This window comes from Bufo bufo, chromosome 6 (assembly GCF_905171765.1).
Source record: "Bufo bufo chromosome 6, aBufBuf1.1, whole genome shotgun sequence".
Taxonomy (NCBI): Eukaryota; Metazoa; Chordata; class Amphibia; order Anura; family Bufonidae; genus Bufo; species Bufo bufo.
This window is the reverse complement of record NC_053394.1, coordinates 363872849-364017027: the sequence shown is the minus strand read 5'-3', so window position 1 is coordinate 364017027 and position 144179 is coordinate 363872849. Positions and strand designations below refer to the sequence as shown.

The following is a 144179-nucleotide window of genomic DNA, read 5'->3' as shown; positions in this document are numbered from 1 at the left end:
ATCTGCTGAACATACATTGTGACATCTTAATGCAATCCTGGATACTATGTATGTTCAGCAGATAATAGTATTCAGGATTCCATTATGATGTCACAATGTAAGGTGAGCAGATGATAGTATCCAGGATTCCATTTTGATGTCACAATGTATGGTCAGCAGGTGATAGTATCCAGGATTCCATTATGATGTCACAATGTATGTTCATCAGATAATAGTATCCAGGATTCCATTATGATGTCACAATGCATTGTCAGCATTTAATAGTAGCCAGGGTTCCATTATGATGTCACAATGGATGGTCAGCAGATAATAGTATTCAGGATTCCATTATGATGTCACAATGTATGGTCAGCAGTTGATAGTATCCAGGATTCCATTATGATGTCACAATGTAAGGTGAGCAGATAATAGTATCCAGGATTCCATTATGATATCACAATGTATTGTCAGCATATAATAGTATCCAGGGTTCCATTATGATGTCACAATGTATAGTAATAAGATGATAGTATCAAGGATTCCATTATGATGTCACAATGTATTGTCAGCATTTAATAGTATCCAGGGTTCCATTATGATGTCACAATGGATTGTCAGCAGATAATAGTATTCAGGATTCCATTATGATGTCACAATGTATGGTCAGCAGGTGATAGTATCCAGGATTCCATTATGATGTCACAATGTAAGGTGAGCTGATAATACTATCCAGGGTTCCATTATGATGTCACAATGTATTGCCAGCATATAATAGTATCCAGGGTACCATTATGATGTCACAATGTATGGTCAGCAGATAATAGTATCCAGGATTCCATTATGATGTCACAATGTATGGTCAGCAGATGATGGTATCCAGGATTCCATTGTGATGTCACAATGTATGGTCAGTAGATAATACTATCCAGGATTCCGTTATGATGTCACAATGTATGGTAAGCAGATGATAGTATTCAGGATTCCATTATGATGTCACAATGTAAGTTGAGCAGATGATAGTATCCAGGATTCCATTATGATGTCACAATGTATGGTCAGTAGATAATACTATCCAGGATTCCGTTATGATGTCACAATGTATGGTAAGCAGATGATAGTATTCAGGATTCCATTATGATGTCACAATGTAAGTTGAGCAGATGATAGTATCCAGGATTCCATTATGATATCACAATGTATTGTCAGCATATAATAGTATCCAGGGTTCCATTATGATGTCACAATGTATAGTAATAAGATGATAGTATCAAGGATTCCATTATGATGTCACAATGTATTGTCAGCATTTAATAGTATCCAGGGTTCCATTATGATGTCACAATGGATTTTGTCAGCAGATAATAGTATTCAGGATTCCATTATGATGTCACAATGTATGGTCAGCAGGTGATAGTATCCAGGATTCCATTATGATGTCACAATGTAAGGTGAGCTGATAATAGTATCCAGGGTTCCATTATGATGTCACAATGTATTGCCAGCATATAATAGTATCCAGGGTACCATTATGATGTCACAATGTATGGTCAGCAGATAATAGTATCCAGGATTCCATTATGATGTCACAATGTATGGTCAGCAGATGATAGTATCCAGGATTCCATTATGATGTCACAATGTATGGTCCGCAGATAATAGTATCCAGGATTCCATTATGATGTCACAATATATGGTCAGCAGGTGATAGTATCCAGGATTCCATTATGATGTCACAATGTAAGCTCAGCAGTTGATAGTATCTAGGATTACATTATGATGTCATAATGTTTCCGGGATTCCATTATGATGTCACAATGTATGGTCTGCAGATAATAGTATCCAGAATTCCATTATGATGTCACAATGTATTGTCAGCAGATAATATTATCCAGGGTTCCATTATGATGTCACAATGTATGGTCTTCAGATGATGGTATCTAGCATTCCATTGTGATGTCACAATGTATGGTCAGTACATAATAATATCCAGGATTCCGTTATGATGTCACAATGTATGGTAAGCAGATGATAGTATTCAGGATTCCATTATGATGTCACAATGTAAGTTGAGCAGATGATAGTATCCAGGATTCCATTATGATGTCACAATGTATGGTCCGCAGATAATAGTATCCAGGATTCCATTATGATGTCACAATATATGGTCAGCAGGTGATAGTATCCAGGATTCCATTATGATGTCACAATGTAAGGTGAGCAGATGATAGTATCCAGGATTCCATTATGATGTCACAATGTATGGTCAGCAGATAATAGTATCCAGGATTCCATTATGATGTCACAATGTATAGTAACAAGATGATAGTATCCAGGATTCCATTATGATGTCACAATGTATTGTCAGCATTTAATAGTATCCAGGGTTCCATTATGATGTCACAATGGATGGTCAGCAGGTGATAGTATCCAGGATACCATTATGATGTCACAATGTAAGGTGAGCAGATAATACTATCCAGTATTCCATTATGATGTCACAATGTAAAGTAATAAGATGATAGTATCCTTGATTCCATTATGATGTCACAATGTATGGTCAACAGATGATGGTATCCAGGGTTCTATTATGATGTCACAATGTATGGTCAGCAGAAAATAGTATTGAGGATTCCATTATGATGTCACAATGTAAGGTGAGCAGATAATACTATCCAGGATTCCATTATGATGTCACAATGTATAGTAATAAGATGATAGTATCCTTGATTCCATTATGATGTTACAATGTATGGTCAGCAGATAATAGTATCCAGGGTTCTATTATGATATCACAATGTATTGTCAGCAGGTGATAGTATCCAGGATTCCATTATGATGTCACAATGTATGGTCAGCAGGTGATAGTATCTAGGATTCCATTATGATGTCACAATGTATTGTCAGCATATAATAGTATCCAGGGTTCTATTATGATGTCACAATGGATGGTCAGCAGATAATAGTATTCAGGATTCCATTATGATGTCACAATGTATGATCAGCAGGTGATAGTATCCAGGGTTCCATTATGATGTCACAATGTATGGTCACCAGATAATAGTATCCAGGATTCCATTATGATGTCACAATGTATAGTAATAAGATGATAGTATCCAGGATTCCATTATGATGTCACAATGTATGGTCAGCAGATGATGGTATCCAGGATTCCATTGTGATGTCACAATGTATTTTCAGCATATAATAGTATCCAGGGTTCTATTATGATGTCACAATGGATGGTCAGCAGATAATAGTATTCAGGATTCCATTATGATGTCACAATGTATGATCAGCAGGTGATAGTATCCAGGGTTCCATAATGATGTCACAATGTATGGTCACCAGTTAATAGTATCCAGGATTCCATTATGATGTCACAATGTATGGTAAGCAGATGATAGTATTCAGGATTCCATTATGATGTCACAATGTACGGTCAGCAGATGATGGTATCCAGGATTCCATTGTGATGTCACAATGTATGGTCAGTAGATAATACTATCCAGGATTTCCTTATGATGTCACAATGTATGGTAAGCAGATGATAGTTTTCTGGTTTCCATTATGATGTCACAATGTATGGTCAGCAGTTGATAGTATCTAGGATTACATTATGATATCACAATGTATAGTAATCAGATGATAGTATCCTGGATTACATTATGATGTCATAATGTATCCGGGATTCCATTATGATGTCAAAATGTATGGTCAGCAGATAATAGTATTTAGGATTCCATTATGATGTCACAATGTATTGTCAGCAGGTGATAGTTTCCAGGATTCCATTATGATGTCACAATGTAAGGTGACCAGATGATAGTATCCAGGATTCTATTATGATGTCACAATGTATGGTAAGCAGATAATAGTATTCAGGATTCCATTATGAAGTCACAATGTATGGTCAGCAGGTGATAGTATCTAGGATTATATTATGATATCACTATGTATAGTAATTAGATGATAGTATCTAGGATTCCATTATGATGTCATAATGTATCCGGGATTCCATTATTATGTCACAATGTATGGTCTGCAGATAATAGTATTCAGTATTCCATTATGATGTCACAAGGAATGGTCAGCAGAAAATAGTATCCAGGATTCCATTATGATGTCACAATGTATTGTCAGCAGATAATAGTATCCAGTATTCCATTATGATGTCACAATGTATGGTCAGCAGATAATAGGATCCCGGATTCCATTATGATGTCACAATGTATGGTCAGCAGGTGATGGTATTCAGGAATCCATTATAATGTCACAATGTAAGGTGAGCAGATGATAGTATCTAAGATTCCATTATGATGTTAGAATGTATGGTCAGCAGATGATTGTATCCAGGGTTCTATTATGATGTCAAAATGAATCGTCAGCAGGTGATAGTATCTAGAATTACATTATGATGTCACAATGTATGGTCAGCAGATAATAGTATCCAGGGATCCATTATGATGTCACAATGTATTGTCAGCATATAATAGTATCCAGGGTTCCATTATGATGTCACAATGGATGGTCAGCAGATAATAGTGTTCAGGATTCCATTATGACGTCATAATGTATGGTCAGCAGGTGATAGTATCTAGGATTACATTATGATGTCACAATGTATAGTAATCAGATGATAGTATCCAGGATTCCATTATGATGTCACCATGTATAGCAATAAGATAATAGTATCCAGGATTCCATTCTGATATCACAATGTATGGTCAGCAGATAATAGGATCCCGGATTCCATTATGATGTCACAATGTATTGTCAGCAGGTGATAGTATCCAGGAATCCATTATGATGTCACAATGTAAGGTGATCAGATGATAGTATCTAAGATTCCATTATGATGTCACAATGTATGGTCAGCAGGTGATAGTATCCAGGAATCCATTATGATGTCACAATGTAAGGTGAGCATATGATAGTATCTAAGATTCCATTATGATGTCACAATGTATGGTCAGTAGATAATAGTATCCAGGATTCTATTATGATGTCACAATGTATGGTCTGCAGGTGATAGTATCCAGGATTCCATTATGATGTCACAATGTATGTTCAGCAGATAATAGTATCCAGGATTCCATTATGATGTCACAATGTATTGTCAGCATTTAATACTATCCAGGGTTCCATTATGATGTCACAATGGATAGTCAGCAGATAATAGTATTCAGGATTCCATTATGATGTCACAATGTATGGTCAGCAGATAATGGTATCCAGGATTCTATTATGATGTCACAATGTATAGTAATAAGATGATAGTATCCAGGATTCCATTATGATGTCACAATGTATGGTCAGCAGATGATGGTATCTAGGATTCCATTGTGATGTCACAATGTATGATCAGTAGATAATACTATCCAGGATTCCGTTATGATGTCACGATGTATGGTAAGCAGATGATAGTATTCAGTATTCCATTATGATGTCACAATGTAATTTGAGCATATGATAGTATCCAGGATTCCATTATGATGTCACAATGTATGGTCCGCAGATAATAGTATCCAGGATTCCATTATGATGTCACAATGTATGGTCAGCAGGTGATAGTATCCAGGATTCCATTATGATGTCACAATGTAAGGTGAGCAGATGATAGTATCCAGGATTCCATTATGATGTCACATTGTATGGTCAGCAGATAATAGTATTCAGGATTCCATTATGATGTCACAATGTATGGTCAGCAGTTGATAGTATCTAGGATTACATTATGATGTCACAATGTATAGCAGGGGTACTCAACTAGTTTTATTAAAGGTCTACATACCTGGGTCTGCAGTCAGGTGAAGGTCCGATCTGAACGCCAACATTAAAGATGCCATGCGATCATGTGATCCATGCGCGTGGGGCGCTCTGCCGTTATAGTGGAGTGCCCCGGGTAAGTCCCAGAATTAGTAATGGCCACATTAGTGCCCCAGTAAGAATAATGCCCCCAGTAAGAATAATGTCCCCATTAGTGCCCCCAGTAAGAGTAATGCCCCCATTACCTGGCTGCGGTGAACATTCGCTGCTTACTGCAAGCTTAGGACCGGTGCTCCAACGTGATGACGTCTTGTAGGTCCTGTCCTGAGCTTCTAGTCAGCAGGGAGTGTTCTCCACAGCGTGAGCAAATGGAGGTGGAGGTACCGTAATATATATTTTTTTTTTACTAGCACAAGTAGCGGTGGAGGTAAATGCTGTACTAATGGGCGTTCCATGATGGAAGCGCTCATTAGTAAGGGTACTTTCACACTTGCAGCAGAACGGATCCGACAGGCTTCTCTCCCTGTCAGATCCATCTTGCCACTACTTCGCCGTGCCGCTGCACTGTGCCCATCGACTATAATGGGGATGGGGCAGAGCTACGGCGCAGCACGGTGAGAGGCCGCCAGACTAAAAGTACTACATGTCCGACTTTTTCGTCTGGAGGCCTCACGCCGTGCACTGCCATGCTGCGCCGTAGCTCCACTCCCGCTATAGTCAATGGGGAGTGGCAGTCCGGCGAAATAGCGGCAGGACGGATCTGACAGGGTGAACAGCCTGTCGGATCCGTCCTGCCGCAAGTGTGAAAGTACCTTAACAGTCCTTACAGGAAAATTCTGGCACCGGCAAGGGAACTAAAATACCAGCCTTGCTGGTGAACTACTGGCCGGGTGGCAACCCAAGCCACAGAACAGACATATGATAGTTTTGTTCCGCATCCAATTCCCATTATTGGGTGATTGGATGCGGACCCCTTAATTACAATGGGGCCACAAGAGATGCAGACAGCACACTGTGTGCTGTCTGCATCTTTTTCCGCTCCATTGAAACTAAGGGGTCCGCATCCAATGCCCCAATAATAGGAATTGGATGCGGAACAAAACTATCATGGTTTGATGGGGCTTAATCACTTTATTTATCAGGTTACCTAAAGAAGATGGCCCAGGAGAGATGGGAACACGACACTGACTGGAGTCCTTTCCTGCAGTCAGTGACGTGTTCCCGCCTCTCAGTAGCCCCCCCTCTCCTTCCCAAATGTGACATTTATTTCATTGGTGGCAGTGGTGATGTCCCTCCCCTCTCCAGCAGCACGTAAGTGTCCTTTGGAGCTTGAAGCTCCCTTATGTGCTGCCGCTGCTGCAGGGGAGGAGGGACCTGTGAGCGCACTGAGGGAGAAAGCTCCCTCCACCTGCAGGTACCGGATGAAATCGCTGGTGCCTGCATGTGGAGGGGGCCGTCTCTCACTGCGCCCCTGGGAAGGAGGAAGTGCGCCGGTAAGCTCCTCCTCCTGCACGTACCAGAGTGTGCAAGAGAGGAGGAGCACCTCATGTCTCACTGCGCTCAGCGCTCTGGGAGTGGGACAGGAGGAAGTGCGCCGGTAAACTCCTCCTCCTGCACGGTACAGTGTGCAGGAGAGGAGGAGCGCTCTGAAGGATGGCCGGGGTCCGGACAACTGGCGGCCGCGGTCCGTATTTGGACCGCGGTCCGCCAGTTGAGTACCCCTGATGTATAGTAATCAGATGATAGTATCCAAGATTACATTATGATGTCACAATGTATGGTCAGCATATAATAGTATCCAGGATTCTATTATGATGTCACAATGTATGGTCAGCAGGTGATAGTATCCAGGATTGCATTATGATGTCACAAGGTATTGTCAGCATGTAATAGTATTCAGGATTCCATTATGATGTCACAATGGATGGTCAGCAGAAAATAGTTTTCAGGATTCCATTATGATGTCACAATGTATGGTCTGCAGGTGATAGTATCCAGGATTCCATTATGATGTCACAATGTAAGGTGAGCAGATGATAGTATCCAGGATTCCATTATGATGTCACAATGTATGGTCAGCAGTTGATAGTATCTAGGATTACATTATGATGTCACAATGTATACTATAGGCTTAGGAAGTATACTTTGTAATTGCACTGAAAACTGGCTGAAGGACCGTGTCCAGAGAGTTGTGGTCAACTATTCAGAAAGGTCCCTAGTAGTGACGGATGAACATCGGCCGGGACGTTTCGCAAACGCGCATTCGCAATCAAATGTTTGCGAACCGCCCGTTCACGCCGGGCCCCATTTACTTTAATGGCAGGCATACCTAAAAAAACTTCAGGTCATATTTGCAGCCACCAAATACAAATTTTTAGTGCACAAATAGTCCCACAACACGGACAGTGACAACCAGAGGGGGATCATTGGCAAAAATTCCCCCCAAAAATATGTATTTTAATCAGGGGCCATTTTTATGCGTCTTAAAGGGAAATTCTTTAAAAAGGTGCCCTGCTGGAACCTAGAATTTTTTTTTTCCTATCCATTTGATGTATACAAATGTGCAGCACTCCACGTTTTAGTATCCTGCAGAGTCCATTAAAAAAATGCATACGTTAACGTAATTTTTTTTCTTACCATGAAACTGCATGGTGAACGGAAGCCACTGTACGGCATCAGTTGGAGGCATCTGTTAACGCATACATTTTTGGTATGCATTAAATGGATGGCAAAAAAAGGATGTGATCCCAGCCCTAGTCTCAGAATAAGCACCAGTACACAGCGGAGCAGCGTGGCGGAGAGGGGAGGCCGCCATGTACTGACAGAGCTCTACCTGGTCCTGGTGGTCAGGGATGAGGACTGTGTTTCCCAAGGATAATTTTCTACTGGGAAATACAGGGCACAGTATAATACACTAGAATCTATATAATATAAAGATATTAGCCCTGCCCCCGAATAATAATACAATTAGTGGTCATTTATTATATAGAAATACGTCTATGTTAGGCGTATTTCTGACACAGATTGTGGTGCAAAGGTCCTTAGCACCGCAATCTGCATATTTTTCCCGCTCATGCCAGATCTAAAAAAGAATGGCGTGGGCAGGGGAGGGGATACAGTTATGGCCATCCAGTTATTGGATACCATTGACATACATTCAACGGATAACACCTCTGTACAGTGACCGGATAACACCGCCATACCGTGACCGGATAAAAGAGTATAAGAAAGCACAGTACAGGGAATAACTAGGGGCACTGCACAGGGTGTGGTAAGAGGGCACAATGCAAGGTATAAGGGGGCACAGTACGGAATGAGGGGCACAGTACAGGGTGGGGGCACAATCACATGACCCTGTGACATTAGAAGATCCTTATGGTGAATGCGGTTCATACACCACCATTAGAGATGGCCTTGCGGTTCGCCCGGAGGTCAGCTCGCGGCAAACTATGCGCGTTCGCGATTCGCTGAACATGCGAACATATGGCGACATTCGCGCCCGCCATATTCTTTTACATTGTGAAGAACTTTGACCGATGACACATCCATCAGGTGGTACAGGACAGCCAATTGAGTCGTGTTTATTTATAAGACATACCCCCTACCTTATAAATAAACACGATCTGGCCACCATTTTACATTCAGTCTTTTGCCATTGTAGGGAGAGGTTGTTGTGTGGAGTAGAGACACAAATCGCTAGCTAATAGGGCCACAAAAGTCCTGTTAAGGACTGGTATAGGTGTACTATCGATAGGTGTGACATACTGAGTGGTGTAATATACTTAAAATATACTTTCTAACATAGAAATTATATTATAGTGCAAATGTATTGTGCAGCAGTTGTGTGCGGTTCTGCAGAGATACCGCAGCTATACAGAGTGCCAAACGGTATTGGAACAAATCATTTCTACTGGTGTGATTTACCAGTTGTCCCCCAAAAAAACTGATTGAAGCAGGGGTGTTATATACCAATAATATACTTTCTATATAGTGCATTTAGGTAGTGCAGCATTTGTCTGCGGTTTTGCTGCGTTACCGCATCTACACAGATTGAAAAACACTATTGGAACAAATAATTTCTACTGGAGTGATTTACCAGTTGCCCCCCCAAAAAACTGATTGAGGCAGGGGTGTGATATACCTTCTTCCACAAATACTGCTCTTCTATAGGGACTTTTGTCACAGGGTCATTTTGAAAATGACAGGCAGAGGAAGAGGCAGGCCATTCCGCAGGGGTGTTAGGGGTCGGGCAGGTGCACCAGGCTGGAGCCTAAGTGGGAAGTTGCAGAAGGTGCGTGCAATTACGTCAAAGGATGCACCACACTTGGTTGAGTGGCTCACTCAGCCTTCGGCTTCTGCACCCTCCTCATCCTCTCTATCTACACCCTCTTCACTCTCTGCTGTGTCCACCCTCAAAGACATCACCACCATATCCCCTCCGCTCGAGTCAGAGGAATTATTTTCCCATACATTCCAAGACCTTACCGATGCGCAGCCATTCTTGGCATCAGATCAGAAAGAGGAGGTATCAACGGTCGCCACCCAGCCGTCTGACAACAGTACCCAGATCAGCCCAAGAAGGGTGGTCCCCGCTGTTGCTGCCTACTGCGAGATCTCTAATGTCAGTGGTGGTGAAGGTGATGAATCCGATTATGACGTGTCAATGGACGTCACGTGGGTGCCCACAAGAGAGGAAGAGGAGGGGAGTTCAGAGGGAGAGATGGAGCAGCAGATAGGGAGGAGAAGGAGGAGAAGCAGGCAGAACTCGCAGTGCACAGGAGGCAAAAAACAGACTGCTAATGTATCTGGAACGAAACATCCACCATGCACGGTCACATCTGGAGCTCCCAGGACGCCGGCACATGGCTCCACAGTGTGGGCTTTTTTTAATGTGTCCGCTGCTGACAATAGTGTTGCCATCTGCAGCCTGTGCTGTCAACGCATAAGTCACGGTAAGCCCAACACTCACCTTGGGACGACCGCCTTAAGAAGGCACCTGGCCTACCATCACCGAGCCCAGTGGGAGCAACACCGTCAGAACCCACAAATCCACACTCCCGGCGCTCACTGTCCTGCCTCTTCTCCTTCTCCTCTCTCCTCCCAGTTATCCTCCACTCCACCTTCCACCGTGCGGTCGTCGCGTTCATCTGGCAAAAGGCAGGCTTCCTTGCCCCAAATGTTCGAGCGAAAAAAGATGATGACGCCGGATAACCCTCTTGCCCAACGACTGACCGCTGGCTTGTCAGAACTGCTAGCCCGCCAACTACTGCCATATAAATTGGTGGACTCGGAGGCCTTTAGAAAATTTGTGGCCATTGGAACACCGCAATGGAAGGTCCACGGAAGGAAATATTTCTCCCAGAAGGGATTCCCAGTGCTATATGGCCACATTCAGTGGCAAGTGAATATATCTCTGGCACACAGTGTCGGTGCCAAGATACATCTGACCACAGACACGAGGTCTAGCAAACACGGGCAGGGAAGGTACATAACTTTTACTGCCCACTGGGTGAACCTTCTGATGGCCGTCAAGTATGCAACCCGTGGCACCCGTGTAGATTTGGTGTTACCACCACGGATTGCATGCAGGCCTGCCTCTTTTTCTCCTCCTCATACTCCATCCTCCCTCTCCTCCTTTGCTGACTCCTCCTGTTCCGCTGCTACCGTCTCTCCCGCTGCGCCACCCAAGATCCCCAGAACCTATTCGATGTGCCAGGTGAGACGTTGCCATGCTGTGCTGCGTCTGTTGTGCCGGGAAGCCAAGAGCCACACCGGTCCTGCACTCCTTTCAGCTTTGCGGTCACAGGCAGATCAGTGGCTAACCCCGCTCAATTTGACAGTTGGTAAAGTGGTGTGCGACAACAGTGTCAATCTGCTGAGCGCGCTGAAACAGGGCAAAATGACACACGTGCTGTGCATGACATTCAGTGGCAACACCACCTGCCCGTCAAACGTCTGATTTGTGACTGCCCGACGCGATGGAACTCCACCTTGTATATGCTTGATAGACTGCTCCAGCAGAAATGTGCAGTTAATGACTACCTGTACGAACTCTGTGGCAGGACAGGTTCTGGGGAGCTTGGATTTTTTTCACAGCGCCAGTGACTGCTCATGCGCAACGCATGCAGACTTCTGCGGCCACTTGATGAGATCACAAAACTGGTCAGTCGCAGCCAGGGCGCCATCAGTATTCTCAGAATGAAGTACCGCACACCGTTGTCGCTGGTGCTAGTAAGAAAGAAAGTAATCTGTAGTAGAAAAAATTGCTGCACACAGCTAGTTCAATTTGCCATTGATTAGTGAAATTTATTATTCACAATTATTTCATGTTGCATACATGATCCAGTGGATGCCCATATATCTCAGTCATATTGCATGAGTACCGTATGTTTCGGCCTGTTTCGGCCTTCTTCAGCGGTATACAATCTGGCAGTGACGGCTGGCAGGAGCGCTGACTCACAGGTCTGTGAAATAATTGTGAATAATAAATTTCACTAATCAATGGCAAATTGAACTAGATGTGTGCAGCAATTTTTTCTACTACAGGGCGCCATCAGTGACATCATACCTTACGCCTTTTTTCTGGAGCGTGCATTGCGTCGTGTCATTGATCAAGCCGTCGAGGAGCAGGAAGATGAGGAAGTCGCAATGCTGGATAAATTCCCAGGGGGGGCTACTCCATCTGAGACAAGTCAACAACAGGAGTCTGAAGAGGAATCAGAGGAGAATGGTGACGGGGCGGAGGAGGAGCAAGAAGAGAATGCTTTAAATGTTTCTAAGATCCCTGGTGTTGTCCGTGGATGGGGGGAGGAGAACTAGAGCGACATTATCCTGGATGATGAGCAGGAGCCAGGCCACTCTATCGCTTCCAGTTTAGCGCAAATGGGGGCCCTCATGCTCCAGTGTTTGAAGAGGGACCCCTGTATAAAAAGCATAAAGGGCAAGGACCAGTACTGGGTGGCAACGTACTCAGACCACCGTCACAAACACAAAATGGTTACCACCATCACAGAGGGCTGTCAGAATGCAGCACTTCCAGGCCTTGCTTCGAGAAATGCTGCATTCTGCTTTTGAAGACGCTGGCAGAGGAATTTCCACTCACAGAGAAACAGTTGCGGGTACCAATCCAACAGCGCATGGAAGAAGAGGGCGGTTTGAAGATGTGTTGGTCACTTCGGATATGAGATCATTCTCGCAGCCAACCCATCGACAGCCGTCCTCCGGATCCAGCCTAAGGGAACACCTAGACCGACAGGTGTCCGACTACATCGGGTTAATGGCCAATGTGGACGCTCTGAGAAGCGATGAACCCCTGGACTACTGGGTGTGCAGGCTTGACCTGTGGCCAGAGCTGGCACAATTTGCCATGGAACTGTTGACTTGCCCCTCGTCTAGTGTCCTGTCCAAAGGGACGTTCAGCGTGACCGATAAGCACACTCGCCTAGCTCATGACTGTGAACTACCTCACATTTCTAAAAATGAATGAGGCATGGATCTCGGAGGAATTCAACACATGTGACGATTCGACCATGTTTGATTGAAATTCCTCATGACAGCCCACAAATATCCGCCACCACCCAGAACAAATCATGGTCCCTGTCTTAGGTAAATACAGTGGCATAAAAGGCCTTTTATGTCTGTTGAATGCCTAATTTTTGGGGCCTGTACTGGCAGACAGTTACATATTTATCCTGTGACCGCCTAATGTACCTCCAGGCACAGAATCCAAAGTTCTTTCTGTCAGGTCAACGCGTATTGGCAAATTTTTGGGGCCTGTACTGGCTGACAGTTACATATTTATCCTGTGACCGCCTAATGTACCTCCAGCCACAGAATCCCAAATTCTTTGTTGTCAGGTGAATGCCTATTGGCTAATTTTTGGGGCCTGTACTGGCCTACAGTTACATATTTATCCTGTGAACGCCTAATGTACCTCCAGCCACAGAATCCAAAGTTCTTTGCTGTCAGGTAATGCCTATTGCTAATTTTTGGGGCCTATACTGGCCAACAGTTACATTTTATCCTGTGACCGCCTAATGTACCTCCAGCCACAGAATCCTACAAAGTTGTGTGCTGTCAGGTGAATGCCTATTGGCAAATTTTTGGGGCCTGTACTGGAGTGGCAAGTTCTCACAACAATACTTAGTGCACCAATCACTAATACCTGAGACCTTATAAAATGTGAAGTTGTGTGTACCGCGAACTGTCCCGGCCGATGTTCGTCTATCACTAGCTACCATACTGAGAGGCAGAGGAGTGAGACATGGGTGTGATTATGTGGCTAGAGATAAAAAAAATTACTGTAGGCCAGTACAGGCCCGAAAAATTAGGCAATAGGCATTTACCTGACAGCAAAGAACTTTGGATTCTGTGGCTGGAGGTACATTAGGCAGTCATAGGATAAAAATGTAACTGTTGGCCAGTATAGGCCCTAAAAATTATGCAATAGGCATTCACCTGACAGCAAAGAACTTTGTATTCTGTGGCTAGAGGTACATTAGGCGGTCACAGGATAAAAATGTAACTGTTGGCCAGTATAGGCCCCAAAAATTAGGCACTCGCCCGACATAAAAGGTCTTTTATACCGCTGTATATACATAAAGCAAGGACCATTCTTTGTTCTGGGTGGTGGCGGATATGTGTGGGCTGGCATGAGGAAATTCAATTACACGTGGTCATCACAGGTGTTGAATTCCTCCGAGATCCATGCCTCATTCATTTTTTAAAATGTAGTCCACACTGTCGTGACCTAGGCGAGTGCGCTTATCGGTCACGACCCCCCCTGCTGCGCTGAACGTCCTTTCGGACAGGACACTCGACGAGGGGCAAGCCAAGAGTTCCATGGCAAATTGTGCCAGCTCTGGCCACAGGTCAAAGCTGCACACCCAGTAGTCAAGGGGTTCCTCGCTTCTCAGAGCGTCCACATCGGCCGTTAACCCGATGTAGTCGGACACCTGTCGGTCTAGGCGTTCCGGAGGGCGGCTGTCGATGGTTTGGCTGCAAGAATGATCTCATATCCGAAGTGACCAACACATCTTCAAACCGTCCTCTTTTTGCAGGCGAGGTAGGATTGCTACCCGCACCTGTTTCGCTGTGGGTGGAAATTCCTCTGTCAGTGCCCACAACAGCAGAATGCAGCATCTCTCGCAGCAAGGCCTGAAAATTCTGCATTCTGACAGCCCCCTGTGATGCTGGTAACATGTCCGTCATTTTGTGTTTGTACCGGAGGGTCTAAGTATGTTGCCACCCAGTACTGGTCCTTGACCTTAATGCTTTTTATACAGGGATCCCTCTTCAAACACTGGAGCATGGAGGCCCCCATTTGCACTAAATTGGAAGCGGTGGAGCGCCCTGGCTCCTGCTTATCGCTCAGGAGAATGTCGTCCTCAGTCTCCTCCCCCCAGCCACGGACAACACCATGGATCCCCGAAAAGTTTAAAAGCTGCTCTTCTTGCTCCTCCTCGTCCCCCCCCCCCCAGCCACCATCCTCTTCTGACTCCTCTTCAGACTCCTGCTGACTTGTCTCAGATGGAGTAGCCCCCCCAGTGGGCAGTAAAATTATGTACCTTCCCTGCCCGTGTTTGCTAGACCAAGTGTCTGTGGTCAGATGTATCTTGGCACCAACACTGTGTGCCAGAGATATATTAACTTGCCGCTGAACGTGGCCATATAGTTCAGGGATGCCCTTCTGGGAAAAATATTTCCTTCCGGGGACCTTCCATTGCGGTGTGCCAAAGGCCATGAATTTTCTAAAGGCCTCCCAGTCCACCAATTTTAGTTGGCAGTAGTTGGCGGGCTAGCAGTTCCAAGAAGCCAGCAGTCAGCCGTTGGGCATAAGGATTATCCAGCGTCATCATTTATTTACGCTCGAACGTTTGGGCCACGGAAGCCTGCCTTGTGCCAGATGAATGCGACGACGGCATGGGGGAAGGTGGAGTGGAGGACAAATGGGAGGAGAGAGGAGAAGAAGAAGAGGCAGGACGTGAAGCGCCGGGAGTTTGGCTTTGTGGGTTCTGACGGCGTTGCTCCAACTGGACTCGGTGATGGTAGGCCAGGTGCCTTCTTAAGGCGGTCGTCCCTAGGTTAGTGTTGGGCTTACCATGACTTATGCGTTGACAGCACAGGCTGCAGATGGCAACACTATTATCAGCAGCTGACACGTTAAAAAAAGCCCACACTGCGGAGCCATGTGTCGGCGTCCTGGGAGAGCAAGATGTGACCGTGCATGGTAGATGGCTCACTTCAGATAAATTAGCAGTCTACTTTTTGCCTCCTGTGCACTGCGAGTTCTGCCTGCTTCTCCTCCTTCTCCTCCCTATCTGCTGCTCCGACTCTCCCTCTGAACTCCCCTCCTCTTCCTCTCTTGTGGGCACTCACATGACGTCCATCGTCACCTTCACCACCACTGACATTAGAGATTTCGGAGTAGGCAGCAACAGTGGGGACCACCCTCCTTGGGCTGATCTGGGTATTGTCGTCAGACCGTTGGGTGGCGGCCGTTGCTACCTCCTCTTCCTCATCCAATGCCAAGAATGGCTGCGCATCGGTAAGGTCTGGGAATGGATGGGAAAATAATTCCTCTGACTCGAGTGGAGGGGCTATGGTGGTGGTTAGGATTGAGCGAACCCGAACTGTAAAGTTCGGGTTCGTACCGAACTTTAGGATTTTTGGAACCCGGACGCGAACCCGAACTTTTCAGTAAAAGTTCCGGTTCGAGTTCGGTGTTCGGCGATTTAATGGCGCTTTTTGAAAAGGCTGCAGGGCAGCCAATCAACAAGCGTTTAACTAGTGTGCCCTTAGAAGCCATCACAGCCATGCCTACTAAAGGCATGGCTGTGATTGGACAGTGCAGCATGTGACCCAGCCTCTATATAAGCTGGAGTCACATAGCGCCGCACGTAACTCTGCTCTTACTAGTGTAGGGATAGGATGCTGCTGCTGTGAGGGAGAGAATAGGAAAGAAATAATCTATCTGATATCACATCACAAGTTGTTATTAACTCTGCGATCTACTGCGATTTTGTTTTGTGGGTGCAGTGCAACATTTTTGTACACTGCCCTGAGCCCAGTGACACAGAAAAATAAGTTTTATCCGTCTAGTTAGGTGTTAGTACCTTTGCGGCCTTTGCTGCATTTGTGACAGTCCAATACAAGCTTTAAATACTGCAGTTATATTCTGGTTTAAAAAAAACACCCATTTTGTGCAAGACACTACATTCGGGGCCTTTGGTGCATTTGTGACAGTCCAATACAAGCTTAAAATACTGCTGTTATATTCTGGCATAAAAAAAACACCCATTTTGTGCAAGATACTAGACTTGCGGCCTTTGCTGCATTTGTGACAGTCCAATACAAGCTTTAAATACTGCAGTTATATTCTGGTTTAAAGAAAACATCCATGTTGTCCAAGATACGACATTTGCAGACTTTGCTGCATTTGTGACAGTCCAATACAAGCGTTAAATACTGCTGCTATATTCTGGTTTTAAAAAAACTGCCATTTTGTGCAAGACACTACATTTGGGGCCTTTGCTGCATTTGTGACAGTTCAATACAAGCGTTAAATACCGCTGTTATATTCTGGTATTAAAAAAACACCCATTTTGTGCAAGATACTAGATTTGCGGCCTTTGCTGCATTTGTGACCGTCCAATACAAGCTTTAACGCCTTAAGGACTCGGCCCTATTTCACCTTACGGACTTTTCTTTGCAAATCTGACCAGTGTCACTTTAAGTGCTGATAACTTTAAAACGCTTTGACTTATCCAGGCCATTCTGAGATAGTTTCTTCGTCACATATTGTACTTCATGACACTGGTAAAATGAAGTAAAAAAAAAAATTTTTTGTAAATAATAAAATACCAAATTTACTAAAATATTGTAAAAAATTGCAAATTTCCAAGTTTCAATTTCTCTACTTCTATAATACATAGTAATACCTCCAAAAATAGTTATTACTTTATATTCCCCATATGTCTACTTCATGTTTGGATCATTTTGGGAATGATATTTTATTTTTTGGGGATGTTACAAGGCTTAGAAGTTTAGAAGCAAATCTTGAAATTTTTCAGAAATGTTCAAAAACCCAATTTTTAGGGACCAGTTCAGGTCTGAAGTCACATTGCGAGGCTTACATAATAGAAACCACCCAAAAATAACCCCATTCTATAAACTACCCCCCTCAAGGTATTCAAAACTGATTTTACAAACTTTGTTAACCCTTTAGGTGTTCCACAAGAATTAATGGAAAATAGAGATACAATTTCAAAATGTCACTTTTTTGGCAGATTTTCCATTTTAATAATTATTCTCCAGTTACAAAGCAAGGGTTAACAGCCAAACCAAACTCAATATTTATGGCCATGATTCTGTAGTTTACAGAAACACCCCATATGCGGTCGTAAATTACTGTACGGGCACACGGCAGGGCGCAGAAGGAAAGGAATGCCATACGGTTTTTGGAAGACAGATTTTGCTGGACTGTTTTTTTTGACACCATGTCCCATTTGAAGCCCCCCTGATGCACCCCTAGAGTAGAAACTCCATAAAAGCGACCCCATCTAAGAAATTACACCCCTCAAGGTATTCAAAACTGATTTTACAAACGTCGTTAACCCTTTAGGTGTTCCACAAGAATTAATGGAAAATAGAGATACAATTTCAAAATTTCCCTTTTTTGGCAGATTTTCCATTTTAATAATTTTTTTCCAGTTACAAAGCAAGGGTTAACAGCCAAACCAAACTCAATATTTATGGCCCTGATTCTGTAGTTTACAGAAACACCCCATATGTGGTCGTAAACTACTGTACGGACACACGGCAGGGCGCAGAAGGAAAGGACTGCCATGCGGTTTTTGGAAGGCAGATTTTGCTGGACTGTTTTTTTTGACACCATGTCTCATTTGAAGCCCCCCTGATGCACCCCTAGAGTAGAAACTCCAAAAAAGTGGCCCCATTTTAGAAACTACGGGATAGGGTGGCAGTATTGTTGGTACTAGTTTAGGGTACATATGATTTTTGGTTGCTCTATATTAGACTTTTTGTGAGGCAAGATAACAAGAAATAGCTGTTTTGGCACCGTTTATATTTTTTGGTTTTTACAACATTCATCTGACAGGTTAGATCATGTGATATTTTTATAGACCAGGTTGTCACGGATACGGCGATACCTAATATGTATACTTTTTTTTTATTTATGTAAGTTTTACACAATGATTTCTTTTTTGAAGCAAAAAAAAAATCATGTTTTAGTGTTTCCATAGTCTGAGAGCCATAATTTTTTCAGTTTTTGGGCGATTACCTTGGGTAGGGTATGATTTTTGCGGGATGAGATGACGGTTTTATTGGAACTATTTTGGGGGGCGTGTGACTTTTTGATCGCTTGCTATTACACTTTTTGTGATGTAAGGTGACAAAAAATGGTTTATTTAGCACAGTTTTTATTTTTTACGGTATTCATCTGAGGGGTGAGGTCATGTGATATTTTTATAGAGGCGGTCGATACGAACGTGGCGATACCAAATATGTATACTTTCTTTTTATTTATGCAAGTTTTACACAATAACAGCTTTTTTTAAACAAAAAAAATGATGTTTTATTGTCTCCATATTCTGAGCCATATTCTTTTTTATTTTTTGGGCGATTGTCTCAGGTAGGGGCTCATTTTTTGCGGGATGAGGTGACGGTTAGATTGGTACTATTTTGGTGGGCAAACGCCTTTTTGATCGCTTGCTGTTGTACTTTTTGTGATGTAAGGTGACAAAAAAATTGTTTATTTAGCACAGTTTTTATTTTTTATTTTTTACGGTGTTCATCTGAGGGGTTAGGTCAAGTGATATGTTTATAGAGCCGGTCGATACGGACGCGGCGATACCTAATATGTATACTTTTTTCCTATTTTTTCCCTATTTTTTTAACTTTATTTGGGGAAAATTAAATTTTTGTTTATTTTTACTTGAAACTTAATTTTTTGGGGGGAAAACTTTATTTTTTCAACTTTTTTTTTTTCACTTTATTTTTTGTCCCACTTTGGGACTTGAACTTTTGGGGGTCTAATCCTTTATAATGCATTCCAATACTTCTGTATTGGAATGCATTGGCTGTATGAGTAATACTGTGCGTATTACTCATACAGCTTCCGGCCTGTGAGATCCAGGGGGCTGGATCTCACAGGCTCGTCACCAGAAGGCAGCGCGATGCCTTCCTTAGACATCGCACTGCCTTCCATACCATCGGGTCCCCCCCACAGCCGCATGGGGACCCGATGGCACCGCCCGCCGCAACCGCAGTTAAAAGCCGCAAACCGCAGGTCTGAATTGACCTGCGGTTTGCGGCGATCATCGATACGGGGGGGGTCACATGACCCCCCCCCAGCGTTGTGACAGGATGCCCGCTGAATGATTTCAGCGGGCATCCTGTTCCTATTAACCCCCGCCGCGCCGCAATCTACTTTTAAACTTAGGACTCGGCAAACATGGCGTACCGGTACGTCCTAAGTCCCTAAGGGGTTAAATACTGCTGTTATATTCTGGTTTTAATAAAACACCCATTTTGTGCAAGACACTACATTTGGGGCCTTTGCTGCATTTGTGACAGTCCAATACAAGCTTTAAATACTGCAGTTATATTCTGGTTTTAAAAAAACACCCATTTTGTGCAAGATACGACATTTGCGGCCTTTGCTGCATTTGTGACAATCCAATACAAGCGCTAAATACTGCTGTTATATTCTTGTTTTTTTAAAAACTGCCATTTTGTGCAGGACACTAGATTTGCGGCCTTTGCTGCATTTGTGACAGTTCAATACAAGCTTTAAATACTGCAGTTATATTCTGGTTTTAATAAAACACCCATTTTGTGCAAGATACTAGATTTGCGGCCTTTGCTGCATTTCTGACAGTCCAATACAACCAATCAATACTGCTGTTACATTGTTGGTTGACAAATTTAAAAAAATTGTGACCGTGAAGTAATTGCATAAAATTCGCCTGTCACACTGTTGTGTGACCTCAAGAAATTTTTCCTCTTTATGACACCGGCACTGCCTTACTGTCAGGGAACTTAATTTTTGACTATTGGCGGTTACATTGTCGCCTGACATAAACCATCTGTTAGTTTGGTTGGCGAACGCAAAGAATGAGGAGAGCGTCAAATAAGGGACGTGGCCCCGGTCGTGGTGCTTCTGGTAAAGCTCCTGTTGCAGGAAGAGGACGTGGTCGATCTGTGCCAGCTACACGCACAAGTGAAACACCTTCCTCAGGTGCGAGTAGGCGACAGAACCTTCAGCGTTATTTGGTAGGGCCGAATGCAGCTCTACGAATGGTGAGGCCAGAACAAGTACAGGCGATAGTAGATTGGGTTGCCGACAGTGGATCCAGTTCCTTCACATTGTCTCACACCCAGTCTCCTGCTGAAAGATCAGAGTCGGCACCTGCAGCCCATGGCCATCAGTCTTTCACCTCACCCCCTTGCAAATCAGCCAAGCAGTCTGAGCCCCAAGTAATGCAGCAGTCTCTTCTGCTTTTTGATGACTGCTAGCAGGGTTTCCCAGGGCCATCCACATAGCCCTGCCCCAGTAGTGGACGAAATTAAGTGCACCGATGCCCAACCACTTATGTTTCAGGATGAGTACATGGGAGGACCACCGCAGCACGTCTCGGATGATGACGAAACACAGATGCCAACTGCTGGGGCTTTCTGTAGTGTGCAGACTGACAAGGAGGGCATGGGTGAAGACTGGGTGGAAGATGATGTGGAGGACGATGAGGTCCTCGACCCCACATGGAATCAAGGTCATGCGAGTGACCTGTCTAGTTCGGAGGAAGAGGCGGTGGTCGCACAGAGCCACCAGCACAGCAGAAGAGGGAGCAGGGTGCAAAAGTGGAGCGGCCGTCCCCTAGACAGTACGCTTGCTACTGCCCACCGCACCAAGGGACAGAGCACACCAAAGCCAGCTCCAAGGAGTTCCCTGGCATGGCAGTTCTTCAGACAATGTGCTGACGACAAGACACGAGTGGTTTGCACGCTGTGCAATCAGAGCCTGAAGCGAGACATAAACGTTCTAAACCTGAGCACAACCTGCATGACCAGGCATCTAAGTGCAAAGCATGAGCTGCAGTGGAGTAGAAAACTCAAAAACCAAGAAAGGTCTCTGGCTCCTCTTGCTTCCTCTTCTGCTGCAGTCTCGGCCTCTTCATCCCCCTCTGGAGTGACAGTGGCACCTGCCACCCCACAAACAGAGGATGTACCAGCCACGCCACCACCTGGGTCACCAAGCATCTCTCCAATGTCCCATGGAAGCATTCAGCTGTCTATCTCCCAAACACTGGAGCAAAAGAGGAAGTGCCCCCCTACCCACCCGCGATCCCTAGCCCTGAATACCAGAGTTTTTTTTTAATTACTGGCCTTTGAACTGCTGTCATTCTGGTGGAGACGGAGAGTTTGAAAAGCCTTAAGGTGGTGGCTGTCCCACAGTACGTCGTGCCCAGCCGCCACTACTTTTCCAGGCGAGCCATCCCTTCCCTGCACAACCAAGTGGGGGACAAAATCAGGTGTGCACTGTGCAACGCATCTGTGGCAAGGTCCACATAACTACCGATACGTGGACCAGTAAGCACAGTCAGATACGTTATATCTCCCTAACAGCACACTGGGTAAATGCAGTGGCGGCTGGGCCTGAGGAGGATAGCAGTTTGGTGCATGTCCTTCCACCACCGAGGATTGCAGGGCGCTTCTCTTTGCCTCCTGTTGCTTCCTCCTCCTACTCTGCTTCCTCATCCTCTACCGCCTCCTCATCCGGTCAGTGTAACACCTTCACCACCAACTTCAGCACAGCCAGGGGTAAACAACAGCAGGCAGTTTTAAAACGTATCTGTTTGGGGGACTATCCCCACCGCGCAGGAGCTGTGGACGGGCATGGAACAACAGACCGATGACTGGTTGGTGCCAGTGAGCCTCAAGCCTGGCCTGGTGGTGTGCGATAATGGGCGAAATCTCGTAGCAGCTCTGGGCCTAGCCGGTTTGACGCACATCCCTTGCCTGGCGCATGTGCTCGCCTGTCAGCGCTGCAGCGTAACTTCGGCCTTCCCGCTCACCGCCTCATATGCGACATGCCCACAAGGTGGAACTCCACCTTGCAAATGCTTGCCAGACTGTGCGAGCAGCAGCAGGCGATAGTGGAGTTTCAGCTGCAGCATGCACGGGTGAGTCGTTCTGCGGAACAGCACCACTTCACCACCAATGAGTGGGCCTCCATGCGAGACCTTTGTGCCTTGTTGCGCTGTTTCGAGTACTCCACCAACATGGCCAGTGCCGATGACGTCATTCTCATCGTTACTATCCCACTTCTGTGCCTCCTTAAAAAAAACGCTTTGGGCGATGATGGAAGAGGATGTGGCACAGGAGGAGGAGGAAGAGGTGGTGGCATAGGGATCACCATAGCAGCCATAGCAATGGCTATGGGGCCCTACGCCACTGGGGGCCTGGGATGCCGGCTGAGGATTAAAAAAAAAAATTCAAGTGGCGGTGCGATCGGTGCGATAGGGGCCCCCCCTCTCCTCATTGGTGGCAGCGGCAGTTCCGATTGGAGTCCCAGCAGTGTAATGCTGGGGCTCCGATCGGTTACCATGGCAGCCAGGACGCTACTGAATTCCTGGCTGCCATGGTCAGTTACTCTGCAGCATACTTACATGCGCTGTGGCCGCCGGGCACTCCTCCTTCTTGTAACTCGTCACAGGTCTGTGCGGCGCATTGCTATAAGCATAAGCAATGCGCCGCACAGACCTGTGACGCGTTACAAGAAGAAAGAGCGCCAGGTGGCCACAGCGCATGTAAGTATGCTGCAGAGTAACTGACCAACTGCCGCTGCCACCACTGATGGGGGGGCTGGAGGGCACACTGCCCACCAATGATTTTTATACCGGAGGGGGGGCAAACTGCCCACCAATTAATGATTTTAATACAGGGGAGGGGGGGCACACTGCCCACCAATGAATGATTTTAATACAGGGGAGGGGGGGCACACTGCCCACCAAAGAATGATTTTAATACAGGGGAGGGCAGGGGAAGACTGCCCACCAATGAATGATTTTAATACAGGGGAGGGCAGGGGACACACTGCCCACCAATGATTTTAATACCGGGGGGGGGTGGCAGGGGGGCACACTGCCCAACAATGAACTATTTTAATACTGTCACGGCGGATGGGATCTCAGCTACACCGATAAACCAACAAACCAGTTTCTAGGCGAGAAGCAGGGGAAGGGTCACCTCCTAGCAAATCCCTGACTTCTCTCCCTACACTGCTAAGCCCACATTCAGACCTTGATGGTAGGAATAATGTGTCCTCGTGCCTGGGCTAAAATACCCTAGAATCCCTGAGATGGTGAAAAGGGGAATAGGAACAGCCTGCTCCCTCAGAACCTGGAGGGGACAGATGACACACAAACAACCTAGAGAGAAAACAACAAAAACAGAAACCAAACTTATCTTATCTGAGCTGGAACAGACAATCCTTCCTTCCTTGCTTCCAAGGCCAGACTGATTTCTATAACCCGCACAGAACACTGGGATTGAGTGAGATTTAAACCAATGACCCCACCCAGTGCACCTGAAGGGAGGCGGATCCAGCACGACTCCAAAACAAAACAAAAAACTAAACACGTGCTGCTATTCTGGCCGACCTCCGCACATAGTCAGAGCAGGGCATTACAGTATCCCTCCTTCTACGGGTGACCTCCGGACACCCCGGACCAACCTTATCCGGATGGTATCTATGAAAAGCCCTCACCAGTCGGCTGGCACTGACATCCAGCGCCGGAACCCACATCCTCTCCTCAGGGCCGTATCCCCTCCAGTGTACCAGGTACTGAAGGGAACCCCGAAGAACTCTAGAGTCGAGAACCCTGGAGATCTTGAACTCCAAATTTCCATCGACCAGAACAGGAGGAGGAGGCAATGGCGATGGTTCCACCGGTTTTCACGTATTTTTTCAGTAAAGACCTGTGGAACACATCATGGATCCTCCAAGTCTGCGGAAGATCCAGCCGAAACGCTACTGGATTGATCACCGCAGATATTTTGTACGGACCAATAAATCTTGGACCCAGTTTCCAAGACGGCACTCTCAATTTAATATTTTTAGTGGACAACCACACCAGATCACCCATACACAGGTCCGGACCAGTCACACATCTCTTGTCAGCCATTCGCTTATACCTCTCACCCATCTTCTCCAAATTCCCTTGGATCCTCCGCCAGATAGAAGACAAGGCAGAAGAAAATCTCTCCTCCTCTGGCATCCCAGAGTAACCAGTCCCAGAAAAGGTACCAAACTGAGGATGAAAACCGTATGCGCCAAAAAATGGCGACTTACCCGTGGACTCCTGCCTACGGTTATTCAAAGCAAATTCTGCTAGGGACAAGAATGAGGACCAGTCCTCCTGATTCTCAGCCACAAAGCACCTCAAGTAGGTCTCCATGTTTTGATTAGTACGCTCTGTCTGTCCATTCGACTGCGGATGAAAAGCCGAAGAGAACGAAAGTTGAATGCCAAGCCGAGAACAGAACGCCCTCCAAAACCTGGAGACAAACTGCGTGCCCCTATCAGAGACCACATCCGAAGGAATACCATGCAATTTCACAATATTATCAACAAAAATCTGCGCAAGAGTCTTGGCGTTAGGCAGACTAGTTAATGATATCAAGTGAGCCATTTTACTGAAACGGTCAACTACCACCAAAATTACTGTTCTCCGGGAGGAACTCGGCAGATCCGTAATAAAATCCATAGACAAGTGCGTCCAAGGACGAGACTGAATAGACAATGGAAGAAGTGAACCAGCCGGTCGAGTATGAGCAACCTTTGACCGAGCACAGGTTTCACAAGCTGCCACGTAATCCTCAATGCTCTTACGTAACCCTGGCCACCAGAACCTCCGGGACACCAGATCACAGGTGGACTTACCACCAGGATGTCCAGCAAGGACAGTATCGTGATGTTCCTTGAATACCTTGTATCGCAGACCTTCAGGAACAAACAACCTCCCTGGGGGACAAGAACCAGGAGTCCTCTCCTGGGCTCCCAACACCTACATTCCAATTCGGGGTACAGAGCGGAGACCACCACCCCATCAGCCAAAATCGGAGCAGGATCCTCTGAATCACCTCCCCCAGGAAAGCTGTGAGACAAGGCATCTGCCTTGACGTTCTTAACCCCTGGGCGAAAGGTAACCACAAAATTGAACCTGGTAAAAAACAGTGACCATCTGGCCTGTCTAGGGTTCAGACTTTGGCAGATTGCAGGTAAGCCAAATTCTTATGATCTGTATATACTGTAACGGGGTGAGACGCCCCCTCCAACCAGTGACGCCATTCCTCAAAGGCCAACTTGATAGCCAGCAACTCTCTATCTCCAACATCATAATTCTTCTCGGCGACCGAGAGCTTCTTGGAGAAAAAATCACACGGGACCCATTTGCCAGGAGATGAACCCTGCGACAGCACCGCTCCAACCCCCACTTCTGATGCATCAACCTCCACCACGAATGGCTGAGACACATCGGGCTGCACCAGAATGGGAGCAGACGCAAAACACTCCTTAATAGCCGAAAAGGCCTGCAATGCCTCATCCGACCAGACAGAGACGTCGGCGCCCTTCTTAGTCATATCAGTGAGAGGTCTTACAATGGTAGAATAGTTCGAAATAAATTTTCTATAATAATTAGTAAACCCCAAAAACCGCATCAAAGCTTTCTGATTCTCTGGTCGGTCCCGTTCCAGAACCGCCCGGACCTTTTCGGGGTCCATACGAAAACCATAGTCAGAAAGCAGATATCCCAAAAACGGAAGTTCCTGCACCTAAAACACACATTTCTCCAATTTGGCATATAATTTATTCTCCCGAAGAATCGTCAAAACCTGTCTCACATGATCCTGATGGGTCTTCAGATCAGGAGAGTAAATTAAAATGTCATCCAAGTAAACCACCACGAACCTCCCCACCAAATGATGGAAAATGTCATTGACGAATCGCTGAAATACCGCTGGCGCGTTCGTCAACCCAAAAGGCATAACCAGATTCTCAAAATGACCCTAGTGCATATTGAAGGCCGTTTTCCACTTATCCCCCTCCTTGATTATGATCAGATTGTAGGCCCCTCTCAAATCCAACTTGGAGAACACCTTGGCTCCAACAATCTGATCAAAAAGGTCAGAGATCAAAGGCAGGGGATATGGATCCCGGACCGTAATACGGTTCAATTCCTGGAAATCCAAACAAGGTCTCAGCGATCCATCCTTTTTTTTTTACAAAGAACAAACCTACTGCCACTGGAGACTTAGATGGCCTAATATGACCTTTCGCCAAACTCTCAGCGACATACTTTCGCATGACCTCTCTTTCGGGTTGAGAAAGATTGTAAAGCCGAGACTTTGGCAACTTAGCCCCTGGGATGAGATTAACTGGACAATCATAGTCACGATGAGGGGGCAATTCCTGAGCCCCACCCTCCGAAAAGACATCCGCAAAATCTAAGAGATACTGAGGTAAAGCCGATACTGAGGTAAAGCAGAGATAGATGTGCCAAGACAATTATCCAAACAAAACTCACTCCAACCAATGATTTGTCTCGCTTGCCAATCTATAATTGGGTTATGTTTAGTCAACCATGGTAACCCCAAAACTATAGGAGCCGGCAAATCCTTCATGACAAAACAAGACATAATCTCAACATGTGAATCACCCACCCTTAAGTGAATACCATGAGCAATATGAGTGAGACTCCTTTGAGAAAGAGGGGAAGAATCAATTGCAAAAAACTGAATCTCTCTTTCTAAAGTGCAAGTACTTAGACCCAAATTTTGAAGAAAAAGGAAGTCAATTAGGTTTACCCAGCACCACAGTCAAGGAATACTTCAACAAAAAGACGATGCACAGTCGCATGTGTTCAGATCTTCACGGGCTAGCAAGATGTCCTGAGCAAGTTCCTCAGCAGTTAGAGCTCGTGCCAAGGCAGAAGCTGCCCGCGTCCAGCTACAGTACGCAGAAAAAGAAGCCATGATGATGCAGGAGTTAGCAGCAAAGAAAGCTGCCCTAGCACAAGAGAGAGCAGCTAGGGAAGCTGCCCTAGCACAAGAGAGAGCAGCTAGGGAAGCTGCCCTAGCACAAGAGAGTTAAACCTACAACAACCCACAGTTATGACACACAATTCCTCAAAGCAATCACAAACTAACACCAAAAAAGCGAGGATATTCTTGATAAAAAATATGTTTTTTTATTCAATAAAGTAGCACAATCAATACAGGTAAAGTCAAAAGGGACAGGACATGAAGAACTGAGCCTCATGGGGCTCAACAATGTGGAGAATCACACCCGAGGTAGGTTGCACCATGAACAGTTAAAATAACAACAGTTATGGAGGGACTAATGACAGTGGAGTAGTTGAAAGTACCAATACCTATCCCCACAATATATAACCTAACATCCAATCTGTCCAGGTGTCCCTCGTGTGAACACTGGTGGATAATAGGACAGCGGTTGTATAATGAAGTGACTGATGGCTGCTGTAAAAATGACTAATGCCGCTCGTCCACCCCACACAGAGTCTCACGTTACATACCCATGTTGTTGCTGTTCATTGGTGACAACGAATCCCCAAGTGCCTCAACCTCAACACATGTTTCGCCACCTAGGCTTCGTCAGTACCTCCTGATGCACACACCTGCAATACACCGCACAGCACTGGTCCATGCAGGGCGGTGTTGTCCTCGTGCACCCTTACAGTGTGAGGCTGCTAAAGGGAAAAAATACATAAAGTCACATATATTACTGACTCAGTCTGGAGCAACCGCCCGACGATCGTTTCGCTTCACGCTTCCTCTAGGGGCATACTCCACTCACCAAATGTCCACTCCTATATACTTCCTTAAATTAACCTCAGCCAATGAACGCGCCTCTGACCAGCTGTCCGCTATCATACAATCACCCAGGTACATTTCCGGGTTAGTGTTTAAGAGTCTAATCACGTGTCGCTCACGTAACTAGCGCGTCACCCGCCTCGCGACCCGCCTACCGGAATCCAGAGTCACATGACACAAGGATCCGGAGTCATGCGGCGCAGCCAGCCGCGTCATAGAACGCGGCCTGCCCCATGGCAACAGGATCACGCGGCAGGTCACATGATCGACTCACCACTGGGTGATGTATACACCGCTCTTCCTATATCTACCGCTCCAGTTACATGGGCCAAGAGTGCATGGTATGTAACCCCATACACTATAGAAAACAGCATAATTAGACTTATAAGGATAGCAAATCAGAGTCTTATGATTAAGCAGACCATTATCACCATTATTCTATATATATATCACTTTAACACATCATAATTGAAATACCGTGAAATACATGATTACAATACAGTTATAAAGAATACATAATTACAATACAGTTATAAATATATAATGTATATTAAATACCAATCAATACTCATTATTCCATACTAAACCCTATACTATGTTGTGCACTTCCATTAGGGTACCCCCACAAAGTGTAGGCAGTGGACAAAATCCTCCACTGGCATAATATATGAATGTATCACCAACATGCCATGTGCATTTAATAAACAAAACATAGTGATATGTGTTAATCATAAAACCATCATGATACATAATAAAATCAATCATATGATACCTCTTTTATTTAATCCCTCTTATCATAGAATTTTATAAAAGACATATATCAAAAATAGATATATGTTGTGTACTCTGATCTCATCATTCTCAAAAGTGCAAGTGCAAAAAGAGACAGGAAAAAGGGGAGGAGGGGGAGGGAATTGTGAGGTGCCGTGTACAGAGTGCAGAAAATGATGATATCAGGGTTGAAGTTCAGCATTCTCGATTCCATAATTAAAACATGAAGGTATCATACATAATGATGACACAGCCTACATTCCCTAAAAACACAGGTTATTTCTGTGCCTTACATCAACAACATAGGGAACATGATCATTCATATACATCTGCCATCCCACTTCCCAAGAGAAGAAAGACAACAACAAAACATCATCAGGTTCCCCCCACTACTACCCTGCCGACTCCGGTATTGTGTGTGCGTGGTGATATTTCGTCCAGTCTCATCATCCCATCCCATCGATTTCATGGTCCATATGCTGAGGTAGATAATACTATATCAGTCAGAATAAACTAGAAGCAAGGAGAGAAATATGGCACATAAGTAATTATACAGGGTGGGCAATTTATATGGATACACCTTAATAAAATGGGAATGGTTGGTGATATTAACTTCCTGTTTGTGGCACATTAGTATATGTGAGAGGGGAAACTTTTCAAGATGGGTGGTGACCATGGCGGCCATTTTGAAGTCAGACATTTTGAATCCAACTTTTGTTTTTTCAATAGGAAGAGGGTCATTTGACACATCAAACTTATTAAGAATTTCACAAGAAAAACAATAGTGTGCTTGGTTTTAACGTAACTTTATTCTTTCATGAGTTATTTACAAGTTTCTGACCACTTACAAAATGTGTTCAATGTGCTGCCCATTGTGTTGGATTGTCAATGCAACCCTCTTCTCCCACTCTTCACACACTGATAGCAACACCGCAGGCGAAATGCTAGCACAGGCTTCCAGTATCCGTAGTTTCAGGTGCTGCACATCTCGTATCATCTGAAGGCAATCGTCTATGCTGTGAAGATACGAGATGTGCAGCACCTGAAACTACGGATACTGGAAGCCTGTGCTAGCATTTCTCCTGCGGTGTTTCTATCAGTGTGTGAAGAGTGGGAGAAGAGGGTTGCATTGGCAATCCAACACAATGGGCAGCACATTGAACACATTTTATAAATGGTCAGAAACTTGTAAATAACTCATGAAAGAATAAAGTTACGTTAAAACCAAGCACACCATTGTTTTTCTTGTGAAATTCCCAATAAGTTTGATGTGTCAAATGACCCTCTTCCTATTGAAAAAACAAAAGTTGGATTCAAAATGTCCGACTTCAAAATGGCCGCCATGGTCACCACCCATCTTGAAAAGTTTCCCCCCTCACATATACTAATGTGCCACAAACAGGAAGTTAATATCACCAACCATTCCCATTTTATTAAGGTGTATCCATATAAATGGCACACCCTGTATATTTCAAACCACCATGTAGCTAAAAGAAAAAAGCCACAATGAGGGCAACTGTTAAAAAACATTATTTTATCAACAGACAACAGTTAAAAGAAACCCATCCTACCTGGTGGTTCCACGATGATCCTGGTCATTCGAAGCAATATGGGCAACAATCTATAAGAATGGAACATAGCTGTTATAATCATTTAACCCTACCGGGGCCATAGTTTTCAGGGTATATATCCAGCGTGTCTCTCGTTGGGCCAATAGTTTCTTCCAGTTGCCGCCTCTTTGGGAGATCATTACATGATCAATCCCTCTGAAACGTAAAACTGATCCGTCACAGGCATGCTCTGCCTTAAAATGCCTTGGTATTGTCGTGAGCAGTTGTACATCAGTCACCTCCTTGGCGGCTTCAATCGACAGGACAAGCTCGCGGATCCGCTTTTTAAACTGGGGCGAGAGGTCATCCCTACATATATTTTCTTGCAGGGGCAAATGGCCCAGTAGATCACCCCTATCGTTGCACAGTCAATGGGAAATGTGATTTTATATTCTTTCTGGTGTGTGGCATCCCAGAAGATCTCACTTCTGTCCAAATGCACACAAGCCACGCATCTCCGACATTGTTTATTACCCCACCGCAGGCCTCTTGATCCAAAGGGGTTTGGGGGGCGTACTATATAGTGGCTCTTTACTAGATGATCTTTTAGGTTTTTTCCCCTCCTAAAGGTAATACTCGGATCCTTCTTTTAATTTGTCCTTTAAACATGGATCGAGTTTTAAGATGTCCCAATGTCTTGCTGATATGTTAGTAATCTCCTTACTCTGGCCGTTGAGTGTTGTTATGAATCTGACATCCTCCATGGTCTCCCTTGGTTTCTTATCTTGTAGTAGGTTTGAGCGTCTAGATAGACTAGCCCGTCTATATGCCCTTTTAACTGATCTCTCTGTGTAGTTTCTGGCCTGAAATCTGTTACGCAAATCTTTTGCCTGTGTCTCAAAAAACTGATCCGTGGAGCATATCCGCCTCGCCCTCAGGAATTGCCTCACAGGGATGTTATCAATCTCCTGGGGTGTGCGGATTTAGCTGATAGTATGCTGTTAACAGAGGTCGGTTTTCTGTATAAGTCTGTCACTATTTTCCCCTTCTCACCCACATGGATTTTTACATCGAGGAATTCCACCTCCGTCCGACTCACAGTGGAGGTCAGTCGAATATTCAGATTGTTCTTATTCAATTGGCTCACGAACAGGCTGAACTCCTCACTGGTACCCTGCCATATGATTAGCATATCGTCAATATATCTGCCCCAATACTGCGCCTTCTGTGCCAATGATGTCACTTGTGTTTGGAATATTTCCCTTTCCCACAGCCCCAGGAACAAATTAGCGTATGAGGGCGCACAAGACGCCCCCATCGCTGTCCCCTGGAGCTGTAGGAAATGGAGACCTCCAAACATGAAGAAGTTATGTGTCAACACAAATTCAAGTAGGGCCAGAATAAACTCACGTTTTTTTGGAGGCACATTGGAGGTCTGTAGGTAAAAGTTGGTCGCCCTCAGTCCATCTTCTTGTTTAATGGAGGTATACAGTGACTCCATGTCACAGGTGGCCAGTAGTATGTCTGGTTCCAGATGTAGGTCCTCAATTTTCCAAAGCACATCTGTCGTATCCTTTAAATATGAAGGCAATTCCTCAACCAAAGGGTAGATGGTGTTCAATATATTTACAAATCACATCATTTATGCCGTTCATCCCTGAAACAATTGGCCTCCCAGGGGGATGTTGCATGTTTTTTTGTATTTTCGGTAGAAAATACATTGTTGGAGTCACAGGATGTTCTATCATCAGAAAAGACATCTGTTGTTTCGTAATGACTCCCTCATCTACTCCTTTCTCCAGAATGGCACTCAACTCATCCCTGTATTTTATGGTTGGGTTGAATGTCAGCCTCTTGTAGCAGTTATGGTCTTTTAGTTGACGCCAGGCCTCTTTTTCATATGCTGCACGGGGCCAGATTACAATATTACCCCCTTTGTCTGCTCCTTTTATGACCACATCATGCCATGATTTAAGTTCTCTCAACGCCCTTTTCTCACCGCTAGTGCAATTACTACATTCCCCATTTGAAGGGATTTTCTCCAAGTCCCTGCAAACTAATTGAACAAAAAGTTCAATATTAGGGAAAAGGGAGATGGGTGGAAATCTCCCCGATTGAGATTTTAGTCGTTTAGGGAACTCACCCATTTGGTAGTCCACCTCCTGTTCATCCAATAACTCCACATAAGTAGATAAAGCCTCCTGTTCCATGGGTGTCGGGAAATTGGGATCTTCTCTTTGTTTAAATAGTTTCTTTAACTGCTTCCCGACCGCCTAACGCAGGGATGCGTCCTGGCAGCGGTCGATTCATTCCTCCTAGACGCATATACGCGTCATCTCGCGAGCCGCAAGATTTCTTGTGAACGCGCGCACGCAGGCGCGCGCGTTCACAGGAACTGCAAGTAAGCGAGTGGATCTACAGCCTGCCAGCGGCGATCGTTCGCTGGCAGGCTGTAGATGCAATTTTTTTAACCCCTAACAGGTATATTAGACGCTGTTTTGATAACAGCGTCTAATATACCTGCTACCTGGTCCTCTGGTGGTCCCTTTTGCTTGGATCGACCACCAGAGGACACAGGCAGCTCTGTAATAAGTAGCACCACACTACACTACACCCCCCGTCACTTATTAACCCCTTATCCACCCATCTCCCTTTTCCCTAATATTGAACTTTTTGTTCAATTAGTTTGCAGGGACTTGGAGAAAATCCCTTCAAATGGGGAATGTAGTAATTGCACTAGCGGTGAGAAAAGGGCGTTGAGAGAACTTAAATCATGGCATGATGTGGTCATAAAAGGAGCAGACAAAGGGGGTAATATTGTAATCTGGCCCCTGATCACCCCATATAGACTCCCTGATCATCCCCCTGTCATTGATCACCCCCCTGTCATTGATCACCCCCCTGTAAGGCTCCATTCAGACGTCCGTATGTGTTTTACGGATCCACGGATCCAGGATCGGATCCGCAAAACACATACGGACGTCTGAATGGAGCCTTACAGGGGGGTGATCAGTGACAGGGGGGTGATCACCCCATATAGACTCCCTGATCACCCCCCTGTCATTGATCACCCCCCCTGTAAGGCTCCATTCAGACGTCCGTATGTGTTTTGCGGATCCGATCCATGGATCCGTGGATCCGCAAAACACGATCAATGACAGGGGGGTGATCAGGGAGTCTATGTGGGGTGATCACCCCCCCGTCATTGATCACCCCCCTGTAAGGCTCCATTCAGACGTCCGTATGTGTTTTGCGGATCCGCGGATCCACAAAACACGGACACCGCGGATCCGCAAAACACATACGGACGTCTGAATGGAGCCTTACAGGGGGGTGATCAATGATGGGGGGGGGTGATCACCCCATATAGACTCCCTGATCACCCCCCTGTCATTGATCACCCCCCTGTAAGGCTCCATTCAGACATTTATTTGGCACAAGTTAGCGGAAATCGATTTTTTTTTTTTTTTTTTTTTTTTTGTTTTTTCTTACAAAGTCTCATATTCCACTAACTTGTGACAAAAAATAAAATCTCACATGAACTCACCATACCCCTCACGGAATCCAAATGCGTAAAAATTTTTAGACATTTATATTCCAGACTTCTTCTCACGCTTTAGGGCCCCTAAAATGCCAGGACAGTATAAATACCCCACATGTTACCCCATTTCGGAAAGAAGACACCCCAAGGTATTCGCTGATACCACATGTGTGACACTTTTTTGCAGCCTAGATGCGCAAAGGGGCCCAAATTCCTTTTAGGAGGGCATTTTTAGACATTTGGATTCCAGACTTCCCCGTCTGCGAAGTTCTGAGCAGACGGGGAAGGTTCCCATGGCAACAGGACGCCTGCTCAGGCGTCCTGCTGTCCATGGTGCTGAACAGATCTGTGCTGAAAGCATAGATCTGTTCAGTGTAAGTAAAATACAGTACAGAACAATATATATTGTACTGTACTGTATTATACAGACATCAGACCCACTGGATCTTCAAGAACCAAGTGGGTCTGGGTCAAAAAAAAAGTGAAAAAAGTTAAGATAAAAAAAAAAAACATTTATCACTGAATAAAAAAAAATAAAAAAATACACTACACATATTAGGTATCGCCGCGTCCGTAACGACCTGATCTATAAAACGGTCATGTTACTTTCCCCACACGGTGAACGCCATAAAAATAAAAAAATAAAAACTATGAGAAAATTGAAATTTTGCCCACCTTACTTCCCAAAAAAGGTAATAAAAGTGATCAAAAAAGTTGCATGTATGCCAAAATAGTACCAATCAAACCGTCATCTCATCCCGCAAAAAATCATACCCTACTCAAGATAATCGCCCAAAAACTGAAAAAACTATGGCTCTTAGACTATGGAAACACTAAAACATGATTTTTTTTGTTTCAAAAATGAAATCATTGTGTAAAAGTTACATAAATAAAAAAAAAGTATACATATTAGGTATCGCCGCGTCCGTATCAACCGGCTCTATAAAAATATCACATGACCTAACCCCTCAGGTGACCACCGTAAAAAAATAAAAACAAAAACGGTGTAAAAAAAGCCATTTTTTGCCATCTTACGTCACAAAAAGTGTAATAGCGAGCGATCAAAAAGTCATATGCACCCCAAAATAGTTCCAATCAAACCGTCATCTCATCCCGCAAAAAATGAGACCCTACTCAAGATAATCGCCCAAAAACTGAAAAAACTATGGCTCTTAGACTATGGAGACACTAAAACATTTTTTTGGTTTTAAAAATGAAGTTATTGTATAAAACTTACATAAATAAAAAAAATAGTATACATATTAGGTATCGCCGCGTCCGTGACAACCTGCTCTATAAAATTACCACATGATAAAACCTGTCAGATGAATGTTGTAAATAACAAAAAAAAAAAAACGTGCCAAAAAAGCTATTTCTTGTTACCTTGCCGCACAAAAAGTGTAATATAGAGCAACCAAAAATCATATGTACCCTAAACTAGTACCAACAAAGCTGCCACCTTATTCCGTACTTTCTAAAATGGGGTAACTTTTTTGGAGTTTCTACTCTAGGGGTGCATCAGGGGGGCTTCAAATGGGACATGGTGTCAAAAAAACCAGTCCAGCAAAATCTGCCTTCCAAAAACCGTATGGCATTCCTTTCCTTCTGCGCCCTGCTGTGTGCCCGTACAGCGGTTTACGAACACATATGGGGTGTTTCTGTAAACTACAGAATCAGGGCCATAAATAATGAGTTTTGTTTGGCTGTTAACCCTTGCTTTGTAACTGGAAAAAAAATATTAAAATGGAAAATCTGCCAAAAAAGTGAAATTTTGAAATTGTATCTCTATTTTCCATTAAATCTTGTGCAACACCTAAAGGGTTAACAAAGTTTGTAAAATCAGTTTTGAATACCTTGAGGGGTGTAGTTTCTTAGATGGGGTCACTTTTATGGAGTTTCTACCCTAAGGGTGCATCAGGGGGGCTTCAAATGGGACATGGTGTCAAAAAACCAGTCCAGCAAAATCTGGCTTCCAAAAACCATACGGCGCACCTTTCCCTCTACGCCCCGCTGTGTGGCCGTACAGTAGTTTACGGCCACATATGGGGTGTTTCTGTAAACGGCAGAGTCAGGGCAATAAAGATACAGTCTTGTTTGGCTGTTAACCCTTGCTTTGTTAGTGGAAAAAATGGGTTAAAATGGAAAATTAGGCAAAAAAATGAAATTCTCAAATTTCATCCCCATTTGCCAATAACTCTTGTGCAACACCTAAAGGGTTAACAAAGTTTGTAAAATCAGTTTTGAATACCTTGAGGGGTGTAGTTTCTTAGATGGGGTCACTTTTATGGAGTTTCTACTCTAGAGGTGCATCAGGGGGCTTCAAATGGGACACGGTGTCAAAAAAACAGTCCAGCAAAATCAGCCCTCCAAAAACCCAACGGCGCACCTTTCACTCTACGCCCCGCTGTGTGGCCGTACAGTAGTTTACGGCCACATATGAGGTGTTTCTGTAAACGGCAGAGTCAGGGCAATAAAGATACAGTCTTGTTAAGCTGTTAACCCTTGCTTTGTTAGTGGAAAAAATGGGTTAAAATGGAAAATTAGGCAAAAAAATGAAATTCTCAAATTTCATCCCCATTTGCCAATAACTCTTGTGCAATACCTAAAGGGTTAACGAAGCTTGTAAAATCAGTTTTGAATACCTTGAGGGGTGTAGTTTATAGAATGGGGTCATTTTTGGGCGGTTTCTATTATGTAAGCCTCGCAAAGTGACTTCAGACCTGTAGTGGTCCCTAAAAATTAGGTTTTTGTAAATTTCTGAAAAATTTCAAGATTTGCTTCTAAACTTCTAAGCCTTGTAACATCCCCAAAAAAATAAAATATCAATCCCAAAATGCTACAAACATGAAGTAGACATATGGGGAATGTAAAGTCATCAAAATTTTTGGGGGTATTACTATGTATTACAGAAGTAGAGAAACTGAAACTTTGAAATTTGCAAATTTTTCAAAATTTTTGGTAAATATGGTATTTTTTTATGCAAAAAAATTAACTTTTTTGACCCAATTTTAGCAGTGTCATGAAGTACAATATGTGACGAAAAAACAATCTCAGAACGGCCTGGATAAGTCAAAGCGTTTTAGATTTATCAGCACTTAAAGTGACACTGGTCAGATTTGCAAAAAATGGCCAAGTCCTTAAGGTGAAATAGGGCTGAGTCCTTAAGGGGTTAAGGCAAGTGCTGTTCCATACACGCTAAGGACATGTGTGGGGACAATTGAAACCACAGGGAGAAGAGCTACTGACTTTACCATTGAATCCTTCAATAAGAAAGTTCAGTTCCCACTTCCTACCCTAATAGAGTGTGGCATGATACCTGACGACAAAACTGAGATTCCCTCTCCAGAAGTAGCCCATCACCACCCTCATCTCCGCTCAATTGATCACCTTATCCCAGCTGTTGAGCCAGATGTTCCTATCCTTCTACTTCTTGGGAGAGACATCCTTCAGGTACACAAGGTGTGCCAGCAAATCAATGGACCTTATAATGCCCCCTATGCACAGAGACTAGACCTGGGGTGGGTCATTGTAGGAGAAGTTTGCCTGGGGACAGTGCACCAGCCTGACAACATTAGCCTTTTGAAGACGTCTGTGTTAACAAATGGACGCACATCCCTTCTCAGTCCCTGTCACAACAGCTTCGTTGTCAAGGAAAGCTTTGGCAAGTCAACACAACACTGTGACTCTTCTACACTATATAGTAAAGTCAATTCCAACATTGAGACAGACAATCTAGGGATTACAGTGTTCCAGAAAACTAAAGATGATGATAAACAGGCCCTCTCTATAGAGGATCAGACCTTCTTGCAGATTATGGATAGAGAGGCTTACCAAGATGACCATCACAGTTGGGTGGCTCCTCTCCCCTTTCGCACACCCAGATGTGTTTTGCCTAGTAACAGGGAGCAAGCCATGAAGCGTTTGCATTCACTCAGCAAAACACTGCAGAGAAATCCATTTCACTGAATTCATTAAAGGGATGCTAGACAATGATCACGCTGAAGTTGCAGGACCATTTTGAGACAGACAGGGAACACTGGTATCTACCAATGTTTGGTATTTACCATCCACCCAAACCTAACCAAATCAGAATAGTTTTTGATTCCAGCGCAGAGTATAAATGAGTCTCTTGAAATGACGTACTGTTGAGTGGCCCTGACCTAAATAATACTTTGCTAGGTGTCCTCATGCGCTTCAGAAAAGAGCCTTTTGTTTTCACAGCAGATGTGCAACAAATGTTTTATTGCTTTCTTGTCAGAGAAGACGACAGAGACTTTCCACGTTTTCTCTGGTACAAAGACAATGACATAGACAAGAAAATTGTCGAGTACAGAATGAAAGTGCACGTATTTGGCAACAGCCCCTCTCCTGCTGTCGCTTTATAATGCATGCGAAAGACTGCCCAGAAAAATGCAGAGTACTATGGACAAGAAGCCAAACACTTTGTATTGAGACATTTCTATGTAGATGATGGACTCGCTTCTGCTAGCACACCTGAAGATGCAATTTCCATCCTCAGTAAAGCAAAGTAAATGCTGGCAGAATCCAACCTGGGTCTTCATAAAATCGCTTCCAACAGCCAAAAAGTAATGGAAGCCTTCCCTGTAGCAGACAGAGCTAAGGACCTTAAAGATCTTTGCCTAGGTACAGACACCCTTCCCCTGCAGAAAAGCCTAGGCCTAAGTTGGGATCTAGAAACAGATAGTTTTGTTTTCAGAGTTTCACCTTTTGAGTTGTTGACTCAAAAGGTGAACTCTTTGTCTGCTCCATCTGGAACCATAAGTACAACACAAGTTCATGCGAAACAATGGAAGCAAGTACAATGCTTGGCAGACACCTTTTGGGAAAAAATGGAAGAGAGAGTATCTGTCAAATCTGCAATGCCGTAGGAAATGGACTGAGGATCGCCCAAATGTAAAAGTGGGTGATGTTGTTCTGTTGAAGGACAGCCAAGAGGGCAGGAACGAGTGGACCTTAGGACTTTTTGTCAATGCTCTACTAAACAGGGATGGCAAGGTTAGAAAGGTGGATGTTAAGATTGTAAAAAATGAGACCGCCAGAATTTATCTCAGACCTATAACTGACAATATAGTTTTGATCTCAGACTAGCTAGGATTCCATTTTCCTGTTTATATGTTTTTTCTGCATAGCAGTAGTTATTTAGGTAGTGACATAAATTATGCCAGACAGGGAGTGTTCTGCCCATATTGTGCATAGTAAATGTATGTAATGTGCTGTTACAGATTATACTGCAATGTTAGTTAGTGGTCAAAGTTAGTTACTACCTTGCCAGAACTTTACAGGAAGTGTATTTTTCTCAGAGTCAGAGGCAGTAACCTTTAACCTGGAACTGTATTTCCTCCATTTCATGACTGCTCCTGGATCTAGCAGACTGCATGCAGAGGAGCTCTTGAGCTATTCCTGGACTTATGATGGAATTGTCTGTGAGTACTCTCACTGATGGAGTGAGGCTGCTGTATAATGTTTAATGTATTGACACATACTGTATGTTTTGTTTATGCTTATTTAGAAAAAATAATACATACAGATCTGATGTCTCACGTTTCTTGACTTCTGAATTATTGTTAAGCTGTCTGACTAGTGTTATACAACAGTTCAATAACGCAAAGCAGAGCACCTATGGTCAGAGACATGAAGCACCAAAGGGTCAGGCAATATCCATAGTCTAGAGACATGTCAAAGTCAGGGTAGGCAGCGTACAAGCGTATACGTGAAACAAGTCAGGCAGGCAGCATAGGGAAACAGGCTAGGGTCAGGTCAGGCAGCAAGGGTCAGTCGGTAGTCAGGCTGGAGTACGGTTAGCGGGTAGTCAGAGAATACACCTAGTTACTAGAGACTAGGAAACCTAAAGCTCAGGCACCCTGCAAATGGGGAGGAGAGTGCATTAAATACCCAGGGACAGCCTTTGGATGAAGAAACACTTTTGGCTTCGGCTCTAAAAACTGCATCTAAAACTGTTACACCCTACACTACACTACCCTAACTACGTAAATCCTGGATGCTTGGTATTTTTTAATCAATGGCAGCTATAAAAACCTGTATCTGCATGCCGGCCATCCACATTCCTATGTGTATACGACTAGCCTGATGAAGGGCATTCTCTCTGCCCGAAACGTTGTTATCAAAAGGACCACTATGTCCGGCTAAGCAAAAAAAAATCATTTAAGCAAAATCTGGAGTGCTGTCTAAATTGCTGAATATTATAGTTCCAAGAGGTGGAGCTAGGAACGTCCCACGACGTGCACCCAAACCGGTCAGAATAGATAGAGTGCTGTGATCACTACGAGATTCTAAAAAAAAAGTTATAGCTCTTAGAAAACAGCAATGAAAAAAATTGCTTGGTATTAAAAGGGATTTCCCATCACATACAATGGGGGCATATCGGTAGGATATGCCCCCATTGTCTGATAGGTGCGTGTCTCACCTCTGGGACCCGCACCTACAAGGAGAAAGGAGCGGGGAGAGCTGTGGAGAGGGTTTCCCGGGGTCCGTCCACCACCAAGCGCTGCTCCCCACTGCTCCCATGCAAGTGAATAGGAGCGAACGCGCGGCCCCTGCTCCCATTCATTTCTATGGCGCATTAAGTTTTAATTGTGCTCATAGTAACCAAAAAATATCCATTATGTAATGCGTCTGTAATGCCCTGACAAACATTCATGAGTCAATAAATTCCAGGAAGTGCCTTTAACTCACAAGACAGGCTTTTCTACTCCTCGTACACTCCCGTATCAGTCATAACAACTGCCGTTAAGGTTTCGAAAGAAGGCATCGGAAGGAGGACCCTCCTGCACTGGCAGCAACGGGGTACGTCCATGTACATTACTCTCTGTATAAGGTAGGGGAAATGTATCTCATACAAGGAATTGGGGGAAAGTAATCAGATCTGGATTGTAAAACAACGAAAAGTAAATGATATCAACATCGTATTGTAGTACAAAAGCCTCCAATCTCAAATGTATTCAAGTCTATTGTTGTTTTCTGTCTTGAAAATATAATCTTCCTGTGAAATACTTTGCGCTTATAGAGAATGTGTCATCAGAAAATTGACTATTTTTAAATAGTTTTTAGGCTAAAGATATTTTATCGCAATTTTGGTGGGGTTTTTTCAAAATTTTAAAAAATCCTAAAATCATGCAGTTTTCAAACGGGTCACTAGACCTACAATATGTCATTGTCTTTGAGAGCAGCCACATGGGATATAGAAGGGGACCTCATTGGCTTCTATGACGGAGTATACTAGGTCAGGAGGGAGTAGATAATTTGTGATATCACCTATTGTGAATGGAGGAACCTGTGTTTTTTATATATATATATATATATATATATATATATATATACACACACACACAACCTGCCAGTATAATGAGATGACTGCAGAAAAGTTCTCTATAGAACAGGAAGTCTTTTAGGCTTAGTGGTCAGTGCAAAAACTGCAGGATTTTAAGCATTTAAAAAGAAAAAAATATACATAGTAAAGTTGAAAATTAAAACAAAAATCATAAAATATTTCTAAAAACCATGTGGGGAGTTTATCATTCACCCCCATGCCGCTTTTCAGGTTTGCAATTTTTTAAATGTTAATGTGACAAAATTTTGCTGTAAGTGGTGCGTTTATGCTGTCCTCACTACTTTCTGAAAAGGGGGGCAGGTCCAGCAGTTACTCCACATTTAGGCTCCATTCACACATCCGCAAATGGGTCCGCATCCGTTCCGCAATTTTGCGGAACGGCTGCGGACCCATTCATTCTCTATGGGGATGGAATGGATGCGGACAGCACACAATGTGCTCTCCACATCTGCATTTGCGGAGCGCGGCCCCGATCTTCCGGTCCGCAGCTCCGCAAAAGATAGAACATGTCCTATTCTTGCAGCTGCGGACAAGAATAGGCATTTCTATAGGGGGTGCCGGCCGGGTGTGTTGCGGATTTGCAATTTGCGGGTCCGCAACACACCATGGACGTGTGAATGGACCCTTACAGCTACGAGCTGCTGTAGATTTCTACTGTAGCATCTGAAGCTATGCCCCTTTGTCAGCACGCTTTTCCCCCATGTCAGACAAGGCGAAAAAAGTGTCTAAAACACAACATTGGTAGGGCAGAGCAGGATGGTAGCTCAGTTAGCACTGGTGCCATCTACTGCTGGGGTCCTAGGCTCAAATCTGACCAAGGACAACATCTGCATGGAGTTTTTATGTTCTCGGCATGTTTGCGTGGGTTTCCTCCGCATACTCTGATTTCCTCCCACACTCCAAAGACATACTGATAGGGAACTTAGATGGTGAGCCCCATTGGGGACAACGTGATTAGATGCGGAATATAGTAGTGCTATAGTGTGTAAAATAGATAAATAAAATATGGCATGTATATGTATTCCAGTTTTTTGGTGGCAATTGTTCCAGAATTCTGCCACATTTTGATTAGTAGATCACGCCCAATCATTATTAATGAAAGGTCTGTCCAGCATTATAAAATAAGGGTCCAATGGAATGAATCAAATATACTGAAATATATAGGTTTATCTTTGTGCTTATCCCATGCCTTCAACTAGTATTTCTATAAATGTGTGCAGGGACATAGGAGGTGAGTGGATTATAAAAATAGTATGCACCCAATATATGGACAAAAGTATTGGGACTCAGCTCTTAATCAGTGAATTCAGGTGTTTTGTCCATTGCCACAGGTGTATAAAATCCAGCCCCTGGCCATGCGGTCAGACTTTACAAATATTTGTAAAAGAATGGAGCGTTCTAAAGAGCTCTCTGAATTCCAGCGTGGATGCCTGCATTGTCACTTCATGGAATTTCTTCCCTCCTAGACAGGCTCGGTACAGGGGAATCCCCCGGTGGGCCCTTGAGTAAGGTGGGCCCCTAGTCTCCCACCCCCTGCACAAGTGGCACATAACACAGTAAACTTACTGCACTACATACATATATTCCATATACCAGCCTAAGTTCATATAAAAAACTTGATAGATTATTAAAGGGGTTGTGTCAATTCAACAAGTGGCATGTATCATGTAGGCAAAGTTAATATAGGCACTTACTAATGTATTGTTATTATCCATATTGCCTCCTTTCTGGCTGGATTCATGTTTCCATCACATCATACACTGCTCATTTCCATGGTTACGACCACCCTGTAATCCAGCAGTGGTGGTCGTGCTTGCACACTATAGGAAAATAGTGGCTGGGACAATGGGGGTGCACATAGGCTGGTGCTTTTTTCTATCCTGTGCAAGCACAACCACTGCTGCTGGATTGCAGGGTGGTCATAACCATGGAAACGAGCAGTGTATAATGCAATGGGAAATTAATCAAGCCAGGAAAGGAAGCAATATGGACTATCACAGTACATTAGTAAGTGCCTTATATTAACTTTCTCTACACGATAAATGCTATTTGCTGAATTGACACAACCCCTTTAAAGAAACTCCCCAGTTTATTCTTATAGACATGATCAGAGCTGAGATGACTTCTAGGTATAGAGGAAGGCTCGCCGGCATCCTCTTTTCCCCAGGACCTACCTTCTGAAAGTAGCTGCAGGGACCCCCATATTCAATCTTATGGTAGCATCTTGCTGCTGTGTGTGCAGGTGATATTTGAATGTATCCGTACATTTTACTGGTGGGCCTTAGGCACCCCAGTCCGACACTGCTCCTAGATATTCCACCATCAACTGTGAGTGATATTAATGTAAAGTGGAAGGAGTCACAGCAACTCAGCCACAGAGACCACGTAAAGTTACAGAGCGGAGTCACAAAGTGCTGAGGAACCTAGTGCATAAAAGTCATCAACGCCATAACTGCAGAGTTCAAACTTTCTCCTACATTAGCCTCACCACAAAAACTGTGCTGTGCCAGGAGCTTCAGGGCGTGGGTTTCCATGGCCAAACAGCTGCCTGCAAGCCTCACATCACCAAGCACAATGCCAAGTGTTGTATGGAGTGGTGTAAAGTACCCATCACATTATACACTGCATATATCCAGATGTTCCGACCCCCCTGCAATCCAGCAGCGGTGGTCGTGCTTGCACACTGTAGGAATAAGCACTTGCCTCTCTGATGGCCGGGGTCATGGGAGCTCACTTAGTCACACGTGCAAAGCATCTCCAGTCCCAGTCACCTCTGCAGCAGTGGCCCTAACCCCCACGGAAGATTTTTGGGATACTCTAGTTCAGAGTCTACAAGCCAGGCCCTCTCATCCAACACCAGTGTCTGACCTCACCGATGCTCTTCTGGATGAAAGGGCAAAAATTCCCACAGACACTCTCTAAAATCTTGTAGAATAGAAGCTGTTTTAGCTGCAAGGAGTGGGATGTCAACTCCATATTTATGCCTATGGATTTAGAATGGGATGTCATAAAAGCTCCTGTAGATGTGATGTAGGTGTCGCATTACTTTTTTCCATATAGTGTATATATCTGCTAAATATAACTATATCTGTCATTCCATCACAATCGTCGATGTCAAAAATATGCAATACAACTAGAAATGCGTATTGTATTTACAAGACGCGTCAAAGGCATCGCCAGATTTAGTGTCAGCTATTTTTGGCTTATGTGCTCCAAATACTGTATAGCGCCTTATGTCTGCTGGATAGATTAGTTGAAACCCACTCCCAAGATGGCACACCACAACGTATTATGGTGCACACAGTAATGTTACCTATTTAGACCTATTTTATTATCTATTTTATGCACTTATATAGTGCTATTGTATTCCGCAGCGCCTTACAGACATTAGAAACACAGGGAGAACGTACAAACTCCATGCAGATGTTGTCTGATTTGAACCTAGGACCCCCCGGCTAACCACTGAGCCACCGTGCTGCCAACATATTTTGGAACCAACTGGTCTGTAACATCAGACTCAGCTGCCTAACTATCTGATGTGTATGGGGGTGTACAGACTCTCCCCAGACATATGATGTCGGGGAAAAGGAGGATCAGGCATGTTCATCTTCGACATGTCTGTTGAGTTTGTTCTCAGGGAAGATAAGCCACTTTGAGAGGTGTCTGGCTGCAGCTTTATCCCCTCTCCAAATTGAGTCAGACAATCTAAGCGCGTATCTGTATCAGGGCCGGCCTCAGATCATTTGGTGTCCTGTGCTTTTCTTTTAGCGCCCCCTCCTCCTCATTAAAAAAAGAAATTCGTTTCTGAAAATATATATATATTTATATATATTCATTCCCATACAGTATCCATGATGCCATGCAGTATACAGTATAAAGTAATATTTATCAAATAATATTTAATGACGATGGTAACTGTTTAAAATAACATCCTAAATCAATAAGCAAACATACATAACACATGCATAACATAAAAAGAAAACCATTAGGGACCCAATCTACATAAAACATGTGCTGCGGTCCCTGCAGCTACTACAGAAATATCAAGCCGTATAGTCAATAGGGTATGTGTAATATCAGGATATAAGGTATCTTTTACTAAAATATAATAATATAACACGTTCTATCACAGCGCGGGAGGTGTATGGCACAGACAAGGAGTGAAATTCCGTTCTTCTAGTGATGAATGGGATCACTCTTTATGTCAATATTACCACAATAGGATAAGGAAATATAATGTTTGTGCTGTAGATCTCATTCACCACTTGCAATGTTTCAGAACTGTCGCAGTCGAATGGCAGCGTTCTTGGCGCTGCCTGGAAGGAAAACCCTGCGCCTGCAATGAATCAGTCAGAGTTCCCTGCTGCTTGGAATCTCCCGGCCCTCCCGTTCACTGGGATGACGCAGTCGCTTGACATCTGGCGCCATAGAGTATTTAAAGGGGTTATCCAACTTCTCAAACAGCCCCCCATGTGCTGGGCCCCTCACAGGTAATATACTTTCCCAGCTCCCGGCGCTGCTCCTGGTCCCCGCACCGCCGCTGCTTCTCCCTGTACACAGATGAAAACATCCAGTGTCGGGGGGGAGCAGCCAATGGCAGACAGGGACGAGCCTCCCTAGCGTCACCCGCCATGCTAGGGAGGCTCATCTCCGTTCCTGCCTGCCATTGGCTGCTCCCCCCCAACACCGGATGTTTTCATCCGTGTGCAGCGGTGTTATGGGGACCAGGAGCGGGATAAGTATATTACCTATGAGGAGCCTACCACATTGGGGGGGGCTGTTTGAGAAGTTGGATAACCCCTTTAAGGTCTTATTTGTCTAAGTAAGGCTACTTCCACATCTGCATTCTTACTGTCCTGTTTTGAGATCCAGCATGGGATCTTAAAACCACAGCAAAACGCTTTCATTATAATAATACAAAATGCTTTCAGCCGTTTTGTGTCCTGCATGGGAACGCAACAAACCTGAACTAAATGCATACTGATGCACTCCGTTCCGGTTTGTTCAGTTTTGTCCCCATTGAACATGCTTGGGGACAAAACTGAAGTGTTGTGCTGCAGTTTTGAGACCCTGTGCTGGATCTGGACAGCACAACGCAGATGTGAAAGTAGCCTAGGAAAGCTTCTAGATGCTTGATATACAGTACAGACCAAAAGTTTGGACACACCTTCTCATTCAAAGAGTTTTCTTTATTTTCATGACAATGAAAATTGTCGATTCACACTAAAGGCATCAAAACTATGAATTAACACATGTGGAATTATATACATAACAAACAAGTGTGAAACAACTGAAAATATGTCATATTCTAGATTCTTCAAAGTAGCCACCTTTTGCTTTTATTACTGCTTTGCACACTCTTGGCATTCTCTTGATGAGCTTCAAGAGGTAGTCCCCTGAAATGCTTTTCACTTCACAGGTGTGCCCTGTCAGGTTTAATAAGTGGGATTTCTTGCCTTATAAATGGGGTTGGGACCATCAGTTGCGTTGAGGAGAAGTCAGGTGGATACACAGCTGATAGTCCTACTGAATAGACTGTTAGAATTTGTATTATGGCAAGAAAAAGCAGCTAAGTAAAGAAAAACGAGTGGCCATCATTACTTTAAGAAATGAAGGTCAGTCAGTCAGCCGAAAAATTGGGAAAACTTTGAAGTAAGGGCTATTTGACCATAAAGGAGAGTGATGGGGTGTTGCGCCAGATGACCTGGCCTCCACAGTCACCGGACCTGAACCCAATCGAGATGGTTTGGGGTGAGCTGGACCGCAGAGTGAAGGCAAAAGGGCCAACAAGTGCTAAGCATCTCTGGGAACTCCTTCAAGACTGTTGGAAGACCATTTCAGGGGACTACCTCTGAAGCTCATCAAGAGAATGCCAAGAGTGTGCAAAGCAGTAATCAAAGCAAAAGGTGGCTACTTTGAAGAACCTAGAATATGACATATTTTCAGTTGTTTCACACTTGTTTGTTATGTATATAATTCCACATGTGTTAATTCATAGTTTTTGATGCCCTCTCATAGTTATGAAAATAAAGAAAACTCTTTGAATGAGAAGGATGTGTCCAAACTTTTGGTCTGTACTGTATGTGCGCATAAGTTGGTCCCGCAGCACTTTCATCCTGTGATGGGTTTTTTGGGCTACAGAGGAGGGGACAGGAGCACCGAAATGCATTAAGCCTAGATATTAGCCGACTTATGTTACCACATTAGCACTATATGTGGCATTATATGTTTCTCGGCACAGTGGTTACCTTAAACAGCTGATCAGCAGGGGTTCCAGGACTCGGGACCCTCGCCAATGTTATAATGATGACCTATCCTGAGAATAGGTCATTATCAATTCCTGGATAACCCCTTAAAGTGCCTTGTATTAACTTTGTCAACATGATAAATGCCAATTGTTGACGTGAGAAAACCTCTTTAATACTTCACCATACCAAGACATATTAGACCAATTGTGTGCTTCCAACTTTGGGGAAGGCCCCTTTTCTGTTCCATCATGACTGTGCCCAGCGCACAAAGCAAGGTCCATAAAGACATGGTTGGTGAGTTTGATGTGGAAGAACTTGATTGTCCGCACAGATCACTGACCTCAACCCCATGGAAGATTTTTAGGATAATCTAGATCGGAGATTGCGGTCAGGCCCTCTCGTCCACACAAATGTCTGACCTCACCAATGCTCTTCTGGATGAATAGTCAAAAATCCCAGTGACACGTTCCACTATATTGTAGAAAGCCTTCCCAGAAGAGTGGAAGATGTTTAGCTGCAAGGAGGGAGATGTCAACTCCATATTAATGCCTATGGATTTAGAATGGGATGTCATAAAGCTCCTGTAGATGTGCTGTGTAGGTGTCGCAAAACTTTTTTCCATATAGTGTATCTATCTGCTAAATATAACTATATCTGTGATTCCATCACAAAGGTCAATGTCAAAAATATGCAATACAACTAGAAATGCGAGATGCATCTTGGATTTACAAGACACGTCCAAGGCATCGCCAGAATTTAGTGTAAGCTATTTGTGCAGGTTAGATTTGCTTGATAAATTTAGTAGAAACCCACTCCCAAGATAGCACACCACAACTTGGGCTACTTTCACATCTGCGTTTTATTTCAGGTTTTGAGATCCGGCAGATGATCTAAAACCTGAATTAAAAAGATCTGGTGCATTTAATACAACCGGATGACTTAGTTTCAGCCGGATCTGGTTGTATTAAATCAAAGTGCAATAAACCGGATCCGGTATGAAGTCATTGTAAGTCAATAGGCGCCGGCTCAGTTTTTTTGGTAATGAAAAAACGGATCAGTATCATTGACTTACATTGATTTCATGCCCAGACCCGGTTTGTTGCATTTTGACACACCGGACACAAAAACGCTGCTTTTGTGTCAGGCTTCTAAAATGCAACTAAACTGAATGGGGACAAAACTGATCTGTTTACTTCAGATTTTGAGGACCCCCTGCCGGATCTCAAAACCTGAATTAAAAACACAGATGTGAAAGTAGCCCCTATTCTGGTGCACACAGTGATGTTACCCTATTTAGACATACTTTGGAACCAACTGGTCTTTAACATCAGACTGAGCTGCCTAACTATCTAATGTGTATGGGGGTGTACAGACTCTCCCCAGACATATGATGTCAGGGAAAAGGAGGATCAGGCATGTTGAATTTCGACATGTCTGGTCAGTTTCTTCTCAGGGAAGATAAGTCACTTTCAGAAGTGTCTGTCTGCACTGCTAACTCAGCGACGGGCCTGCAGCACGACTGAGCCAATCCACCAGCTCCAAGACGGAGCCGCAGTCCGGGGTGAACACTGCGCGGTTCCGTAGGCAGCGCTCTTTAGGACAGTGAGTAGTGAACCATTGCTCGTACAATCCCAGGGTGGCAGAGGTCTCTGAAATCTGCCAGGTGACTACCATTCCAGCATGATAGTCTTTATCCACCTGACTGGGCTACGTCACCCCCCATCCCAGGCAGACATTAAGTAAGAAGCAGGAGGCTACAGAACTTCTGTAAAAGCAGATTTAAGCACAGGAGTTCAAAGGAGCTAGTGAGTCTCCAATTTTTCCTGACCACACTCTGTGTAGGTCTACAACAGCCTGTACATCCCACGACCACCTTATCTTCTTAGTTGCGATTGGACTGCATCGCTGTTCTACTATAGATATTGTCTTTTTCCCATCACCTGATGCTTCTTTAAAAGCCATAAGAGAAGTGTACCCCATTTTTATTCAAAATACTGATATAAATGCACTCCCCTCAATATGGTCAAGGTGGGCAAATCAGAGGTGTCAACCATTCCAAAGCAGAAGAAATCACAGCAAGACATGGAAAAGTTCCTGCACAAAAACTCTCCTCACTTCAGGCCTAATCAACATTTTTCTACAGCCGGCTCTACAATTCCATATCCCCTGGAGTTCTCAGATGCAGAAAGTGTAGGGTGTGAGCGACCTTAATCCAAAGATTTACAACTGGTCACCACACAAAAGGCCTTGCAGAAGATAATTGCAACAGCTCTTCAGCCAGTTCTAGCTGACCTCTCAGATATTAAACAAGATATAAGAGAGATTGGAGGTAGAGTGGAGGGTCTAGAAGAGAATCATTCGGAGAAGCTATGTCATATTCTCTCCAAACATGTCAAGTAAGAATGAACAATCTCTTAGCATATTTTAGGATCAAGACAACAGAGGCCAGAGAAACAATTAAGAATCAAAGGGGTACCAGAAACCCAGGCCGAATCTACTATAATGGATATCCACCTACTCCACTTTTGAGACCCCTTTTGGAACCAGATGTGGCCAAAGATCTAATACTAGAAAGAGCTCACAGAGCATTGACACCCAAACCCCAAAGAGGGAGAACCCCCCAGAGACATTATCTGTAGAATCCCTCCTCTCGCAGCATAGGGACGCAATCCTGAGAGCAGCCAGGGAGGTAAAAGAGATTATGTTTGAAGGCACCAGAATCTCCTTCTTTCAAGACCTTTCAAGACACACCTCCCTAACATGGCACAATCCTCCAGAGGCAACATAGGCTTTCTGATCATGCTCCGGTCTGCATCTCTCTCCACATTGAATCTCTCCCCAAGAGATCATTAACCTGGCGTCTGAATGACGCTCTAATAAAATCAACCCACATAGAGATAGGATAATAAAAACAATATCGAATCACTTTACGGAAATACCACACCTCAGATATCTCCCTCCGTGATATGGGAAGCTCATAAGACAGTTGTACGTGGGGACTTAATAGCGCTTGGGACCTTTGTCAAGAAACAAAGGCAAAGAGAAATAGATGACACAATACTTTCCATCGCCAAACTAGAGCAGAAGCACAATACTCTTTGGCCCTGAGAGACTTAGCCGAACTTACAACTCAAAGAGAAAAGTATACGCAGACGATTTGCTAGTAATAACCTCTAACCCGGACACCTCTTTCCCTGTTCTATCGCAGATATTTGAAGACTTCCACTTGATTTCAACTTTAAATAAATCCATCAAAATCAACAGCAATGAAGATATCCTACCCACAGAGTATGATAAGTCGGGCTAAAGCAGTAACTGACTTCCCGTGGTCAAATAGTCACAGAAAAAAATCTAGGCTTACATTTATCTCCAAACCCGGATAACTGGTATGCATTTAAACTACATTCCATTACTTTGCAAGTAGGGAACATAATAAATTCATAGAAAAATTCCATATATTTATGGATGGGTAGAGTGAATCTACTAAAAATGATAATGCCAAAGGTGTTTGTACTTGTTTCAAACACTCCCCATATTTCTATCCAGATCTTTCTTTACTCAACTCAGAGTGTCTTCTAAAATGCACATGGGCAAATGGATTTGTAGAGCAGCAAACTCCACAATGGTCAAACCTAAATACCTTGGGGCATTGGGTTTCCTGACATGGAATATTTATACAAAGCAGTTCAACTTGCCAGAGTATTAGACTGGTTTAGGAGCCCTTCCTCCAAACTCTATGTTCAGATCGAAGAAGAGATAGTAGGCTTCTCACTAACCAGGCCCTTACAGGAGTTGGAATGGGTAATTGTCCCCCCCCCCACTAACATTCTTCTTTGACAAAGGCCCCGCTAGGGGTTTGGCAACCACCCATGACACACATAAATTATGGGCCCACCCTTCTCTCTTATTAACGATAGGAGACACAGTCAGGTCCATAAATATTGGGACATCGACACAATTCTAACATTTTGGCTCTATACACCACCCCAATGGATTAACAATGAAAACAAACAAAATGTGCTTTAACTGCAGACCGTCAGCTTTAATTTTAGGGTATTTACATCCAAATCAGGTGAACGGTGTAGAAATTACAACAGTTTGCATATGTGCCTCCCACTGTTAAGGGACCGATAGTAATGGGACAGAATAATAATCATAAATCAAACTTTCACTTTTTAATACTTGGTTGCAAATCCTTTGCAGTCAATTACAGCCTGAAGTCTGGAACGCATAGACATCACCAGACGCTGGGTTTCATACCTGGTGATGCTCTGCCAGGCCTCTACTGCAACTCTCTTCAGTTCCTGCCTTGTTCTTGGGCATTTTCCCTTCAGTTATGTCTTCAGCAAGTAAAAAAGCATGCTTAATCGGATTCAGATCAGGTGATTGACTTGGCATTGCATAACATTCCACTTCCTTCCCTTAAAAACTCTTTGGTTGCTTTTGCAGTATGCTTTGGGTCATTGTCCATCTGCACTGTGTCTGGCCTTCCTGTTTTTGAGGCTCACCAATGGTTTACATCTTGTGGTAAACCCTCTGTATTAACTCTGATAAAGTCTTCTCTTGATTGTTGACTTAGACACACATACACCTACCTCCTGGAGAGTGTTCTTGATCTGGCCGACTGTTGTGAAGGGTGTTTTCTTCACCAGGGAAAGAATTCTTCGGTCATCCACAACAGTTGTTTTCTGTGGTCTTCCGGGTCTTTTGGTGTTGCTGAGCTCACCGATGCGTTCCTTCTTTTTAAGAATGTTCCAAACAGTTGTTTTGGCCACGCCTAATGTTTTTGCTATCTCTCTGATGGTTTGTTTTGTTTTTTTCAGCCTAAGGATGGCTTGCTTCACTGATAGTGACAGTTCTTTGGATCTCATCTTGAGAGTTGACAGCAACAGATTCCAAATTTAAATAGCACACTGGAAATGAACTCTGGACCTTTCATCTGCTCATTGTAATTGGGATAATGAGGGAATAACACACACCTGGCCATGGAACAGCTGAGAAGCCAATTGTCCCATTACTTTTGGTCCCTTAACAAGTGGGAGGCACATATGCAAACTGTTTTAATTCCTACACCGTTCACCTGATTTGGATGTAAATACCCTCAAATTAAAGCCGACAGTCTGCAGTTAAAGCACATCTTGTTCGTTTCATTTCAAATCCATTGTGGTGGTGTATAGAGCCAAACATGTTAGAATTGTGTCAATGTCCCAATATTTATGGACCTGACTGTATGTTAGGACTCTACATACTGGCTTGATAAACAAAGAGCGTTGAAAAACTACAGATTAGGTGACGTTCTATCAGGTGGCACTTTCCCAGACCAGCCCACCTTACATCTTAAAATCCCAGGAATAAAACTAGACCATCTTACATACTCTCAACTCTTAAGCAGATTTAAAAGTATCTGGTTTGCTGACACCTGGAACAGAGACTACCTTTGGTTTGAAAAGCTGGCAGCACAGAGATCCCCTCCCCCGAAATTAATCTCCACGATATATAAAACATTTGTATGCCCAAAGGATGGCCCTGCCCTCTCTTTCATAGAAGCGTGGGAGAAAGAATTAAACTTCAAACTGACCAAACAGGACACTATAGCGGTGTACAAAAATGCATGTGGTTCATCCAGATGTATTACAATGCAAGAGACATCTTATAAAATTGTTAGTAGGTGGTACAAAACACTGGTGCATTACATGCTATGAACTCGCTCATACCCTCCTCTTGCTGGATTTGTAATTCAGATATAGGTTCGTATGTTCACCTATGGTGGACATGTCCTCTGATTGTTCCCTTTTGGGCTGAGGTGGAGAAAATCTTACAGAAAGTGTGCGCAGGATTCCCTAAGATAACTCTGCCCTTTTTATTTTTGAACATCATCCCTGACTCACAAACCAAATTCAATACTATACTATGGAAACACATGGTGTTAGCAGCGAAAAGCATGATCCCTCTCTACTGGAAACAAACGGTGACTCCACCCTTATCTCATTGGCTAAGCAAATTAAGCCTAGTGGGCAGGCTAGAGGAGATGAGCGTTTTCACCCATAAGGCTACGGCCAAGTACTATAAGATATGGGAACCATGATTGAGCTTTGCTAGCAATCCAGAGACACATCAACTCATACTTGAGTGATCTGGAGCCCTAACGTCTCCTCTCCCCTGGGGTGAGTTACCTCGCGCTTTCCAACATCAATAGTTACATATTGAGTTTTTAAGTTTATATATGTTGTACTCACATGTACATTACGTACTTATTTGCAAGCCCTTCAAAGTGCTCATCTACCAAGGGCTATCTGTTGAACATAAATTTTGTTCACATTAGTTATGTTGTTACCATCTGGTTTTGGAGAATGATTAATACTCTCACCAGATAAAGTAGCGTGATACGCACAGATCTTAACAGGCAGTATGTTTAAGGTTCCGTGCTATTGAATAATATCTGTTATTGGATGCTAAATATGTGTTGCAAACATTGGGAATTGTACTAAAAAAAAAATATTCTCTACACATGCAATATTATAATAAATATTTTATTGTCTTGAGGAAAATAAATAAAGAATAAAAAAATAAAAAAATGAGTTTCTGAAAATATATATATATTCATGCCCACACAGTATCCATGATGCCATGCAGTATACAGTAATACTTAGAAAATATTATTTAATGATGGTAAATATTTAAAATAACACCCAAGAGTGCTTAAAGAGCTCAGTTCAGTCATTGCTGTGCCCCTGTTTATAATTTTTAAAGATTCTCTAGGGGCTGGTACAGTGCCAAGTGATTGGCGCAAGGCAAACATGGTGCCCATATTCAAAAAAGGATCTAGGTCCTTCACAGGTAATTATAGACCAGTTAGTTTAACTTCTGTTGTGGGAAAAATGTTTGAAGGATTCTTAAGGGAGTATATACAGGAGTATGTGACTGTACATAATATAAGTGACAACCAGCATGGGTTTACCAAGGACAGAAGTTGTCAGACTAATCTGATTTGTTTTTATGAGGAGGTGAGTAGTAGCCTGGACAGAGGGGCGGCTGTGGATGTAGTGTTTCTGGATTTTGCAAAAGCTTTTGATACTATACCTCATGGAAGTAAAGTAAGGTCTATAGGCTTGGAAAGTATAGTTTGTAATTGGATTGAAAACTGGCTGAAGGACCGTGTCCAGAGAGTTGTGGTCAATGAGTCCTATTCAGAATGGTCCCGGGTTATAAGTGGTATACCCCAAGGTTCAGTGCTGGGTCCTCTGTTATTTAATTTATTCATTAATGATATTGAGGATGGGATTAATAGCACCATATCTATTTTTGCAGATGACACTAAGCTGTGTAGAACTGTATAGTCTATGGAAGATGTCCACACACTACAAGCTGACTAGAACACTCTGAGTGATTGGGCATCAACTTGGCAAATGAGGTTCAATGTGGACAAATGTAAAGTTATGCATCTTGGTAGTAATAATCTCTGTGCTTCATATGTCCTAGGTGATGTAACACTGGGGGAGTCACTTATAGAGAAGGACGTGGGTGTCCTTGTAGATAGTAGATTAAATAAGAGCATACAATGTCAATCAGCTGCTTCTAAGGCCACCAGGATATTGTCATGCATTAAACAAGACATGGACTCGCGGGGCAGGGATTCTGATATTACCACTTTACAAAGCGTTGGTGCGGCCTCATCTGGAATATGCAGTTCAGTTCTGGACACCAGTCCATAAAAAGGACGCTCTGCAGCTGGAAAAGTACAGAGGAGAGCGACTAAACTGATAAGGGGAATGGAGGGTCTTAGTTATGAAGAAATAATAAAATAATTAAATGTATTTAGTCTTGAGAAGAGACGTCTAAGGGGGGTCATGATTAACCTATACAAATATATAAATGGGCCATACAAAAAAATACGGTGAAAAACTGTTCCATGTAAAATGCGCTCAAAAGACAAGGGGCACTGCCTCCGACTGGAGAAGAAAAAGTTCAGTCTCCAGAAGCGTCAAAGCTTCTTTACTGTAAGAACTGTGAATCTGTGGAACAGACTTCCTCAGGACGTGGTCACAGCAGGAACAGTGGACAGTTTTCAAAAGGGTTTAGATGAATTTTTAAAAGTAAATGACATTAATGCTTATGAAAACGTGTAGAAATCTGAGTCTCACTTCATTCTGGGATTCGTGTCCCCACCTATCCCTTGGTTGAACTTGATGGACTTATGTCTTTTTTCAACCGTATTAACTATGTAACTATGTAACATCCTAAACCAATAATCAAACAGGCATAACATAAAAAGAAAACTATTAGGGACCCAATCTACATAAACATGTGCTGCGGTCCCTGCAGCTACTACAGAAATATCAAGCCGTATAGTCAATAGGGTATGTGTAATATCAGGATATAAGGTATCTTTTACTATAATATAATAATATAACACGTTCTATCACAGCGCGGGAGGTGTATGGCACAGACAAGGAGTGAAATTCCGTTCTTCTAGTGATGAATGGGATCACTCTTTATGTGAATATATGTCAAAAGGATAAGGAAATATAATGTTTGTGCTGTAGATCTCATTCACCACTTGCAATGTTTCAGAATTGTAGCAGTCGAATGGCAGTGTTCTTGTCTGGAAGGAAACCCTGCGCCTGCAATGAACAAGTCAAAGTTCCCTGCTGCTTGGAATCTCCCGGCCCTCCCATTCACTGATAGTTGGCGCCTGGGACTCCTCTACATGGGCCGACAATTGAACAGATCATCGCTGACCAGCGTTACTAGTAATGCTCTTTAGCGATGATCTGGCGGTGTAAATGCACCGCCGATTACCCGATGAACGAGCAAAATGCTCATTCATCAGGTAATTGTATCTTTTGTGCAGCACAAAAGACTATCGTTTCACAGTGGCAGATTGTGTGATGTGAACACGATCTGCTGCCAGGAAACAACGAGACAGTACGGGGAAGCGCGATGACATTAGTGATTGCTCCTCCCCATACTCTGGAGGAGCTGAAGGAGGTTTTTTTTATGTCTAAATAGTGTAAAAATCAATCTATGAAAAAAAATGTTTTTATAATTGTCGATGTCTATATACTGTATGTCTAGTGAATTCTGTGGGGGCTCATATTTTTTTTATTTTCTATATTTTTTTTAAACTTTTTTTTTATGTTTTTGTAGCCAGTATTTGAGACTACAAGACACACTATTATTTTTATTTATTTATTCTATATTATCATGTTTCATAAAGAACCATGATAATACCTGAATTGCTCATTTCTTATGTTGGCCTGCCCCTGTTGGCCAAAATAAGAATTGCAGCTCCAATTCCCGGGGTCTCTTCAGAGAGACCCAGCGTATTGAAAACAATTACCAGCATCCTTAATGCACGCGCTTCTGTTTTTTTTTAGCTTTTAGATGCCGTGATCACACTGGATCACAACATATAAAGTCTTTAATGACCGTGATCGGCATTATTTGCCGGTCAAGGTCATTAGTCGTGGGTCTCTGCTGTTTAAAACAGCGGAGACCCGCAGCCCATGGTGGTCGCTGCATGTGTGAGTGGGCGCCGTGTTTACCGATCGCTCGGCGCTGATGGCGAAAGGGTTAGTGGTAGGAGCATCAGGTACTTATGACCTTGTCCACCATCCACAATTGCCCTCCTGAATTAAGTCCTCAGGATGTTGATACAGTTAAATACTGCAGCGGGGCAGCAGTATTTTGTGCTGCACTGTGGTATTTGGTTCTGCTGGGGTGGTATTTTGTGCTGCACTAAGGTATTGTTGTCCCTGCCTACTTGTATTGCCTCACCTTCTTTCAGTTTGGACCCACCTACAACATGGGGCTACTTCTAGTTTTTTTCCAGGGCTGCTTTAGGTTCCCAGTCCACCCCTGAATGTGGTTTAGATTGGTTTCCCACTGTTCCATATTTTATATAAGATGACTAGTATAGCATTGATACAATCCCTTTATTGTTAGGGTCTGCAGAGGCAGAGACACTCGAAGTGGGTAGCTACTAAAAAGTCTGTACAAAGGACAACTAACTTCAGAAAATCATAAATCTGATGAGTTCTAATGTTTGCCTCCTGTGGTCATAAGATGAGCAGAAATGTAATGTCTTCTAGGGTATAAAATCCGAGACAGTAAGTAACCAAATGTAAGGTCACCAACAGGCTGAGGGTCTGTGGTTTGATGCCACGCTCAAACCTGGGATTATGAAAGGTAGGAAGAAAAAGTGAGGAACATATATGACGTTGCTGTGTTATAGTGAAGAATGTACTGAACTGAGAGGTACAACTCACATTGCCATAGATTGTAGAGCCCTAGATCTCTCTGAAAATGTCTAGACAAGTGTATAATAGGTGTGGTAGCTGAACCATCTCTATCATTAAAGGGGTTGTGTCATGAAGCATAGTCTATAATTTTCAAACCATCACCTGGATCTGAATACTTTTCTAATTGCATGTAATGAAAAATGTAGTATCGCCAGTGCATTATTTAATAATATGTATCTGTATAGCGCCACCTGCTGTTTGTTCTTTTCCTTATTATTTGTCCAGCTCACTGAGCTGGTCGCATGTGCTCAGTTTAAATCTTCAACTGCCACCAGCCATATGTTCTGTTAGATGCTGTGGCAGTTACAGGGAGAGAGCTGCAGCTGAAAGGACACGCCCACTGAGCTGCCAGGCTGAAGATAATCTAGCAGAGCAATTGGAGCAATGAATGTGGAGATCTCTGGGCCCCAATTTAAGTTACAGGGCTGGTTCAAGCTTTGTTAGAAAGGCATTGTCATGTACTATATGATGTCAGATTTTTTTGTTTTTACATCAATTATAGCATAACCCCTTTAGAGGGTTTCATGGTGAAGCAGAGCAGTTAAAGACCTCGATACTAAGCAGGTCATTAATCTCTCGATTGATACGGTCAATCCTGAGCACCGCACCTAATTTTTTTTAAAGGTAGGGGATTCCATCAATACCTTTACAACACATTTATATGGTTCTTATTGGTTACTATAGAAGATAGGGGACTAATGTTGGTCCTTAGGTCTGTCACATATAGGAGCCATATAGGCCCGCTAGAGGCAGAACTTAACAAGATACGTAGATACCAACATTCAAATATCCAAAATTGAGACATTTAAGTGCCACTTCTGGAAAACCCACAAAATATATAGATTTGAGATAAACCAACTTTTTTTGATCCTAATATGTGGGATTTTCCCAACAAAACTTGGACTGCTGGTATATAAATAAAAAATAAATAAAAAAAACTACATATAATTGTTATCATAGCATGAGAACAGCTCATAATAAAAATTATAAGGGGTTTTCTGGAAGTACAATATTGATAATCTATCTTGAGGTCATCAATGTCATATTGGTGGAAGTCCTACTTCCAGCACCCTTCTCCAGTCAGCTCTTTGAATGGGCTGCAGCACTTGGACGAATGCTGCAGCCTCCTCACAGCTTACCAAACACAGCACCGTACACTGTATAGTGGCGGTGATTGGTATTGCAACCCGGGCCCATTCACTTGAATGGATCTGAGCTGCACACAGGCGTTGTGATCAACAAGTGTGACGTCACTGGCCTAGGAAGAGGCCACAGGTCTCAACGGAAGATCATGGCCTTTTCAATTTATCGGTGAGGGTGCCGAGAGTCGGATCCCTACTGATCAGATATTGATGACCTATCCTGAGGAAAGGTCATCAATATTCTACTCCTAGACAACCCCTTTAAGTTTATGTATTCTAAGAATAATCTGAAGACGTAAAAATGGTGGCAATGACAACTACAAGTAGTCTCTCCAAAAATCAAGCCCTCATACAGCTACATTAACAGAAAAATAAAAATGTTATGGATATCATATAAAATAAAAAATAAATAAACATAAAATACACAGTGAATGCTCTAAAAGGAAATACTAAAAAGTCATGGGAAAGTTGTTTTTTTTCCCATTCCTCCCACCCAACAAAAAGAAAAAATGAAATCTATTAAATACATTATATGTACCCGAAAGTGGTTCCGCTAAAAAGAAATACAACTCGACCTGCAAAATACAAGGCCTTATACAGCTACACCATTAAATGCACTCAAAGGGAATGTGTTATCAGAAAATGACCTATTGTTTAAATCACAATTTTTGTTAAACATATTTTTAAAGAATTTTTGGATGTTATTTTCAATTTTCCAAGTCAACATCTTTATTTAAACAAAAAACATAAAATCCTGCAGTTTTCACACTGGCCACTAAGCCTCATAATAGGCGCCGCTTCTTGGTCTGTACAGATCACTTTACTGCAGTTACCTGCTTATCTGTCATTCGAATCCTGCTTGTAATGATATCACCTCTGTGTACAGATAAGACAGGATCCACCATTCACAATAGGCGATTGTCACATCTTATCTATTCTCTCCTTGTACCATGACCTCTGCACAGGTCACAGAGGCTAGAAAACTCTCCCATGGAAGTCAGTGAGGTCCCCTCCTGACCACTGTGTCTATGGACCATGGGGCTGCCATAAAGCAATTTTCTTAATGTTTTCTAAATGCTGTTAAGAACAGCTCAGGCAAGATGGCCGCCCCCCAATCATGTTCAAGAAATAGAATATAAAAAATTGTAATAAGAAAACAAAAAAATATTACAGAAAAGATGTGTCACTATCTGGTTTTAACATTTCAGTGACACATTTCCTTTAAGGTGACGTCAATTCTATTTACTTGCGGCTAAAAAATAGTTATTAAGGCTAAAATTAGCTACCTCACTGAAGGTTTAAAATGCACTTACGGCACTGGAGTACCCGTACATAATCGTGTACTCAGCGTCACTGCTTCTTGTTGTGCCCCAGGGATCAGCAACCTTCGGCACTCCAGCTGAAACTACAACTCTCAGCATGCACTGCTGTTCTCTCAACTCCCTTAGAAGTGAATGGAGCATTATGGGACTGGAGTGCCGGAGATTGCTGATCCCTATTTTATGCCAATATGTTAACATTTTTATTCTGTAGGTACTACGCCTTTAAAAGTTGTATACTGTGGGCAGGGTGGGCTGGTGAGGTCTTTGGTCATGTATGCTGATGCGGTAGCATGTACCACAAGGGCACCGTGCTTGGACAACACGAGCCTATATATTGAGGTCTTCTGTATGTGCATTGGGCGACAGAGGGAGTGTCAGGTGCGAGACAAGTAGTCACAGAGCTGACATTGCAGCGGAGATCTGGAGGCGATCTTTGAAGAGGTGATGCCAGCAATCGACACACCTTGTACTATTGATTAACGCAGAGTTTGTTGAAAGTTTAGTAATACTTTAACTCCATTTGCAATTCCAGTTACATTGAACAGTGTCTATATTTAGGCTTACATACGCCACGCTGAGGATAATGGCACTCAAATAATTATACAGGACATAACTTATTATATATAGAGCGTTATGGCTGCAATATGGCAGAAACAGCAATTTAGGTAACCCTTATATGAATTGCTATGGTGTGTAATGTATTCCATAAGAGGCTGAGACTAAGGCAATAATTGTGCAAAAGTACATTTGTAGACAAGGTAAAGGAACTTTGGCCAATTTATTGACTATAATGATTGTGCGTTGTCGTATAGTGAAGTATTCCTTATCAGTAGGAGAGTTACATAGACGACATGGCACAAGTGCAGCTGGAGGATGTCACCTCATGCTTGCCGTCTGAGAAGAAGGAAGAAATCAGCTTTCTACGCTCATGATTGCACGGAGAAAAGCAGGGTACTCATTCCAAAGGAAAAAACGGTAAAATTCTCTTGATCCCTTATTGTCACATCCTTCATCACAAGGATAATAAAAAGACTCTTACGTTTTTTCAAACGCCTAACTATGGGCCCTGGATTTAGAACATATATTCAGGTGTTTGAATCGCGTAGGCATCTTTTTATTACACAAGTTGTGATGATTTCAAGATTTTAGACGTGCTGGAGGATTTTTCTCGTTTTTCCTCGGTCTGTGAAGATATACTGCACATGTACAGGATTTAGGCCGGAAGGGCTTACAGGATTCACTGCACGTGCGTTGAGACTCTTGTTGCAATTCACATAGAAAGCTATATTGCGGAGAAGCGCCACACCTTTGCAATTTTGTTGGGGCATGCACTCATGTAAATTTGTTATAAAGTCACAGTAACCTTGGCCAATTTATTGCGAGATGCTTGAGGATAAAAAAAGAATTTCACATAATTGCAGAGATTTCAGAGTGCTGGGGTTACTATTAGTATGACTGCTCCTGGAAATGTTCGTGCTGGTAATTACATGAGTTAAAAACAAGACAGAAGTCAACCTTGTCCACAATATCAAGGAGTCAAAGAAATTATGCAGTTTTTCTTAAATGGGTTATGCTATGAAAAATATTTTACATTTTTCAGACCAGCATCTGAATCTGAATACTTTTGTAATTGCATGTAATAAAAAATTTGGTATAGCCACTAAGCTGTTGTTTGTTCTTTTCCTTATTTCTTGACCACTTCACTGTGGTGGTCGCACGCGCTCAGTTTAAATCTTCAACTGTCATCAGCCATATCTTCTGTTAGAAGCTGTGGCAGTTACAGGGAAAGAGCTGCAGCAGAAAGGACATGTCCCCTTAGAAAAGACACACCTCCTGAGCTGCCAACCTGAAACAAATCTAGCAGAACAATTGGAGCAATAAATGGGGAGATCTCTGGATCCATGTAAGGTACAGAGCTGGTTCTAGCTTTGTTAGACAGAGGTTGTCATGTACTGTATGATTTCTGACTTTCATTTTTTACATCAGTCATGGCATAATCTTTTAACTGCAACATGCCTTAGCCGTTGAAGGTCTTTGCAGTGATTGGCTGAGTGGGCATGTCCAGCGTGCCGTAGGTGGATGGGCAACAATGAAGGGTTGGATTGGGAGTGGCGGGAGATCAGTAAGAACTGAGCATTGATTTTATACTTTTTAACCACAGGGACCCTTTAAAAAAAACTTGTGCACCCAGACAAGCCTTGAGCACTAATTCTGCTTATCCTTCTTAGTAATGAAGTCCTGTCAATCCCTAATGACTATGGTTGACACTTGGCTTCTCTCTTTTGCTCTTTCTTGTGTTTTCTGCCTTGAGTTATTCTAAGGCCGGTTTCAGACAAGTGAGTCTAATGACTTGAAATAATGGATTTACTGCATTTTCTAGTGCTGTTATGCATTCTGTCAACACCAGAGCTTTCCCGACAGCCTTACCAGCATGGATTCTTTTGTTATTCTTAGTGATGAGCGGCAGGGGCAATATTCGAATTCGCGATATTTTGCGAATATTTGGTATTTTCTTGATTGTGAAAAATCGGCAATGTAATATTCGCGTAATGCATGCGAAATACAGGCGTGGGTCACTATAGCTACATTTTTCAAGCTGCTAGAAGTTTCCTGAGACTGGAGAAAATGGTTGGAACGACAGAACAGTACAATAGCTTTATATGCAGATAGAGTGCTCCAATATATTTGTGAATTCTCGAAGTGCCGATATTTGTGATTAATATTCGCAATTCGAATATTTGCGCCCAACACTAGTTATTCCCGTATGTATTTCTGAAATATCAGACTTGCAGTGATCAAAAAAAAAAAGAAAGGAAAATCTACCATCAAAGTGCCATATAATGATACAGACAGCAAAATCTAAATTATGATAAGTAATATAATTAGTAAAATCTGATGAAAACCTTAAAAATACATTTTAATACAATTTAACACATATCTAATCAAATATATTTTGTGTATCAAACAAAATGTCATAAACGATCAGACAAAAAGAGCACTAAAAGAGCATTTCACAAAACAGAAAAAAAATTAAAACAGCCAATTAGAATTTTTTTGTCACTTCAACTGCCCAATAGGTTTTTTATTAAAAGTGATCAAAAAGTCGCACACACTTCAAATTGGTATCACTGAAGAGAAAAGACCGTCCCGCAAAAAAATAGCCCTCACACAGCCCCGTACACATAACTACAAAGAAGTTATAGGGGTCAGAATATGGTTATAAAAAACTTTATTTTTTCCCTCAAAGGTTTAGAAAAAAATTTCAGTATTAAAACGCAAGAAAAAGTATACAAGTGTGGTATAGTTGTAACTGTACTGACCTGGAGAATGAAGATAACAGGTCAATTTTACCCCATAGTGTACAGTGTAAAAAAAATAAAATTTAAAACCTTTATCAGAATTGCGTTTTTTCCCAATTCTACCCCATTTGGAATTTTTTTCCCGCTTCCCACTACATGGTATGTAATGGTAAATGGTACCATTAGAAATTACAACTTGTCCCGCAAAAAATAAGCCCTCATAAGGCTATGTGAATAGAAAAATAAAAAAGTTAGGACTATGGGAAGGCGGGGAGTGAAAAACAAAAACGCAAAAATGGAAAATCCCAGGGTCCTTAAGGGGTTAATCATGGGATAAACCCCTTTAAAGGCTTCAAAAGCTGTCTATTCCTCTGGACTTTCCCCACCCCATACATATGCACGCAGGGGTAGAGGCGAGTAAACTAGGCACCACTAACAGCAGTTCATTTGGTCAACCCCTTTAGCTCCTGGAAAACCCCTTTAATCAGATAGGTTTGTGCAGAACATTGTAGGAAATAGAAAGTACAGTAATTATATTCTTGCACCTTGTATAGTGGTATTTTGTGATATTTTATGCTTTTAATGATAACTCGGTGACAGCGTCGGAGCTGCTATTATCTACACCTTTCTGCACAAACTTTGGTCATTATATTTTTTTATTTGTTTTAAAACAGTGTGGAATTTCACGTAGCCCTTAGGGTGAAATTCCAACAATGCAGTGACATAGTTAAAGTCTAGGTTAAGGCGTAGAAGTGACGGCAGTCGCACTTCCTTCTGTGTTTATAGCCTAGGAATCGCTAACGATACGCTCATTGCTGCCGTTTGCTCGGATCCATAAATGTAGCTTTGTCTTGAAGGTGAGTCCCATAATTTGATAGATATTCCTATAGTACATTAGCAGCTGTAATGGACTATAGAAAGACATTCCATTAAGGCTTAGAAGGAATTGTGCTAAGAACACTAAACCTAGAACTACCCCTCAAGGTATTATTCATTCCCTTCAATGATTTCTATTATATTTTTTTAGTTCCTCTATCACATCCGACCATGGCAGCGCCATCGCAGACCGACCCAGATTTAATGGACCTGGAGGATGAGGAGCTGTGGGACATGATTGAAAAGCACAGGTGTAAAATTGTACAAAGACTGTCACCCGAACGCCTGACCCCTTATTTGCGTCAAGCTAGAGTGATAGACGCCATGGACGAAGAGGATATTCTACACTGTGCGCGGTTTTCGACAAGGGCCATGAGACTGGGTGAGTCTTTCTAATGGTTAAACAGTGCTAGCAAGGAAATATATGTCCGTGTAGTCAATATATTCACAATATACAATATACAAATTGCGGATCCGCAAAAAACGGAAGCCGCCCGAGTGCCTTCCGCAATTTGCGGAACGGAACAGGGGGCCCATTGTAGAAATGCCTATTCTTGTCCGCAAAACGGACAAGAATAGGACATGTTTTTTTGTTTTTTTGCGGGGCCACGGAACGGAGCAACTGATGCGGACAGCTGTCCGCATCTTTTGTGGCCCCATTGAAGTGAATGGGTCCGCATCCAAGCCGCAAAAACGGCGGCTCGGATGCAGACCAAAACAACAGCCGTGTGCATGAGGTCATAAAGAGTATATGAGCCTATACTAAAACTGCTAAGTTTCCAAAAAAAAGATAAAATGATCACATATAATAAAAAAAAATGAAATAAAAAAGACATTATCGTTAATTCCCTAAATAGAAAATGCACGAAAAATCTATTAAAAATGTCAACATATAACTGGAAAAAAAATCCACACACAGGACAGAATTTGCACAGAATTTGTCCGGCTGTGGATTTTGCTGCGTTTCGGCAGTAGAATTTTCACTGTTAATTTGCAGATTTGGCTTGGATTTCATCCTATGCATTGCAAAGTGTAAAATGTGCCAATGCTGCAGGGCTTTAAAAAAAATGTCATTCAGATGCTGCAAAAAAAAAAAACGAAAAAAAAACCGTGCACCATAAATTTTGTTTTAAGCAATGGACTCACATGACATCAACTGTACAGACTGGTGATAGTAGCTAAGACATAACACATTTGCAAAGATGTTTAGTAGAAGGGAAAAATAATAATAAATGTATCCTCGGGATTGGTCATCAATATCAGACCAGTGGGGGGCCGACTGCAGCAACCTCCGGCGATCACCTGATTGAAGAGGTCATGGAGCTCTGGTGAGTGCTGTGGCCTCCTCACAGCATATCAAGCACAGCGCTGTATATTGTATAGTGGCAGTGCTTGGTACTGCAGCCCAGACCCATTGACTGAAATGGAACTGAGCTGCAAATAGGCCATGTGACCAATGAACGTGACATGACTGGCCTAGGAAGAGGCCACAGCTAAGTCTCTCCCCCCACCAATCAGATATTAATGACCTATGCTGAGGATAGGACATCAATAACAAACTCCTGGAAAACCCTGAGGCCCCTTGCAGACGAGCGTGCCGGATTCAGTCCGGATGCGTTGCGGGCGGGTTCAGGGAAACCCGCGCAAGTTCGCATGCAATTTGGCCATGATTGCGTTGCGTTGTTCAGTTTTTTTTCGCGCGAGTGCAAAGTGTTAGGCCTATTGCACACGACCGTATGGCTTTTTCAGTGTTTTGCGATCCGTTTTTCACGGATCCGTTGTTCCGTTTTTTGTTTCCGTTGTGTTTCCGTTTCTGTTCCGTTTTTCCGTTCCGTTTTTCCGTATGGCATATACAGTATACAGTAATTACATAGATAAAATTGGGCTGGGCATAACATTTTCAATAGATGGTTCAGCAAAAAACGGAACGGAAACGGAAGACATACGGATGCATTTCCGTATGTGTTCTGTTTTTTTTGCGGACCAATTGATTTGAATGGAGCCACGGACTGTGATTTGCGGGCAATAATAGGACATGTTCTATGTTAAAACGGAACGGAAAAAACGGAAATACGGAAACGGAATGCATACGGAGTACATTCCGTTTTTTTTGCGGACCCATTGAAATGAATGGTTCCGTATACGGACCGTATACGGAACGCAAAAAACGTCCAGTAAACAGGAAAAAAAAAACGACCGTGTGCAATAGGCCTTATAATGTATTTTGCAAGCCTGTGATAAAAAACTGAATGTGGTAATCAGACCAGAACCCGGACTTCTTCACTGACATGGTTATAATGGAAAATAATAGAATTCTTTAATACAGAATGCTAAGTAAAATGTCCCCTGAGGGTTAAAAAATAATTAAAAAATTACTCACCTCATCCGTTATCGTCTTCTTTCTACTTCTTGCAGGACCTGCAAAAGGACCTGCGCTGACGTCATCACGCTCACCACGTGGTAAGCGCGGTGACGTCAGCGCAGTTCCTGCTGAATGAATATAGAAGATCCTTTAATGGGGTCCCGGGGCTCATCCCTATTTATTAACATCATCTCCTTAGCAACCATCCGTGAAAATCGCATTGCATCCACACTTGCTTGCGGATGCGATGCGATTTTCACGCAGCCGCATTCACTTCTATGGGGCCTGCGTTGACGTGAAAAATGCAGAATATAGAACATGCTGCAATTTTCACGCAACTCACAAGTGATGCGTGAAAAACATTGCTCATGTGCACAGCCCCATAGAAATGAATGGGTCCAGGTTCACGTCACGGATTGCACCCGCGTGGAAAACTCGCCCGTGTGAAAGAGGCCTAAGGGAAGCAATAAAATGACAAAAATCCCATGTTACCTCTCTGCTATCTTCACCTGTAAATTACATTTTATTTTAAAGTGTTTAAATATTATAAGGATATATTATAAATTATAAGTATTAGAACATATTAAAACAAATAGTGTTGCAAAAATAATCTTTCAATGCCCTAGATCACCAGGGAGGCTGACACTAAGGCCTCTTTCAGATGGGCATTGCGGGGAAATGTGCGGGTGCGTTACGGGAACACCCGTGATTTTTCCGCACGAGTGCAAAACATTGTAATGCGTTTTGCACTCGCGTGAGAAAAATCACGCGTGTTTGGTACCCAAACCCGAACTTCTTCACAGAAGTACGGGCTTGGGATCGGTGTTCTGTAGATTGTATTATTTTCCCTTATAACATGGTTATAAGGGAAAATAATAGCATTCTGAATACAGAATGCATAGTAAAACAGCGCTGGAGGGGTTAAAAAAATAATAATAATAATTTAACTCACCTTAGTCCACTTGATCGCGGCCCGGCATCTCCTTCTGTCTTCATCTGATCTCTGTGCAGCAACAGGACCTTTGGTGACGTCATTCCGGTCATCACATGATCCATCACCATGGTAAAAGATCATGTGATGGATCATGTGATGACTGGAGTGACGTCACCAAAGGTCCTTTACCTGTAATTAATGCTCACCACAGGTCCTGTTCAGCAAAGGAGACAGAAGGAGATGCCGGGCTACGCGATCAAGTGGACTAAGGTGAGTTAAATTATTATTATTTTTTTTAACCCCTCCAGCGCTAGTTTACTATGCATTCTGTATTAAGAATGCTATTATTTTCCCTTATAACCATGTTATAAGGGAAAATAATAATGATCGGGTCTCCATCCCGATCGTCTCCTAGCAACCGTGCGTGAAAATCTCACCGCATCCGCACTTGCTTGCGGATGCTTGCCGATTTTCACGCAACCTCATTAATTTCTATGGGGCCTGCGTCACGTGAAAAACGCACAAAGAAGAGCATGCTGCGATTTTCACGCAAAGCCCAAGTGATGCGTGAAAATCACCGCTCATGTGAACAGCCCCATAGAAATGAATGGGTCGGTATTCAGTGCGGGTGCAATGCGTTCACCTCCCGCATCGTATCCGTGCGGAATACTCGCCCGCGTGAAAGGGGCCTAACACTTTTACCGCCTAAGACCACCAGGGATACAATAATTGACCCCCTCACTGCCCTAGACCACCAGGAATGTAGACACTGAGTATGAGACCATGCTGGTGTGTGTAATTAGGAGATAATGGGGACGATTTAGTAATAAAAATGTCCCAGAACTCTGTCTCAAACCAAGTCAGATTTCTGGCACACGAGCCATGCACCACATATATTATGTGTCTAAGACTACTTTCACACTTGCGTTTGTAATTCCGGTATTGAGATCCGGCAGAGGATTTCAATACCGGAATTAAATGGATCCGTTTTGATTTTGCACATCAGGATGCATCCAATCCGCCAGGATGCGGTTGTGTGAAATCCAAACAGAAGAAAACTGATCTGTCACAAAATACATTGAAAGTCAATGGGCAACGGATCAGTTTTTTTGGCTCTATAAAAAACGAATCCGTCACCATTGACTTACATTGTTTTCAGTGACAGATCCGTTTTTTTCCCCCGTTTTTATGACCGGACACATAACTGCAGCTTGCAGCGATTTTGTGTTCGGTCACAAAACGGAATGCTGCCGGAACTGAAGACATCTCTTTCCATTCAGAATGCATGAGGACTAAACGGAAACAACAAAGCAAGTGTGAAAGTAGCCTTAGGCACCTCGTCTGACGAGGGGGAGTAGCTTAAGATGCAATAGTGTGCACCAAAATTGCTCCAGAACTTTCGAGCACAATTTTGGCGTACAGAAAGCCAACTTAGGTCCCTTTCACACGAGCGAGTTTTCCACGCGGGTGCAATGCGTGACGTGAACGAGTAGCACCCGCACTGAATCCTGACCCATTCATTTCTATGGTGCTTTGTACATGAGCGCTGTTTTTCACGCATCAGTTCTGCGTTGCGTGAAAATCGCAGCAACCGCAACCGCAGACAAAACTGACTGAACTTGCTTGCAAAATAGTGCGAGTTTCACTGAACGCATCCTGAACGCATCCGGCCCCAATCCGCAACGCCCGTGTGAAACCAGCCTTAGGTTACTTTCACATTAGTGTTTTTTTGCGGATCCTTCATGGATCTGCAAAAACGCTTCCGTTACTATAATATATGAATGGATCCGGTTGTATTATGTCTTCTATAGCCATGACGGATCCATCATGAACACCATTGAAAGTCAATGGAGGACGGATCTGTTTTCTATTGTCTCACAGAACCACATCGCGGACAGAAAAACTCTGCAGGCAGCGTTTTGGTGTCCGCCTCCAGAGCGGAATGGAGACTGATCGGAGGCAAACTGATGCATTCTGAGCCGATCCTTTTCCATTCAGAATGCATTAGGGCAAAACTGATCCTTTTTGGATCGCTTGTGAGAGCCCATGACGGATCTCAGAAACAGAAAGCCAAAACGCAAGTGTGAAAGTAGCCTAATAGGTTATCTAAACTTAGACTGCACAATCTAAAGATGAGCCATATTTATTATCCAGCATCAGCCGCTGTGAGCGGATCCGTGTTCCTGTTTTTTTTACATCCACTTCCGTTTGTCCGCAAATTTTGTAGGTTGTGTTTCCGTGTGTCTTCAGTTTTTTTTTGCGGTCCGCAAAAAAAACCTGAAGGCTCTAATTCTTGAAATTTAATATATACAGGTTTCCCAGCAACCATCCGCAAAAAAAAACGGATGCGGATGACATACGGATGGCTTCCGTTGGTCATCCGCACTTTTTTGCGGACCCATTGACTTTAATGTGTCCGCAAAAAGTTTATTGCGGACAAGAATAGGACCTGCAATACTTTTTTTGCGGACGGGAAACACTGACAGCGAACGCGGAAAAGAAATGGTTGACTACACAGCAATTTTAACGGCTCCATAGAAATGCATAGGTAACCATCCAATCAGCAAAAAAAACGGAACGGACGCAGAGAAAAACAACTGTCGTGTGCAGGAGGCCTTATGCTGTCTAAATATCAGACCGGATTAGTAAATCTGCCCAGTGTGTGCAACCAGGTTGAGAACAAATGCAAATCAGCATTTAAGAGACGTTCTAATCCAATTAAGTGGAAGCTTAAAGGTGGAATATTTATATTTTCTGGGAAACCTTAGTTTCAAGAGTCAAGTCCAAACGTCCAGGAAAACCACACAGACCTGTGTTCATCCTATCAATCCTCTACTTCATATTAGGGTGGGTTCACATCTGCGTTCTGGATTCCGTTATGGCTTTTCTTTATAAAATGGTTATAACGGAAAATAACGGAATCCATAAGACGGAAGGACGGATCCGTTCTTCTGCCCATAGACTTGTATTATGACGAAATGCAAAACGGAAGCCTTTAAAAGGTATTTCGATTTGCTTTCCGTCTTAATAGAAGTTTATGGGGAAGCATAACGGATCCGTCTGGTTTCCGTTATGCAGAACGGAGAAAAAAGTCCTGTTGACAGGACTTTGTTTTCCGTCTTGCATAACGGGACCCAGACGGATCTGTTATTATTCCCCATAGACTTCTATTAAGACGGATCAAAACGGAATGCCTCTAAAGGCTTCTGTTTTGACTTCTATCTTATGGATTCCGTTATTTTCCGTTATAACCTTTTTATAACGGAAAGCCATAACGGAATCCAGAACGCAGATGTGAACCCACCATTAGTCCTCATGCACACGACCTTTGTTGTGTTCCGTTCCGCAAAATGGAGTTCCGTTGTTCCGTGATCCGTTTCCGTTTTTGTTTCCTTGATTTTTGGAGGATCACCAGACATGAAGGAAAGTAAAAAAAAAATCTAAGACAGGTTTGCCATGCAAATAATAGGAAAAAAACGGACGCAGGGACGCGGATGACAATCTTGTGTGCCTCCGTGTTTTTTAGCGGTCCCATTGACTTGAATGGGTCCGCAAACCGTTTTCCACGAAAATAATAGGACAGGTTATATTTTTTTGACGGACTGGAACCACGGATCACGGACGCGGATGACAAACGGTGCATTAGCTGAGTTTTCAACGGACCCATTGAAAGTCAATGGGTCTGCAGAAAATCACAAAAAACTGAACAACGACACGGAATAAAACAATGGTCGTGTGCATGAGGCCTTACATTGATAATCGAATAAATCTAATTTTAGGTGCACATTTGCTACATTTACTATACGATACCTAATGTCTGATTTTACCTATTTGCTCAAATTCTCCTCTCTCTGGGTCTCACCCTTTCACCTAACACAAAAAATCCAAAGTGTCTATCAGCTATCTCCACCTGTAAATGAAATAGTTTTTAAAGTGTTTAAATATTTTAAGTATATAGAGTATTAGAAATTATATTAAAACATATTAAACAAAAAGTGTTGTAAAAATAATCTTTTACTACCCTAGATCACCAGGGATGCTGACACTAACACCTTTATTGCCATAGACCACCAGGGATACAGATATTAAAGGGGTTGTGCAGGCAGTATACATTGATGACCTATCCTCAGAATAGGTCAAGATTATCTGATCGGCGGGGGTCCGACTTCTGACACCCTCAACGATCAGCAGTTTGAAGAGGAGGTGAAGGGAGTGAGTACTTGTAATTACACTGCGCTGATGAGACCTCCGAGACTATGGTCAGTGTAAGAGCTCGTTCACACGAACGTTTTTTGCGTTCCATATACGGACCGTTTTTTGCGTTCCGTATACGGTCGTAACCGGAACCATTCATCTCTATGGGTCCGCAAAAAAAACGGAATGTACTCCGTGAGCATTCCGTCCCCTTATGTCCGCATTTCTGTTCCGTTTCATTTTGAGTCTTGTCCTATTATTGTCCGCAAATCACGTCCCGTGGCTCCATTCAAGTCAATGGGTCCGCAAAAAAAAAACGGAAAACATACGGAATGTACTCCGTATGTCTTCCGTATCCGTTCCGTTTTTGCGGAACCATCTATTGAAAATTTTATGCCTAGCCCAATTTTTCCAATGTAATTACTGTCTACTGTATATGCCATACAGAGAAATACGGAACGGAAAAACGGAATGGAACCGGAAACACTACTGAAACAAAAAACGGAAAAACTGATCTGTTAAAAACGGCTCGCAAAACACGGAAAAAGCCATACGGTGGTGTGAACAAGCCCTAATGAAGAGGAAGTAAAGCTCGCATAGAGAATTGATCATCGAGGGGGCCAGGAGTTGGACCTCCACAATCAGATATTGATGACCCATCTTAAGGATAGTTCATCAATATGTACTACCTTCACAACCCCTTTAACCCCATGTGCTGTGTGGTTAATACTGATGACCTATCCTCAGAATTGGTCAATAGTGTGTAATTGGTGGAGGTCTGACTCCCGTCACCCCTGCCGATCAGCTGAAGAGACAGTGTCGGTCCATTGAACTTCTTAGGCTACTTTCACACTAGCGTTCGGGTGTCCGCTCGTGCGCACCGTTTGAAGGGGCTCACGAGCGGCCCCGAACGCATCCGTCTGGCCCCAATGCATTCTCAGTGGAGGCGGATCCGCTGAGAATGCATCAGTCTGGCGGCGTTCAGCCTCCGCTCCGCTCAGTGAGCGGACACCTGAACGCTGCTTGCAGCGTTCGGGTGTCCGCCTGGCCGTGCGGAGGCGAGCGGATCCGTCCAGACTTACAATGTAAGTCAATGGGGGCGGATCCGCTTGAAGATGACACCATATGGCTCAATCTTCAAGCGGATCCGTTCCCCATTGACTTACAATGTAAAGTCTGAACGGATCCGCTCAGACAACTTTCACACTTAGAAAATTTTCTAAGTTTTAATGCAGACGCATCCGTTCTGAACGGATGCGAACGTCTGCATTATCGGAGCTGATCCGTCTGATGAAACATCAGACGGATCCGCTCCGAACGCAAGTGTGAAAGTAGCCTTAGCTTCTTCCTAGGCCATGGACATCACGTTTCTAGGCACAGCTCAGTCCTGTTCAAGAAAATGGGACTCAGCTGCAATATCAAGCACAGATGCTATCCAATGACTGACACTGTGCTTGGTAAACTGCAAGAAGACCACACCGTTGATTGGAGCTCCACCTCAGCCTCCTCAAACAGATGATCTGCAGGGGTGTTGAGAGTTGGACCCTCACCGATCACATACTTATGACCTATCCTGAGGATGGGTCATCAGTCCCCCCTTTAATATATATCCCTGTATAGATACTGGCTCATGCAGGCCTACATGTTCTACCTTGTTTTATAAAAGGTGGCTGGATCATTACACACTTTGTAATCCCTATCTCCTCACAGATTGTAAGCTCTTGTGAGCTGTCCCCTTTCTCCTCTCAAAGATGGAGCAACGTAGACACTGCGCGCGGTTGTACAATTGTTCTCCGCCATTGTGCATGACTCTTAAAGTAACGTAAAAACAGCCCTAGTATTATGTAATGTTTATAAACCAATTATTAGTTCAAGACCAATTACCTCCCAAAGTTTAATATCTCATAAAATCTATAAACTTGATTAAATAATATGATAGGAATGCTGAGTCAGCCGTCTACTGGCCTACTTTATGGAGCCTCACATAATGACACGTTGCAGCTGTAATTCAGTCCTTAAAGGGTCTGTCCCAGAATAACAACTTATTATCTATCCACAGAAGAGGTGCTAATGGGGTCATTTATCAAACTGGTATAAAGTAGAACTTGCTTAGTTGCCCATAGCAACCAATCAGATTCCACCTTTCATTTTCCAAAAGAGCTGTGAAAAATGAAAGGTGGAATCTAATTGGTTGCTATGGGCAACTAAGCCAGTTCTACTTTACACCAGTTTGATAAATGACCCCAAAAGTGTCTGATCAGAGGGCGTCTGACCACATGGATTTCAACTAATCATGAGAAAAAAAAATCTCGTCTCCTCGTCATTTATAGTCTACAGGACTGCCGAGGATGGAAGTGGAATTCAACGCTCGGCTATATCTGGCAGTCCCATAGAGTTTGAATGGAGCGGCAGTGAGCATGCTTGATGGCTGCTCCTATGAAACGGGGACACGGTACCCTGTTCTGTAAAATTAGAAACCAAATGAGGAGAAAGATCACATTGAATAAACATAGCAAACTCACCCAGAAGAAGTAACAACATGGCCTTGTGCTCACTTTGTGAGTTTGTACCCTGCTATAGATATTCGTGGACCCATTCATCCATCCATTACTAGGTCTTTTAATTCATTATTAAATATATAGAGATATGGGGGGAGATTTATCAAACTGGTGGAAAGTAGAACTGGCTTAGTTGCCCATAGCAACCAATCAGATTCCACCTTTCATTTTCCAAAGGAGCTGTGAAAAATGAAAGGTGGAATCGGATTGGTTGCTATGGGCAACTAAGCCAGTTCTACTTTACACCAGTTTAATAAATCTCTCCCATGGAGTCTTATTTCATATTTATCCAGCAGCAAAAAAAATGGCCGCTTAGTATAGCACAATGCAAGCGAATGAGGATTTAATTTACCAAAATTTTAGGCATGTGTATTAAATGTCCTCCACAGTGTTGGCTTGGACTGGAAAAACTGAAACTGGGAACGCTCCATTAAGGCCTCATGCACACGGCCGTTGTTCTGGTCCGCATCCGAGCCGCAGTTTTTGCGGCTTGGGTGCGGACCCATTCACTTCAATGGGGCCGAAAAAGATGCTGACAGCACTCCGTGTGCTGTCCGCATCCGTTGCTCCGTTCCGTGGCCCCGCAAAAAAAATATAGCCTGTCCTATTTTTGTCCGTTTTGCGGACAAGAATAGGCATTTCTACAATAGGCCACCTGTTCCGTTTCGCAAATTACGGAAGGCACACGGACGGCTTCCGTGTTTTGCGGATCCCCAATTTGCGGAACGGTCGTGTGCATGAGGCCTAAGATTTCATTTATGTTTAAGCTTAGGTTTGGTGGACTTTACTACCGTGTCAGGTAGTGGCGACTCTAGGAACAATATATAGGGGGGGGGGGGCACAAAGATACCACAGTCAAAAATGAGGGGGCAAAAACAAAATAAGTATATATAAATAAGATTACAAAATACGAGATAATTGCGGTATGCAGGGATACATTTATAATAAAACAATTTACTTACAAAAGAAGCTATTCAGTCGTCTGCTGTGCCGTCCTCTGCTTGCTTCCGCAGGCGCACTGTTATGGTGGATCTGTGGAAGACACACTGTTATGGGGGCATCTGTGGATGACACTGTTATTATGCCTCTCATTAGCCCTCATTATGCCTCTCATATCAGCCCTTATGCCTCATTAGCCCCCATTATAAGCCCTTATGCCTCATTAGCCCCCATTATTCCTCTTATTAGCCCCCATTATGCCTCTTATCACCCCCATATCAGCCCTTATGCCTCATTAGACCCCATTATTCCTCTTATTAGCCCCATTATGCCTCATTAGCCCCCATTATAAGCCATTATGCCTCTTATTAGCCCACATTATGCCTCTTATTAGCGCCCATATGCCTCATTAGCGCCCATATGCCTCATTAGCCCCATATGCCTCTAATAGTCTAATTAGTCCCTATTGTGTCTCTAATTAGCCCCCATATGCCTCCAATTAGCCCCCATATGCCTCCAATTAGCCCCCATAGCCCCCATATGCCTCCAATTAGCCCCCATATGCCTCCAATTAGCCCCCATAGCCCCATATGCCTCCAATTAGCCCCCATATGCCTCCAATTAGCCCCCATATGCCTCCAATTAGCCCCCATAGCCCCATATGCCTCCAATTAGCCACCATATGCCCCCAATTAGCCCCCATATGCCTCCAATTAGCCCCCATATGCCTCCAATTAGCCACCATATGCCCCCAATTAGCCACCATATGCCTCCAATTAGCCCCCATATGCCTCCAATTAGCCCCCATATGGCTCCAATTAGCCCCCTTGTGCCCCCAGAAGCCACATTTTTTATAAAATAAAAAAAACACTTACCTCTCCTGCTCCTGGACGGACGCCGCCTGCAATTTTCTCCCTCCTCAGTCGACTGTGCTCTAAACTGGCGCGCACAGCGTGAGGTCACAGAGCGCCCTCACACTGTGCGCAGCCCTGCACAGCCGACAGCCGAGGACCAGAAAGTGGTGAGTACAGAGCGTTCACCACTTCCTGGTCCTTCGGTTCTAATGAGCGCTTCCATAATGGAAGCGCTCATTAGATAGTATTCACCTGGGGGAATCAGCGGGGGGGGGGCAACCGGGGGGGCAAAGAACAACATAGGGGGGGCGATTGCCCCCCCTCGCCCCCCTCTAGCGACGCCACTAGTGTGAGGGACTAATATCATATATTTTCTGGTTTCCCTATTTTCAGCTTGAAATAAATATTCTCAGCTTTAACCTCATTTTTTCCATAAATATAGGACATCTACTGGATGTGCTACACACAAGAGGAAAGAATGGAGCCACGGCTTTCTTGGAGAGCTTAATGCTGGTGAACCCCCGACTTTATACCCACATTACAGGAAAAGAAGCAAATAAGGATCCCAACAGCTTTACCAGTAAGAAATGTGCAGAGTTTACAACCAATGCCTCATTTTAGCTTCTGGATAGGGATATGACCACATGGTGCGGTCTTGTGGCACTTGTGACGCGGCCGTGCTGCTTTTGAGTACCGCGTGGCCGTAGGGGCTGCAGCGGGCTCTAATTAAACAAATGAGACTGTATTGTTAAAGTGTAATGTCAAATTCACAGAACTACCACCATTCTAAAAAATAACCTTTATTATTTATTATATAAAAGTAGTAACACCCTTTCTATATAGATACAAAATATCAAATAACAAATGAAAAAAGGATAGGTCTGATAGTAGGATCTTATTAGGATTATTTGATAGGGGTAGACATGGAATTGATAGGGGCCTAATGGGATAGTGGTCCCTATATCTAGCCCTAATGTAGGATGCCCTACCTAAATACGGAATAGCCGCCCCGATAGGGGCGATCCCGTTTCTCGTTCCTCCTAATATCCCTGGAGAGCCCTACAGGGGAGGAGGAGCTACCCTAAATGACGACCTATACTAAAGTACAGAAATAATAAGTAAATATTTACAATATGAGTACCCAACAATAGTGACGGTGAATATCCAAGTGAAAAATAACCAAAGATTAGAAAAAGATGCTCAAAAACGTCCCTACGCGTTTCGCCTGGTTGTTGTCAGGCTCATCAGGGGACAAAATTAATCATGGAAAACCCAACACCAGAGTACCTAGTAAATTATTATGATATATACATTTTAGTTCATTTATTTTGGATTTTCAATTACTTTTTGATAATTCATAAATTCATAATGACGAGCCACTGATTTTAATAAACAAAAATATATGTCAGCCTCATAATAGTAGGCAAATCCCAAAGAAATATATATCATGCCTATTATGGGTTTGAGAGATGAAGTCAAGACAATATATGGTCCAATCGGGACTAACTCTCACAATCCAAGATAAGGCTAAATACCGATATATCAGTTTATAAGTACACACTTGTATCCCATATAAAGTGTTAATTTATAGTAAAAACAGAAAATTTGAGACGATTATAGAGCCTAAATGGTGTAGAGATATAACTATATGCTGTAGCATAAAGATCACCAACATTAGGCCAGTTACACAGTGTAAGGGATAACACATCTATTGTCAATGCATAATGTAGCATTGTAAATGGTCAGATAGCGCTATCATGATGAGCGATACTTGCGTTCCCCAGAGAGAGCTGATGGGCCAGTGGGAATAACCATAGATGAGGATGCCAAAGCCTGCTGATAAATCCAAGTGGCACTGAGGTGCGCTGGCGTCCGGTCAATGGGATAGCAGCGAGGAGACGGCGGTATTCCCTTTTAAATAGTGCCGCCAGATACCTGATAGGATTGAAAGCCCATGTGATCTGTGTAACGCGTGACGTATTGCGTCAGGCGTCATGACGTAGATGGGTGGATGCCGTGGCTGCTCATGTGACCAGAGTGAGGTCACAATATCGGAGATGTGAGGTACGGGACCGCAACATAGTAGTCAAAGGGTCCCCATATGACCGGGAGTGCCGATCACATGACATGTGAGGTCACAACACCGGACACATGACTGGGTGGAGCTACAGGTCCTGAACCCAGTAACTAGATGGTATATAGTAACCACCGCTCCCACATAGTTATAAATGCTTACGGCGCAACAATGGTTCAGGATTTAGAAAAAATAAGAGATGGGAGATATAGAACAAAAATAACCAATAATTATTGCTAAGGGGAAATGTTGTTTTTACCCAGAAGGGACCATAATATAATAAAGTGAGATATAGTGTGACAATATAAAGGTATAGGAATACGGTAGATACAGATATTTGATTAGACCCGTGGCTATATTCCTATATAGTATGAGAGTATAGGAATATGTCAGGTACGGATTTTAAATTAAATCCATGGCTATATTCATATATAGTGAATTATCAATGGATAATCAAATTTAGCACGGGTGATTAACTGCTGTTTATATATAGGGATCAAAGTCAGGGCGGTTAACGACCCAGTCAACGTATGTTGTACTATGCAAGTAATGAATTGATCCCAACAGATAAGAAGGCCTCAGATGAAGCACGCATAGTCTATATTTTCGTTTAGTCCTGCTGGTGTGACGGTATTTAATCTAAAGATCCACCTAGATTCTTTCTGTTTTAATAGTTTATCTAGATCACCACCTCGCTTGGACATTTTTAAAACCTCAATCATGAAGAAGTGGATACATTTATTAGACCCCGCATGATTTATCCACACATGTCTTGATATCGGTTTGTCTCGTTTGTTGCGAATGTCCCCGATATGTTCGAGAATGCGTTTTTTAAAAATTCTTTTGGTTTTACCCACATATTTGAGTCCACAGTCACATTCAGCCAGATAAACAATCCCAGAGGTGTTACAATTGGCAAAGTTACGAGGATAAAATGTCCGGCTTGCCTGGCTATTCGTAAACGTTTTGCCTGGGGATACAAAAGCACATGCCTTACATTTCCCGCACTTAAAAGTGCCCACCTGTCTATTAGACAGCCATGTGCTCTTTTCTGGGGGCTCAAAATGACTGTGGACTAATGTATCACCTATATTGCGTCCTCGTCTATAGGTGATTGCCAGGTTTTCAGGCAAAACTTGCATAAGGTCGGGGTCTGTCTTGAGAAGAGACCAATACCGATTTAGAATATCTCGGACCTGTCTAGACTCAGAGTCGAAGGTGCCGACTATTCTAATTGGATCTTGAGAATTTGATTTCTTAGGTTGCGGTTGAAGTAGAGTAGTACGATCCTTAGACATGGCCCAGTCCCATGCCTTGTGGAGGCATGGATCTGGGTAGCCCCTCTGTTTAAACCGTTCAAACAGTTTAGATGCTTCATGTATGAAATTGTGGTCGTCAGAGCAGTTCCTCCGAACTCTTAAAAACTGGCCTTTGGGGATGCCTCTCTTAAGGGAGACAGGGTGAAAACTGTCCCAACGTAAGAGACTGTTGGTAGAAGTTTTCTTCCTGAACAGAGTCGTTTTGATATAATTATGTTCATCCCTTATGAGGCAAACATCCAAGAAATTGATGGTATTCTGATGTATTTCTGAGGTGAAAAAAAGGCCAATATGATTCGAGTTGAGGACATGCATAAACTGTTGAAATTGACTAGTTGTACCTGACCAAAGTAATAAAATATCATCTATGTATCTGGACCATAAGGTGATAAATTTGGTCCAAGATAGCATATCTTCAGAAAAGACGACTGTGTCCTCCCACCAGCCCAGGAGCAAATTGGCGTACGTGGGCGCACAGGGGCTGCCCATCGCCGTGCCCCTGAGCTGGTGGTAGAAGCGGTCCTCAAAAATAAAATAATTGTGCGTCAACACAAAATTAAGTAGTTGGAGGGTGAACTGATTATGTTGATATAGATCCATTGACCTTGAGTCTAGATAATATTTGACCGCTGATAAACCCTTGTTGTGGGGGATAGAAGTATAAAGAGCTTCTACGTCTATTGACGCAAACCAACTGTCAGGGTCTATACTAACACCCTCCACTCTTTGTAGTAAGTCTGTCGTGTCCCGCAAATAAGAAGGGAGTGTTGAAACAAAAGATCGTAAAACTTTATCAATATAGACACCAGAGTGATGTGTCAAACTCTCTATTCCCGATACTATGGGACGTCCTTTTAGAGGAGACGTCCCTTTATGTATTTTTGGGAGTCCATACAGTGTCGCTGTTTTTGGTGTAGCGGTTAAGAGGTATTCATATTCCTTCCGATCTATACATTTGTTTTCTAGGCCCTCTTTAAGGATAGAGAATTGTTGTGTTGATAACGCTTCGGTCATTAATTTATCAGCAAAAATTTTGTCTGAAGACGAGTTATCGGTATTAAGAAAGGGTCTTACATATGTTCCAACCACTAGATTTGATTGTTTTGAGTGGATTAAGGACATACAATTATTCACCCGAAAATTACGCTGGCATAAAATCTTTGTAACATCTGATCAAAAAAGATGCCAGGAACTAGGCCTAGATATGGGGGACCTTGAGGGTATGGATACCCTTATACACCTCTTAGAAGAAAATGAACGACCAAGGGGGCAGGGTCCCTTTACCACCTTGAAAAACATAAGCGTAAAAATGCCACCAAAAACCTTGAATGACGCCAACATCGATATCTTTCTCAAATCAGTAACACGGGACTTGGAAAAAATAAAATATACTACTCCCGAAAAAAACTATACTAGGGCAGAAATACTAGCATTACAAAATCTTAATGCTAATAAAGATATCGTAGTGAAACCCTCTGACAAAGGGGGGAACATCGTCATTCTCTCGGTACAACAATACAGAGATATGTGTCACTCCCTAGTCTCTGATAAGAACAGCTACGTGCTTTTGAAGGGGGATCCGACTGAGAGATTCCAGGCCGAACTCTCTCAGATCCTTAAAGAGGGCCTAGAAAACAAATGTATAGATCGGAAGGAATATGAATACCTCTTAACCGCTACACCAAAAACAGCGACACTGTATGGACTCCCAAAAATACATAAAGGGACGTCTCCTCTAAAAGGACGTCCCATAGTATCGGGAATAGAGAGTTTGACACATCACTCTGGTGTCTATATTGATAAAGTTTTACGATCTTTTGTTTCAACATTCAAACCTTCTTATTTGCGGGACACGACAGACTTACTACAAAGAGTGGAGGGTGTTAGTATAGACCCTGACAGTTGGTTTGCGTCAATAGACGTAGAAGCTCTTTATACTTCTATCCCCCACAACAAGGGTTTATCAGCGGTCAAATATTATCTAGACTCAAGGTCAATGGATCTATATCAACATAATCAGTTCACCCTCCAACTACTTAATTTTGTGTTGACGCACAATTATTTTATTTTTGAGGACCGCTTCTACCACCAGCTCAGGGGCACGGCGATGGGCAGCCCCTGTGCGCCCACGTACGCCAATTTGCTCCTGGGCTGGTGGGAGGACACAGTCGTCTTTTCTGAAGATATGCTATCTTGGACCAAATTTATCACCTTATGGCCAGATACATAGATGATATTTTATTACTTTGGTCAGGTACAACTAGTCAATTTCAACAGTTTATGCATGTCCTCAACTCGAATCATATTGGCCTTTTTTTCACCTCAGAAATACATCAGAATACCATCAATTTCTTGGATGTTTGCCTCATAAGGGATGAACATAATTATATCAAAACGACTCTGTTCAGGAAGAAAACTTCTACCAACAGTCTCTTACGTTGGGACAGTTTTCACCCTGTCTCCCTTAAGAGAGGCATCCCCAAAGGCCAGTTTTTAAGAGTTCGGAGGAACTGCTCTGACGACCACAATTTCATACATGAAGCATCTAAACTGTTTGAACGGTTTAAACAGAGGGGCTACCCAGATCCATGCCTCCACAAGGCATGGGACTGGGCCATGTCTAAGGATCGTACTACTCTACTTCAACCGCAACCTAAGAAATCAAATTCTCAAGATCCAATTAGAATAGTCGGCACCTTCGACTCTGAGTCTAGACAGGTCCGAGATATTCTAAATCGGTATTGGTCTCTTCTCAAGACAGACCCCGACCTTATGCAAGTTTTGCCTGAAAACCCGGCAATCACCTATAGACGAGGACGCAATATAGGTGATACATTAGTCCACAGTCATTTTGAGCCCCCAGAAAAGAGCACATGGCTGTCTAATAGACAGGTGGGCACTTTTAAGTGCGGGAAATGTAAGGCATGTGCTTTTGTATCCCCAGGCAAAACGTTTACGAATAGCCAGGCAAGCCGGACATTTTATCCTCGTAACTTTGCCAATTGTAACACCTCTGGGATTGTTTATCTGGCTGAATGTGACTGTGGACTCAAATATGTGGGTAAAACCAAAAGAATTTTTAAAAAACGCATTCTCGAACATATCGGGGACATTCGCAACAAACGAGACAAACCGATATCAAGACATGTGTGGATAAATCATGCGGGGTCTAATAAATGTATCCACTTCTTCATGATTGAGGTTTTAAAAATGTCCAAGCGAGGTGGTGATCTAGATAAACTATTAAAACAGAAAGAATCTAGGTGGATCTTTAGATTAAATACCGTCACACCAGCAGGACTAAACGAAAATATAGACTATGCGTGCTTCATCTGAGGCCTTCTTATCTGTTGGGATCAATTCATTACTTGCATAGTACAACATACGTTGACTGGGTCGTTAACCGCCCTGACTTTGATCCCTATATATAAACAGCAGTTAATCACCCGTGCTAAATTTGATTATCCATTGATAATTCACTATATATGAATATAGCCATGGATTTAATTTAAAATCCGTACCTGACATATTCCTATACTCTCATACTATATAGGAATATAGCCACGGGTCTAATCAAATATCTGTATCTACCGTATTCCTATACCTTTATATTGTCACACTATATCTCACTTTATTATATTATGGTCCCTTCTGGGTAAAAACAACATTTCCCCTTAGCAATAATTATTGGTTATTTTTGTTCTATATCTCCCATCTCTTATTTTTTCTAAATCCTGAACCATTGTTGCGCCGTAAGCATTTATAACTATGTGGGAGCGGTGGTTACTATATACCATCTAGTTACTGGGTTCAGGACCTGTAGCTCCACCCAGTCATGTGTCCGGTGTTGTGACCTCACATGTCATGTGATCGGCACTCCCGGTCATATGGGGACCCTTTGACTACTATGTTGCAGTCCCGTACCTCACATCTCCGATATTGTGACCTCACTCTGGTCACATGAGCAGCCACGGCATCCACCCATCTACGTCATGACGCCTGACGCAATACGTCACGCGTTACACAGATCACATGGGCTTTCAATCCTATCAGGTATCTGGCGGCACTATTTAAAAGGGAATACCGCCGTCTCCTCGCTGCTATCCCATTGACCGGACGCCAGCGCACCTCAGTGCCACTTGGATTTATCAGCAGGCTTTGGCATCCTCATCTATGGTTATTCCCACTGGCCCATCAGCTCTCTCTGGGGAACGCAAGTATCGCTCATCATGATAGCGCTATCTGACCATTTACAATGCTACATTATGCATTGACAATAGATGTGTTATCCCTTACACTGTGTAACTGGCCTAATGTTGGTGATCTTTATGCTACAGCATATAGTTATATCTCTACACCATTTAGGCTCTATAATCGTCTCAAATTTTCTGTTTTTACTATAAATTAACACTTTATATGGGATACAAGTGTGTACTTATAAACTGATATATCGGTATTTAGCCTTATCTTGGATTGTGAGAGTTAGTCCCGATTGGACCATATATTGTCTTGACTTCATCTCTCAAACCTATAATAGGCATGATATATATTTCTTTGGGATTTGCCTACTATTATGAGGCTGACATATATTTTTGTTTATTAAAATCAGTGGCTCGTCATTATGAATTTATGAATTATCAAAAAGTAATTGAAAATCAAAAATAAATGAACTAAAATGTATATATCATAATAATTTACTAGGTACTCTGGTGTTGGGTTTTCCATGATCAATTTTGTCCCCTGATGAGCCTGACAACAACCAGGCGAAACGCGTAGGGACGTTTTTGAGCATCTTTTTCTAATCTTTGGTTATTTTTCACTTGGATATTCACCGTCACTATTGTTGGGTACTCATATTGTAAATATTTACTTATTATTTCTGTACTTTAGTATAGGTCGTCATTTAGGGTAGCTCCTCCTCCCCTGTAGGGCTCTCCAGTGATATTAGGAGGAACGAGAAACGGGATCGCCCCTATCGGGGCGGCTATTCCGTATTTAGGTAGGGCATCCTACATTAGGGCTAGATATAGGGACCACTATCCCATTAGGCCCCTATCAATTCCATGTCTACCCCTATCAAATAATCCTAATAAGATCCTACTATCAGACCTATCCTTTTTTCATTTGTTATTTGATATTTTGTATCTATATAGAAAGGGTGTTACTACTTTTATATAATAAATAATAAAGATTATTTTTTAGAATGGTGGTAGTTCTGTGAATTTGTTGTTATACAACCGCATTCTACAATCCTTCCCCTGAACAGGATTATGTTCAAACTGTGAATAAAAAAGTGTAATGTCATTTTTATTTTTTGTAATGTGTAGGGGAAGTGACAAGGAAAGTTTTTCCAATATACTGTATTAAAGGGCATCTGTCAGCAGTTTTGTACCTATGACACCGGCTGACCTGTTACATGTGCACTTGGCAGCTGAAGACATCAGTGTTGGTCCCATGGACATACTATATGTGCCCGCATTACTGAGAAAAATTAAGATTTAATATATGCAAATTAGCCTCTAGGAGCAACGCGGGCGTTACCTTTACACCTATTGCAAGGTTCAAAAGCTATCTTATTCCTGTTTTAATGGTCTAATTAAAACGTAACCTTTATCATTCATTTTAATATATGTTGCCCAATTATAATTAAAAAAACTCTCTAGTCTTCCAGCTGTATATAATACAGTTTTTATTGTTTGTAATTTTCTATTATTTAAAAAAAAACTATATTATTTCTTAGTTCTGCAGATTTTGTAGGAAAAATCTATAGGGTTATTTTCCTCATACACCCTAATAGAAATTCTCTTGTTGCCTCTATTTGAACGGGATTAGCTTGTTAGGCTACTTTCACACTAGCGTTCGGAGCGGGTCCGTCTGATGTTTCATCAGACGGATCCGCTCCTATAATGCAGACGTTTGCATCCGTTCAGAACGGATCCGTCTGCATTATAACTTAGAAAAATTTCTAAGTGTAAAAGTAGCCTGAGCGGATCCGTCCAGACTTTACATTGAAAGTCAATGGGGGACGGATCCGTTTGAAGATTGAGCCATATGGTGTCATCTTCAAACGGATCCGCCCCATTGACTTACATTGTAAGTCTGGACGGATCCGCTTGCCTCCGCACGGCCAGGCGGACACCCGAACGCTGCAAGCAGCGTTCAGGTGTCCGCCTGCTGAGCGGAGCGGAGGCTGAACGCTGGCAGACTGATGCATTCTCAGCGGATCCGCGTCCACTGAGAATGCATTAGGGCTGGACGGCTGCGTTCGGGGCCGCTTGTGAGACCCTTCAAACGGAGCTCACGAGCGGACACCCGAACGCAGGTGTGAAAGTAGCCCTTTGTTGCCAATCTCCCTCTCAGGAGTAGAGCGTATACACAGTATAATTACATCATTGGTGCAGGAGAATATTCATATCTGTGCGGCCACATTGCCTGCTTCCTTATCAAGGCTCTTTCTAAATGTACCTAACTAAGGCCTCATGCACACGACCGTATGGCTTTTTCAGTGTTTTGCGGTCCGTTTTTCACAGATCCGTTGTTCCGTTTTTTGTTTCCGTTGTGTTTCCGTTTCTGTTCCGTTTTTCCGTTCCGTTTTTCCGTATGGCATATACAGTATACAGTAATTACATAGATGAAATTGGGCTGGGCATAACATTTTCAATAGATGGTTCAGCAAAAAACGGAACGGAAACGGAAGACATACGGATGCATTTCCGTATGTGTTCCGTTTTTTTGCGGACCCGTTGACTTGAATGGAGCCAAGCACCGTGATTTGCGGACAAGAATAGGACACGTTCTATCTTTTCACGGTACGGAAATACTGAAATACTGAAACGGAATGCACACGGAGACACTTCAGTATTTTTTGCTGAACCATTGAAATGAATGGTTCAGTATATGTTCCGCATACTGAACTACAAAAACGGCCAGTATACTGAACGTAAAATACTGTCGTGTGCATGAGCCCTAAGGCTGAGGCTCCTATTCCTAAATATCTCTCCCTGCCTTGATCATAAGATCGGAGTGCCTGACCATTCCAACTAGAAGGACTATATTATTTAAAAAGCACAGCGCAGCTCCCCCGACATGTTTCGCCACAGCACGGCGTCCTCAGGGGGTTGATAGTAACTCCATACCCCCCGAGGAAGCCGAACTGCAGCGAAACATGTCGGGGGAGCTGCTTTGGTTCTCCTCTGGGCAGTGCCGTTCCTAGCACCAATGCAGCATATTACATACGTTTTATTACATATGGTCATCACCCCTATCAATATGAATGTGCCCTATCCGCAGGACTTATAGACAGCAGCCAGCTGAGCGCCTTCCTCATGAACACGCTGAGCAGTCTCCAGGAGGAGCTGATGCAGGAGAAACAGCTCAAGGGGACGTTACTCCACCATCTGCACAAAATGCGTGAAAAGCAACAGCAGCTGAAAGAGGAAGGAGAGTGCATGCGAAGTATGGAGCACGAGAACCAGCGCCTCCGCAGAGAGATGGATGCCCAGAGCCAAATGCTGAGCAAACTGAAAGATGAGCAGTACGAGCTGTCTATGCGCTACTCGCACGCCTTGCAGGAGAAGGACGCCGTACAGGGCAGGAACAGCGACCTGCAGGAACAGGTCGGCAGCTGATTATTTTATACACGGCCTGTCTTGCCCTTAGCCAATCACAGCATAGGATACAAAATGAAAGCTGTGCTGTGATTGGGCAACAAAGAGATTTTTTTTCTTTTACACACTTTTCTCCTCATAGTTTTGGATGGGCCATCTTGAAATATGGCGGCAGAAAACCTGTTGAGTATTAAAGGGGTTTTCCGAATTTTTTATACAGATGACTTATCCTCTGGATAGGTCACCAGTATCTGATCAGTTGGAGTCCGACAACCTGGACCACCGCCTATCAACTGATCTGGTGACCGCCACTGTACATCTAAACCCAGGGGCGTAGCTATAGGGGGTGCAGAGGTAGCAGTCGCTACCGGGCCCAGAAGCCTGAGGGGCCCAAAGACTCTTGTGCCACATAAGAAGACACTGGTATTAGAGAAAGTGCATTCTGGTCAAGTTACCCCTCTGGCTGGGGTTAGGGTCAAGAATTTGGCGGGGAAGGTGTCGCCATTTCAATTTTTGCCTCAGCCAGTAGAAAGGCAATGTGCTTCCCTGCCCTGGCCACAAAGCACTGAGGGAAGGGGGGCCCAAGCTGAACTCTTGCACCCGGGCCCATGAGCCTTTAGCTACGCCCCTGTCTAAACCAACTCATAGTGCATGAGTACTATGGCATGGGAAATTGTAAGGGCAGATTAGATAATTCTGGTACCCCAAGCAAAGTTATGTCTGGGGCTCCCATGGCAGCGACAAGCTCCGCTCCTTCACATCGTTAAGTTTTGCCCCCGTCCCATTGCACCACTAAACTCCACCCCTGTCAGCCTGCTCCCATTAACCCGCTAAGACCCATTTTCTGTTTTTTAGTGCAGCCTGGGTACTTCTTCATGTACCCAAGTACAGATGAACCAGCATGTCGGCCCTTTAGTTTTTTTTTAGTTTTTTTATCTGCTGCTTATGACCAGCAGGGGGCCCCTTGATGTCTGGGGCTCCAAAACTTTGCTTGATTTGCGTAAAGTCCATCACTTCCTATTGTCCTCCTGGGTCAGCCAGAGGGTATTACGGCACATGCTTGGGGGGAAGGGGGGCGGTTTACGATATTTTTTTTTCCACCTATACACCTTAATGTTGCTGAATTTTTTTTATAGTACATTTTTGCAATTCTTTCTGCATTTAAAAACAAAAACTGAAACAAGACCCTAGACTAAATACTTTATGATGTGTAAAAACACTTCTATATAGCCGTGCTGTCTCGTCCCGCTGTGACTGTACAGTTGGATCTGCTGTAACTTCAAATTTTTTTCTGTGGACCTTTCAGCTGTATTTGGTGAAGGAGGAGCTGCATAGGGTTAAAATGGAGCTGCAGGTAGCTCAGAGCTGGACCTCCCGAGTTAAGTGTGAAGAAGAGTTGGAAGTTCTGCAGAAGGAGAACAGGATGCTGAAGGAGAAGCTGGAAGGACAGAACAAGCTGGTGAGACATGATGAGTACCATGTTTGTGGCCTATAAGACACATTTTAGCAGGATATGACTACATGCACACAAACGTATTTTGTTTCCATGTCCGTTAGTTGTTTTTTTTACGGATTGGATGAGGATTGTAATGAACCCCAAGGTTTACTGCAGGGAACTGTATTATTATTATTATGGAGAGTGGATTTAAAGGGGTCAGTCAAAAGTAATTATTACCTATCAGCTGGATAAGTGATAAATGCTGTATTGTTAGGGGTCTGACCCTGGTTCCACATTTCTGCCCCAGCTATGTTCCCTGACACCCTCAAAAAATATCGCAGCCATAATCCTCCCCCCCATGTCCACCTCTCTACCCATAAGTATAGTCTGACTTTTTTTTTTCTATCTACCCCTTTATTTTCTGCCTTGTCCTCCCTCCACATCCTTCCGTCTCATAGCTGACATACTGTAGATTTTAATTTCTGGTGCATGGTCAGATTAAGATGTGAGAGATCTTTTAAAGGGCATCTGTCGGCAAACTTATGAAACTGGTTTTTGGCAGCTCAAGGCATCTAGTCCCATGTTCATATGTGCCAGCATTGCTGAGCATTAGGAGCAACGGGGGTGGTGCCATTACACCTAGAGGCTCTGCTCTCTCTGCAACTGCCACGACCTCTCCACTTTGATTGACAGGGCCAGGCGTGAGGATGTTTATACTGCCTGGCCCTGTCCATCAAAGTCTATGGAGATGATGGAATCCTCTTTGCTCTGGCTGTACTCTTGATTGATGATAGCCAAAAATGGAACCAAGGTCTTTACGGCTGCCGAAACAGTGTGGTCTGCTACTCATGTATTTTGTCACAGTGTGGAGTGCAAGCAGCTTTTTAAGAAAAAGAAAATTCCTGGTATTACTGCCCTCTATGTTTTCCTGTGCAATTGTTTACGTAGAAAACTATTTAACCTGATGATATTAGGCCTCATGCTCACCACCGTGCCTGTTTTGTGGTTTGCAAACCCGCGGATCCACAAAATATGGATGCGTTCCGTGTGCCATCCGCCTTTCTTTGTGGACCCATTGACTTCAAGGGGTCCCATGGTCTGCATGTTGCGGACATATTCTGTCTTTTTTGCCGAATGGACATACGGATACAGAAAGCGCACAGATGATCTTTGTATGTCCATTCCGGAAAAAGGATAGCCCATGTCCTATACTTGGCCTCAAAATGTGAACCACGGACCCAATCAACAATGGTTCCACAAAAAAAGGGGAAGCAACACGGATGATATCCGTATTTTGCAGATCCGCAATTTGCAGACCGCCCCATGCATGAGGCTTCAAGGTCATTACACATGTAGAGTTTGCCTTGCATTTTGGTTGTGATTTTTGGTAAAACAATTAAAAAATGCTGCAGCAGAGTTATCACAGGGGCTCAGGCTGGAGGATCAATGTGGTGCAGGGGTAGAAGTTTTGTCTTACTCTATACCATGGATGCCCAACCAGTGGCCCTCCAGCTGTTGCAAAACTACAACTCCCAGCATGCCCGGACAGCCTACAGCTATCAGCCAACAGGAGGGCATGATGGGAGTTGTAGTTTTACAAAAGCTGGAGGGCCGCAGGTTGAGCATCCCTGCTCTATACCAACTATAGGTTTACTTATTTTGAGCTAAAATTCAATGCCAGGATTGTGGTGCAATCTAAGGCCTCATGCACACAACCGTTGTTTGGGTCCGCATCCGAGCCGCCGTTTTGGAGGCTCGGATGCGGACCCATTCACTTCAATGTGTCCGCATCCGTGGCTCCGTTCTGCGGCCTCACTAAAAAAATATAACAGGCATTTATATTGCCGGCGCCCGTTCAGTTCCGCGTGTTGCGGAAGGCAACACGGGCGGCTTCCGTTTTTTGCGGATCCGCGGTTTGCAGACCGCAAAAAACGGCACGGTCGTGTGCATGAGGCCTAAGCCTCATTCACACGTCAGTGTTTTGGTCGGTGATTTCCATCAGTGATTGTGAGCCAAAACCAGGATTGGAGCCTCCACAGACATAAGGTACAAGGGAAATATCTGCTCCTGTTCTGTCTTTAGAGCCGCACCTGGTTTTGGCTCAAAATCCCTAATGGAAATCCCTGACCAAACACTGACGTGTGAATGAGGCTTTAGGTGCAAACCAGCGCATCTTAGGTCACTCCCTTTCCTGTAGCCACACAACTCTTGCCTGATAAGCCATGCCCCTTTTCAGACTAGGTATAGAAACTATCTCTAATCCTAGATTCAAACTGCCATTTTTTTTAACCAATTTACATCAAAATCTAAGTGCACTCACATTAGTAAATGTAGGTCAATGACACGTTGCTACATTTGAAGGCTAATGCATGAGAATATGTGCATAAGGCCTAAAATGTAGCAAATTGCCCAAAATACCTGAAGCATTTATCTGAAAATATAAATTCTGGTTTGCGGGTGTTTACGGATATACGGTTTGTACTATACAGTATATGTCCTATTTCTTTGCTGCTCATTTTGTATTTATGACCCAAGGTGGAAATGGATGGATCAAACCAGAGGTCCAATGAAACATTACCCGATTCAGAAAGGTTAAGGGTTCAGCTTACGACAGCCAAAAAGAAAATTGCCGCTGGCGAGGCATCTGAAAAGCTGGTAAGTCTATGCACTCTTTCATGCTTTCTCGGTCAGGATCGCAGTATAGCGGTGATCCCAGAGAAATGAATAGGATCCTGTTCATTTCTATGAGATCATCGCCACTCTCCAATATGGCCGCGACCAGTGTTGCCGTCTAGGCCTAGTCTCAGGCCTCTTTCACACGAGCGTGACGGATTAGGTCCGGATGTGCTCAGGGTGTGTTTAGTGAAACTCACACCATTTTGCAAGCAAGTTCAGTCAGTTTTGTCTGCAATTGCGTTCGGTTCCGTTTTTTCAGCGTGAGTGCAATGCGTTTTGATGCGTTTTTCAATGCGTTTTGAAGGCTTACAAACAACATCTTTGGGCAACCATCAGTGAAAAACGCATTTCATCCGCACTTGCTTCGGGATGCAATGCGTTTGTCACTGAAGCCCTATTCACTTCTATGGGGCCAGGGATGCGTGAAAAACGCAGACTATAGAACATGCTGCGTTTTTCACGCACCGCAGAACTGATGCGTGAAAAAAAACGCTTATGTACGCAGACCCATTGAAATGAATGGGTCAGGATTCAGTGCGGGTGCTATGCGTTCACGTCACGCATTGCACCCGTGCGGAAAACTCGCTCTTGTGAAAGGGGCCTTAATGTCTGCTTAGGACATATTCACATGTAGGCTTCAGGTGTGGTTAATACTGTACCCGCAATCAATCTTTCATCTCCACCCCCTCCACTATACCACACTATTCCTTGACCCTCATTCTCCTCTCCCACGCCTCCCATCTCCCCCCCCCCCCCCCACACTCTCCGAAATCTCAATTTTGTGACTTAATACAGTTGATGTATTGTATTTATCTGTTGTGTAATATTTCTATCTGTTACATGTAATGAGTCCTGATTTACATTCTAAAATAAATTAAAATCATTGTTCAAAATTTAAAAAAAAAACTGTATCAAAGCCGTATCAGGAAAAAGGCAAGAGGGTTTGCCACGTTTTTTTTTTTTATGCGGTTGTAGTTTTTACAGATATAACACATTTATTTAAAGGGAACCTGTCACCAGGATTTTGTGTATAGAGCTGAGGACATGGGTTGCTAGATGGCCGCTAGCACATCCTCAATACCCAGTCCCCATAGCTCTGTGTGCTTTTATTGTGTAAAAAAAAACGATTTGATACATATGCAAATTACCCTGAGATGTGTCCTGTTCCTGACTTATCTCACGTACAGGACACATCTCAGGTTAATTTGCATATGTATCAAATCAGTTTTTTTACACAGAGTTATGGGGACTGGGTATTGCGGATGTGCTAGCGGCCATCTAGCAACCCATGTCCTCAGCTCTATACCCAAAATCCAGGTGACAGGTTACCTTTAACAAGTTTCAAATTTAAAAAAACTGCAACAAAAAACATGGCAAAAACTGCTGCTTTGCTTCCAATGCTGTTAAATGCAGTTTAAAGGGGTTCTCTGGGCTCTCCTATATTGATGGCCTATCCTCAGGATAGGTCATCAATATCAAATCAGCAGGGTTCCGACTCCTGGCACCACCACTGATCAGCTGTATGAGGAGATGGTGCGCGAAGTGTGCACATGCCGTTTCCCATCTCTCTTCCTGTTCGCTGCTGCTTTGCCATAGACAGCAGCGGTAAACAGGAAGAGAGAAAGGAAACGGCCAGGTGTCGGACCCCCGCCGATCTAATATTGATGACCTATCCTGAGGATAGGTCATCAATATAGGAGAGCCCGGGGAACTATATGTTCTTAAGTTTTTTTTCCCATGTTAAGAAATTACATGGATATACAGTCATGGCCATAAATGTTGGCACCCCTGAAAGAGACCTGGAGCAGTTTGCTAAGGAAGAGTGGTCCAAAATTCCGGGTGAGAGGTGTCAGAAGTTTTTTTATGGTTATAGGAAGCAACTGATTTCCGTTATTTTTTCCAAAGGGTGTGCAACCAAATATTAAGTTAAGGGTGCCAATAATTTTGTCAGCCCATTTTTGGAGTTTGGTGTGACATTATGTCTAGCTTTTTTTCCTCCCTTTTTTGTTTTTTTTCCAATACACACAAAGGGAATAAACATGTGTATAGCAAAACATGTGTTACTGCAATACTTTTCTGTGAGAAATACTTCATTTGTTTGAAAAATGTCAGGGGTGCCAACATTTACGGCCATGACTGTAGTTATTTCTACATCAGTTTGTAGTGTTTTTTGTTTAATGATATTCTTATTTTATTCTGGACTGCATGAATGAAGGTCACATCTGTTAGAAAAAAAAAAAAAAAGGAAACCTTTGCATGAGGTGTCCTTAAAGGGGTATTCGCATCTCGGACATGGCATATGCACAGAATGAGTTCACATCACTATTTAGCTTTCTGTTCTTCTAAAATATCAGAAGAACAGAAAAAAACGGATCCTTTATTTTGAGCATGAGTTGTGCTCACCATCAGTTTGCAATAAAAATAACTGATCCGTCTTTTTTTGAGCATCAGTTATGATCAGTTTGCATCAGTTTATGTCACTTCCAACAGAGTTATTTTTGATGGGAGAAAAAAGTGTAGCCGAAACCCAGCATTTTATGCCAAAAATCAGCCGGACCTCATTGCAGTCAATGGGGATCCGGTGGAGAGGTAGAGAATCAGGCAAGACCAGACCGGTGGGATCCGTAGTGTCTGAACAGCCATACGGAGATGTGAACGAAGCCTTAGGGTACTTTCCCACTAGCGGCAAGGATCTCCGGCAGGCTGTTCTGGTGTGTGAATAGCCTGTCGGATCCGTGCTGTCGCTAGTGCACGCGTGCCCCTGGACTACCTCTCTGGCCCTATTGACTATAGTGGGGGCGGGCCGAAGTTCCGGTGGCAGCATGGCAAACATGTCGAGAGGCGGCCGGAATAAAACTACGGCGGCCGGAGTTCCTTGACGCTAGTGCCTAGCACAAATGACTGATAGAGTCAGGGATTGACATCTGTCTCTAGAGTGTGCAGCCCGCCAACCTTCTCTTGTCTGGCCAGCGGTGGTCAGGATCAGAGAAAATGTCATAAAAATTCTCTACCTGTTTGCATTGTCCGCGGGATAATTACACTGAAATTGTTGCGTTTGTTTGTTTTTAGTGGAAAGAGGAAAAAGAGACAATTCTTCAGGACTGTCGACATTTACAGAATAATTATGACATATTGAAGAAGAAAACTGAAGCCTTCCATGATCAGGTCGATGAACTGCAGAAGGAGCGTGACCAGGTACCAGTGTTGCCAATCTGATTTTTTTTATTTTTCTGTACAATTTATCCAAAAATCACAGACATGGAACATTTTTACAAACAAACTGGAAACCCAAAATGAACAACAAAGATTATTAGTAATTTGCGTAAATATTCTAATACAGCAGCATTTAGTTTAGAAGCACGGATCGGAATTCCATGGAAGAACTACGGAGTACTTTCGTGGTGTTTCTGGCCATGCCTCCGCACCGTAAAAAAAAGTGGTGCATGCTCTACTTTTTTGCGGTGCGGACCGTCGGATGCGGATCGCGGACCCCATTCAAGTGAATGGGTCCTCGATCTGCATGCGGCTGCCCCACGGTTGGTGCTGGTGCATTGCGGATCGCAATTTGCAGTCCACAGCACGGGCCCGGCCAGCACACGGTCGTGTGCATGAGCCCTTAAGATGTAACTTGCCTGAGAAAACTACCATAAGTTATCTTAAATCCATCACGCTTAAAAGTAGCAAACATGGCATAGAAAATAGCAAAAAACATCATCGCTTTGTACAAGCATGACCTTTTTGCCACCAATTTCTGGCACAAGTGGGAGGACAAATTCCCCCCACACGCACACCCCTTTGTTTAAATGCACTCTATTTCATTTGTGCAGGCATACAGAGCAAGAGACATGGTTCAAGCTGAGATTTTACAATTTCTAAATGAAAAGGATTCACTCAGAAAGCAAGTTATGAAACTTACTGAATGTAATTCAGAGCTTAAACAGCAGATTCGAAGTTTGGAGGAGCAGCTACAGATCTGGATGGTAAGATGACATTTGGTCATACAAACTTAGGCCTCATTCACACGTCTGTGATGACATCAGTGACAAGATGGTCAGTAGGTCACCCGTGAAGATGTCCGTGAGGGTTTTTAGCCTTTGTGTCTGTTTTTTGCCCTCCGTGTGTCATCCGTATTTCACGGACACTGCTCAGCTGAAAAATAATTTCAAGAGCATCTCCTAGCAATGATCTGTAAAACACGGACGAAACACGAATGCCATCCATGTCATGTCCGTGTTTTTTCATGGACATATAGACTATAATGGGCGTCATGGATCCGTAAACACTGACAAAAAAGGGCATGCTTCTGTAGCGTAACCCCGGAACCCCAGACCATGGTAAATCACTGATGTGCGAATGCACACATTAAAATCAATGGGTACATGTGCTGTTCATGGAGAACTGACATCTGAATAAGGCCTTACCTGGAAATGTTATATCTGTGGTAGCCGGGACAATTTTCACAGGAATTGACATGTACAAACAAAACTGAATTATATAATAAAAAATGATTTTAGATCAATATACCAGTATCTCCTGAATGTACACATCTGGTGAATCTGGGTGCCACCAAAAAGTATACACTCATAGCAGCTTCCATGCCATTTTGCATCAAACAACAATGTAAAAAAGTCCATATTTGATATCTGACCCCAGCAAAGTTTTAGGCCTCTTTCACGCAAGCAAGTTTTCTGTCCGGATGTGATGCATGTAGCATGAACTCTGCTTGTCCTGATCTTGGCCTGTTTCCCGACTTCAAGTGTCACCTAATCCTTGGTGCTTCAAACCAATGTCTCTGACCCCTGTGGGTCAGCTGCAAACTACACTGGGACTACTCCATGAGGTAGTGGCCTGGTTATTTTCCTGCAGCGAAGTCCACATCCCTGTACAGGGGTTAAAGGGTGAATACCAGGGAACCGCTAGGATAACGCCCTTAGGTTTAGCCCAAAGCCAAATTGGTTAGTTGGCACAGTGGTTTCATGCTCACTGTTACAGCATCTGGCACTCTATCTAAAGTTCCCATGTACTAATATGAGTGCCAGTTATTGTTTCATTCAACCTGGTGTGATATTGTCCCTGTGATGGATTAGCCTTGTTTTCTGACCCAGCTTTTCATCTGACTACACTTCTGGATTCGCCCTTCCTTGTCTACAGTGATTCTGACCCTGGCCTGCCTGACATGCCACTTGCCTTTGGCTTGTCATTTATAATACCTCCTAGTTGGACCCTGCAATGACTCTGTCTCTGAGACTGGATGTCATTGTGGCCTGACATTGTCTGATTCCCTCTATTAACCAGGCTTTGTTTCTGGCTTATTCTTCCCTTGCTTGCTCCTCTGGTTAGCGACTACTCTATAGATGCAACCAGTGAAATCCAAGCAGTAAAGACCGAATCCCTGTGTAGGGGTTAAAGGGTGAAGACCTGGGAGTCCTAAAGACCCTAATAACCAGAGTGGTCTTCCGAGTGCAAAAGCCCTATTGAAAGTAGGAGGGTTACAATTACACAGAGCTGAATTAACTTCCCAGATTTCTATGAGTTAGGGGGTAAAATATAAGATTCAGCTTCACTCTTTATTACTCTCTGCTTTTCTCGGACAGATGAGAAAAGACGTTCAAAAAGACGCCGAGCAAACGCCGTCTAAACATCAAAGGCTTGTGCGTATGGATGCAATTTGTCCTTCTGATGACGGTGACAAGGGCTCCTCTTGCAGCACATCTGAGGTTCGTGAAATTTTATAATGTCATTAATGTTTAATTTACCATAAATTACCTTTTTTAAGAATGTATTACGTAGATTAAAATTTGCTACAGTAGGCAGTTCATGTCGTGAATACGCATTTTGGCACAACGTCCTTAGTGAATAATCGACACAATTTATCATCGGTCATGATATTATCAGGAATCTAAAATTTAAAATGTATATTAATTATGAGATTGATCAAGTGATTGTTAATTGAATCATAAATCTCTTTAACTACGGTTTAATTCTTCCTACTGCAAATTGAGTTTTGACTTGCCGTAACATTTCATCATTATTTTGCGGTTCCGTTTTAGTCTTGGCAGGACCTCGGTTGCCAGGCAAACAGTGACCTCGCTGGACTTAATTCTTGCAGCTCCCTTGATGATGTTTGTATCTCTAGGCTTTCTAAAAGGTAAGTGGCTCAGACAGACCTAAAAGCAAGCTGTAAACCTAAGGATCTGCCCACAATGGGGAGCCCTTGTGCACCTACCTTTGCCAACCTTTACCTGGGCTGGTGGGAACGGGAAGTGGTTTTCGTTGAAGATGGAAACAGATGGGCCGGGCATATTAATTTATGGCTACGGTACATCGACTATGTGCTGATATTGTGGTCAGGGAGCACTGTGGAGTTTGACAGTTTCATGAAGGATCTTAATAAGAATGATCTGGGGCTGTACTTTACATCTGAGATCCACAAAGATCAGATCACCTTTCTAGACCTGACCATCTTCAGGGATCTGAATGGCAACTTATGTACATGGCTGTTTAGAAAAGAGACCGCCACTAACAGTCCCTTACAATGGTAGAGCTGCCACCCTATGGCCCTGAAAAAAGGCATCCCCAAAGGGCAATATTTGTGACTGCGTCGTAATTGTTCTAGGGTGGCGGATTATCATGTGGACGCAAGGGATCTACAAAACAGTTTCAAGAACAGAGGTTACCCACAACTGGTCCTGGCTAGGGCATATCAGCACTCGTTAGCAGTAAACCGGGATACATTTTTGGAACTGAAGATCAAAGTGTGTGATGATCAGATTCGTATCATTGGCACTTTTGATGAGGCACATGGGAACGTACGTGTGGATCTCACCCAGTATTGGGGCATTCAAAAATCTGACGCCGATGTTAGGCACCTTCTGGATGCCACCCCGGCAATTACATATCGCCGCGGCCGCAACCTCAGTGATAGGTTGGTGTGTAGTTTCCAACAATCCCCTCTAACAACAACCTGGCTCAATATACAACCTATGGGCACGTTTCGTTGTGGAGGTTGCGTAGCATGTGGGGCTATTGGGCCGGGTAACAGCTTCATCAGTACGGTGACACAGAGAAGGCTTGCCATTAAATCATTTATTAACTTCAAAACCAGAGGGGTCCTCTATCTGGCCACATGTGTGTGCGCCCTACAGTATTTAGGCAAGACGATCCGGGAGGTCCGGCGATGAATTGGGGAACGCCTCAATGATATCCAGAAAGGCTCGGATACTCCCATCGCACTCCATGTGAATGTGACTCATGACAGCAACATGGATGTCATAAAGTTTCAAGGGGTAGAAGTGATTAGAAGATCCCCGAGAGGAGGAGCCCCCGACTCAGTATATTCCGGCAAATAGTATTGATTGGCCGAATAATACACAGTAGCAAGTGGCCCTCCATCCGTCATAGGCGCTACAGCATATGTGCGTAGCGCATTAGTCCCTCATATGCCAGAAGGCGCCACAGCAGGCAGATTGGAGACTTGTATACAGTGTTTGGCTACAATGTGTAGATGTCTTTAGGTCAATAGTAGTTTTTTCTTTATTTCTTTTCCTTTCTATTTGGATGTGTCAAATCAAGTCCCTCTTATTCAATGATTTCATTTTAATAAATACCTAATAAAGTTTAGTGTTTTAATCTAATTATTCAATGTTTCTTTAGTGAAGATCTGCCCACACTACCATTAAGTTCACATTAAGTTCACACTACCATTAGGATTCCACAAAATCCTTGAACACAGACCTATGTGATTATATAATCAGTGGCCTACCTTCAATGGAGGCAGACCACGCAATTTAAAGTGGCCCTGGAAAAAAAAACTAAGTGGCCCCATTTTGTAGGCGGGTCCAAATTAACAGAAGGCGGGGCAACACAAGTAGACGGGGTCTGCAATATCATAGTGCAAAATACCATCTCAGCAGAACCAAAAAACAAAGTGTAGCACAATATACTGCCCCAAAAGGTAGCCCTCTGTGGTTGCCATCAATAGCTACCATCTTCTGTCCTCCTCCTCCAGTTGTCTATGGAGCAGCGGGCTTACGTGATGAGGTGCGGGCCACAGCAGTTGAATTCCAGAGGACATGTGCGGCCGCTGGCTGGGTACATGCAGGGCCGTCTTTAATATTGATTGGACCCTGGGCAAAAATTTACTTGGGCCCCCTGGATCCCGCCTTCCCACACCTTAGCAGGCAATCACGGCCTCCACCACAACACACACACAAAAAATCCACACATCTGGTAGAGTACAGTGAATGACTGTAAATACTTCCAGTTCTGAAGACTCCAGCGGCTCAGGATCAGTGCTCTGGGCAGCTGGGCTCAGGCTGGAAGTGGGCACCGCTCTGCAGGAAGGAGACCAGGGCTCGGCTCACCCTAGTGTTACAGTGCACCCCAGCACCCCACAGTATGCAGTATAGCACCCTATAGTATACAGCAACCCACAGTATGCAGTATAGCACCCTATAGTATACAGCACCACACAGTATGCAGTATAGCACCCCACACTATACAGTACCCCACAGTATATAGTAGAGCAGTATAGCAGCCCACAGTATACAGCACCCCAAACTATACATGATACAGGCCTCCACACTATACAGCCCCCCACACTATACAGTACAGCAGTATAGCACTCCACAATATACAGCACCCACAGTATACAGTATACAGCCCCCCACAGTATACAGTACAGCAGTATAGCACTACACAATATACAGCACCCACAGTTGACAGTATACAGCCCCCCACAGTATACAGCCCCCCACAGTATACAGTACAGCAGTATAGCACCCCACAATATACAGCACCCACAGTATACAGTATACAGCCCCCCACAGTATACAGTACAGCAGTATAGTACTCCACAATATACAGAACCCACAGTATACAGCCCCCACACTATACAGTACAGCAGTATAGCACTCCACAATATACAGCACCCACAGTATACAGCCCCCCACACTATACAGTACAGCAGTATAGCACTCCACAATATACAGCACCCACAGTATACAGGGCCCCACAGTATACAGCCCCCCACAGTATACAGGCCCCCACAGTATACAGCCCCCCACAGTATACAGGCCCCCACAGTATACAGGCCCCCACACTATACAGCACCCCACTATACAGTAGTTTACAGTATATTAGCATAACAGCCCCTTTTCCTGATGTAATCTTCACAAAAAAAGCTCCACAGTTAAGGCAAACTTCTACAGCAACACTCCTGGTAGAAAGGATTTTGATGACCTCATAGCCATGTGACCAGTAATATTGCTAGGTTACTAGTCACATGGTGATGATGTCATCTAAGGTCCTAGAGAATCACAGCTCTCACAGTATTCTGCCTGGAGTTCCGGCAGGCATGGCATGGCAGCACCCCCTGTGTAGCTGACAGCCTGACACCCGGGGCAGTGGCTAGCAGGGCTCAAGAGGCAGCTGCCTTGGGCCCCCCAGGAGCAACTGGGCCCGGGCCAGCTGCCCCTTTTGCCCCTTGTTAAAGACGGCCCTGGGTACATGAGTGCATGATTCCCACAACATTAATTACTGTTGAGAGCTCATTATGTACCCGGTCAGTGGAAGAGAGGAGGACTTGGGTGGCCCACTGGGCATCGGCCCACCGGAAAATTTCCCTGTAGGGTCTATGGCCAATCTGCCCCTGGCTAGGGGAACCGGGGGGAGAGGGGGCTTTGCATGGAACTCCTTCTTTTCCCGACAAGTAAATACTGCATTTTCATTGAACTACCACTAGGTGGAGGTCAATGCAAAGAGATTATTTCAGCCTCCATTCCAGTCAATGCTTCCAGTCAAACCCTGTAAATTCCTATGCACTGAGCTCCCCCTAGTGGTACATGCAGGCAGCCAGCTTTGTAATAGAAGGGAAGCAGATATATTCAATGTATTTTTGCCAGTTGTCTGGTATAAATACAGTACACTGAGAATGAGCATCTTTATGAAGCACCTATTTCACTTTTAGTGGGTGAGGCGGACATTTTTTTTTTCATTCAAATTTTTCCACCTAATAAAAAAATGTCAATTAGTAAGAAATCTGGGGCATTGCTCTTTGTGTTGCCTGAGAGCTCGTGTACTGGGAAACTGGATGGGGCAGGGGGGCCCATACTAAGTATTGCTGAGGGGCCCTATGGATATTATCATGATTACAGACTACATATAAACTGTCTGTAGTCTAGTCCTCCATCTACCTACCTACATTTGGTAGGTCTGTATGAATTAGAGGACAGTTGCTTCTTTTTTCTCCTGAGATGCTGTAACGGGGTTCCGAAGGCGCACTCGGTCTCCCATCAGCCGCAGACCTGCTGCTTAGCTTCGGGAGCGAGGATCTGTGTTTGACCTCATTCCCAGGGCGGCTTTGCTAGCTGGGAGGCTCCCTGCTCCTAGGTCTGCCTTGAGCGCCGAGCTGATCACTCGGTGCTCGACTGGTTGGTCTGTCGGTCATGTGACGCTGGCCACGTCACATGACCCTCACTCCCCACTATAAATACAGGCAGCCTGCTGGCCACAGGTTGCCTGTTAATTTAGGTTCCTGGCAGTTGTTGGATACCTGTGTACTTACCTGATCCTGTTCCCTGACGATCCTTTGCCTGCTCCTCCTGTACTGCGCATCCTTCCTGGTATATTGACCTCAGCTTCCACCTGACTATTCTTTGCGGACTCCTTTGGTACTTCTCGACTCTCCTGGTATTTATGACCACGGCTTCTCCTGACATTTCTTTGCTTATCCCTCTGTACTGCATTGTCCTCTTGGTTTTGACCCGGTCCGTTCACTATCCGTTATTTGTCTTGTCTGTCCTTCCCGCACGTATACTAAGTTAGGGACTGCCGTCCAGTTATCCCCTGTCATCAGGAGGCAAGTAGGCAGGGCCAGGGGTGAGGGTGGAGCGCAGTGGTCACTATCCTCCCCCCTGTGTGTGCGTGTACGTGACCGTTACAGATGCATTGGAATGATAATAATAATCTGTCTAATTTAAAGGGGTTCTGCACTTTGTTTAAACTGATGATCTATCCTCTGGATAGATCATCAGCATATTATCGGCGGGGGTCCGACACCCGGGACCCCCGCCGATCACCTGTTTGAGAAGGCAGTGGCGCTCCAGCAGCGGCGCTCCAGCAGCGGCGCTCCAGCAGCGGTGCTCCAGCAGCGGTGCTCCAGCAGCACCGCGGCCTTCTCACTGTTTACTGCAGGCCCAGTGACGTCATGACTAGTATCACTGGCCTGGGTGGGCCTAAGCTCTGTTCACTTGAATGGAGCTTAGCCCCGCCCAGGCCAGTTGATACAAGTCGTGACGTCACTCGGCCAGCGGTAAACAGTGAGAAGGCCGCGGCGCTGCTGGAGCGCCACTGCATTCTCAAACAGCTGATCGGCAGGGGTCCCAGGACCCCCGCCGATCAGATGCTGATGATCTATCCAGAGGATAGATCATCAGTTTAAACAAAGTGCAGAACCCCTTTAAGTTCTGATTTTCAGTGCATATAAGAATATGTCAATACTACATTAAGGGTACTTTCACACTAGCGTTTTTCTTTTCCGGCGCTGAGTTCCGTCCTAGGGGCTCAAATCCGGAAAAGAACTGATCAGTTTTATCCCCATGCATTCTGAATGGAGAGTAAGTCCTTCAGGATGCATCAGGATGTCTTCAGTTCAGTCTTTTTGACTGATCAGGCTTTTCAGAAAAACGTAGCATGCAGTATTTTTACCTCCGGCCAAAAAGCCTGAACACTTTGACTGAACGCCGGATCAGGCCTTTTTCCCATTGACTTGCATTAACGCCGGATCAGTCAAAACGGATCCGGCTTTCGCATGTTAAACCCGAAAAATGTGAAAAAAAAGTTAAAGTCCATAAATGGCGGATCCGTTTTTACCAATGCATTTTTTCATTGTGATCAAAATCCTGATCAGGATTCAAATGTAATCCGTTTTCACACGTTTTTCCGGATCCGGCGGGCAGTTCCGGTGTCGGAATTGAACGCCGGATTAAAACAACGCTAGTGTGAAAGTAGCCTAAAAAAAAAAGCAATTATGATATCAAGGAAATATAAAATAAGAAATGGTGCTCAATATATATATATATATTTATTTCCTTGCACTCAGTTGCTCCAATGAACTCCCCGATCTTCTTGAGGCAGAAAGAACAGAGGCAGACTTCGACTTTGAATATAAAAAAGGTAAACTGTTTTGACTAAAAAACAGAAATTAGTTTTGTTCACTTTGGCTCACGAGTCACAAAAATATCCCGTCCCCAAATCATGACTTTGGTACCAGATTTCAAGTGTGGATTGCCTTTATAAAGAGTGAGATTTAGTAAGCAAATTACCTCTGATCAGAATTGTCTGGCAAATTATATCAAAAAGTGGACTAAATCACATGTATGCTAAATGTATTATGTGTTTTAGGTATATTTTATGTCTACCCTCTATCTACCATGTGTGGGGCTATAGCTGGCCTTTCCTTTACCCAGAGTAAAGATTCAGTGTGACTCTACACAATGTCTCACACCTAGAATGTAACCGCCTGATTGCCACCCCACGTAAACACGGGAATTTATCAAGCCCTGCACTCCAGAAATCTGTCTATGAGGTCACTTGCACAAGTTTTTGTGACTAACTATGTTAAATGGGTTGGCCTATCTCATACATTGGGGGCATATTGCTAGGATGTCTGATAGGTTCTCCGTTCACTTCTATGAGGCTGACGGAAATAGCCAAGCCAGCACGGTCCGCTCTCCTTCACTTTGCGCCCTCTGTTCTAGAGCTAGATGCTAATCACAGAGGTGGGACCTGCACCTATTAGACATTGGGGGTATATCTCAGCAATATGCCCCAATGTATGAGATGGCTTAACACCTTTAATGAGTTTCACTCCAGAGTTATGACTACTAAAAAGTCGCAAAAAGTCCCAAAGCCACTACAGTAGGGAGATAACGTACAAATCTGAAGTAGCATTTCTAGACAAAAGTGTTAGGCTTATAGATGAGCCAAATTCAACAAACAATGTGCACTTTTTGATTACTCTGGCACAAAGTACGCTGACACAGACTTAAAATTTTACTCAATTTGCGTTAAAAAAACTTTTTTCAATTGGTCTTTATTAAAAAATGTTTGCAGTTTTTGTGATGGCTCATGTGAAGCCTTATCTTTTTGCACCAAGGGGCTTATTAGCATATCATAAAAAGCAAATTTTTCTCTGAATTGGGACCACAGATCAGGAGGGGAGGAAGTACATTGTATTCAGGGTGAAAGCACACATCTACAAATGGGTTAGCTTCAATTACTGGTACGAGCGGACACATTCCCTTTAAGGGGTTGTCCTGGTTCAGAGCTGAACCCACACATATCCTCTTCTTCGCCCAAGCAGCTCTGTATACACACTTACACAGAGAATGATATCCCCGGTGTACAACTATCAGTGACTGACAGCTATCTGTGCATCAACACTTACACTGAGAACGCTATAAATTACTGATAAAATCTCCCCCATGTACAACTATCAGTGACTGAGAGCTATCTCTGTATACACACTTATACGAGGAATGCTATCAGTCACGGATAACCCCCCTCCCCCCTCCATGTACAACTATCAGAGACGGACAGCTACCTATGGATACACACTTACACAGAGAATGCTATCAATCACAGATAACACCTCCCCTGTGTACAACTATCAGTGACTGACCGCTTTCTCTGTATACACACTTACACAGAGAAGGCTATCCCTGGTGTACAACTATTAGTGACTGACAGCTATCTGTGTATATTCACTTACACAGGTAATGCTATCAATCACTGATAACACCTCTCCCATGTACAACTATCAGTGACTGACGGCTATCTCTGTATACACACTCACACAAAGAATACTATCAATCACTGATAACACCTCCCTGCGTACAGCTATCAGTAACTGACAGCTATCTATGTATACACACTTAACACAGAGAATGCTATCAGTCACGGATAACCCCCCCCATGTACAATTATCAGTGACTGACATCTATTTATGTATACACACTTACACAGAGAATGCTGGCAATCACTGATAACACCTCCCTGTGTACAGCTATAGTGACTGACAGCTGTCTCTGTATACACACTTACACAGAGAATACTATCAATCACTGATAACATCTCCCCATGTACAACTATTAGCGACTGACATATATTTCTGTATACACACTTACACAGAGAATGCTATCAATCACTGATAACACCTCCCTGTGTACAGCTATAGTGACTGACAGCTGTCTCTGTATACACACTTACACAGAGAATACTATCAATCACTGATAACACCTCCCTGTGTACAACTATCAGTGACTGACAGATATCTCTGTATACACACTTACACATAGAATGCTATCAATGACTGATAACACCTCCCCATGTACAACTATTAGTGACTGACAGCTATATCTGTATACACACTTATACAGAGAATGTTGGCAATCACTGAGAACATCTCCCTGTGTACAACTATCAGTGACTTACAGCTACAGGGAGTTAGTCTGATTGCCTGATTGGAGTTGGGAAGGAATTTTTTATTCCCCTAAAGTGGGGAAAATTGGCTTCTACCTCACAGTTGTTGTTTTTTTGCCTTCCTCTGGATCAACTTGCAGGATAACTGGATGGACAAATGTCTTTTTTCGGCCTTATGTACTATGTTACTACTATGTTACTATCTATGTATACACACTTACACAGAGAATACTATCAATCACTGATAACACTTACCCCGTGAACAATGAAGTTCTCCTGCTCTTTATCATGAGGCTTGCAGATTGCACTGTATTTTGTGGTTAGAGGTATTGTAGCAAATTAATTTTCTTCTGCTGCCTAAAACTAAAAATCTATCCAACATGAATACAATTAGCAGTAAATATACTATAAAATGACCCCGAAATGACACAGTAAGGCCTATTGCATACGACCCTATGGCTTTTTCAGTGTTTTGCAGTTCGCAAAAAATACAGATGACATCTGTGTGCATTCCGTTTTTTGCGGAACGGAACATCTGGCCCCTAATAGAACAATACGATCCTTGTCTGTTATGCGAACAAGAATAGGACATGTTCTATATTTGAACGGAAAAACGGAAATACAGAAACAGAATGCATATGGAGTACATTCTGGGTTTTTTGCGGACCCATTGAAACGCAAAAAACGGAATGTAAACGGGAAAAAAACCGTTCGTGTGCATGAGGCCTAACCAGTATCTTTTGTTGTAGATCTTGAACTGTTATCACACATGGATATAAGTGAGAGAAGTTATGATATTGGTTGTCTTGAAAGGTTAGTAAATCACCTTTTTTAACCTAAAATAGTCTGTTGGATGTGTTCAGCCTTCCTCTGGATCAAAACTGCAGGATAACCAGTTGAAATAAATGGATGTTTTTTCCAGTGTTCCCAAAGCAAATGCAAAACAACTTCGTTCTTGGACTGGCCAGTACTGCTATAATGCCAAGTAGGACTAAGGCTGGGTTCACATTGCATTTAGCCCTCTGCTGGGCGTTCTGTCAGGGGTATACACCTAAATTCTCAAAAACTGCATTAAGACATATACCATGATGAATCCACTCACTTCAATAAGGCAAACAGAGTTCAGGATTGCGGTAATCTATGTACCCTGTCTGACCCATTTCTGTTCATTTCCTGTGGACTCTGCCTTATTGAAGTGAATGGATCCATGCATACATTTCAGACTTCTCATCAAATTGTGGTGTGAACAAAGCCTTATTTGTGATTTTTTTTGTTTTGTTTTAATGTCATTGTATTGTCCTGTAGATAGTTACATTTATATAAAATAATAGTTTTCCGTATTTTTCTACTTTACATTGCAGCCCTGTACGGAGGCGGTATGCTCAGAGAATGTCCAGTCGACTGACATCCATTGCTTTTCCGGGAGATGACCTGCTAAAACAAATAAGTATAATTGGGGGTAACAGAACAGGAATCTTTATCCATCAAGTTACCCCAAGGTCAGCTGCTGATGAAATGTCACTACTGCCAGGATACCAGATTATGGCGGTACGTAATTCTGTTCACTGTGGGGAAAGAATGTCATTTTATAGTAACAGCCAAATGGAAAATGGCATTTATCATGTAGTGGAAGTTAATACAAGCCACTTACAAATGTATTGTGATTGTCCATATTGCCTCCTTTGCTGGGTGGATTCATTATTCCATCACATTATACACCACTCGTATCCATTACATTATACACCACTGAATTCAGCTGCGAAAAAAATAAACAAGATTATACACTATACATATTATTTAAATGTTTTTTTTACATTAAATAAACACTCCCACAAAAAAATTTATTCTCTGACCGGTTAGAAAGGTCCATGATGTAAACGGTAGTGAAGGTTATCTTCTTACCAGTGACTGTATTTTTGAGTTATCCCCTCCCTTCTGATCCTCAGCTGTGTCATGTGACCAGCACTCTGATCTCCAACTGACACAGGACAGGAAGTCAGTTACTACTCAATTCATTCCTTTGAGACTGACATTGTGGCTCCCATAGGAATACATAGAGAAACTGACTTCCTGTCCACACATAAGATGTGTTATTTGGAAAGTCAGAGTGCTGGTCACATGACACAGCTGAGAAGCAGAAGGGAGGTTATAACTCACCAATACAGTCACTAGTACGAAGATTACCTCCACTACAGTTTACATCATGAACCTTTCTAACAGGTCAGAGAATAAAGATTTTTGTGGAAGGTCTACTTTAAAATATAAAATTAAAATGGTTTTTACATTTTTTTTTTACGTTTTTAAAATTCATATAGCGTGCAATTATTTTAAAGGGGGTCTCCAGGACTTTTTTGATTGCCTATCCTAAAGTGAATTTGAGCTGAGCTCCAGTAAAAAACTCCATCCACCATTTAATCGACAATGCTGTTTACTTCCAGCACGGAGCTACTCCCGAATAGCTGATCGATGGTGGATTGCGGCATATCAGATGCCTGCTGATCTAATATCCATTCCAGATGATAGGTCAATCTAAAGATACAGGAAAACCCATCTAATGTTTAAAGCATACATTGAATGGCATAAAAAAGAGGTGGAATTAGCTTCTCTATGCATTCTGCCAACAGTGTCTCTTATGGTGCCCATGCATTGCTCAGCTAGATTTATTTCAAGCTGCCAGCTCAAGGGGTATGTCCTTTGTCAGTGAGGGAGTCCTTTCTGCTGCAGCTCCCTCCTTATCACTGCTTGGGGGGGGTCCTTTCTCAGGCGGTGTGTCCATTCTGCTGTAGCTCTGTCCCACTAACTGTCACAGCTTCTAACAGAAGATATGGCTGGTGACAGCTGAAGATTTAAACTATGAGTGTATGACCACCTCAGTGTGGTGGACAGAGAAATAAAGAAAAGAAAAAATAGAACAAAAAGAAACAAAGAAACAAAAAGAACAAAAAATATTATTGAATAACTCAGTGGCTATACTAAATTTAATTACAATTACGGGCAGTTACAAAAGCATTCAGATTCAGGAGCCCCTTTAACCGCCTCCGGACCGCCGAACGCAGGATCGCGTTCCGGAGGCTGCAGCCCTGCGCAGAGTCACGCATATATGCGTCATCTCGCGAGACGCGAGATTTCCTGTGAACGCGCGCACACAGGCGCGCGCGTTCACAGGATCGGAAGGTAAGCGAGTGGATCTCCAGCCTGCCAGCGGCGATCGTTCGCTGGCAGGCTGGAGATGTGATTTTTTTTAACCCCTAACAGGTATATTAGACGCTGTTTTGATAACAGCGTCTAATATACCTGCTACCTGGTCCTCTGGTGGTCCCTTTTGCTTGGATCGACCACCAGAGGACACAGGTAGCTCAGTAATAAGTAGCACCAAGGAACACACTACACTACACCCCCCCCCCCGTCACTTATTAACCCCTTATTCACCCCTGATCACCCCATATAGACTCCCTGATCACCCACCTGTCATTGATCACCCCCCTGTCATTGATCACCCCCCTGTAAGGCTGCATTCAGATGTCCGTATGATTTTTACGGATCCACGGATACATGGATCGGATCCGCAAAACACATACGGACATCTGAATGGAGCCTTATAGGGTGGTGATCAATGACAGGGGGGTGATCACCCCATATAGACTCCCTGATAACCCCCCTGTCATTGATCACCCCCCTGTCATTGATCACCCCCCTGTCATTGATCACCCCCCTGTAAGGCTGCATTCAGATGTTCGTATGATTTTTACGGATCCACGGATACATGGATCGGATCCGCAAAACACATACGGACATCTGAATGGAGCCTTATGGGGGGTGATCAATGACAGGGGGGTGATCACCCCATATAGACTCCCTGATCACCCCCCTGTCATTGATCACCCCCCTGTCATTGATCACCCCCCTGTCATTGATCACCCCCCTGTAAGGCTGCATTCAGATGTCCGTATGTTTTTTACGGATCCACGGATCGGATCCACAAAAAACATACGGACATCTGAATGGAGCCTTATAGGGGGTGATCAATGACAGGGGGGTGATCACCCCATATAGACTCCCTGATCACCCCCCTGTCATTGATCACCCCCCTGTAAGGCTCCATTCAGACATTTTTTGGCCCAAGTTAGCGGAAATTTTTTTTTTTTCTTACAAAGTCTCATATTCCACTAACTTGTGTCAAAATATTAAATCTCACATGAACTCACCATACCCCTCACGGAATCCAAATGCGTAAAAATTTTTAGACATTTATATTCCAGACTTCTTCTCACGCTTTAGGGCCCCTAGAATGCCAGGGCAGTATAAATACCCCACATGTGACCCCATTTCGGAAAGAAGACACCCCAAGGTATTCGCTGAGGGGCATATTGAGTCCATGAAAGATTGAAATTTTTGTCCCAAGTTAGCGGAAAGGGAGACTTTGTGAGAAAAAATAAATAAAAATCAATTTCCGCTAACTTGTGCCAAAAAAAAAAAAATTCTATGAACTCGCCATGCCCCTCATTGAATACCTTGGGGTGTCTTCTTTCCAAAATGGGGTCACATGTGGGGTATTTATACTGCCCTGGCATTTTAGGGGCCCTAAAGCGTGAGAAGAAGTCTGGGATCCAAATGTCTAAAAATGCCCTCATAAAAGGAATGTGGGCCCCTTTGCGCATCTAGGCTGCAAAAAAGTGTCACACATCTGGTATCGTCGTACTCAGGAGAAGTTGGGCAATGTGTTTTGGGGTGTCATTTTACATATACCCATGCTGGGTGAGATAAATATCTTGGTCAAATGCCAACTTTGTATAAAAAATGGGAAAAGTTGTCTTTTGCCGAGATATTTATCTCACCCAGCATGGGTATATGTAAAAAGACACCCCAAAACACATTGCCCAACTTCTCCTGAATACGGCGATACCACATGTGTGACACTTTTTTGCAGCCTAGGTGGGCAAAGGGGCCCACATTCCAAAGAGCACCTTTCGGGTTTCACAGGTCATTTACCTACCGTATTTTTCGCCCCATAAGACGCACTTTTTCTTCCCCCAAAATGGGGGAGAAATGCCCCTGCGTCTTATGGGGCGAATGCTTGCCGTTTTACATCGCAAGCTGCGATGTAGGAGCGAGCGGGGACTCGGGGAGGGACTGGGAGGAGGATCTGGGGGCTGGCAATAGCGGCGGGGCGGTGCAGTCAGTGTAGTATAGCCCCGCCCCGCCGCTCCGGTATACTAATATAAGATGTCATATTCATTTATTGGTTATTAAACATGCCCCCTCAGTCCTATTACTACCTTACATCCTAATCGCATCTGTAGAATTCAGGCAGGCCAGGCGGGCGGCAGCGTAACTCTTGTCATGTGCCTGAATGAAGCCGGCAGGCAAGTGACGTCAGTGAGAGATGCGCCGGCCGCCCTGCTTGGGTTGCCTGAATTCTACAGAAGCGATTAGGATGTAAGGTAGTAATAGGACTGAGGGGGCATGTTTAATAACCAATAAATGAATATAACATCTTATATTTGTATACTGGCGGCAGCGGGGGGGGAAGGAGGCGGGGGCGATCTGTGGATGGCACAGTTATGGGCTGGGGGGGTCTGTGGATGTCACTGTTATGGGCTGGGGGCGATCTGTGGATGGCACAGTTATGGGCTGGGGGGGTCTGTGGATGGCACAGTTATGGGCTGGGGGGGGTCTGTGGATGTCACTGTTATGGGCTGGGGGGGGTCTGTGGATGGCACTGTTATGGGCTGGGGGGTCTGTGGATGGCACATATATAACAGTGCCACCCACAGATCCCCCCAGCCCATAACAGTGCCATCCGCAGATCCCCCCCTGTAACAGTGCCAGCCACAGATCCCCCCCTCTGTAACAGTGCCAGCCACAGATCCCCCTGTAACAGTGTCCGTCATCCACAGATCCCCCCCATAACAGTGCCCGTCATCCACAGATCCCCCCATAACAGTGTCCGTCATCCACAGATCCCCCCATAACAGTGTCCGTCATCCACAGATCCCCCCCATAACAGTGTCCGTCATCCACAGATCCCCCCCATAACAGTGTCCGTCATCCACAGATCCCCCCCATAACAGTGTCCGTCATCCACAGATCCCCCCCATAACAGTGTCCGTCATCCACAGATCCCCCCATAACAGTGTCCGTCATCCACAGATCCCCCCCATAACAGTGTCAGTCATCCACAGATCCCCAGTAATAGTGCCATCCACAGACCACCATTAGTTCCAAACCCACCAAATACACAGCACACCTTTTGGTTAAAAATATTTTTTTTCTTATTTTCCTCCCTAAAAACCTAGGTGCGTCTTATGGGCCGGTGCGTCTTATAGGCCGAAAAATACGGTACTTGCCACACATTAGGGCCCCTAGAATGCCAGGGCAGTATAACTACCCCACAAGTGACCCCATTTTGGAAAGAAGACACCCCAAGGTATTCCGTGAGGGGCATGGCGAATTCCTAGAATTTTTTATTTTTTGTCACAAGTTAGCGGAAAATGATGATTTTTATTTTTTTTCTTACAAAGTCTCATATTCCACTAACTTGTGACAAAAAATAAAAACTTCCATGAACTCACTATGCCCATCACGAAATACCTGGGGGTGTCTTCTTTCCAAAATGGGGTCACTTGTGGGGTAGTTATACTGCCCTGGCATTTTAGGGGCCGAATGCATGAGAAGTGGTTTGAAATCAAAATCTGTAAAAAAATGGCCGGTGAAATCTGAAAGGTGCTCTTTGGAATGTGGGCCCCTTTGCCCACCTAGGCTGCAAAAAAGTGTCACACATCTGGTATCCCCGTACTCAGGAGAAGTTGGGCAATGTGTTTTGGGGTGTCTTTTTACATATACCCATGCTGGGTGAGAGAAATATCTTGGCAAAAGACAACTTTTCCCATTTTTTTATACAAAGTTGGCATTTGACCGAGATATTTATCTCACCCAGCATGGGTATATGTAAAATGACACCCCAAAAAACATTGCCCAACTTCTCCTGAGTACGGCAATACCACATGTGTGACACGTTTTTGCAGCCTAGGTGGGCAAATGGGCCCACATTCCAAAGAGCACCTTTCAGATTTCACCGGCCATTTTTTACTGATTTTGATTTCAAACTACTTTGCACGCATTTGGGCCCCTAAAATGCCAGGGCAGTATAACTACCCCACAAGTGACCCCATTTTGGAAAGAAGACACCCCAAGGTATTTCGTGATGGGCATAGTGAGTTAATGGAAGTTTTTATTTTTTGTCACAAGTTAGTGGAATGAGACTTTGTAAGAAAAAAAAAAAAAACCTCTAGGAGCTCGCCATGCCCCTCACAGAATACCTTGGGGTGTCTTCTTTCCAAAATGGGGTCACTTGTGGGGTAGTTATACTGCCCTGGGATTCTAGGGGCCCTAATGTGTGGTAAGTAGTTTGAAATCAAAATGTGTAAAAAATGGCCGGTGAAATCCGAAAGGTGCTCTTTGGAATGTGGGCCCCTTTGTCCACCTAGGCTGCAAAAAAGTGTCACACATGTGGTATCTCCGTACTCAGGAGAAGTTGGGCAATGTGTTTTGGGGTGTCATTTTACATATACCCATGCTGGGTGAGAGAAATATCTTGGCAAAAGACAACTTTTCCCATTTTTTATACAAAGTTGGCATTTGACCAAGATATTTATCTCACCCAGCATGGGTATATGTAAAATGACACCTCAAAACACATTGCCCAACTTCTCCTGAGTACGGCAATACCAGATGTGTGACACTTTTTTGCAGCCTAGATGCGCAAAGGGGCCCACATTCCAAAGAGCACCTTTCGGATTTCACCGGCCATTTTTTACAGATTTTGATTTCAAACTACTTACCACACATTAGGGCCCCTAGAATGCCAGGGCAGTATAACTACCCCACAAGTGACCCCATTTTGGAAAGAAGACACCCCAAGGTATTCGCTGATGGGCATAGTGAGTTCATAGAAGTTTTTATTTTTTGTCACAAGTTAGTGGAATATGAGACTTTGTAATAAAAAAAAAAATCATCATTTTCCGCTAACTTGTGACAAAAAATAAAAAGTTCTATGAACTCACTATGCCCATAAGCGAATACCTTAGGGTGTCTACTTTCCGAAATGGGGTCATTTGTGGGGTTTTTCTACTGTCTGGGCATTGTAGAACCTCAGGAAACATGACAGGTGCTCAGAAAGTCAGAGCTGCTTCAAAAAGCGGAAATTCACATTTTTGTACCATAGTTTGTAAACGCTATAACTTTTACCCAAACCATTTTTTTTTACCCAAACATTTTTTTTTTATCAAAGACATGTAGAACAATAAATTTAGAGAAAAATTTATATATGGATGTTGTTTTTTTTGCAAAATTTTACAACTGAAAGTGAAAAATGTAATTATTTTGCAAAAAAATCGTTAAATTTCGATTAATAACAAAAAAAGTAAAAATGTCAGCAGCAATGAAATACCACCAAATGAAAGCTCTATTAGTGAGAAGAAAAGGAGGTAAAATTCATTTGGGTGGTAAGTTGCATGACCGAGCAATGAACGGTGAAAGTAGGGTAGGTCAGAAGTGTAAAAAGTGCCTGGTCATTAAGGGTGTTTAAGCTAGGGGGGCTGAAGTGGTTAATTAGTGTGAGGCAATCAGCTAACCACTAAATATAGTCATCTGGCTTGTAGTTTCAGATGGTAAAGGGTAAAGCAGAAAGTGAAGGTAGTAGGTTTAATAAGATAAGAAGATAACTCTTTAAATGTAGTGGATACTCCAAAGGACCTCAATTTCCACTACTCTGACCTTTCTCGAACACTGCATTGGTATTGCAACTCTATTCCAGTTTATCGTCCAAATATACTCCTTCCCAGGTACTTCTAAGTGCCAACCACCTCCACTCTCACTAAATCAATAACTGGTGATGGGATTGGGGGGGGGGGGGTCTCAATTTCCTAAAATCAACAACCATCTCCCTTGTCTTACTGATGTTGAGGTACACCAGTTGACAAAGTCAGACACCAGCTCGCTGTATTCATCTTCCTGTCCCTTACTGATACACCCCATAATGGCAGTGTCATCTGAGAAGTTCTGCAAGTGGTACATGCCAGAGTTGTATCTAAAATCAAAGATGTAGATGTTAAACAGTAACGCGCTAATATAGTCCCTTGAAGAGCTACCACACTGTATATGGCCTTGTCTTAGATACAGCCTTGTCCGAGACACAGCCATCATGGGGGGGGGGGGGGGGGGGTCTGCAGGTAGTCCAGAGCAGTACTGACCAATGATCTCAAATGGACCAACATCAGTCTTTCCAGAGTCTTCATCAGGTGAGAGGTCAAGGCAATTGAACGATAGTCATTCAAGGTCACTGGGTTCTTCTTGGGAACAGGGACCACACAAGAAGTTTTCCACTTCAAAAGGACCTTCACCTGGCTGCAGCTCAAGTTGAATATCTGCTAAAAGATCTCATATAGCTACTCAGCACAAAGTTTCAGGACCTTAGGCTCAATGCCATCAGGTCTTACAGCTTATAATTTTCTTTAGCTCCCTCATCACCTAATCAGCAGTAAATGTTGGGGCTCTGCTAATATACTTGCCCAAAGTGGGGGGGGGATCATTCAGATACTCATAGTGGAGAAAGTATGGTCTTTAAAGGACAATGAGCATTTTTGACTTGAGATGCTATAAGGCAAGACCACCACGGAAGATGGAGTAGAAGACAATTGAGCAGAAGGGTCATTATCACACCTTAAAAAAGACTTGTTTAACTCATTCGCCCAATCGCATCTATCCTCTATTATTGTTCCAGAGCTGCATGGTTTCAATCCAGTGATGTCATTCAGGCCTCTCCACACTTCACGTGTGTTATTCTGCTCCATTTTGGTTTTCAGCTTTGTCCTATGTTCCTCGTTAGCCTCCTTTATCCTAATTTTTTAGTTCAGCTTGCACCCTGTTGAGTACATTTTTAACCTCTGACCTGAAGTCTATCTTCTTCTGGTCCAGGAGGAATTTAAGGCTACTAGTGACCCATAGATTGGTATTGAGAAAACATCGGTAGGTTTTGGAGGGTACAACTGAATCTATGCAGAAGTTAATATAGCCAGCGACACATGTTGTTATATCATCAATATTCTGATTATGTGGTTCACAAAAGAACATCTCACTTTGTCAACCCAAAGCAATGCCTGCAGTGATTCTATAACCTCAGGTGACCACTTCCTCGCTGTCCTGGCGCAGACGGGCATACGGACCAGGGGCTAATCCTGTGTAGTAAGGAGTACCAGATTATGTTTAGAACAACCCAGTGGAAGGAAAGCTATAGAGTTATAACCTCCTTTAACATTGCCGTACAACAAGTCCAGTGTCCTTTCGTGTCCTTTCTCTGGTCCTTCAGTTAATAAACTAATTAAATGTTGGCAAACATGATGAAAGAGAAACATCACTGAAGTCTCTCGACACTGCGATAAATGCTGTGGACTTTGATTCTGCACTCTCACTATTATGGTGAGGATAACTTTTCATTCTGTCTACATCGGCTAAAGGTGGGATATATAACTACTTTCAGGAATTATTTCGGCAGACGCATTCCAACCACACACAGTTCGATGTCTGGTTGGAAAATCCCTTCTTTCACTGTGATGTGACTAGGGTTACACCATCTGTTATTCACGAACACAGAAAGCCACCTTCCTTTCTTCTTGCCGGTGTGATTGTAAACTCTGTATGCCCTCACCATAGTAGTTGACCTTTAGCTTTCGAGAGCCCCTCTATTTGGCAATGCCTAGAGCTGCTGTTATAGATAGTATTGCCCCTGCTTGCAATGATGAAGTACTTTACTGTACTCATTGTATGATATAATAAACTGTAAGATTTTTTGGGGGAATGCAATATATAATGTAATGCACTGGGAGTTATTTGATGCGCTTCAGTAGAATCTATTAGTTCCTACCTTTTAATCTGTAGTCTTTTTTTAAAAAAAAACAGGTACACTTTGATGTTTTGAATCCTGCATATAAAGTAGACCTAGGAGGAATGACCTTCGAAGATGTCCACTGCACCCTCAATAGGGTGAATGGTTTCTGCTGCCTTTCTGTCCGATGCAACATGGAGGGTAAGAAAGTTTATATGGTATATTATCTTTAAACAATGCAAATTCACCTAAAACTGTGATATTTAATGTTACATAATGTTCTGACCTAGTAAAGTGTGCAGTGTGACAAACAGCTGCCCAGCGGCACAGCCATGGCAAGTGACCCACATTATGTGATGCCTCCAGACCACAATTATGGGGCCAGGAAGAACTTTTGAGCTGTAAACCAATTTTATTATAGTTCCAACGCATTTAAAATGACAAATTAAAGGGGTTATCCCATGACTAATGTAAAAAATTAAAATCAGACATCATATAGTATATGACAACCTCTTTTTAACAAAGCTAGAACTACCCCTGTACCTCACATGGATCCAGAGATCTCCCCAATCATTGCTCTGCTAGATTTATATCAAGCTGGCAGCTCAGGGGAGTGTATTTTCTGCTGCAGCTCAGGGGGCGTGTCTCAGCTCTTCCTATCACAGCTCAGGAGGCAGTTGGAGGATGAAAGAAAAATAAACAGCAGGTGGCGCTATACAGATACATTTCATTTAATAGCTCAGTGGCTATGCCAAATTTTAAAGTACATGCAATTACAAAAGTATTATGATCCAGGTGCTGGTTTAAAAACTGTAGAATATTCATACAGCTCCTATGTGTCTCCATGGTAACAGACAACAAACAAACCCTGTGTAGTCGGATCCTACAGTCATACTTTCCTCTATGTGTCCCCACTGTCTTGATCACATATTTAATGTACATTAGCATACAACTGGGAACAAATGGAAGGGAATATGACCGCAGGATCAGACTACGCAGGGTTTGTTGTGCTAGAAGAAGAAAATTTTGCGCAGCTCAGACGTCACACAGTGCAGTTTTACAGCAAGTGACAATAGACTCATGATTGAAAAATGCATTTATTCATTTATTTTGTGATTCTGGGAGTGTACTGGTTCTCACTGAAAAGATCTGCCTGGTGTGTGGAGATTTACTGACAGGCAATGTTCCATGCATCAGTTTTGCAAATTAGAGATTTGCAACGAATAGTGTTGTTTCTAACTACTTTGTAAATTTGTAAATAATTAAGAATTTTTGTTGACAAATCCTAAGTCATACTACAAAGCTGTTCCCCTCTAGACACAAAAAATTACCATGCAGCAGCATACCGAGTGCCAACAGCCTAATTACACCTTGACCAGCCTGTTTTGGGCCTTACTGACCAAGCGTTTTTCTTCCTTTTTTCATCGTCCTGTTCCAAGAGCTATAACTTTTTAATTTTTCAGTCTATATAGCTTTATGAGGGCTTGTTTTTTGCAGGACAAGTTGTAGTTATTAATGGCGCCATTTTGGGGTACACATAACTTTCTGATTAACTTTTATTAACTCTTTCTGGGAGGGAGATGGGAAAAACAGCAATACTGCCACTGCGTTTTTACGTTATAAATTTTACGGCATAAATGTTTTGGTATAAATAACATAATTTCTTTATTCTCTGGGTCAGTACGATTACAGTGATACCAAATACATATAGTTTTTTTAGGTTTTACTACTTTTTTGCAGTAAAATTGCTTTTTTTTTAAGATTTTAATTTTTTTTTTTACATTACATTGCTGCTTCCCAAGACCCATAACTTTTTGGTTGGAGTTGGAGTTGCGTGAGGGCTTAATTTTTGCGTGACGACTTGTATTTTTCATTGGTATAATTTTGGAGTAAATGGCACTTTTTGATCACTTGTTATTATGTTTTTTCGGTGGCAACTAAGAATAAATTATCAAGTCTTTTTTTTTTTTTATGTGATATTTATGTAGTCTGGGTCGTTACGGATGCGGAAATACCAAATATATGGGGGAGATTTTTTTTTTGCAATTTTTTTAATTGAAAAGCATATTTTGAATGGGAAAAAAAAGTGTAATTTTTTTTTATGGGACTTTTATTATTTGTTAAATGTGTTTTTGTTTTAGTTTTTTTTTACCACTTAATAGTCCCACAAGGGGACTATAACAGACAGTATTTTGATTGCTTTTAAAACGCAATGCATTATCCCTATAATGCATTGCATTTTAATACCAATGCTATTTTAACATTGACCAGCAGGCTGTACCAGAGAGGCTCAGCCTGCTGGAAATTACTACAGCCAGGACATCGGCAGCCAGGTAGGCTTCACACACATCGGCACCCCGCGATCGCATTTGCGGGGTGCCGATGGGAGACAGAGGGAGTCCCTCTGTCACCGCTTTACATGCGGCGGGCGCCATTGCCCGCGGCATGTAAAGTGTTAAACAGCCTGGATCGGCACTCCTGCTGGTCCCGGCTGTTAGAGCAGGGCCGCGGTTCTCATGCAGCGGTTGGCTGGGCCGCCGTAAAAAAGCTGCGGTCCAGCCTAAGGCCCCTTAGTGACCGCCGTAAAAACATGTATCGGTGGTCACTAAGGGGTTAAAAAGGTTATCCCATGATTAATGTAAAATATGAAAATCAGAAATCATAAAGTACGTGACAATCTCTTTTTAACAAAGCTAGAACCAGCCCTGTACCTCATGTAGATCCAGAGATCTCCCCAATCACTGCTCTGCTAGATTTACATCAAGCTGACAGCTCAAGGGGAGTGTCTTATCTGCTGCAACTCAGGAGGTAGTTAAAGGATGGAACTGGGCATGTGCGTCCACCTCAGCAAGGTGGATAGAGAAGTAAGGGGGGAAAAAGCAGGTGGCGCTATACAGATAAATTTTATTGAAATAAAGTGGCCTTAATGGGAGGAAATGCTCAAAAACCCCAAACCCTGTGGCGTGTTTATAACCGGGGGAACAATTCCTCCGCATGTGATCTGTTGCTAACGGATAGCCTGTGTCACATGGCCTGTTATAGGTGGGGCTTACAGCCTTATCATCTTTCCCACTAACTGATTGATTTCACTATGGAGGTATGTGGGTGCTTGGCTATAAGGCCTTTTTCACACGACCGTTTTTTTTTTTTCGTTTACGGCCCGTTTTTTGCGTTCCGTATACGGAACCATTCATTTCAATGGTTCCGCAAAAAAAACGGAATGTTCTCCGTATGCATTGCGTTTCCGTATTTCCGTTTTTCCGTTCAGTTGAAAGATAGAACATGTCCTATTATTGCACGCAAATCATGTTCCGTGGCTCCATTCAAGTCAATGGGTCCGCAAAAAAAACACATACGGAAATGCATCTGTATGTCTTCCGTATCCATTCCGTTTTTTGCGGAACCATCTATTGAACATGTTATGCCCAGCCCAATTTTTTCTATGTAATTACTGTATACTGTATATGCCATACGGAAAAACGGAACCGAAACGGAAACACAACGGAAACAAAAAACGGAACAACGGATCTGGAAAAAACGGCCTGCAAAACACTGAAAAAGCCATACGGTCGTGTGAAAGAGGCCTAAGTTGTATCTTAGCACCTCTCAGACCGTGTTCACACACTGTAGGTAGTCTAGTGGTAGGAACCCATGCCACGCTGAGATACCTTGACGATGGTGCAAAAGGGCTCCGATGTGTTCCTGACTGGAATACATCGGCTAAAGTCTCAATTCTTAACATCAGCTGTAGGGATTAGCCAGTGTTGTCAGTTGCATATCATTGTGGTGCACCTTTCGCAGTGACTTATGTATTTTATATTTGCATCCACACATTATCCCATCTTGTGTAGGATGCAACTGTGATGCATGTGGTCCACTGCCGACATCCTCCATTGTATGCATTTCTGCTGGGGATTGCCGTTAGCAACGGATCACACCTTTCGCAGTGATTTATAGATACATTTTATTGAATAACTCAGTGGCTATACTAAATGAATAGATACTGAACCCGACTCGGTCTAGATCCCACCTGCCTATCTCTAAATTTTAAGAGAGGGATTAGCTACTATTTTTTATTGTTATCTTCAATAAAGTTTGTTATTATTTTAATTTTTAACCGTCTCAATAGGCGGTGAGCATCCATTTATTTGTAGAAGATGGAAAAACACAAATACGACACCTCTGTGAGGAGTTTCGAAAAAAGTGAATGGAGAGCTCACCGCGCAAGTGCGGCTATCACTCAATTTACTTCTATGGGACTGCCGAAGCTAGCCAAGCCAGTGCTTATCTATTTTCAGCAGTCCCATAGAAATGAATGGAAGGCGGCTGCTCTCTCACTTCAGGGGTCCCCGTTCTGAAGATAGGTGCAAGTCTCTGAGGTGGGACCTGCACCTATCTGACACTGCTGACATAGCCTAGCAATATGCCACCAATGTGATGAGAAAACCCCTTTAAACTAGAAAAATAATAAAATTTAATTGGTCTACAGAAAACACAACCAGGTGGAGCAACCATAAATAGAAAGGTTTTCAAAGTATCTGAAGTATCTGCAAAAGTCACAAGTATAACCAGAAACAATTGTTCCGCTCTATCAGTGTCCACACAAGGTGACGAGCTGTATAGCAGTCCTCCTTCTCCTCTTTCTCCAGGAATAAATATTATTCCCCATGGGTTGGTAATGGCTCCACACCTCCTGTCCAAGATGGTCTCAAAAATGGTGCATCCATGTTCAGAGAAAAACACAGGACACATACATAGTGCAATAAAGCTTCAAATACGTCATAGGAAAGCTTGATGGGATTTATTCATATTTGGAAACATAAAAGTACCTTATAGCAATGCATGAAAATCCATGTGGCCTTAAACTTAAACCAGCCTGGCCTGAGTTTTACTAGGACCGGCATCTTGTGGGGCATCATCCCAGCAAGGCCAATCCTGCAGGACCCGAGTCAGGCTGGTTCCTATCATACATTTTTGAGTATAATTAAATCCTATTAAAACAAAGGTATCTTAGAGCTGTTGCTAGTTTTTATATAGAGTATATGGGCGCTTATTTCATGTTCCATCCTATCATAATAACCATCTTAAAGGTGGGCCTTACGGGTAAAATACAATGTTTTTTTTCTGATTTCAGATTATCGAAAGCTGCTGAATACCATACAGAATGGTGTATTAACCTCTGGTGACTCATTTTATGTCCGTGTAAACCTTTCAATGCCTGCACGTGTGGAGGGCGGCCTACAAGTGAAATGTGGGGACATTTTACATATCACAAATACCATGTACAAAAACCGTTGCCAGTGGTTTGCCCACAGAGTAAATAATTACACTTTGAAGGATGGAGAAACGGGTATAATTCCCAACTATCGCCAGTAAGTTTGTAGAAGAGATTGTATGCTTTTGGATATAATTTTTTTTTCCATTTTATTCATACTTTACTCATGCTTTGAAACTGGGCAAGGCATTTTGATGTTCTAGGATGGTAAGGCAGGTGGTCCCCCGCGATGGGTCATAAACATTGTAAATAATTACACCAGTCCAGACTGTGAAATAATACAGATACCAGGTGTGAGTCCAAAATAAATAGTCACTAGACCCCACTACAAAATACCAAACCCCAAGATAAACCCCAGACCAGACCCAAAAATAATGGCACCATACTAGACCCCCAAATAAGTACTGATATCAGACCCCAAAATAAACCCAGATACCAAGCCCTGAAATAAATAGACACCAACCAGACCCATAAACAAATATAGACACCAGACCCCAAAATAAACACAGATACCAAGCCCTGAAATAAACACTGACATTAGACCCCAAAATAGACACCAGACCAGACCCCAGATCTGAAATGAATACAGACCCCAGACCAGACCAATAAACAAATATAGACACCAGACCCCAAAATAAATACTGACACCAGACCAGACCACAAAATAAATACAGACCCTAGAATTAATACGAACCCGAGAATAAATACAAACCTCAGAATAAATACAGACCCCAAACCAGATTCTCTAAATAAACCACACATCAGAACTCCTGAATAAATACAGACCTGAGACACAGAGTAAATAGAGACCCCTTAAATAAATATAGACCTCATGCCAGATGCCCCTAAATACAAATCCTAGACCAGATACCATCAAAAATGCAGAATAAAAACAGACCCCATACACTGACACGCCACAGCTGACAGTCTCCATCTTTGTACATATTTACTGCTCTGCCCTTTGACTTGATGACCCCCACGTCCTGACACACCTCAAGATTCAAATGTATTTACAAAAATTCTTGTTTACCATAGCTTCATGTAACCTCTGGAGATGGTGTATTTTATGCAAAAAAAAATATACCGGCCACCAAACAGCAAAAAGGCCCTCAAAAACACCAGAAACAAATGTATGTGTGACACCAGCCTAGATGGGCCTTGTTTAATTCGCTAAGTGCTTGTGTTTTATATTACAGGGCTCAGCAGCAACTCATTACATCTATACAGCGGATGACTTGGCAAAATGGGATACCACGTATGGTGAGTACTGGTAGTAAAAGAAATGATAGACAATTACATGGATTGGGGTGTATAGCGCTGCACTGTACTATACACCTCATAGTTGATAAGGTTGAAAAATAAAACAGGTCCATCAAGTCCAACCTATAATTCTACAGTGTTAATCCAGAAGAAGGCAAAAGCCCCTGTAAGACAAATTTACAAATTGCCTCGAATTAGGGAGACTATTTCTTCCTAAATGAAAAATAGAATAAAAACAATTTTAAAAAAGCCATATGTATTCCAAAATGTTACCAATGCAAATTACAAGCCACCTGAGTTTGAAATGTTTTTCATCTGCAAAAGTAGAAAAAAATATAAAAGAAATGATGTGACTTTGTATCGCTTAAATCTTAAAACCAGTTTCTTGACTTTTTCAACGGGTTTTATGTCGGGACATCACAATGTGACAGAATATCGCAGCCAAGTTAGAAATGCTCCATCTGTTTTACTGCCCAGTGATAGCTGTAAAAATAAAACCTACAAGACCATGCCGGATTTGCTGGTGTTTTCTACCCTGTCCATAGAAAAGTTATGGCTTTTGAAAACTAGCCCTAAATAAGATTGTGCCCTTAAAGGGGTATTCTAGGATTTTACTTCTGATGGACTATCCTCAGGATAGGCCATCAGTATCAGATCAGCAGGGGTCTGATACTCGCCTTCCTGCCGATCAGCTATTTCAGAGTATTTCTTGCACTGGAAGTTGGTGCCGGAACGACACAGTTCTGTCTACTGTGTAGTGAATGGGAGAAGAGCTGCAGTTTCCAGCTCCGTCAATTACAGGTCACAACAGGATACCACGAATACTAGGGATTCTGGATACAAATGCACAGAGTTCATGCTATAACCAGCAACTAAAGAGCAGAGACCATGAATATTTAATGGCAGGCTAACTAGTTAAAACTCTTTCCTAAATTAACCAAGCTGGGCAAGGTGATCATCTGATTAAGACCAGCCGACCATAGAGACTACCCCAAAATTGTAACACCACAGAGAGCCCACGTACTTTCGGGCGAACCAAGCATGCATGAAAGCCCTGGTGCACCAATGTACTTTTCACTGCAGCTTTGTAAGAACTATTATTTCACTGATGAATGGAAATGTGCTCAAAACTGTTGGATTTACTCTACGGAAATACGGAGAGTTTACCAGAAGAAGAAAACCGTTGGCAAGCCTTATATCAGAACCAAAATAGAGTTTGCCACATTACACACAGAAAAGCTTGTACAGGTCGGAAACAACATCTGATGGACAAATGCAGGGGAGCACGGAAGGGAGGGAATAGTTAAAACTGCCCCTTGTAGCCGAATCTTGCCCGTGACTTACCCTCTTGCTGCCTCTGTGTTTTGTAACTGGGAGACAACTGTTAATTTCTCAGAAAAGTTTGGCCACGGTAAGACAGGAATGGGGGCAAGTTACTCTACAGTAACTCCAGATCCAGATGCTGACCTGGATTCTGCTGGTTTCCATTGTATCTGCATCCATGGTAAACATGCAAGTTGGTGCAGAAGAGTCCTGCTAGGCTCCATACCCTCTGTGTCCGATCAGACTAGTATATAGGGCCAGCAACCTCCAGAACTCCAGCTGTTGTGCAACTACAACTCCCAACACGCTTCACTCACTTTTATGGAAAGAGCACAGCAAGTATGCATGCTGGAAACTGTAGTTTCAGAACAATAGCAGTTGCGGAGGTTGCTGACCCCTGGTCTACAGTGTGATAATGGGTGCTACCATTATTGTTTGTGAATTCCCAGCTTACGAACTAATATTGCAAGGCTTCTGAGCTTGGTTCTTTGTGTGTGTGCGTATGTCAAAGTGGGTATATATGTGTTTGTATGTGAATTTGTGTATGTATGCGTGTGCTATGAATTGTGTTTATGTTCCCCAGTGTGCACACCTGGACACATAAGAAACAGATCAACTGGTACCAGAATGATTGGAAGCAAAAAGTATGGAGAAAGGAAAAAATTTCTCATCATCTCAGTGTTTATATAAAACTCATTATTGTGATATAGAATAAATGTGGCCCTTTATTAATTAGAGTAAATTGTGATTTACTTCTCAGGCCACAAAAAACTATTTTTTTACATGCATTTATTTCTGATTTTACATGTGTTATTCTCTCCTCAGCCTAAAAAGCATGTTCGAATCATCAGCACTGATCGCTGTAGTTCTCACTTACTCTGGACGTCTCTAAATTGTGGCACATGCAGATGTGAAGGTACAGGAAATATCTTGTATGGTCTCTACGTATCTGCATTGTGATGGTATTCTTAGGCTACTTTCACACCTCCGATGTGAATTCCGGCAGGCTGTTCTGGCAGAGAACAGCCTGCCATAATTCAACGGATCTGGAAGTGCCAGGTGCGAACGGAATGTATAATGGGGTCTGGTGGACATCCGTATGCCTTCTGGCAGACAAGCGGAGAACGAGCCAGATACAAACCGCTGCATGCTGCGGTTTCTGTCCGGCCGATTCTCCGCTTGTCTGCCAGAGTTTCACACCTAAATATACTATGGCTTTATGGTTGTTTATTTGCTTTACTGGTGCTGTTATATAGATTATTGCTAGATATGAGTGAAATTTTGAAAAATTCGATTTGGCAGCTTCTCAAAAGTTCGCCAAGAAACTTGATTTGTTCCAAATTAATTTGTCACAAATCGCTATAAATCAGGTATACCCAGGCCACTCTGCCTTAGGGTCCATTCACACATCCGTGTATGTTTTGCGGATCCATGCGGAATGGAATTGTGGATGTGTGAATGGAGCCTTAGGGTTATAACGGAATGCCTAGACAGAATGCAAAACGGAAGCCTTTAAAAGGCATTCTGTTTGCTTTCTGTCCTAATAGAGGTCTATGGGAAAGCATAACGACAGGACTATGTTTTCCTTCTTGCATAACGGGACCCAGACGGATCCGTTTTGATTCCCATAGACTTCTATTAGGACGGAAAGCAAACACAATGCCTTTTAAAGGCTTCCGTTTTACATTCCGTCATAATAAAAGTCTATGGGCAGAAGAACGGATCCGTCTTTCCATCTTATAGATTCCGTTATTTTCTGTTATAACCATGTTATAACGGAAAGCCATAACGGAATCCCTAACGCTAGTGTGAACCCACCCTTAGGGTGCGGGCACAAGGAGCAGCCGTGCTGAGGGTGGATTGCAGCCATGCTGTGATGAAGAACCGCGCTGCCAATTAGCCCACAGCTGCTTTTCATTTAATAATGAAGACCGCACTGTATAGTTGGTCTTCATTGTTAATGGCCACGCGGCACCTTTAGGCAGGGGCTGTTCCTCGTATGGGGTTTGGCTCATTAGGTTGGGGGCACAATATGCATATTATTGCTGTTCCGGGCTGCAATCTCCTGCAGGTTATTTTACAGTAAACACAGAATATTAATCAGCTCTGGCATACCCACTTGTCCAACCCCAGCGCTCTCCTGCCCTACAGGTAGGAGCCCTTCTTCTGCCATCTGCTTTTTCCTCCTTTTCCACATCATCTAATATCGATGAGAATATGTCATCAGGAACATCAAGCTCCTTCTCTCTCTGCATCTTGCTGACTTTTCTAGAACATTGAGACTTTGAAGGATGATTTGGAAAAGTAAAGCCAGCAAAAGATGAGGACGGTCATCATTAAGACCTGGCCTACCTAAGGCTGAGTTCATACCTCAGTTATTTGGTCAGTAATTGTGAGCCAAAATCAGGTGTGGGTCAAAAACACAGAATAGGTGTGAATCAAATCATTACACCTGATCTCTGAGTAGGCATCACTACTGGTTATGGCTCACAATAAGAGATGGAAATAACTGACCAAATAACTGGTCTGTGAACTCAGCCTAAGGGTCCATGCACACGTCCGCAATTCTGTTCCGCATTTTGCAGAACGGAATTGCGGAGCCATTCATTTTTATGGAGCCACACTATGTGCTGTCCGGATCCGCATTTCCGGATCTGCACTTCCGGATCCGTACTTTCGTTCCCGAAAAAAATAGAACATGTCCTATTCTTGTCCGCAATTGCACTCTTTCTGCACTCTCCCTGCAGTCTTCCTGTACTCTCCCTGCACTTTCCCTCTTCAATATTCTTCTATTAATCATTTTCAGCAACACTGTCCCTAGTCCATGAGCGCTTGCCACGTCTCTCCCTATGCTCAGCTCACAGGACAATAACGGAGACCGCGCAGGATTAGGGTTTTATAGGGATGTGACATCTTAGGAGATGGCTATCTGCAGATTGGCTGGCTGCACGGCATTACGGGGGATCTTGTGCTCCCGGCCTTGTCTTCTCTACACTTAGTTTTGCTTTGTAACACGTGCAGACACCATTTTAGGAAACGCAAAAACAAATGCAATAGCACTCTGCAACCAGCACTCTGCCCTGCCTCCATGCTGGATGTTAAATGAGGCATTGGTGTACATTTTGGCCAAAGCGTAATAAGCCACTCACCACGTCAAGGTCGCCTCTATGAGTGGTCCCTAACAGTAGTACCTACCTGCCATGGGCCATGATAGCCACACAAAATCCAGGGAGCGCAGGTACAGCTCCCTGGATTTTGTGTGGCTATCATGGCCCATGGCAGGTAGGTACTAGTGTTAGGGACCACTCATAGAGGCGACCTTGACGTGGTGAGTGGCTTATTACGCTTTGGCCAAAATGTACACCAATGCCTCATTTAACATCCAGCATGGAGGCAGGGCGGAGTGCTGGTTGCAGAGTGCTATTGCATTTGTTTTTGCGTTTGTATGTGTATTTCGCTATAGTGATGTGCACCTGCATACAGGGTTGTGCTGACTGAACCCCCCACCATTTTAGGAAAGCCTAATTCTTTCCACGAAGAGCAAGAAAATTCGGATTCGCTTTAAATCAAAGTTCTCCTAAACTTCAAAGCGAATTAATGGTTCCCCACTTTATGTGATTCAGTGATAATGTTGAAAACATTCCTACCAGGCCAGTGCTGCACTCCATGGTGTAATTTGGTTGCGGGCTCTTCCGGAATGTATGGCATGTGATCCTAGACTGGTTACAACCCGATGTGCGCAGTAGGGCAGTCTCGGGCTACAAGCGCTGCTTCCTTTTTAAAATTATGTGCTCATCACCTTGTTTGTACAGACAGCGCAGAGTAACTGTAGCTGCTCATCCTGTTGCCTTTAATGGGAAAAGCACTTGTAATTACACTGAGCCTCCCCTGCAAGCGAGACGACGCGCAGGTTATCTTGAAGAGGAAGCAGCGCTCGCACAAGCCCTGCCTCTTCTTCAAACAGCTGATCGGCGGGAGTTGGACCCCCGCCGATCCGATATTGAGGACCTACCCTGAGGATAGGTCATCAGTGTAAACCCAGTGCACAACCCCTTTAAAGGGAGTCTGTCACCTACATAACATGTTTTAAACTGATGATATAGCTCTGTGGGAGGCAGATCCATAACACTGATGGTACCCGGGTTTAGTTTTTCAGAGCCTCCAAAGTACCTAAAATGAAGTTTTAAAGATATGCAAATTACTTATCGCAAGTGCCCAGGGGCGGAGAGTGTGCTGCAAGTGCCCAGTGCTCCCCGCCTTACTTCCTCCTGACCCCCCCCCCCCTCTGTATCGTCCGGTCATTTTTGTCTCCATTCATAATCCAGAGCCTGTGCGCTTCACCGCCGGGCCCGTTACGTAACTGGCGCATGCGCACGACATATCAGTAGGCCTCTGCCCACAGTGGTCAATGTACTGCGCATACTCGGACACGGCAGTGAAGCGCACAGGCACTGGATTATGAATGGAGATGAGAATGACGACACAAGGATACAGGGCTGGCCGGACGATACAGAGGGGAGCGGTCAGGAGCAAGTAAGGCGGGGAGCACTGGGCACTTGAAGCACACCCTCCGCCTCTGGGCACTTGCGATAGGTAATTTGCATATCTTTAAAACTTCATTTTAGGTACTTTGGAGGCTCTGAAAAACTAAACCCGGGTACCATCAGTGTTATGGATCTTCCTCCCACAGAGCTATATCATCAGTTTAAAACATGTTATGTAGATGACAGATACCCTTTAATATAGTATTAATATGGTATTAATATGGTATTCCCGGCGCCCATTTGTGATTCAATATCTCAAAAAATTTCTATAAGAGATAGTAATTAGTACAGAAATTGTCTGTTTTTCTACATATGTTATTTTTTAGCAATGTATATTACATCTTTTATTTTACTTTTCTTCTCAGAACCGACTGCTAGTTCTTCACTGGGAAGAAGCTGCTTAACACTAATGCCATACACTCTGGTGACTCACTACAAGATTGGAGTCCCCCGTCCAGTCCTCCTGGTCCCTTCACTGCTCGGAAGAATTTTGAGTGACAAACTATGTGCCAATAAAGACTTTATGAAGTGTGACACTGGTAGGTCCTACTTAGTTTCTGCATTAGCTATTACATGTTAGATGGCCATAGTAGCATGCGCAGGAGATGTATGGGGCCCACTAAGGCACAAGGACATTGTAACTTGTAGGGAATAACAAGTTGGTGGCTTTCTGCTATCTACCCCTACTATTTGGTCTTTCTGATATATATATACCACTATTATCCAGACCCTCAAAGGGGTTGTCTGGCAGAATAATACATTTTCTAGACGCGTTAAAAAAACAGAAGAAATATATCACCATTCATATCATATCGATTGTTATAGGTTCCTACTGTTTTCCATTTCTTGGTTCCGGCTTGACATGCAGGAAATACCTGCTCAGTTAATCATTGGCTTAAAGGGGTTGTCCCACAAAAAATATTCCACATTTTTCAAACCAGCACCTGAATCTGAACACTTTTGTGATTGTATGTAATGAAAAATTTTGTATAGCTACTGAGTTATTCACTGAAATCTATCTGTATAGCGCCACCTGCTGTTTGCTCTTTTTCAAATTTCTCTGTCCTGCTCACTGAGATGGACGCACATGCTCAGTTCCATCCTTCAACTGCCACCAGCTGCAGTAGAAAGGAAACACACCCTATGCTGCCAGCTTGAAATAAATCTAGCAGAGCAATTGGTGCAATGAATAGGGAGATCTCTGTCTGGATCCATGGGTGGTACAGGGCTGGTTCTAAGTTTGTTAGAAAGAGACTGCCACATGCTATATGACATCGGATTTAATTTTTTACGTTAATCATGGGATAACCCCCTTAAGTGGGACACCCCTGTAGCCCCAGACATCTCCTGCTGTTTCCTGTGTGTTGAGCCAGGACCAGGAAGTGAAGAGCAGCAGGAATTGGTAAGCATCAAAACAGCATCTGTTAGGGATCTGGGAGGTAAGTAATGCTTCCTTTTTATTTTATTTTTATTTTTGTTTAACCCATTCTGCCTCTACTTTCTTGAGACAATCATAGAAATCTATATGGCGAATGTGATTTTTAAAGAGTAAGAGTCCTTTTACAAGTGCCGATCGGCAATATAACAAGTTGATCAGCACTTGTTTAAAGGGCCTTTACATGGAACAGTGCAAACTGCATGGGAGACCTATGATCATCCCCATACAGCTTGCATATTGCCAGCAGCACATCCCTGCTTTATACATGAAGATGTGCTGCCAATAATGATTTTTGCGGGAGCACAAAAGATGGCTGTTTAGGAGGACTGATGAGTGGCCGACCGTTCTTACAAGCACATGTTCCTTATCATAGCTGATGTAAATGGCCTCTATTAAACCACCAACCGATATGATCTAAATGATCCCTATAACTCCAACTACACGTCCTTACAGAAAATGTTGATGTGAATTTTGACATTACAATTAAAATTACAGAATGTTCACATTTTCTCATCAAAATCTGTCCTTTTCAGAGTGCTTGACAGACGCGGAATATGCGACAAGATACCAGCGTGGAGACATTATCGGTGAAAAGGAAGGAGAAAGCATACGCTGTTGTTTTACTAGGCAGAATGTTGAAGCAGTGGCCCAGCAGGTGAGTCGATGGCTACAAGGCTACAGTCACGCGACAGTACAAAAACCGCCTTGTGACAGCCGTTTTTAGAACCCATTGAAGTCTATAGGGCTATTCACATGGCCGCTTTTGTAATGGCCAGTGAAAAACGTCAGTCAAAAAATAGGAAGTTTTCACGGCAGACGGACACCATTGAAATCAATTGGACTGTTTTTAACGGTCGTTTGGACAGAAGTGCAACCCTGTGGTGGGCATAAAGTAAAAAATACTGAGGGCACTGCAGGGGTTGGGATGTAAAAAATTGCATCAGTTCTTAATGGCCGTTTTTTAACTGCAAAATGGATGTAAAACGGCCATTAAAGAGGTTGTCTCACTTCAGTAAATGGCATTTATCATGTAGAGAAAGTTAATACAAGGCACTTACTAATGTATTGTGATTGTCCATATTACTTATTACAATATTACAATATAATTATATTCCCCCTACACTATAAGAAGCAAACTCTGTCAGGCAGAGCAAAGACACTGAATTTTAAAAAGGCTAATTTCCCTGGGTTGAGGGCAGCATTTCAGGGCATAGACTGGGAGCAGCTACTGTCACATAATAATACAGAGGATAAATGGGAGAGCTTTAAATCCACATTGAGTAATTGCACAAAAATCTATTCCTTTAGGTTACAAGTATAAACGGCTAAAGTTAACCCCCCCCCCCCCCCCCCACGGCTTACAGCTACTGTAAAAAGGGCAATAAATGACAAAAAAAATGGCATTTAAAAAATACAAATCTGTGGGGTCAGAAGCAGCCTTTGAAGTTTACGAAGGGCTTAACAAAATCTGTAAAAAGGAGATAAAATTAGCAAAAATACAAAATGAACAGCAGGTGGCAAAAGAGAGCAAAACAAATGCCCAAAAAATTATTTAAATATATAAATGCTAAAAAACCAAGGTCTGAGCAGGTAGGTCCCCTAAATAATGGTAAAGGGGGTTTAGTCACTGAAGATAAGGAAAAGGCAGAGTTACTAAATTAGTTGTTTAGCTCTGTAAATACAAAAAAAGAAAAAGGAGGTGATATCTGTGGTGCTGGAGCTGTTAGTACATCCAGTAGTATACTCAATTGTATAACTGTAGATATGGTCCAAGATAAGTTAAATAAGGTAAATGTGAACAAGGCTCCGGGTCCAGATGGATTACCCCCAAGAGTTCTTAAAGAGCTCAGTTCAGTCATTGCTGTGCCCCTGTTTATAATTTTTAAGGATTCTCTAGGTACTGGTAGAGTGCCAAGTAATTGGCGCAAGGCAAATGTGGTGCCCATATTTAAAAAAGGATCTAGGTCCTCCACAGGTAATTATAGATCTATAGGCTTGGAAAGTATAGTTTGTAATTGGATTGAAAACTGGTTGAAGGACCGTGTCCAGAGAGTTGTGGTCAATGAGTCCTATTCAGAATGGTCCCGGGTTATAAGTGGTGTACACCAAGGTTCAGTGCTGGGTCCTCTACTATTTAATTTATTTATTAATGATATTGAGGACGGGAGTAATAGCACCATTTCTATTTTTGCAGATGACACTAAGCTGTGTAGTACTGTGCAGTCTATGAAAGATGTCCATAAACTAGAAGCTGACTTGAACACTCTGACTGATTGGGCATCAACTTGGCAAATGAGGTTCAATGTAGAAAATTTAAAGTTATCCATCTTGGTAGTAATAATCTCTGTGATTCATATGTCCTAAAGGATGTAACACTGGGGGAGTCACTTATAGAGAAGGTTTTAGGTGTCCTTGTGGATGGTAGAATTAATTACAGCAAACAATGTCAATCGGCTGCTTCTAAGGCCACCAGGCTATTGTCATGCATTAAACGAGGCAAGAACTCGCGGGGCAGGTATGTAATATTACCACTTTAAAAAGCGTTGGTGCGGCCTCATCTGGAATATGCAGTTCAGTTATGGACACCAGTCCATAGAAAGGATGCTCTGCAGCTGGAAAAAGTACAGAGGAGAGCAACTAAACTGATAAGGGGCATGGAGGGTCTTAGTTATGAAGAAAGATTAAAATAATAAAATTTATTTAGTCTTGGGGTAATTCCGAGGAGGACCATGTGAGCGGACGCTGATGTAGCGTGTGTTGCTCTCTCCCGGCCTCGGGCTCATGGCGAGTATGAACTGAAGCATGGCGTACTAGGAGTTCGGCTAAGTGGAATACCTCTATTCTAATGCTTGTAAGTCTTCCTGTTTACCTAGTCGGTGGTGGTATGAGGAGGCAGAGTAAGATCTGAGGTGCGCCCCAAGTCCTGAAGCCGTCGCTAATATATCCTGCATGCCTGCGTGAGATGGTGAGAGGAGGTGTCCTGAGAAGTCAATCGCCTAAGAATCCTCCAGTCCTGCAGCATTACTGGGTGTTGAGCCAGAGTAAAGATCCAGCGGCTTCCCCCTCGTGCTGTGACGTGAGCTTGGACCCTAGGATCGAGGAAGTAACTAGGCGAGAGGGGCTGTTTGCCCCAAGCCTGTAACCGGAGTTGATTCCGAGGTCCCCCCCGAAACAGCCGGTTGGGAATACATCCTAACCGGGACACGTGAGACAAAGCTCGCTAAGATTAACTAAAATATTTTGTTGGCAACTAACATCCTTATATTAACCCTTCAACGCTTTACTCCAACTAAATTGAACTAACACAAGATTAACTGTTGCCCTGATGCCCTAAAAAAAAAAAAACTCGGAAGAAGGGTAGGGGATGGGAAAAGGGGAAAGACAAAGAAAAGAGTGGAAATAACAAGGAAAGGGAGTAAGAAAGAGGGGGGAAAAAAATCTCCTTTTACTTCTTGGGCGCGCTGACAGAAGAAGACTCTTCTGGAGAAAATTGTCCCTTTTCTAGGACCCTCCCCTCCCATTCTTCTAGACTCTTTTTGGTTCTACAAAGAATATCCCCTTCCCTCTGGAATATATGGTCTTTATTTTTCTATACACGCATGCGATAAGGACCCTTCCTTCTCATTCTCCTAGACTTCTTTTTGTCTTTACAAAAACAGTCCCCTCCCTTCTGGAATATATGGTCTATACTTTTCTATACAAGCATGTGATATTTGTTATACTTATATTGGTCAAATCTGTGGGAACGGTCTAGGAAATCGATCTAATTGGGTAAATTAGGTGTTTCACTGCACTAAGTTAGAGGAGGAGAAAAAAAAAAAAGCTGATTTAAAATGGCAAAGCAAGGTGGAGGAAGGAAGGGGAAGGCGCTTGCTAATTCTGATGTTAACACCTTCCCGCTGGCACAGAGAGCCACAGCGAGAAAGAAAAAATGGAGGTGGAGAAAAAAACTATAATATTTTAGGAAGCGCCAAGGAAACTACCGAAGGTAGAGGACGGTGATGAAACAGAGGGGTAGGTATAGGGTGATAGGGATACCGTTATCGAGGCTGCACCCAAAAGCAGTGTGAAGCAGTATACAGAAGTGTACTGCCAAGTATGTGCAAAATTGAGAAAAAAGGGAGAGAAAATTGCGTATAATCCCCTTAAAGGCTCAGGTGCAACCAGAGGGGGGAAAAAGAAAGTTAGTGGCTTGTATTAACTTTCTCTACATAATAAATTATTTTTGCTGAAGTGAGACAATGCCTTTAAGAACGGATAGACGGCCAGAAGATGGATGCACACATTTTTTTCACTGTAGCCTTACAGAAATCAGTAAAAAATCCTGTTGTCCTGAATGGATGACCTGATGAATTTCTATAATTTATCATGCAGAATGCGCACTGCCTTTTGGAACTTGGACTCTCCTGTCTCTCTGCTCTGATTCGTGTGGGAATTTATCCCATCATACTACACATCCCACTAAGTGAAAAGAGTACTAAAAAATTGAGGTGAGTATTACAGTATTATTTGTTGCATATCCATGAGTAAAGTTTAGCAGTATATCACTAAGAACCTGGAAGTAGACGGGAAAAAAACAAATGTGAACATGAAAAGTCGACATACTCGAATGGATGACAACATCATTTTATATGAGTAATGCCTCATGCACAAGGCCGTACTGGTTTTTGTGAATCCGCAAAACACGGATACCAGCCGCGTGCATTTTGCATTTTGCGGAATGCTACGTCCTGCCTTCTGTTAGAACTGCCTATTATTGTCCGCAAAACGGACAACAATAGGACATGTTCTTTTTTTTTGCGGTGCCGTGGAATGAATGTGCAGTGGTGGACAGTACACGGTGTGCAGTCTGCATCTTTTGTGGCCCCATTGAAATAAATGGATCGACACCACTGTCGTGTGCGTGAGGTCTAAAAGAAAGTCTAACTTAAAGGGGTATTCCCACTTTAGACATTTTAGGTATACACACAGGCCATACCATAAATGTCTCATAGATGCGGATCTGACTTCTGGAACCTGCACCCATCTCCAGAACGTGGATTCTCTGATCACTTTGGTGAAACGCCCACTGCGTCCAGACATGGAAAAAGTGGAGAGTTGGCCGCACATGTGTGTACTCTCTCTGTGACTCTCACAGAACTCCATGGGAGTGATTCTCCATTAATTCTCTGCCCAGAGGAGGCTGACATCCTCATAATCCTCAGGGGAGATAGGTATAGGTCACAGAGGTGGAAAATGCTTCTATCAGACGTTTATGAGTATGTTATCAATGTCTAAGATGCAAAAAATATAAAATGTGGTCAATTGTTCGCAGCACATGTTTCAGATTTCTTAAAATCTCATCTACTTTCCTGTTACTGTAAAACTCAAATTTGCCACACCCTTAAAGGGGTTGTCTACTTCTTTTATATTGATGGCCTATTCTCAGGATTGGCATGTTCAACACTTTCTTTCCCCCCACTGACCGACTTTGAAGCTCTGGAAGTAGAAAAACATAGAACATAACAGCACTCTCAAGGCACTAAATGTAAAATCTATATATAAACTAATACTGCAGTTGCTATGATAAACACAAGGTTCTTAGCAAATATCTTTTGATCAAAAAATATCTGTGCCCACCCACCACATCAAGGTGACCTCAATCGAGATGGGAACCTACTCTATTTACTACCATCAGAAGTAGGTAGCGGGCAGGGGCGTAGCTATGGGGGAAGCAGGGTAAGTGGCTTGTTTGGGGCCCAAACTCAGAAGGGGCCCACCCAGGAGGAGGACTAAAAAATGTTGTCAGGGCCCCTTCAACAGTATTAGGGTTCATTCACATGGCCGTTGTACGGCCGTTTCGTGCAATTTGCGGTCCCAATGCATGGGCACCATCCGTGCTGCTACCGTGACGGATCCAGCTTGAATGGGTCCGTGATCCATCCACACAGCAAAAAAACAGAACATGTTCTATTTTTTTGAGGTGCGGAGGCATGGAGAGAAACCCCACGGAAGCACTCCGTAGTGCTTCCGTTGGGTTCCGTGCCTCCGTTTCACACCGACCTTCCAGATTGCGGACCGGTGCCTGCATATTGCGGAATCACTGTTTGCGGGCCGCAATACGGGCACAGGCGAACAACGGCCGTGTGAGTGAGCCCTAATACAATGACATTATATATAGTGACACCATAGGAAACGGACAGAGAGACTGGCGGACCTCGTCTAAGAGACAGCAATCTTGACTAGCCACTGGAGTGTGGGCTGCACGGGAGTAGGGGTTTGCAAAGAAGTGTCTGGGGGAGGGGGGTTCTGTTCAAAAATTTGCTGTGGGGCCCCGTCATTTCTAGTTATGCCACTGGTGGACTACACATCTCTTTTCATTGTGTAGTAGACGGCGCTAGTTACTGCAGCGCTGCTCTCATTCACTTTCCTGGCTCCCTTGCCAGCTCCCATGCCACCAGCAGTCACAGGGGACACGACATCTTTGTATGAGGTTGGTTTGTATAAAGGCCGACACGTGAGCAGGCAAGGGAACCAGGGAAAGGGAGGTGAGAATAGTGATTTATTTTTTTATGAAAAAATATGTTTTATTTATTGGGGATTTTCCAGTGGTTCAGTGTGTAATTTGCAGCAAAATCAGCAATAATTTGGGTTTGCTGTAGAATATATCTGATCCTATACCTAAGGCCTCCTGCACACGAACGTATTTTTTTGCGGTCCGCAAAAACGGGTCCCGTTTTTCCGTGATCCGTGACCGTTTTTTCGTCCGTGGGTCTTCCTTGATTTTTGGAGGATCCACGGACATGAAAAAAAAGTCGTTTTGGTGTCCGCCTGGCCGTGCGGAGCCAAACGGATCCGTCCTGAATTACAATGCAAGTCAATGGGGACGGATCCGTTTGACGTTGACACAATATGGTGCCATTTCAAACGGATCCGTCCCTATTGACTTTCAATGTAAAGTCTGGAGTCCCTTTTATACCATCGGATCGGAGTTTTCTCCAATCCGATGGTATATTTTAACTTGAAGCGTCCCCATCACCATGGGAACGCCCCTATGTTAGAATATACTGTCGGATATGAGTTAGATCGTGAAACCTCATTTCCGACAGTATATTCTAACACAGAGGCGTTCCCATGGTGATGGGGACGCTTCTAGTTAGAATATACTACAAACTGTGTACATGATTGCCCCCTGCTGCCTAGCAGCATCCGATCTCTTACAGGGGGCCGTGATCAGCACAATTAACCCCTTAAGTGCCGCACCTGAAGGGGTTAATTGTACTATCATATCCCCCTGTAAGAGATCAGGGCTGCCAGGCAGCAGGGGGCAGACCCCCCCCCCCCCTCCCCAGTTTGAATATCATTGGTGGCCAGTGCGCCTCCCCCCCCTTCCTCCCTCTATTGTAATAATTCGTTGGTGGCACAGTGTGCGCCCCCCCCCCCTTCCTCCCTCTATTGTAATAAATCGTTGGTGGCACAGTGTGCGCCCCCCATCGGCCCCCCCCCTCCCTCTATCTATAGCATTAACAACATTGGTGGCCAGTGTGCGGCCTCCCATCTCCCCCCCCCCCCCCCCCGATCATTGGTGGCAGCGGGTTACTAGCAATAGTACAATAGTAAAAGATTCATACTTACCTGGGAGCTGCGATGTTCGTGTCCGGCCGGGAGCTCCTCCTACTGGTAAGTGACAGTTCATTTAGCAATGCGCCGCACAGACCTGAGGCTGTCACTTACCTGTAGGTGGAGCTCCCGGCCGGACACGAACATCGCAGCAGCCGGTAAGTATGAATCTTCTACTATTGTACTATTGCTATGTAACCATGGCAACCAGGACTGTAGTAGCGTCCTGGTTGCCATGGTTACCGATCGGAGCCCCAGCGATTAAACTGGGACTCCGATCGGAACTCCGCTGCCACCAATGATGATGGGGGGGGGGGGAGATGGGGGGCCGCACACTGGCCACCAATGTTGTTAATGCTATAGAGGGAGGGGGGGCCGATGGGGGGCGCACACTGTGCCACCAAGGAATTATTACAATAGAGGGAGGGAGGGGGGGCGCACACTGTGCTACCAACAAATTATTACAATAGAGGGAGGGAGGGGGGGGGCGCACACTGTGCCACCAACGAATTATTACAATAGAGGGGGGGGGGGGGCCGCACTGGCCATCAATGATATTCAAACTGGGGAGGGGGGGGTCTGCCCCCTGCTGCCTGGCAGCCCTGATCTCTTACAGGGGGATATGATAGCACAATTAACCCTTTCAGGTGCCGCACCTGAAGGGGTTAATTGTGCTGATCACAGCCCCCTGTAAGAGATCGGGTGCTGCCAGGCAGCAGGGGGCAGTCTTGTACACAGTTTGTAGTGTATTCTAACTAGAAGCGTCCCCATCACCATGGGAACGCTTCTGTGTTAGAATATACTGTCGGTTCTGAGTTTTCACGAAGTGAAAACTCAGCTTTGAAAAAGCTTTATGCAGACGGATCTTCGGATCCGTCTGTATAAAAACTAACCTACGGCCACGGATCAAGGACACGGATGCCAATCTTGTGTGCATCCGTGTTCTTTCACGGACCCATTGACTTGAATGGGTCCGTGAACCGTTGGCCGTGAAAAAAATAGGACAGGTCATATTTTTTTCACGGCCATGAAACACGGATCACGGATGCGGCTGCAAAACGGTGCATTTTCCGTTTTTTCCACGGACCCATTGAAAGTCAATGGGTCCGCGAAAAAAAACGGAGAACGGCACAACGGCCACGGGTGCACACAACGGTCGTGTGCAGGAGGCCTAAGGCTGTTTTTTGTCTTTTTTTAAGACATTGTGGAAGTTTGACGCCTTTTTTTTCCTTCTCTAGAAAAACCCGACAATGGTGGGGAAAATGTGAGGATCTGCTGCTGGAGTGCGCTCAGAGGGAGGAGGCTGAGCTCGATTCCCTGCCCTGCCTGTACAGCACTGTGTATGCTGACAGCTGGAGTGACACGGACTCTCTTCTCTGCACAGTAAAGGACGCCATTCACGATGAACAGAAGCGAATTATCTGGTTGGAAAATCAGCCGTGCTGCCCTTAAAAAAGTGAAGCGTTTTAGTATTTATTAGTTCGGCGTGTCATTTTCATCGTAGACATGGTCTTAGGCTCTGTATGCATTGCGTTTGCCGCTTCTGTCAGTGCTATACAGTCAGGGCGTATACATCCGAGGGAGACATGTGAAGAATGCCATTGTCACCCATAGGGTGCTATTGTAAAACACTGCACTTCTAGGGTCAATGTGTAACATGTTTACAGTAAATGTCTTAAAAGAGGAGAAGATGAGTTCCCAAACACGGGAGAACATGCAAACTTCATGCAGATGTTGTCCTTGGTCGGATTTGACCCCAGAACCCCAGCGCCACAAGTCACCAGTGCTGACCACGGAGCCATTATACTGCCCCTTTTATCTTATTATTGTTGAACTGGTAACCCTCCCCCCTTCCATTGTCTTCCTGTATCCATTTCTTATTCAACCCATGCTTGAAATTCACCCTCAAACACTCCAGGTAATGACTGTAGGCCTCGGAGATCAGAGTCTGATCTCTGACCCATTCTGAGGGTATGTTCCTGGTCTCTGCCACCACCTGTATAAGCGCTGGACGCATTTTACTTTGACGAACCTTGACTTCTCACTTTCTGTGACAAACTTCACTTCGCACCCAGAGATCGCCGATCCGCGACCAGAGAACTAAACCTTTCTGGAGCCAATTTTTTACCTGATATCAGCCCTTAGGTTGTTTACTGTATATGCCTTTTTTATGTTCTTTCCTCTTTGTGATCTGTAATATAATTCTCTCTTATCACTTTTTCAATAAAATATATAAAACAATCCTGGTCAAGTATTCACCATATTTCCATCAAAGTGATTTTTTTTGAGCCGGTGCACATGAGCTGTATAAAACAGTATAAAGAAAAAAATAATAATAATAAATATATATATATATATACAGTACAGACCAAAAGTTTGGACACACCTTCTCATTCAAAGAGTTTTCTTTATTTTCATGACTATGAAGGCATCAAAACTATGAATTAACACATGTGGAATTATATAATTATATACATAACAAACAAGTGTGAAACAACTGAAAATATGTAATATTCTAGGTTCTTCAAAGTAGCCACCTTTTGCTTTGATTACTGCTTTGCACACTCTTGGCATTCTCTTGATGAGCTTCAAGAGGTAGTCCCCTGAAATGGTCTTCCAACAGTCTTGAAGGAGTTCCCAGAGATGCTTAGCACTTGTTGTCCCTTTTGCCTTCACTCTGCGGTCCAGCTCACCCCAAACCATCTCGATTGGGTTCAGGTCCGGTGACTGTGGAGGCCAGGTCATCTGGCGCAGCACCCCATCACTCTCCTTCATGGTCAAATAGCCCTTACTTTCAAAGTTTTCCCAATTTTTCAGCTGACTGACTGACCTTCATTTCTTAAAGTAATGATGGCTACTCGTTTTTCTTTACTTAGCTGCTTTTTTCTTGCCATAATACAAATTCTAACAGTCTATTCAGTAGGACTATCAGCTGTGTATCCACCTGACTTCTCCTCAACGCAACTGATGGTCCCAACCCCATTTATAAGGCAAGAAATCCCATTTATTAAACCTGACAGGGCACACCTGTGAAGTGAAAACCATTTCAGGGGACTACCTCTTGAAGCTCATCAAGAGAATGCCAAGAGTGTGCAAAGCAGTAATCAAAGCAAAAGGTGGCTACTTTGAAGAACCTAGAATATGACATATTTTCAGTTGTTTCACACTTGTTTGTTATGTATATAATTCCACATGTGTTAATTCATAGTTTTGATGCCTTCAGTGTGAATCTACAATTTTCATAGTCATGAAAATAAAGAAAACTCTTTGAATGAGAAGGTGTGTCCAAACTTTTCTGACACAAAGGGGTTGATAAAGGTCCCCGAAAGTGTGCAGCCACCCTAAAACCTCTGTACGTATGTCTGTATGTAATGGAAATGCAGCAGATTTGTTGCACTTTTACAGTAGTAACAAAGTTGATAAGAAAATGGGCCCCAGTGTTCTCCGACAATATCGTTAAGGGTTCTGCTACATGGCGACATGTGTGACAAGAACGTCGCACAACATTTCATGTAATATGGCTATCAGTTTACCTCAGGCTAGAGGAAAGTAGTGTACTGGAGTGGGGAGGGAATGGCAAGTCCCACTACCAACAACTATCTGCCATGCCATAAAAATCCTGCTGTCACGCCCATGTTTATGGTCGTGACTACTGGATCCGCATGCAGTTGCCTGCGGTTTGGTTTTATTGTCAACCACATGGTGAGGGCTGCTTGTGACTGCCTCACGTGTGGTTGCCGCTGGCAACATTACTGTATTTGGCAGTATAGCAGCCTGAGCTGTTGCTAGGCAGCTTGCTGTCAAGTGCATGCGGTTACACCTGGCAACCTCTCTTTGTATGTGTACACTTTCCCGGTTTGTTGTGCACGAGGTTGTTTATGTGTGCATTGTGACACTTTTCGTCACTTGTGGTTGTCCGTGGCAACGTGTGTTGTTGTGTACATGTCGTGGCAGTGTCTCGGCCTTCTGGCTGTTTCCTAGGACATGGTTGCCACGCATGTCGTTGCCGGCAGTAACAGCTGCAGTTTGTTAGTTGTTGGTACACTTCCCCTTTAAGTGGCTTTCTTCCCTTGCCTGGTGTAGGAAGGGTTAACTCCCTTCTTTGTGTGCGAACACTGGGTGTGTCTGTGTGTGTGTGTGTGGCTACTTGGGGTTATTTAGCTCCTGCTGGATGCCTGTATCTGAGGGGTACTTCAGCCATGGTTAGCTGGAGTCATCCTCCTGGTTATATACCATCTGCCAGTGGTAAATAACGTAGTGGTGTCTGTATCTTTATTGCAGCTTATGGTCCTGGGTTCCTGTGTGATGTGTGGTGTGGGCTGTGTCCGTTTGTGTTCTTGTGGACAGCAGTACTCGTGCATGGGTTCCAGGCTGGTTGTCTGTGGCAGGTACGTGTAATATTTGTTTACTTACCTGCCATTGCCATATGCTGTACATGTTCCCCATTCCTTGCAGCTTGGCCTGTGAGACTCCTGTTCGTCCGTATCTAGGAGGAACAGGTCGTCTTACTCTGCTCCTTCTCCAGGGCCACCGTGAGGGCTAGTAGGGATCTTAGGTTCCTGAGTATGAGCCCTCCTACCATCAGGGTCGGCTCATACGGCTAGGAGACAGGGTCAGATTTAGGGATGTGATAGGAGGTGACCTGCTCCCTGATTCCTGTCCTGGCCTAGCAGCTATCTTTCATATTGACATCCCACGGATTAGAGTTATCCCCACTCTGATCCGTGACACCTGCCCATAATACAATTTAAAGAAAAGCGCCTCAGCAAACTACACTTTGCTGAAACAACCCAGCTTTCGTGGATTCTTTTTACCTCACCCATCTGACTATTCTGGGTGAGATATACACGCCCTCCAGTATGTTGTCATTTGCACCAAATGTATCGAACACTGCACATTAAAGGGGTTGTCCCATCTCGCTTGAACAGGGATCAGCCACCTCTGGAACTCCAGATATTCTGAAACTACGACTCCCAGAATGCTCCATTCAATTTTTTAGGAGTTAGAAGAACAACCAAGCATGTTTGATTGCTGGGAGTTATAGCTTCAGAGCAGCTGGAGTGCCGGCGCTTGCTGATCCCTGTGCTAGAATATGCCATAAATGTCAAATAGATGTGGGTCACATCTCTGGGACCTGCTCTTATCTCCAGAACGTGACCTCTGAAGTGAATGCTTTTTTTTCACGCTTTAAGAGAAGCCTATAAGGAAATGTGTTCATGTGACCAAAACCCGCATCAAAAGTAAAGAAAAACACTACACACAAAAAAGCACTGTTTGCATTGCGTTTTATTTAGCTTCCTGCAAACAACGGGCCACAGCAGTTTCTTATATACCGTATTTTTCA

General features: G+C 43.5%; 1 protein-coding gene across 3 annotated transcripts; it reads left to right on the top strand.

Moving 5' to 3' along the window:
* The first annotated feature begins 41262 nt into the window (after positions 1–41262).
* Positions 41263–141073, top strand: CARD14 (caspase recruitment domain family member 14). 3 transcript variants are annotated; one of them, XM_040435113.1, is made up of 21 exons: positions 41263–41377; positions 65230–65460; positions 77362–77499; positions 87603–87928; positions 89226–89378; positions 91893–92012; positions 95103–95228; positions 95861–96013; positions 97628–97750; positions 98084–98181; positions 104134–104207; positions 107264–107327; positions 107876–108062; positions 117471–117597; positions 122531–122768; positions 123868–123931; positions 126080–126170; positions 130164–130337; positions 131770–131891; positions 135611–135726; positions 140074–141073. In XM_040435113.1, the coding sequence occupies exons 2-21, from the start codon at positions 65250–65252 to the stop codon at positions 140285–140287; spliced, it is 2919 nt and encodes a 972-aa protein (XP_040291047.1). In that variant the 5' UTR covers positions 41263–41377; positions 65230–65249; the 3' UTR covers positions 140288–141073. The 3 variants fall into 3 exon arrangements, with proteins under 3 accessions (XP_040291047.1, XP_040291048.1, XP_040291049.1); XM_040435114.1 differs by having other exon boundaries at positions 41271–41346; XM_040435115.1 differs by lacking the exon at positions 41263–41377 and adding an exon at positions 64959–65059.
* The last annotated feature ends 3106 nt before the right edge of the window (positions 141074–144179 follow it).

What these genes read in the sequence shown, in the direction of transcription:
- CARD14 (XM_040435113.1), top strand. Translation starts at nt 65,250, where the DNA reads ATGGCAGCGCCATCGCAGACCGACCCAGATTTAATGGACCTGGAGGAT. An exon ending in CCTCTTGCAGCACATCTGAG is followed by an intron (nt 97,751 to 98,083) that starts GTTCGTGAAATT and finishes GTTCCGTTTTAG; the next exon opens with TCTTGGCAGGACCTCGGTTG. An exon ending in TGGCACATGCAGATGTGAAG is followed by an intron (nt 126,171 to 130,163) that starts GTACAGGAAATA and finishes TTTTCTTCTCAG; the next exon opens with AACCGACTGCTAGTTCTTCA.